Source organism: Chaetodon trifascialis, chromosome 15 (assembly GCF_039877785.1).
Source record: "Chaetodon trifascialis isolate fChaTrf1 chromosome 15, fChaTrf1.hap1, whole genome shotgun sequence".
Classification (NCBI taxonomy): domain Eukaryota; kingdom Metazoa; phylum Chordata; class Actinopteri; order Chaetodontiformes; family Chaetodontidae; genus Chaetodon; species Chaetodon trifascialis.
This window is the reverse complement of record NC_092070.1, coordinates 25,008,509-25,145,522: the sequence shown is the minus strand read 5'-3', so window position 1 is coordinate 25,145,522 and position 137,014 is coordinate 25,008,509. Positions and strand designations below refer to the sequence as shown.

At 48.3% G+C, this 137,014-nt stretch overlaps 14 protein-coding genes across 16 annotated transcripts in view; 4 read left to right on the top strand and 10 right to left on the bottom strand.

Annotated features, from left to right (window-relative positions):
• Window positions 1-1,652, bottom strand: part of tlcd3ba (TLC domain containing 3Ba) — a 4,855-nt gene extending 3,203 nt beyond the window's left edge. The window contains exons 1-2 of the mRNA XM_070981477.1: window positions 1,446-1,652; window positions 496-579 (exon numbers count right to left, since the gene is read on the bottom strand). Coding sequence (XP_070837578.1) covers window positions 496-579; window positions 1,446-1,564 — 203 coding nt within the window. The 5' untranslated portion in view covers window positions 1,565-1,652. The remainder of the gene's footprint in view (window positions 1-495; window positions 580-1,445) is intronic.
• A 929-nt stretch (window positions 1,653-2,581) lies between these two features.
• nlk1 (nemo-like kinase, type 1) lies at window positions 2,582-12,418 on the bottom strand. The gene is made up of 12 exons (XM_070981154.1): window positions 11,691-12,418; window positions 11,003-11,423; window positions 10,199-10,328; window positions 10,052-10,107; window positions 9,568-9,674; window positions 8,856-8,941; window positions 8,496-8,705; window positions 8,168-8,269; window positions 7,185-7,271; window positions 6,878-7,076; window positions 6,680-6,773; window positions 2,582-6,065 (listed from the first exon to the last, which is right to left on the bottom strand). Exons 2-12 carry the CDS (start codon window positions 11,308-11,310, stop codon window positions 6,017-6,019), a joined length of 1,428 nt encoding a protein of 475 aa, XP_070837255.1. The 5' UTR covers window positions 11,311-11,423; window positions 11,691-12,418; the 3' UTR covers window positions 2,582-6,016.
• Window positions 12,419-12,550: 132 nt separating this feature from the next.
• Window positions 12,551-20,338, bottom strand: LOC139343476 (myc-associated zinc finger protein). Its single transcript, XM_070981156.1, has 8 exons — window positions 18,575-20,338; window positions 17,489-17,639; window positions 16,698-17,083; window positions 16,201-16,457; window positions 16,009-16,072; window positions 15,428-15,599; window positions 14,118-14,554; window positions 12,551-13,392 (listed from the first exon to the last, which is right to left on the bottom strand). The coding sequence occupies exons 1-7, from the start codon at window positions 18,605-18,607 to the stop codon at window positions 14,229-14,231; spliced, it is 1,389 nt and encodes a 462-aa protein (XP_070837257.1). The 5' UTR covers window positions 18,608-20,338; the 3' UTR covers window positions 12,551-13,392; window positions 14,118-14,228.
• On the bottom strand, window positions 20,302-23,943 carry cdipt (CDP-diacylglycerol--inositol 3-phosphatidyltransferase (phosphatidylinositol synthase)). The gene is made up of 6 exons (XM_070981162.1): window positions 23,741-23,943; window positions 22,955-23,089; window positions 22,549-22,702; window positions 22,279-22,360; window positions 22,110-22,191; window positions 20,302-22,024 (listed from the first exon to the last, which is right to left on the bottom strand). Exons 1-6 carry the CDS (start codon window positions 23,781-23,783, stop codon window positions 21,882-21,884), a joined length of 639 nt encoding a protein of 212 aa, XP_070837263.1. The 5' UTR covers window positions 23,784-23,943; the 3' UTR covers window positions 20,302-21,881.
• A 4,431-nt stretch (window positions 23,944-28,374) lies between these two features.
• On the bottom strand, window positions 28,375-44,003 carry taok2a (TAO kinase 2a). Its single transcript, XM_070981713.1, has 20 exons — window positions 43,486-44,003; window positions 38,763-38,903; window positions 36,211-36,282; window positions 35,969-36,070; window positions 35,388-35,433; window positions 35,205-35,301; window positions 34,556-34,669; window positions 34,298-34,389; window positions 34,074-34,167; window positions 33,574-33,655; window positions 33,310-33,480; window positions 32,722-32,931; window positions 32,349-32,477; window positions 31,727-31,963; window positions 31,513-31,641; window positions 31,089-31,292; window positions 30,738-30,977; window positions 30,378-30,590; window positions 29,854-30,036; window positions 28,375-29,529 (listed from the first exon to the last, which is right to left on the bottom strand). Exons 2-20 carry the CDS (start codon window positions 38,892-38,894, stop codon window positions 28,633-28,635), a joined length of 3,444 nt encoding a protein of 1,147 aa, XP_070837814.1. The 5' UTR covers window positions 38,895-38,903; window positions 43,486-44,003; the 3' UTR covers window positions 28,375-28,632.
• A 1,131-nt stretch (window positions 44,004-45,134) lies between these two features.
• LOC139343968 (heat shock 70 kDa protein 1) lies at window positions 45,135-48,477 on the bottom strand. Its single transcript, XM_070981832.1, has 2 exons — window positions 48,328-48,477; window positions 45,135-47,254 (listed from the first exon to the last, which is right to left on the bottom strand). The coding sequence occupies exon 2, from the start codon at window positions 47,235-47,237 to the stop codon at window positions 45,318-45,320; it is 1,920 nt and encodes a 639-aa protein (XP_070837933.1). The 5' UTR covers window positions 47,238-47,254; window positions 48,328-48,477; the 3' UTR covers window positions 45,135-45,317.
• A 4,477-nt stretch (window positions 48,478-52,954) lies between these two features.
• Window positions 52,955-58,406, top strand: LOC139343478 (trypsin II-P29-like). The gene is made up of 6 exons (XM_070981158.1): window positions 52,955-53,051; window positions 54,763-54,783; window positions 55,854-56,016; window positions 56,191-56,459; window positions 57,697-57,836; window positions 58,077-58,406. Exons 1-6 carry the CDS (start codon window positions 52,997-52,999, stop codon window positions 58,353-58,355), a joined length of 927 nt encoding a protein of 308 aa, XP_070837259.1. The 5' UTR covers window positions 52,955-52,996; the 3' UTR covers window positions 58,356-58,406.
• Window positions 58,407-62,952: 4,546 nt separating this feature from the next.
• LOC139343477 (chymotrypsinogen A-like) lies at window positions 62,953-68,021 on the top strand. Its single transcript, XM_070981157.1, has 6 exons — window positions 62,953-63,049; window positions 64,350-64,370; window positions 65,411-65,573; window positions 65,748-66,016; window positions 67,254-67,393; window positions 67,634-68,021. The coding sequence occupies exons 1-6, from the start codon at window positions 62,995-62,997 to the stop codon at window positions 67,910-67,912; spliced, it is 927 nt and encodes a 308-aa protein (XP_070837258.1). The 5' UTR covers window positions 62,953-62,994; the 3' UTR covers window positions 67,913-68,021.
• A 1,541-nt stretch (window positions 68,022-69,562) lies between these two features.
• On the top strand, window positions 69,563-73,723 carry jmjd8 (jumonji domain containing 8). Its single transcript, XM_070981161.1, has 9 exons — window positions 69,563-69,809; window positions 70,359-70,454; window positions 70,983-71,031; window positions 71,351-71,447; window positions 71,537-71,605; window positions 72,113-72,232; window positions 72,783-72,850; window positions 72,945-73,079; window positions 73,244-73,723. The coding sequence occupies exons 1-9, from the start codon at window positions 69,709-69,711 to the stop codon at window positions 73,322-73,324; spliced, it is 816 nt and encodes a 271-aa protein (XP_070837262.1). The 5' UTR covers window positions 69,563-69,708; the 3' UTR covers window positions 73,325-73,723.
• Window positions 73,724-73,929: 206 nt separating this feature from the next.
• LOC139343479 (E3 ubiquitin-protein ligase CHIP-like) lies at window positions 73,930-78,759 on the bottom strand. Of its 2 annotated transcripts, none has more exons than XM_070981159.1 (8): window positions 78,616-78,759; window positions 77,436-77,644; window positions 77,158-77,356; window positions 76,837-77,002; window positions 76,669-76,756; window positions 76,382-76,438; window positions 76,148-76,264; window positions 73,930-75,779 (listed from the first exon to the last, which is right to left on the bottom strand). In XM_070981159.1, the coding sequence occupies exons 2-8, from the start codon at window positions 77,553-77,555 to the stop codon at window positions 75,654-75,656; spliced, it is 873 nt and encodes a 290-aa protein (XP_070837260.1). In that variant the 5' UTR covers window positions 77,556-77,644; window positions 78,616-78,759; the 3' UTR covers window positions 73,930-75,653. The 2 variants fall into 2 exon arrangements, with proteins under 2 accessions (XP_070837260.1, XP_070837261.1); XM_070981160.1 differs by having other exon boundaries at window positions 78,141-78,749.
• A 156-nt stretch (window positions 78,760-78,915) lies between these two features.
• On the bottom strand, window positions 78,916-90,444 carry LOC139343686 (calpain-15-like). The gene is made up of 13 exons (XM_070981443.1): window positions 90,329-90,444; window positions 88,629-88,813; window positions 84,501-85,584; window positions 83,927-84,135; window positions 83,550-83,733; window positions 82,992-83,215; window positions 82,793-82,918; window positions 82,241-82,393; window positions 81,858-82,019; window positions 81,477-81,704; window positions 81,197-81,335; window positions 80,610-80,788; window positions 78,916-80,527 (listed from the first exon to the last, which is right to left on the bottom strand). The coding sequence occupies exons 2-13, from the start codon at window positions 88,784-88,786 to the stop codon at window positions 80,350-80,352; spliced, it is 3,024 nt and encodes a 1,007-aa protein (XP_070837544.1). The 5' UTR covers window positions 88,787-88,813; window positions 90,329-90,444; the 3' UTR covers window positions 78,916-80,349.
• A 1,988-nt stretch (window positions 90,445-92,432) lies between these two features.
• amdhd2 (amidohydrolase domain containing 2) lies at window positions 92,433-99,075 on the bottom strand. Of its 2 annotated transcripts, XM_070981365.1 has the most exons (13): window positions 98,748-99,075; window positions 98,271-98,305; window positions 97,180-97,302; window positions 96,835-96,971; window positions 96,470-96,609; window positions 96,280-96,334; window positions 95,863-96,075; window positions 95,679-95,767; window positions 95,369-95,513; window positions 93,973-94,080; window positions 93,748-93,816; window positions 93,436-93,537; window positions 92,433-93,275 (listed from the first exon to the last, which is right to left on the bottom strand). In XM_070981365.1, the coding sequence occupies exons 3-13, from the start codon at window positions 97,260-97,262 to the stop codon at window positions 93,196-93,198; spliced, it is 1,221 nt and encodes a 406-aa protein (XP_070837466.1). In that variant the 5' UTR covers window positions 97,263-97,302; window positions 98,271-98,305; window positions 98,748-99,075; the 3' UTR covers window positions 92,433-93,195. The 2 variants fall into 2 exon arrangements, with proteins under 2 accessions (XP_070837466.1, XP_070837467.1); XM_070981366.1 differs by lacking the exon at window positions 98,271-98,305 and having other exon boundaries at window positions 92,435-93,275; window positions 98,748-98,862.
• Window positions 99,076-109,697: 10,622 nt separating this feature from the next.
• foxj1a (forkhead box J1a) lies at window positions 109,698-115,574 on the bottom strand. The gene is made up of 2 exons (XM_070981649.1): window positions 114,959-115,574; window positions 109,698-113,279 (listed from the first exon to the last, which is right to left on the bottom strand). Exons 1-2 carry the CDS (start codon window positions 115,520-115,522, stop codon window positions 112,419-112,421), a joined length of 1,425 nt encoding a protein of 474 aa, XP_070837750.1. The 5' UTR covers window positions 115,523-115,574; the 3' UTR covers window positions 109,698-112,418.
• A 5,626-nt stretch (window positions 115,575-121,200) lies between these two features.
• Window positions 121,201-127,927, top strand: ubald2 (UBA-like domain containing 2). The gene is made up of 3 exons (XM_070980121.1): window positions 121,201-121,466; window positions 125,272-125,328; window positions 127,305-127,927. Exons 1-3 carry the CDS (start codon window positions 121,347-121,349, stop codon window positions 127,656-127,658), a joined length of 531 nt encoding a protein of 176 aa, XP_070836222.1. The 5' UTR covers window positions 121,201-121,346; the 3' UTR covers window positions 127,659-127,927.
• Window positions 127,928-137,014: the final 9,087 nt, after the last annotated feature.

The window sequence follows — 137,014 nt, the reverse complement described above, 5'->3', positions numbered from 1 at the left end:
TGGTGGCGCTAGACGAGAAGAAAGAGGATCAAAGTTATTAGGGTTCATCCTGAGGGGAGCATGAGCGTCTGAGCCGCGCCTCGTCCTCTGCGCCGCTCTGACTTTTACAGAGTGAAGGTGACAAAACACGTAGAAAATATCCAAAAGGTTAAATATGAGTTTAAGTTTCGATGTTCAGACGATGAGTTAAAGGCTCCAGATTTAACGAAGGTATTTAAAATGTGGATCTGAAACACAAAGTCTGTTTCTTTAAAGTTTTCGAGTTTCTGTTGAAGTAAAAACGTGTCGTTCTGTGAATCTTTAAAGATAAAGTTTCATGTTTCAAAGCCTCAGACAGCAGCTCGCTGTGCGTCTGAAACAGAGCGTCTGCTGGACTACTTTCAGCGGCGGATGAAACCACGTTTGCTGCTGTGGTGAGTGTGTGTGTGTGTGTGTGTGCGTTTGTGGTGATGAAGCTCACTGATGAGTTTGAGAAAGTCGGAGCAGAGTCCTCACCTGTCCTCCATGACGTCCCTGCAGGACGAGGCGATGATGCATCCGGCTGATGAGGCCATGACGGCTTGGACGGACGACACCAGACTGAGACGAGAGACAATCAGAGTCGGCTTTAATCAAATTTCCCAGACGCAGACTGACCTGGTCCAGATCTGAGACCAGGACAACCTGTCCACAAGGCACAAAGTCCCACAGATCTACCTGTACGGTGGCCCTGAGGGTCAACATACTGCAGCTCAGAGAACACGTTGGCTAGAGATGAAAAGATAAAACGCAAACAAAAACAAATAGAAACAAACAAACGCAGTAAACAAACAAACTGTCTCAGGGACACTGAGACACGGTGGACACACAGACGTCAATGATCTTTTCTCTGACACACTTTCAGATATTTGATGCTAATTAGCATTAGCATTCTGCTGATCAGAAAGTTGAAATCAGTGCAGTTTATTCTAGTGAATTGTGCTTCCTGTCCTGTTCTGAGCGACCTGCAGCGTCTCTGCACTCGCTTGTGTTTTGTCTCATTGTATGGCATTCTAACTGCAGCGCCATGAACCCTCCAGGCCACCGTACCTTTCAGTTCCCAGCATGTCTGTGGCTCCGCTGCTTATTTTGCAGCAGAGGTGCAAACAAAAACCAGGACAGTGAAACTAACAGAAATGTCCAAACAGACGAGATGTTTGCGTCTCTGGAGACAATCGTGACCTGATCACAAACTCCAAGAGACAGAGACCAGGACCAGGACTCTGATCAGTCCTGTTCAGGACCAGGACTCTGATGTGTCCTGTTCAGGACCAGGATCAGTCCTGTTTGAGACAGGCACCACCTCACTCAACGTGTGGCATCTTGTAAAATGTACATGGAGGCTGAACACACAAGGACAAAAAGGAGGCTGTGTGTGTGTGTGTGTGTGTGTGTGTGTGAGTGTGTATGAGTGTGTGTGTGCTTACCGTGTGGACACGATGACAGCGTCCCCCTCGCTCCATCCCATCAGGTGCTTCAGAGTCTGTTTGGACAACACGAAGAGTCCGGGAAAGAAGACGGAGCCGGCGGTCATGAGGGCCAACATGGCTCCTGGTCTCACTTGTGTGTGTGCGCGCGTCTGCGTGTGTGTGCGCGTGTGTGTGTTTGGTTTGCTCTCACACACACTCTCTGGATGTGCTGCGAGTGTTAAATGAGGACAGGTTTCTGAGAGCTCAGAGAGGAGGATCAGGAGGGAGGAGCTCCTGCTGCCACCTGTCAGAGGAGGTACTGCAGGGGAGAGTACTTCAAGTATCCAAGTACAAGTACTGCAGCAAAGAGTACTTCAAGTATCCAAGTACAAGTAATGCAGCAAAGAGTACTTCAAGTATCCAAGTACAAGTACTGCAGGGGAGAGTACTTCAAGTATCAAAGTAAAAGTACTGCAGCGAAGAGTACTTCAAGTATCCAAATAAAAGTACTGTAGCGAAGAGTACTTCAAGTATTAAAGTAAAAGTACTGCAGTGAGGAGTACTTCAAGTAACGAAGTAGAAGTAAAGTACTGCAGTGAAGAGTACTTCAAGTATCAAAGTAAAAGTACTGAGTGCAGTAAAGTGTTCTCTGTCTGTTGTCCTCTTGTCTCTTTAGATCATTGTGTCTCCTGTGTCTGTCGTCCTCTTGTCTCTGGTCTCTTCAGATTACGGAGTCTCTCACTTTAACTGAAACTAATGATTCTTTTCATTCTGGATCAATCAGCTGATCATTTCCTCCATCCATCCATCCATCGACCGATTGATCGTCCAAAGCTCCACACGATTACAAACACATTGAGATCATCGACCATTGAGAGGAAAAGCAGCCAATCAGACATGAGAGAAGATCAAACATCAGTCAGTGGACGTGACTCTGCAGACGAGGACACGGAGACGAAGCTCTGGACGGACTTTCTGTCCACATTAGGACATTTTGTCTTTCATTAATTATGAAGGTAACGTCTTTCCAGGAAACTGAAAAAAAAAAAAAAACTGGATTTATTTTTATTTATGAATATTTAGTTCAGCTCATTTTAAGATGCCTGACACTGAAGCTTCCAGAGAAAAGAAGAGAGCCCTGAACGCAGCACAGGTTTATGATCCAGTGTCCATTTATTTATTTATTTATTCATCATTCACTACTTTAACTCTAAACATTTTTTTAAGAAATTCAAGTATTTGTTGGGAACACAAGTCAAAAAACAAACAAAACTTTTGCTAAAACGAAGACAAAACATCTGTTTAAAACATCGGTTTCATATTTAGAATAATAAAAACATCAAGTTTCTTTTCATAGAAGAAAAACGAGTCTAATGTCTAAAGATGAGCAGCTGTCCATCCGTCCAGCCGTCCGTCCCTCCGTCCGTCCCGCTCTGCTTTACGTCTGTCGGCCCGAAAGCGGACAGACTGGAAAAACACTCGTCAGCTGATCTGAGAACAGTGTCAGGAGGGACATCTAGTTTCAAACTGTCCTCAGCTGAAGGATCTCTACCAACAACAGAAAAGCAAAGAAAAAGAAGCCGAGAGGAGAAAGTTTGGATTCATCGTTCCCCGACGTCCAAATCTGAGCTTCAAGTCAGCAAACGTTCCCGAAAACGAGTCAATTCTGCACCGAAACCAAGAAAAAGCTTCAGTTCAACAACTGACACGAAATCCATTTTAAACGTGTTTTCAGTGAACTGAATCGTTGAGTTTTGGACCGTCTGTGATCAAAGACCGTCAGCTGCTCAGAGCGCTTTGGTTCACCTCTGGGAAAGATGGCCGCCATCACTGAACACCAAAGAGCGGCGATGTGCAGTTTGACCACGACTCACCGACACGTGAAGATCAGCTGACGGTCGGATTTCAGATTTTACGTCACTGAATTCACCATGACGGAAACGACAAACGGTGCGTTCAGGGACCAAAAATAAACAGAGAGGTGGTGTTAAATGAAGGAATCCTTAAACGTTTCACACTGAGGTTTCTACTCTGGAGGAATGGTGAATAAACGGAAAACAAAGGCTTCGGTGCTTCGTCTGTTTTCAGGGAACAATCATCAAAACGTTCTCCGACTGTCGGCTCGTAAAGTCTAATCAGATCACAACAAACAGAACAAAATCACTTCCTAAGATGAATTAAATAAAAATTACCACAAAGAGCACGTTTTCGTCATCGTGGACAAACTCAACCATTGCACAGCATTCAAACCCAAAAGCTCTCCGCCGGATAATAAATATACACATGCAGATATACAAGTCAGGTGGTCGGCGGCCTCGGCGACGGACGCTCACGGAGACTCGCTGGCTTCCTGTAGAAGAGGGGCTGAGGTTTCTGGGCTTCAAAACCAGGAAACTGAGGGACCAACGGGGGCGCCGAGGGGCCCGGCGGCTCAGGGGCCCCGCCTGCGGGAGGTCCTCCACCTTTCAAACACGCGATGGAGGAAGCGACGAGCCACAGGAACTGAACCAGGAGCTAAAGGTTCATCCAGCGGACAGCCTGGTTCACACGGCGTCTGAACGCTGAGGCGGCCGGCCGGCGCGCGCTGACCCTCGTCCGTAAAGTTCCTGAGATCCTAAAAGAGGTTCCTGGAAGAGTTCCTGCAGTCGAAAAGGGGCCGAACGCGTCGGAGCCGGCAGGAGAGGACGACCGTGCTGATGGTTTTCACGTTTGGCTGCTTGGCTACAGACTGGAGATGTCACCGTGAGCGCGCTGCATCAGGAGAGCCACTTCCTTCCTGTCAGTTCAGCAGACTGAAAACGTTCAGACATCTTCAGCGAAGTCACAGGAAGGAAACTGCCCGCAGCGTCGGCGCGTCAGTGTTCACACATTTTTGATCAAGTTCAGGTTTTAAGACTAAATGTGAATTGAGAATGGAGACAAATGCAGTTTGAAGGAGTCGGAGCGTCTTTGAATGCACCACGGTGGCGACCTTCCTGCTCGAGCAGACGATGGATGGATCGACTGGCGGACACAAAATTCCAGTTCCTCTGATGTGAACCTGAACTCATCACTTTGGTTTTAGAGCAAACTATTGATGAAGCTGTGATCGATTATTGATCTGCAAACAGCTGAGCGTCAAACGTCGGCATGGTTCAAAGAGTGGGTCAAAGGGTTAAACATGTAAAACCAGCAGTACGGTCAGCTTCACCATGTGGCTCCATCACGCCGCCAGAGTCCAAACGTCTTACTCTTCACTGCGTTCAGGCCCGATCGGCCAATCAGGATCAATACTGGTGCGTCCTTACTTTGTACAATTCATAGTCTGAAACGGGACACCTGAGCCTTAAACTAAAACATTAACCGAAGAGAAGACACAAAAACAGCAGCATTTCACCGACAACATCCTTCCCTCAGACCTCCCGGATTCTGAGCGGCGGCGAGAGGCGAGGAGCGAGCACGAGGTAAGAGGAGGAGTCACTGAATCCGGAGGAATGACGTTACAGCTGCGACGAGGGTTTCACTTCACAGACTCACACGTTATCACTTCTTTTTTTTGTCTTTCCGGGTTTGAGGTAACCGAGACGGCCGCAGTCCTGCAGAGGAGTCGCTTCAGACCAAGAGGAGGAGACACACTCGTCAACAGACACTCAATAAGTTAAGAAATAAAAAACATCAGCGCCGGCGTCACTTCCTCTTCCTGTCTGGAGGCAGAGGAGGCCGGCAGGAAAAGGAAAAGTCCACACGGTGTTAAGAGAATACACGATGACGTTAGAAGAAGAAGAAGCCACTGAGCGTTTTCAGAGGAGCTTCCTGTCGTGACTGTCAAAATAAAAGCTTGCGATCACACAGTGGGCGACATCAGACTTGAACGACGCGGGGAATGAATTTCAGCTTCGTGTCCTCGTTAAACTGCTGAGTGTGAAGGAGGTGGAACGACGCTGATCCAGGACCAGGCAGCTCGACGGCGGAGCGAACTGACGAGGAGGAACGGCGGTCACACCTGCTACATCTGGCAAATTGCATCGTTATCGCCGAGCGACGGAAACACAGTGAGCGATGTGTTCAAATGCAGTCCAAAAAAAGGAAGGCCGGAGGCGTTTGCCGGCTAACGTTTGGCGGGTTAGGGCGTGTGTGGGGGCTCGTGGTGGCGTGGCGTGGCGTGTTCAGTCCCCGTGTTTGTGGCGTGTTTGAATGAAACCGTATTGCACAGAACTGGAATGACTTCAATCAACTAAGCAACGACCAAACAAATAAAACCTGTCTGTCTCTACGCACGGCGAGTTCTCGTCTTCCTCCTCCTCGAGCACTTCAGCAGCATTTTTTAATTCAGCACCAAAAACGCGTCGAGTGTCAGCCGTCGGGGTCGAGGGAGTCAAGCGGTCGTCTTGGTGTTCTGGGAGCATCGTGGGGGAAACGGGAGGAGCTCGGCCGGCGAGGGGGAGGAGCTCCCCTCCGGCGGCGGGAGGAGTCGTGTGACCTCGGCGGCGCCGGGCGAACAGAAAAAGAAAAGAGCCAAACTCTTCGGTGTCTTCGGATGCTGCGGCCGATGGAATCTCTTATGACTGCTGTCGCTCCTCCAGAGGAAGAGGGAGGAAGAGGAGGCGCGCTCATCTCTCCTCCTTCCTGGACACCTTAGAGGAGTGCCACGCAGTGGACCTGAGGACACAAAGGACACCAGACGTCCATCTGTTAGAGACAAGTGTGTCTTTGACATTCAGCCATGGATGTAACTGAGTACATTTACTTCACTACTGTACACAATCAGGGTACTTATACTTCATTGTTTATACAACTTTATACTTCTACTGCACACCTCAGAGGTAAACATGGTACTTTTACTGCATTACATTACTCTTCAGACTCCTTCCTGTCCAGTGAAAAGCTCGTATCTCCAGCTGTGCTGATGCTGAGTGTTTGAGCTGAACTGAAGGATGAAGAGTTCCTTCATGTCTTCTTCAGCTCAGTAAACTCTTTAAAAGCTTCTTGGATCAGCTGAAAAAGCTTCGTCACAAAGCTGAAGACAGCCTGTTTTTCTGGAGATATGAGGTTCTCACAGGACGCCGCACTGCAAACACGTGATGACCTCATAGAATCTGATGCGTTGATGAAGATTAAAGCAGCAACAGGATATGAAGGAGTTCACTTCCTGTCCCGCAGGCCTGCTCAGTCATCGTCAGTGTTTGCTTTACGGCTTTGAGCTGTTTGTGCTGCAGTGAGCTCCTGCTCCTGCTCCTCCTCCTCCTCCTCCTCCTCCTCCTCCTCCTCCTCACCTGATGAAGGTCTTGAAGGCAGCACTCTGAGGGTTGATGCACAGCGGCACTCGTTTTCCCTGCTGGTGCTCCGTGATGAAGCGATGGATTAACTCTGAGGGGACAGAGAGCAGATCGCCGTCAGGGTCGAACACACACGAACGTACGGGACGGCGGCTGAAGGCCGGCCGTGGAGGAAGCGACTGCGCGCCGCCGTACCTTTGCCCTGCCACACGGACAGCAGGCTGTTCTCGTAGCTGTGGCTGAACGGCCGCTCGGCGACCGGCTCGAAGTCTCGCGTGTAAACTCGCCCGCTGGGGACAGAATAGCAGCACTGACACATGCAGGTGTGGTAACGCAGCCGGCCTTCGTCCAGGTACGGGTGGGACAGGGCGTCGCTGCCGGAGATCCGCTTAGCCTGAAGACAACGAGGACAGAGGATATGGGACGAGTGAAAAACTGAGAATTTACTCATCCGGCCGCAAGTTTCACGCCATCAAAGGTCAACAGAAGCGTCAAAGCTCACCGGATCAAAGACCAGCATCCGGCAGAGCAGGTGCACCGCCTCGTGTGTGGCGCCGTCAGACAGCATGTAGAGCACCGACAGCGACGGCTGGAAGACAAACGGGCTGTTTCATCACTTCCTGTCGGACGCGTCCAATCAGACGCTGCTCGGCAGACACCCTGATGGAGTCACTGCAGAAAACTGACTCGCTTTGTTCACAAAGGTTCAATTTAAAATGTGAAATTAATCAAATTTAATCCCGTTTTTAAAGACGAACTGAGGGACAGCAGGGACAGACACTTCGTCTCACCAGCTTCGCCCTTTACAGTCCACGTTCTACTTCTACTCTTTAGTTTTCTCTGCCTCTGCTGGTTATTTTCTACTTTTGTTTGTTTCTGTCTGAATCTCCTCTCTGCAGATCTGCTGAGCTTCTCGTGGTTGATGTGGAGATAAAGCGACTGGACGTGGATCTGATGCTTCACTGCCCTCTGCTGGCCAAACACACCAGTAAGACGGCTTTAACTTAGTTTCAGTCAGTTCTTCTCTGTGTCTCCTCTCCTGCCCCCGCCCATCAAAGAAAACCCCCCAAAATTCAGCTCGGATACCAAAGACACCTTCTAAGAGCACTGATGTCACACTCTCCTGGTTTTCGCTGCTTGTGTGTATCGGTCACCTGCACACCCAAAATATCAGACACGATGCCGAGACAGCAAACCTCAAACCTTCAGTCATTTTTCAGCTTTCAGACTCATCTCTTCATGTGGAGCAACAAGAAGGAGAAAACTAAGGTGGAGACGCTGAGCTGGATATCTGCAGCTCAGCATTAATTAAACTGACAGCCAAAATCAATCAGCTAGAAGTTTAATTACAGATGCTGAACCTGAACCTGATCTGGACTCAGACCAGGTTCAGGTTCAGCTTTGATGGAGCTCAAACTGAGCGCCTGAACGCCAGTGTGGAGTGTGTGTTGGTGGATTGAGCCAGCAGACCACGCAGTCACGTACCGGTTTGTGCGGCCCCCTCAGGATGTGGGCTCTGGCTCCTTCGCAGGCTGACGCCAGGGCCGACAGAGGAGGCGTCCCCAGCAGATCTGTGATCAGATCCAGCTGCAACACACCGAGCACATCAAAGAGAGCAACTCAGTGACAGCACAGACGTCCTTTCACTGAGAGATCAGCGCTTCTGCTTCAGACAGAGCTGCAACATTTTAGGTTTCATCTGCTGCTTGAAGACATTTTACAGAATAATCAATCAAAAGAGGAACAAGAGATTATCAACACACGCTGACTCAGCAGTCACACTGGTGATGGTGACCAGGTGAAGGGGTCTCACCTGCTGGATGGGGCTCTGGGCCTGGAAGAGGATGCGTCGTCCCAGCAGCTCTGCGAAGATGCAGCCCACTGACCAGACGTCGATGGCCGAGCCGTAGTGTCGGCAGCCCATCAGCACCTCCGGCGCCCTGTAGTACTGCGTCACCACCTCCTGGGTCATGTGACGCGACGGGTCGGGCTCCTCCACCCGCGCCAGGCCGAAATCACAGATCTAGGTGGAGACGGAGTTCTGATGAGGCCTTCAAAGACGCTGCTGGTTTACCGACACGACATCAACGAGCCTTTTCCTGCAGGTCTGACCCTGAATGCCCACTGTTAGCTAACCCCCCCCCCCCCCCCCACAGGTGCATTCTGGGTTTACCTTCAGCAGGCAGTTGCTGTTGACCAGCAGGTTTCCGGGTTTGATGTCCCTGTGCAGGATCCCAGCAGAGTGCAGGTACTTCAAACCTGAAACGACATCACATTTTTCTCCTTCAGCGTTGAGTCACAAACTGCTTTAACCTCTGATTCATGTCTCACTTCTTCTGTGAGACATTTTAACTACAGACGTCCTGTCTTCAACCGTCACATTAAACTCTTGACAGAACGGAGTCAGACACGCTGGAGTCGCCGTGCTGTGATTGGTCAGAAAGCTGCCGGTCGACTGTTTCTATTGATCAGTCGTGCAGTTTGATGCAGCTTTGGAAATGTCAGATGGAAAAAAGATGAATGTCTCTGCTCTGAAGTCGAGCTAGAAAATCAGGATTATTCCAAAATAAAAGTCTGGAGGGAAAAAAATCCAAATGCAGGAAATCAAAACTTATTGGTTGAATTTAACACTAAACAAAGAGCTCGAACGGCCTCGTGGGCCTGATCTGGATCCAGCTGAAGTGAGAGACATCATTAAAAATCCTCCTAAAAGCTCTTTCCTACACATTTCACATATTTTCTCGACTAACAGCTTTAAATATTATTAATCTGGGACATAAACTACTGATGCACTGATGCCTCGTCTTGTCCCTCAGGCTGCAAACGGCCATGAACACCACCTTCACCAACACCACACCCCCGCCGCACCGACTCCGGCCACTCACCTCGCAGGATCTGATAGAGGAAGACCTTGATGTGGTCGGTGGTGAGAGGCTGAGGAGACACGATCACTTTGTGGAGGTCGCTCTGCATCAGCTCTGTGATCACGTAGCTGCGGGGGGGTTGGCTGTCAAGGAAAAAAAAGCGCTGCACACGGACTGACCTCCGCCCACACCGACACGCTGCATCTGAGCACGAGTCTCATTTCAGGCGGCTGAACAATGTCAATGAAGCAGAAAGAGGATCAGGCGGCGAAATGTTCACATCTGCAGCGACGAGCTGGATTTCGACCTGAGACCAGCAGCTAAATTAAGTGAATGAAAGGAGGACGAGACAGACAATTAAAAGAAGAGAAAGTGGGACAGAGGGTGAGGAAGCGAACGCATGCGGTGACGCAGACGAACGCTGTCCACACCATGAGCTCGTGACCCAAACGAAGGCCTGACTGACTGCTGATCAGCTGCTCGCTCACACATAAAGGCAGGATACATTTCCTCAAAGCAGTCAATCTGCGGAGGCTGCAGGATGTCCAGCGCCGACAACACCTGCACGAGACACACAAACAAGAAGGTGTTAGTGTGTGTGTCCCCATCAGAGAGCGTCCCCGGCCTCACGTCCCCTTCGTCCGCTCATTACATTGTCATGTTTGAAGAAGCACAGCATCCTCAGCTCTCTGAAGACCCTCTTACAGGAGACCAGGTTCTGGAAGACGTTCGGCATCTTCTTCAGAGCCACCTTGCGGCCGTCGCGTGGATCCGTAACGGACCTGAGAGGAAATGGGAGTCACAGGTTTTATTCACGCTTGGGCCTCTTTTTAGCACATCGAGACGTTTACTCATGAAAATAAACGAGAAGCTCAGCAGAGAATTCATCTGCAGCTGATTTCAATAAATCACCTGAGGCGTCTTCAGTGAACAAACATGAAACACTTCCTGCGTCCGGATTAACTCATTTTGAGGTTTTGCTGCATTTCTTTGCTTTAAGCGACAGTAAACTCAACACATTCAGGTTTTGGCCTGCTGGTCAGACGAAATAAGCCTGAAGTAAATAAGTCTTCCTAACTGTTTCTGTAAGGTTTAAGGCAGTTACGACAAACGACACTTTTCTCTGAGTGTTTGAGTGCTGGGACGTTTCCTCTGGTTTCATTTCACTCGGTGTGATTTCTGAGCTCGCGCTCACTGTGCTGCTGGCCCTGTTTTAAGGGTACAGCTGCAGACTGGTTTGAGAGGAAAATGTGAGCAGACATGAGGTTCACGGTGGTGGATGAAACTGGTTTCATGTCTCTGCAGACAGTGAAAGGGAATCAATGGCTGCCTGAACAACAACACTCAACACACACTCAGAGAGCTCCAGGCTCATGGCCAGCAGGCACGCAGGGTGTGTATTCAAACGGCCAAAACATGCAAAAGCCCGGGATGGTCCTTAAAGACGTGTGTTTACCAGACTACACCAAATGCGCCATAGCCGATGGGGCGGTCCGGCTCCATCTCTGCAGGGCTGGGCACCTCGCTGGCCGGGTTGCTGTAGGGCTGAGGCACCGCCGCTCCGCCGCCGGTGCTCCCTCCGAGAGCGGTTGGGTGACGAGGGGTTCCAGCCGGGGCAGTGGGTCCAGCCAGGCACGGTGTGGCGCTGAGGCCCGTGGAGGGGGCTCCGCAGGAGGAGTTGACACAGAAATACTTGTGGCCCAGCTCAGAGCCCGGAAACAAGTCTCCACAGACGGTCTGCCGGCCTGCGCCGTGAAATGCCATCCTCCCCTCCCCAGACCCCAAAACAGTCCACTTTATCGGCACCAAGCTGCTGCTGCTGCCCGGCTAGGCGCGGAGGACACACGGCTCCTCACCCAGCATGACCCGTTAGATTCCTGAGAGGGAAGCAAAGAAGACTGAGATCTGAAGCTGATGTAAACAAGCGAGCTCGATGCCAAAATGAAGAAATGAGCCGTATTACCGCCGCAGACAGACGCGGCTCGTTTATTTAGCGAGGATGAACAAACAGATTAAAAGTCTGCAGCCCGTCGGTTAAACGGCTAAATCCACCAAACACGGTGCTGGATGTGGCGGACAGCTAACGAACAAACCACTGATTCATGCACTTTAATCGGCCAGCTGAGTTACCTTTGTGTGCTTACCTGGTTAGTGAAGCTGCTCGGTTAACTCAGCTAACTGTGTCCAGCTAGCTAACGACGGTCATCGACGACTCCAAAATGAGATAAAATGACATGAGCCCGCCGATGCTAACCTCAGCCACGCACGCTGCAGAGCCGTCCTCAACGACACAAACATGGACATGAACGTTTTTGTCTTTCTGTTCCAAATGACTGATAAAAAAAATCTGCCGTCGGGAAACCAGCTAGCTACTTGCTAACCAGCTGTTCCAGCTAATGCGTTAACCCGCTGATGCCTCTGACCCACATAACTATCGCTGGCTGGGTACACTGAACTAGCTACATATTTCACACAGAAAGCTTCCCAGTAGTAACTTAATTTGACCAACGTACAAATCGAGCTCGGTTAGTGCCGGTGTGGCATGAAAACAAGCACCAAAAAAGGCGAAAAATCCGAGTTTGGTGCTCGTCGGCGGAGCTCCTGCTCCGGCTCTACGGCTAGCCGGATTGTTAGCTAGATCTGTGGTGTAGCCGACCAGCTAGCTGCAGCTAGCTCTGGACTGCTCGCTAGCTGGCCGTCGCATCGCGATATCCCTTGAACAAGCGGTCCATAAGGGCAGTTTCTTGTGTTTTCTGGATGATGTGTCTCATCCAGCAGCCTCTCGGTTTATCTGAAACCAGCTGGATTTCTGGTCGCTTTTACAGCGACAGCTACTGCTAGCTGGCTAGCTTGTTAAGTAGGAGGAGCTGGTAAAGCCGGGTGGGGGAGGGTTGATGCTTTGCACCCTGCTGTAAACAATGCTAACGTTAACTTAGCTTCAGAGAACCAGCTGAGAAAATCTGAATGAAGACCACAATCACACAGACTCTCGTGAAGATCATTTCAACTTGAATCCACACATGCATTTTACTGCCTTTTAATACAGTAGTAACGAGGCGCTATGCACTATGCATCAAGTACAATCAATATGCACAGCCACAGAAATGTGTCACCAAGCTACAAATTACATGGCAATTTACCTTTTTCAAGAATTACAAATCAGCATCCGTAAGAGCAAAGATCATATGAAGCAGAGAAGTTATGCACATTCAATGTTCATGGGGATACACAAACAACTATTAGTTTGCCTTTATCAGCTATAGAAAAGTGTATTTACACGATGGCCCGTCTGAAACACTCGTTCCCACGTCCTGCTCGGTTTCCCTGCTCTGAGGAGTCTGACAAAGGCAAACTGGAGACTGTTTAGTCATAAATTAGGGGAGAAAATGAAAAAAGTCATATTTTTGTATGCTGAGGTCTTCAGGTCAGTTTCCTCGCTCTAAACAAACACTGATATCGTGGAATAAAAATGATCTAAAAACAGCGACAGCTTTACAAAATCATGACAGGCTGTGCACGTCAGGTCCAAACCAAAACGATGACATGATGGCAAATACAAACAGCTAATCGCAAAGCCATAGGAATAAAAATACACATTGATTTTCCTTGTTGAGGATGAGCAGAGGTTTCCTTTTGGTCGTACCCACAGTCTCTTCCCTGACGTCTGGTCTTACACCATCGTACAGTCTGGAACAGGTATGGCGAGGCGTGTGTTCGTGGCAGGTGAGCTGTTTGACACGGCCGATGGAGCTGAAACAAAGGCCTGACGGGACGCTGAGGAGGAAAGACGGCGTCCGTCCACGGCAGCCCATCCCGGTCTGCGTCCTCTTTTGGCAGTCTGAAAATCTGCAAAGCGAAAACAAAGTTAATGCAAGATGATCAGATGAGCTTCAGCTGTTTTTCTCTACACACGATGAACCATCAGTGCTTCAGGACGTTCACAGCTCTAAAAGGTCACCGCGCGAGCCACGTGTCAGCGTTCAGGGGTGAAAATACATTTGTGATCAGCTGATGCTGCAGGAAACCCTCAGTAGCTCTTCAGCGTCTCCGTCTGTGCTGTTATGAGTGCTGTCATGGAGCACAGGAACAGAGCGACAGATGTGGAAACATCTGTCGTGTCTGTGGACGGCAGCTCGATCCACTCAGCCTCACTGTGGTTGGAGCGCTCTGACTGCTGCGAACTGAACCTCCAGACACTGAAGCTGTGCCATCAGCATCTTCTTCGTAATGATTCCACGCTGACCAATCACAGGTCTGGAGCTGAACACATGGGTGTGACTGAAGCTCACTGATTGGTCATTTCACTCCAGAACGTCAATGAATTCACAATGGACACTTACAGCTAAAAACGTCTAAATCGATGCAGCAGAATCACAGATATACACACCTGGTGCCTACATTACCCACAATGCAACTGACAGCAGACAGTTCAGTCACATCCAGTCTCTTTCGTAAACGCTATTTGATGGAAAACGTCATGAGGTCGAGCAGCTTAAGCTACGTCATCGTGTGATGGTGGATGTTGCTGATGTGCGAATGAAGAACGAGCGAAGAAGAACGTGTTCACACACCTGGACTGGACACGTCTTTCCATCCTCTCCTCAACGAGTCCTCGTCTGCCTTTGCCTCCATTTCGCCAACTCCCCCACCTCCATCCCCCCCCCCCCCCCCCCGCTAGCGTGCTAGCTGTGGGGCTGGGGGGCGATGCTGGAGCAGTCAGTTACTAGCAGTCCCACAGTGCTAGCACTGGACACAGTGACGGCCACGCTGGTGGTGCCCACGGGGCCGGCGCTCGTCCCGTCGGGGTTGGGGTCCACCTGGTTGGCGTGGGTGCCCATGTGACCCTGGAGCTGCGTGGCCGTCTTGCACTGCACCCCGCACAGCTGGCAGAGCAGCACCCCGCCGGCCCCCGTGCCCCCAAAGCCCCCCCGGGCCCCGCCACTCTCCTTCCACTCCTGGCCGTGGTGCTTCTGAGCGTGGACACGCAGGTAGGTGAGCGTGGTGAAGCCTGCAAACAGAGACGACACTTCCTGTTTGTTTCACCTCGTTATCACAGGAACACTGTTACTATACGTCTCTCATGGACGTGGGAGGAACAAGAAAAGACGGAAAACGATGAAAGAGTGCGATGAAGACTCACAGCAGAGAGAGAGAGAGACAGATAGAGACACATAGACAGAGAGAGACAGGCAGACAGAGACAGACAGACAGAGAGAGAGAGAGAGAGAGAACAGAGACACATAGACAGACAGACAGACAGACAGAGAGAGACACAGAGACAGACACAGAGACAGACACAGAGTGTGGACGTGGGATCAGAGTTTGATCCTGACTCCTCTGCAGTTCTGCCTTCATCACTAAAGTTTCTGGAGTCTCTGTTAAAGAGACAAACACACGTTGATCCACGTTGACGCTTCGCTCGTCTGGATCATCGCTGAGCTGCAGGGTCACATGATCTCCAGCCCACGTCACCTCTCCGCATCACTTCCTGTCGTTAGCTGCTGTCTGTCTGCTGGACTGTGAGACCTTCTCTGTTGTTGATAACTATTAGACAGAAATCATCTGTCCTCTGTCTGCCATGCAGAAACAGGCAGCATTGATGAAGCTCTCTGCACTAACCACAGCGCCCACCTGACAGCTACTTCACAATAAAAGCCTCATGTTGAATATACTTTGAATATAAAGCAGCTGATGCAGCCGGAAGCGACCAATAAACAGTCAAAACAGGCTGATCTCTGACAGGATGAACAGGAAGCAGGAAGTGAAACTAAACTCCAGACCACAGAGGTTCAGTCGGAGGCTGAAAAGCTTCCTGTCAGACACACCTGGGCTGAGCTTCGGGTTAAAGCCGGTGTGAGTTAACGAAGGCGTGCTGACTCACTGCGGTTGCACAGGTGACAGGCGTGGTGCTGCGACTGGTTGTGGACCCTCATGTGGTCGGTGATGTAGGCGGCGGACAACAGCTTCCCGCAGATGTGACACGGCACCTTCTCCTCGTGGCGGATCAGGTGGGCGCGGAGACGATCACGAGTGGCGAACGCTGATGTGCACGTCTGCGGAAAACAGGAAGACGAGCGAGGAAGCATGTAAAGGTGGAGAGACGCACACAGACGGACAGAGAGGGACAGATTAATGTATTACTGGTATATATTCTTGTGCTGTATTGCTGTACTTAACTTCATCTCCTATTACTACATTTCACCTTAGATGATGAAGTACGACACTGGTCGAGGGTACTGTGTGTACATGTACTGCTTTTTCTAATGGACTCATTTCTGTCTCTGTCTGCTGCCTGAATGTCCTCTCTGGGATCAATAAAGGATATTCTCCTCTTACCTTATCTTATCTTATCTTATACTACAAATTCAAGTGGAATCTGTTCAGTGTCGGACAGCAGAGACATCACGCTGATGTCAAAGCGTCAGTAAACACGTGAGTCCAGCGGACAGAGGAGGACGTTACCGTGCACTTGAAGGGTCTCTCTGTGGAGTGGACCTGGCGGACGTGGCTGTTGAGGTGGTCCGGTCTGAAAACACACACACACATAAACAGTCAAATGAAAGCAGGTGAAACGAGGACGGAGACGCAAAGTCTCGTCTCCGGTTTTAAAGATCTGGTCTCGTCAGCTGCGAGCTCGTGGATCTCGGGCCTCACCGGGAGAAGGCCTTGGCGCAGTGAGGACAGATGTACGGCTTCTCCACGCCGCCCTGGTGCGAGCGCACGTGGTAGCTCATCCGGTCTTTCCTCTTGAAGCGCTGCTGGCAGATGGGACAGGAGTACGGCTTCTCGTCCGAGTGGGACAGACGATGCCGGTTGAGGTGGTAGACGTCTCTGAAGGCCTTTCCACAGGCCTCGCAGGCGTGGTTCTTCCTCACCTGGTTGGTGCTGGGATTGGGATTAGGATTGGGATTCTGTGGAGCAGCAGAGAAGTTATGAGGCTTCGTCCAGTCAGAGAGAAGACAGTCAGAGGACAAGCTGAGGGACAGCAGAGACACTGAACCTCAACAGTACAAATCTGAGTCCAGAACAGCTAGAAGGCTCTCACACACACACACACACACACACACACACACACACACACACACACACACACACACACACACACACACACACACACACACACACACACACACACACACACACACACACACCTGCTCCATGGAGCCCACCACAACAACGGCTGCCTGGATGGGTTGAGGCGGCGCAGCCATGGTTACAGTTGCCGGGGCGATGGACACAGAGACCGGCTGGCCCTCTTGCTCGGCGTGCTGGCCGGGCGGGGGGAGGGTCTCCGGGGCGGCGTTGGGGGGAGGAGGCGGCTGGGCGGGCAGGGTGAGGTGGAGGAGGGAGAGCGGGACCATCTGCTTCTCCGCCCGCGCCGCCTTCCCCGCGTCCTCCTTCTCTCGGGCGGCGCGGTCCTTCATCTTGATGCCTGTGTGCACCGACTGGTGCCGCCGCAGGTTGTAGCTGTTCTTGAACTCCTTGTTGCAGGTGGCACAGATGTGGGCCGGCCGGCTCGGCTTGGGGAGCGGTTTGACTGACAGACAGAAAACCACCTTTAGATTTCACCTCCCAGTTCAACCAGGCTGAACTTAATCAACGCGTCAGACATCAGCTGTCGAATGTTTGGACAGCGTGAAGCTTTAATTCCAGCTCTGCGACTCTGTTTTCACAGTTGGTTACTCAGTGAAACTATGTGATGTGGATCAGGATCAAACGATGCTTTCGGCTAAAGGTTCGACATTTTCAGGCTCATGCTTTTATTTTGGGTGTCTCATCGAAAATGTTTACATGCTTTAATGTTGAAAAACACGTTTCTCTTCCTGTCCACTGCTGCAGCACCTCTGTTCACCCTCTGTCTGAACCATCTGTTTGGTGCCTGTCTCTTTAAGACGCCAAACAAACCAGAATGAAGGTGAGTACTGAGGTACGCCCCCCTCACCGGGCAGCGGCTCCTCGCTCAGGGCGGCGGTGTCGACGGTGGACGGTGGCGTGACGATGTGCTCGGCCGAAGGACTCTGAGCGGCGCCGGTCAGCTCGGGCAGCAGCTCGGACTGAAGAGGCGTCTCCGGCTGACTCTGAGTAGACGGCGTCTATCAGAACAAAACGGGAAGAAGTTTATTCGTCCTGCTGGGCTGCAGGACTCTGGAGGGACCCCCCAGGGTTCTGGTCTGCTAGATCAAAGCGCTGAGATGGCCACCAATGGGAGGGCAGGATGAGGCGTAACTAACAGGTGTTTTTGGGGAAAGGTAAGCAAACATCTGAGAGGGACTTCATCTAAGACGATTAAAACTGTCTTCAGCTTCTCAGGTGAGACAATTTGCTGCTTCTCTCGCTTTTAGAAGTGTGGACTGAATATGTTCAGGCTGTGGACGGTCTGCAGGACAGAACGAGACGTCTGAGGACGTTTTCCTCAACCTGACGTCGAACTGATCGAACAGGGGAAAAGAGAATAATCTGCAGATTAACTCGTAACACTGATGCGCTAATGTCTCCGCAGATAAACCAGGACTCATGGGACCAGGACCAGGACCGGATTACCAGCCCGGCAAAGCGGGCAGATATGCCGGGCCCCCTCAGACATGCAGGGGCCCTGAACATCTCGGGGTCGTGATGAGCCGTCGCAGCACTTTGATCGTCCAGAAACACGTCAGCTTCCGTCTCAGCACCAGAAAACAGATTCAAACCATAACGCAGGGACCATTTTGTGCCCCAGAGACCCTGACATGCGTGGACCCCCCCACCACCGTCACAACACCAGGTTTTGACACGGGCCCCTCGACCCGGCAGAGCCTCAGGGGGGCCGGGCCCCTGAGGGCCCCTTATCAATAAAGATGGGGGGGGGGGGGGGGGGGGGTAACGGGAGAAAGCCCCAAATCACAACAGAGAACACGTGACACAACCTGAGGAAGACCCCCCCCAGGACCCTGACCCCTCAGTGACCTCCTCCATCCTTCACACCCCCACCCCTCCTCTTTAACCCCATGCACAAATGTCAGCCCCCTCCTCCCTCATCAATGAGACTCACCTGAAAGAGGAAATTACTCCAGGAGGTGTCCATGCTGACTGAACGCTAACCGGCCTGGAGCGAAGCGGGGAGGGAGGAGGCAGCGGAGCCCGGGACGAGCGCTCCGACCGCCGCTAGGAAAACAAACGTGAGGCCTGTAGCGCAGCTGCTCTACTGTCCGGCTGAATTCATGGAAATACCCACTGACAGCGGACGAGATCTCCCCTCAGATAACCAGCAGTTATCAGGGTTTACGCTGATCTGAGTTCTGAATTAATGTGGCGGCAAACAGGCGCTGACAAGATGAGTTTGTAAATGCGACAAAATGGTTGGTATCATGCTTTGCTTTAATGGTGCATTTTAATATCATTTGCTTATGTCTACTGGAATAAAATTTGGTGAATTGCATGCAAAATAGAGATTATTTTATACAGCAGATGAGCAGGATGTAGTCGAAACGTGCTAATCATGGTCAGCAGCTGTTCAGGAGTCATTTATTTGCGATAGCTCCGAAAAGGCCGCAGCGGCGGGTCCCAAGCCTCGGCGTTGCGTACAGCTCGTCCCCTAACTACAGCGCTCCTGGTCGGCCGCGGTCCATGGCTCCGCCTCGGTGTTTCAATCGACAGGATGACATCTTTCTCTTTTTTTCAAATTCTCTCCCTCGCTCCCTCTCGCCCTCCCTCCCTCTCCGTCTTTCTTCCTTTTCTTTTTTTATCTCTTCTTCACCCCCTCTGTCCCTCTCTGCTTTAAAGGGAAAGTATTTTGTGTATGCACCCTCCTCGCGGACCCCGTCTCGTCTCGTGCCGTCCCTCTCGCCCCCGCCGCCGCCGCAGCTTCACGGTAGGCCGACAAATAATGAAATCCGACATTTATAGAAGCAGCTCGGCCGTTAAATCCCCCGCTTCGCTTTCCAGAGAAAATCCACCGGCGCTGCCGAAAACACACGCCGGGTTATCCGGATCACGCTCGCCGGACGCGCCAAACTCTTGGCTAAAATGGTGTCGGGTTTAGCTAAATCAAGGCTTTATCCTCGAGCATCTTAAAGGTAACGATGCGCGCAAGTGCAACAGCTGGATCTAACCTCAGTTCACATGACGTCCATTCTCCGGCGGGCCGAGCGGCGCAGCGCGCCAAACTCCATTCAGAAAATCCCAAATTTCAATTATGCTCGCTTTTACACCCACAATGAATAAAACAACGGACTTTTCTTCGTTTAGTAAGAGTTACTCATAACTTCGGCAGACGTATAATACACCAAAAAGTATTCTGTTGAAAAAATGTAAGCTTTCCTCTTTATGTGGGTGATCTGCGAACTGATCAGTTACTGCAACGAAACGGCAGCAGGACTCTGTATTATTTTGAAGGAAAATTAAAGGGAAATTTGTGTTCATCATAGAAAAACAGTAATCTGTGGAAAGCAGTACAGTGAATATTTGTGTGTGTGTGTGTGTACCAGTATGTACAGAATATGTATGCAGATGTCTACATGCTTTGCTCATGAGAAAATGTGCCTGTGTGCATCATGAAACGGGGATTTTTCAGCATATCTCTCAGACCCTGATTCAGTCTCTCTCACCCTCAGCAAAGATCAACCTAAAACAAGCTGATTTGACAGGAAAGTTCTGTCTTCAGCTTCGGTCTGTCTGATGTGCTGCCTTGAATTTAGAGAATCTAATTTCTCCAGGACCTGCAGAAACACATACAGTGAAAAAAACACCTGGAATCTGGTTTTCGGTTTTCTTTATTTTGAAGCTGCTTTTACAGTCAAATCAAACCAGAAACAAAAGAACCATAAATACATTAATCACAACAACGGATGTCTTTTAAATACAATGTCAGACTCTGGCGTCTGGTGATGTACATTTATATTCTGGAATAAAACACTCGAGGAAACGAGTTCCATCAAAAAGGCGTTTCACACGTCGTGCGTCGACGCTTTGAGGCGTCCGTCAGTTTGAAACACGGCACGCAGCCGTCAGCGGTGACGCTCGGCTCTTCACAGGAGGTAAACTTTCTGCTTCTACCAGCGACTAAAACAAAGAGGAAACACGTCAGAAACAAACCCAGAATCAGGAAGTCAGCAAGGCATCAGCTGATCGGCGTCGAATCAGCTTCTCATCGACAGCAGGACAGAAACAGCAGCTCAGACGTCGCAGCAGGAAGCAGATCAGAAACGCTTTGAAATGAGATGAAGTTCTTCTTTAACGAGAACAAAACGACATCGTCTGCATAAAGTGAGACAAACGTCAGCGTTTCGCTCTGATTTCAGGACAAAATTCATCTTTACGGACTAAAAAAATCAACGCTAGAAGAAGAGACGAGGAATTGAGGCTCAAAGATCAAAAAGTCGTTAACGAGGAGCAGCTTCGTTGGTCTGAAGTCTGTCCTCCGTCAATCATTTGGTCCACGAAACGTTCGAAAGCATCAACAACCACGTGTGAGGAGTTTTAGGTGAATTTCAAACGATCGTGTTTCTGACACGAAGCCATGACGGCGTTTAAATGTCGTTTCGTTTGTTGAACACGTTTTCTTCTTCTAATTGCCCGTCAGTCGTGGAACAACGTTCAGTCTGACATTCACCAAAAACCTCCGCCGATGCGTTCCTGTTGCTCTGATTGTGGTTTTCGTGTTGTTCAGCAGGACGTCGAGACCCGCGGCCTTCAGAGATTCATTTCACAGACACACAGACGGTCACGACGTTCTCGACAGAACGAGAAGCTCTCGAGGTTCCTCAGCAGCTCTGAAGGCTCAGGACTGGTCCAAACAAAGATGGCCGCCGGGAGGTTTCCCTCCATGAATCGGTGTTTGTGCGATCGATGGGAACTTTCTGAACATCCTGGGCTTCGTCTCCTCTTTAAACTGCCATCTTACTTCTGGGCGCCTCGGCACTCAGCTCTGATGTAACGATGAGGCGTTTCCTCGCCATCACACAGTCGATACTTTAACTCGTTCTGACGACTCAAACAGAAGAAACTGTGACACAGAGGACAGACGTGGACGTTCGTCCGTCCAGTCGTCCAGCAGCCAGTGATTTTTCACATTAATTTGTCGCGAAGTCGCGAAGTCTAAACACGACTCGAGTCAAACTGCCGCTTGTGTGCCTATGAAGGAGTCAGAAAGCTGTGACGCTCGTGTCGTGTCGTCCAGCGTTCACGCCTGCTGCTCGTCCGCTGTGATGCGGTGACGTGGTCATGTGACTAACTGAAGCGGGTTGTCTGTGTTTCACGTCACCTCAGTCTGAGTGCACGAAGTCGACAGTTTGCTTAAAACAGAGAAGAAAAACAAAAACACACGGTGGGTTTGTAGCTGAAGCTCTCGCTCGCTCGTCTCACTGCGTCTTGGCGCTCTGCTCTCGCTCGGCGGCGTCGAGGGCGGCCATGTTCTGGGAGGCGGTGACGAGGTGCAGGAGGCTGATGGCGGCCTTCAGCAGGCAGATGATCCCGCAGAGTCCCTGCAGCCAGTAGAGCCAAGCTGCAGCGCAGACACACAGCAGGTCAACGAGGGGTCAAAGGTCCCGCAGTGTGGGGACGAGCGCTGAGAGGACACAGCGTCTTACCTGCAGGCTCCTCGATGTGGTGGAGAAGGTAGAGAAGACAGAAGAAGAGCTCGTTCCCGGCACACATCACAAAGAGCACCGGCTGCAGGAGGCCACACACACAGATTACACAGGCTGTGAGTGTGTGTGTGTGTGTGTGTGTGTGTGTGTTTGTGTGTGTGCTCCTCACCTTAGATGTGTAGTACACTCGGAGGACGGGGTTGCCAGACAGGTCGATGGTCTTGTGACTGGCTGATCCTTTTATGGTTGAGCTGGAAAACAGAGATGAAGATGAAGAGGAGGATGAGGATGATGATGATGAAGTCTCTTCATCACAACAAGCACACGTCAGGGACACATGGAGACAGCAAGGACTGCGATTGGTCGGCGTCCACAGACTGTGCATCAGGCTTAATCTGGATTTTTATCATCCAGCATCACCCCTGTGCTGTCAGCTCACCTGTGCAGGTGCAGCCAGTGGCTGGCGATGTCCAGACTCATGCTGAGCTGGAACAGGAAGGTGTAGGACGGGTAGAGCAGCGACAGGTTGACCAGCAGACACATGGTGGCACAGCGGTCTGTCAGCATGTCCATCATGGCTCCAAACTTGGTGGCTGAGAGAAAACAGGAAGTCAGACGAAGGTTACCTGTGAAAACGGCGTCCTCACAAGCATCGTCTGTTTGTTGTCCACCGGAACGTCAAACACGTCGTTCGTCTTCTCGTTTTCCTGTGAACTGATCTGTGACACACTGACAGCTGATTCTGACTCTGGCCTGAGAGACAAAACTGAGGACACAATGTCACAGAGACACGTGGACTCTGATGGCGTCCTCTCTGGCGGCGGTGGCCGGTGGTGCATACGTACCCTGATTGAGCGCCCGGGCGGCGTGGCCGTCGAAGGCATCCAGCAGGGCGCTGAGCAGGTAGCAGAAGACGGCGGGCCAGGGACAGCAGGGCATCAGGTAGAAGGACAGCAGGGCCAAGACGACCCGGGCGTAACCTGCAGGGACACAGGACGGGTTACACCTGCCTGCTTCACCTGTTAGGTGAGGCAGTCTGCTCATTGGTTGAGCCATTCTGTGACATTTGTGCATCAATAACAGAATTAAAATCACTTTGATATGATGGATGTAATCAATAAGTGATCATCAATAATGACGACTGACGCTCAGTTAACAAAAAGACGAGTTTGAACCTGAAAACTACTGGAAACACTCATCACCTGACCTTTCACACCTGAACTCAGGTGAAGTCAGGTACCGGGTGAGGACCTGAGGAACTGGTTCCACCAGTTTCTCCACCTCTTTGATTTGTGACCCCAGAAACGAATCAGAGTCTCATCTGTGGGACATCAGCTGAGACAAAGAGGACTTTTCCTTATGAGATCATTTCATCTGAAGGATTTAGAGGCCGGAAGAGATTCAACATCACATTACACCAAGCTTAAAATGACAGGCAGTCAGTGGGTTAAGAAGCTAAACCAGACCTAGAAACGGATGGACACGTAGGCTTCCGTATGTTTTATTAATTCGTCATATTTGGCACTTTTTCAAACAGACTTTGGTTTGACTTTCTGCTCCGCAGCATCCACTATCGTGCAGGCTAATGCTAAGCTAGCTCCGTGTTGGCAGAGGCGGTAAAAAAAACTCACCGATCAAATTCGGAACGAACAAGAAAATGTTTTCCTGCGCCATCTTTGAGGTTTGGGACGTTTTTGGAGGCGACGCTTCGTCTTTCAGTCTCAGTAAACTGTCAGTGTTGACTCGCGTTTGACTGAAAAACTCACTGCAGAGACGACAGATGGATTTTTCTGAGCGACGACTTCCTCACAGCAGCGTCTGTCAAGCGTCTGCTGTCCGCCTCCAGCAACAAGAGCCCGACTTCCGCCGAGTCCGTTTTCATAATAAAAGTGTCCAACATAATAAAAACATAACATAATAAAAGTCCAACACAAAACAGTTAAATGAGCTCGAGCTCCACCTCAACCAACTCCAACAGGAACATCCTGCTGAGACATGAACGAGGAGACACAATGATCTAGAGAGACCAGAGACAAGAGGACAACAGATACAGGGGACACAATCATCTACAGAGACAAGAGGACAACAGCCACGGGGGACACTTTACTGCACTGCAGTACTTTGACTTTAACTCTTCAAGTACATGTACATACTTTTACCTCAGTAACATTTCCACTGTATGACTTGTACTTGTAACAGAGTATTTTAACAGCGCGGTATCAGTATTAGCATTTTGAAAGAAAATCTGTTTCCGGTCTGTGGTTCCTGTTTTTGTCCAGCTTGAGGACGGCGGTGATCACGTCGTGTGACGCAGCTCACAGCGTGCAGCGCGCGCGCCTCCCCTTTAATACATTTCAGTGAAAGAGATTGAAGTTATTTTTAGGTTTTTCACCTCAGAGGTCACCGGAAGTACATTTCCTCCAGGAGAAGAAAAAACAAAAGTATTTCATGCTAAAAAAATTAAACAAATAGATCAAAATAAATGAAAACACTTGAAATAAATGATGAGATAATAAGAATTTGACCGATCATGAGCATTTTTTTTTAATCATGTGTCACTCATTACACCTGAGCACGTGAACTGCAGGTCATGTGACTATTGAAGTATTAATCAGTGATTGTATTTATTCATTCGTGGATTTATTTTGGTCACAGAAACTTGAAGTAACTCAGATTTAAGGTTTGAGTCACAGATGAAAGAAAAAACAGAGACTGAATATTAAAGCAGGAAACGGATTCATGGTGAGACAGAAAATGATGAACAGACATTTAAAGTTCTTCATTCATTCATTCATTCATTCTGCAGCTCCACGTGTGGCGGCTCATCTGCTCTCACTGTGAAGCTCTGCGGACATTCATCCTGTCACAACGTGTCTGGAAATCAACATTTTGACAATGTGGAAAATAAAATGCAGGAAATCTGTGGGGGAAGTTAAATAAAGTTGTGTGGTTTTGAATCAAACTTTATGAAGCGTCACTTCATGCGTGAACAAAAACTCAAAACAAACTTCTTTTTTTTGTTGTTCATTTATTTCTCCAAAATGATTTTTACGTTTCTGTACAGATCGTCTCTGAACTCCAACATTTTGCATTGAACCTGAACATTTTAACCTAAATCCTCCTCTGAACACATCTTCATCTTCATCCTCATCCTCATCTTCATCCTCATCCTCACAGCTGTTCCTGTCAGTTTCTGAACCCGCTGGCTTCAATCAGCACAGTCGGGATGTGTTTGTGTTTCATTTTTTGGGGGGGGGGGGCGGGGATTGTATGGACAACATGACAGACAGCGAGGACTAACAGAATGGCATTCTGGGAAATTTGCTTGTTTGCCATCGAGTCGTGGACAGACAGGAGAAGAGCTGAGACAAGCAGCTTTTCCATCATCTTCTTCACTGCGTCTGTGAGGACAGCAAACGGCAAAATTTCCCAAAACCTTCCTTTAATTGTGACAACATGAAAGACAGTGATGTCAGTGAACTGCTCACAGTACACTCTGTCTACCTGCTGTTGGACGGACACCTGAGGACGTCCGTCCCACGGCAGAAATCACTGAGGACCGTCACAGAGAAACAAATCGTACAAAAGACGCACTTAAAAAAAGAAACTCAAAGTTGGCAAAATGAAATCTCACTGTCAAACATTCTCTCCAGGTTTTTTGGGGGACGGGGACAAGTTCAGATTCCCAGCAGACATTTTCGTCCACAGAGACCAACGTGTCTCCGTGTGGGATTAAAGTCCAGCATGTCCTGCAGAGACGAGTCCAGAGGGGACACAAAAAAAAACAAACAAAAAAAAACAGCTTCCACTTTGATTGTTGTCACTGAAGAGGACGTGGACGAGGACGTTTCCGTCCCTCCTGTCCTCACTCAGCGTCTCTCATCGACATTTGCACACAGAGAAATGAAACATTTGACAAAGAAATCCTCGTTTCTTTCCACCCAGACATTCTTTCACTATCAGTGCAAATGAGGTAGACATGACAGACAGCATCAGGTCGCACTGAGGACAGCTTCCTGCGGCGGAGACACGTCCGACTGGACGGACTGTCCACCGGCAGGAAGTGACCACATCATTTTTCTACCTATTCGGACTGTGCAAAACGAAATGGACATGAGTGTTAAAGTGGAGCCAGAGAAGAGAAGCTCAGCAGCCGGAGCCTCGAACATCAGACGAACGACTGCAGGGGAGGTGGTCACATGACCAACGTCAGGTCACATGACCAACGTCAGGTCACACGACCAACGTCAGGTCACACGACCAACGTCAGGTCACACGACCAACGTCAGGTCACATGACCAACGTCAGGTTGCACACAGAAACTCAAGAAAAAACCCAGAAAAGATCAAAACTCAACTCATTTTTCTGAAACGTTTTCATTCATTTTCCTTTCACAGCTGTTTCTGTTCACGACGATGAAGATGAAGAGGCGTGAAAGAAAAGAGTCACAGAAAACGAAAGTTCATCTAAAATCCAAAAATCTGATGAAATAAAAACGTCTCCTGATAATGAGCTGAGTTTTCTTTATGACTCAAAGTCTTTTGAAATGACTGAATTTTGGCCTCTTTGGGGCTCCGTATGCTGCAGCTCAGTGTGTCTGTCCTTCACGCAGCGAAGAGAGCGCGAGAGACGTGAAATAAAAGGAGGAGGCGTGACATAAAAGGAGAGAACATGGCACCAAACGTAGTGGAGGAGTGGACGGCGCCGTCGCTCCGCTTTAATACTGGCTCAAAGTAAAACGAGTAAAATGAAAACGCAGCTCAGAACTGAAGACTCCTTCCCTGAGAGCGACAGGAACGCTGGGAAATGGAGTCCTTTTGTCCTCCTTAAAAACACTAATAGTTTTTCTTTTTATAGCTCTATCACAGTAACATTGCGCTTATTCCCCACCTAGTGGTCAAAATTGGCAATTACACGTTAAAAATTAGCATACGACATAAATATTCCAGCTGCAGCAGAGGTAATAATAATGATAGCGTCTATCTGTCTGAATCTAGTACAAATGGTTGAACTCACGTGACAAAATAATCATTATTATTCCTCTAACAGCCTCAGAGTTAGTGCTTTATGTACACTGGTAAGTACAATGCAAGTCAAAGTGTTTGGACAGTGAACAATCTTCAGTTTACCTGCTACATTTCCACAGGTGTCTTACATTTCTATGCACTATAAATAGGTGGTGTGCATGTTGGCTGTCACGGGCTCCATGCACTGAGCGGGACTCTGTATGTCACATGTACATCGTATCTACAGACGCAGAGCAGACTGTGGAGGAACAGGTGGAGGTGTAGGTGTAGGTAAGCTGCACGCACACACACACACACACACACACACTCTGAGCACAGGTTTAGTGCTCGGCTCACTCAAAATCACTCTCTGGCAGGTCCCTTTAAAGGAGCACCGCGACATTTTCTTATTGGCCGTTTGAACTCAGCTCAGGTGAGTCTGAGCGTTCAGAGCAAAAGCTGAAGGCAGAACCTGAACGACACCTGTGTGATTCAGCTGGTTCCCAGTCAGATGACCAGTAAACCAGCAGCTCCCAGCGCTTCGGAAACGCTTCAGACGTTCACGTGTGTGTGATGACGCCGTTCGAGAACGTCTGGAGAGCAGAATCGGTTCAGACATGACGAGCTATTTCTCAGCACGACGCTGGAACGCGGCGCTCCTGAGGCAGCAGCAGATGAATGTGTGAATGAAGCGGCGGCAGGTGAACGTGTGAGTGAAGCAGCTTGAGTTCTGAACGTCTCAGATCAACGAGCTCACCTGTGGAAAGGTCACGCTGCTCCTTTAAGAGGACTTAAAGGGCAGTGGCAGTCGTCTCGGTCGGCCGACAGACAGATGGCAGTGTTTGTTTCATCGTCTCGTCACTACAAATTAAAGAAACGTGTCTTTGAGAACACCCCCACACCCCCCCTTCAACCCCCCCACCCCCGCTGAACATATGACACACTTAGAAATCAAAAAACCGGCTTTACAGCTGACTGTTATTTACATAGTTACAGTGGTTTTGAAAGCACCGCAGGCCAACAGGAAGCTCCACACACCGACTTTAAACCTGAACCCTGAACGTCTCACACCTGAATCTCAACGTGACCGACGGCGACTCGCTGCAGCCGAACCGTCTCGCCGCTGTGCGTCCACTCGTGGACTTTTCGGTTTGTTTAAAAAAATCTGGTCTCAGTGGGCGGGGCTTGCTCATTTTGTTTTTGTTTCTGTGACGCGTGGAGGCGGCGGGCGGCGTCCTCGGGGTCTTAATACTCGTGTTTCTGCTGCTCGCTGGGCCTCTTCCTCTCTTTCCGTCAGGACACTTTGAGCCCTGAACTCTTCGGGAAAGGAGACATTAAAATTTACACTTTTAAAACCGTTTTTTTTTTCAGCTCCCTGAAGCCTCTGAGAACACGCCGGAAGCGTCTCCGTCTCGGTCTCGTGGGCCCGGTTCTGCTTCTGTTCTGCGTTCTCTGTGGAACCTTCACAGAAGCAGAACGACGCTCACGGCTCGAGCGGCGAGGAGACGCCGGCGCCTTCACGAGTAGGAGAGGTGAGAGCCGTTAGAGATGTGAGAAGTGACCGACGTGCTCCGGCTCAGCCCCCCGTCGCTCCCCCCGCCTCCCGGCCCCCCGGAGGCCGTCCTCCTCAGGGGCTGGGGGCTGTTTCTTAGGGCCATCAGACCAGGGCCCCTGACGCTCAGGCCCCCGCCCCCGTAGCCTCCCTGCGACGATGAAGAAGAAGAGGCGGAGGACGGAGGGGAGGATGACAGGGAGATGGGGGGAGGCGGAGGAGGGGGAGGCAGGAGAGCCAAGGACTGGGAGGAGGCGTGGGAGGAGAGGTGGAGGTGGTGGTGATGGTGGTGGTGGCCCTGGGAGTGATGGGAGTAGTGGCCCCCTCCCCCCCCCCACTCCCTGGCCCGCTCGCGCTCCCTGCTGTCGCGCTCGTGGCTCTCGCGGTACAGCTGCGGCGTGCTCTGGTGGTGTTGGTAGTGCTGAGGGAGGTAGTGCTGCTGGTGATGGTGGGAGGAGGAGGACGAGGAGGCGGAGGAGTGGCCCCTGCTGCTCTTGTGCGGCTCGCCATCCCTGCCGAGGCCGTGGGAGGAGGCGACGGACTCGGCGCGGCCGAAGCCTCCTCCGCCGTGGTTCTGGCTGCGCCAGGACGGGGTGGACACCGAGTTCTGGACGCTGTGGCTCCAGTGGCTGCCGGAGCGAGGGACGGGCCGGGACGGCCAGCCGCCGGAGCCCGAGGAGGGGCTGGGGGTCGGGTAGCCCTGGTTGAAGGCCTCGGCAGGGATGCCGGTCAGTGCCATGTTGCTGAAGCCCAGACGCATGCTCTCCGAGTCGAAGGCCTCGATCTCGTGCGCCTGGCGCTCAAGCAAAGTCCGGATTCGCTCCGAGCGTTCGTTCTGCAGCGAGAGCATCTCCTCCTCGATCTGCCAAAGAGAACCACAGCGTCAGCGCTGACATCACCACGAGACAACAACACGGCGGCAAACACCAGCGAGCGAACGGATCCGTCAAAGCCGAGTCTTTACTCTGAAGGATTCGACGTCTCTGAATCTTACTGCTGAGACACTTTCAACACGTCTTCAGCTGAGACGTAACATGAACAGACAATCAGCAGATTCACCAACAGTGAAAAGAATCGTTCGTCACATCTGACATTTCTTCAAATTAAACTCATGCAGGATTTTGTTTTTTGGATTTTCTCTTCAAACAGTCTCACAGAGGACAGGTGGACAGTTGGTTGTTCGTACCCGTTGCTCCAGCAGCGCCCGGCGGATGGACACCCTCTGCTCCAGGTCCTTCACCTCCCGCTCGTGCTGGGAGTCGGTGTGGATCTTGATCTTGCTCTGGTAGGCGTTCAGCAGCTCCAGCTCCTGCTGCAGCTGCATCCGCAGCACCTGGTACTCGGCCTCCTGCGTCTCGTCGAGCCGCAGCTGTGGATCAAAAGGACGAGCGTCAGGATCGTCAGAGCGCCGTGAGATCACAGACGGTTTATTCATCAATGATGTGCAGCAAGCAAAACTATATCAGTTTAATCTGTTTGGTATCGACTAGAGGTGCAAATAACAGTTAAAAATATCCACGACCACATCTTCACGTCTTTTTTCTACTGTGTTTCTGCTCTGTTGAAAACTAAAGCTGCTCGTGACTGTTTGTACAGAGCTGAGATGTTTGTCCTGAGGAGCACTGAGGTGGTGCAGTGACGGTGCAGTGAAGGTGTAGTGAAGGTGTAGAAGGTGTAGAAGGTGCGCGGGGGTTTCCTTGCCTTACTCACAGCCTGTGTGGACAGCATGTCGTTGATGGAGTGGTCGTACTGCTCGGCCAGGATGGCCAGCTTACGTGTTTGTTCCTCTTTGAGGCGTTTGAGGACGGCCTTGTGGTCGGATTTGGGAGTGCTCTCCAGCAGGTGGTTCCTCAGGGCTTTGTACTGACGGGTCTGGATCTTACAGGTCTCCTGGAACTGACGCTTGATCTGCAGCTCTTTGGACTGAAACGGGTTTTAAAGACGATCAGAATAATGATAATCACGTTTTCCACCAGACGTGAGAAATGATCTCATGATGTCATCATTCTGAGACCTGAAGATAATCCTTAAATCACCCCCCACCCCCGACCCCCCAGGTCTCCCACATACCTTGAGGCTCTTGGGCTGCTGCCGGACCTCCATGGCGTGTTTCTGTCGAAGCTCTTGCTCGCGACGCTTGTTGTACTCCATCTGATTGGTCAGCTCGGTCTGATGCTGCGTTCGGATCAGCTCGGCTCGGGTTCGCTGCACTGAGCCCAGCTGCCTGAACTCCAGCTCCTGGGTGGACTCGTGGTGCCGCAGCAACATGGCGCATTCCAGATCCTTCTGGGTCTGCTTCTTGTTCAGGTCCTGGTGGAGGACGAGACCGCGGTCAGCAGAAATCCAGGAGGAAATTTTAGTGAAACGACAGGCCTGAATTTGAGGATAGGGTTAGGGTTAGGGTACGTGAAGCTGCTGCACCTCTCTCAGCAGGTCCTGCTCCAGGTTGTGACGCGCCAGCAGCATCTTCCTCTTGTACTGGCGACACTGCAGCTCGTAGTACTGCCTCTGCCTCCTCAGCAGGCTCGCCTCCTCCTCCGCCTGCATCTGCTGCAGACACTCCTTCTGACGGATCAACCACTCCTGCTTCTCCCGCTTCGGGGTCAACTGGTTCTCATTCAGCTCCTGTTCAGACAAAGAGAAAAGAAGAAGAAGGTCGATCGAAGCAGTGGAGTGCAGCCGCAGCCAATCATCCGACACCACATCCAAATGAGCTGCAGTGCTGAAGAACCGCATCCAGCGGACACGAGGGGACTGCTAACATGAGCGAGGAGGACGCTCTGGTCCGGGAGGATCCTCCTTTATGAACCCTGGTGCTGAATATGTGAGTCTGAGTTAGCGTTACCTCTTTCAGCTGCTCCTTGCGCTGGCGATACTGGCGTTTCTGTGACTCCAGTAAACCGGTCAGTTCTTTCTTCTGCTGGCCCAGTATGTGCTGCTGGAACTTCTTCTCTTCAGTTAGAGCCGCTTTCGTCTGCAGGAGGACACAAACACATAGCGTTCATGGTGCACAGCGCGCTGTGTGAACACGGCGAGTCCGAACAGCTCGGCAGCCTCACCTCTTTCTCCAGGATGGCCTGATGCTTCTTCACCAGCTTGTCGGCTTCAGTGGAGAAACTGTTCCTCTGGTTTTCCAGCTCTTTGTCCAGCTTCAGTTGGTGCTCATCCATCTCCGCCTTCAGCTTGTTCTCCAGCCCCATCAGCTGCTTCTGGTGCTGCCGCCTCATACGTTTGTAGCCGGACATCTGCTCTCGCAGCGCCGAGCCCTGCTCGTGCTCCTGGATCTGACGGGTTACCTGGAGGACGAACACCGATGTTAAACAGAGACAGAGTCAGCAGACGTGGCGCTGCTGGCACACAGACGACGCTGTCCATGATGTCTTCCTGACATCTGAGGCTGAACCGTCGGGGTCAGGGATCAGGGATCAGGTCACTCGAATCAGACTGAGCTGTCAGAGTTTTACCTGAAAACATCTTCAGACTTCTGCCCCATCAACACAATGACCCGACTGAGACGCTCAGGAACAACGTTTTTTTAACGCTGATAAAACACAAGAATAAAGTCGCAGACTTTGATGTAGAATTACAATCCTGATTGGCTTTGTCTCAGCTCTGAAACGGAGCACTAAACAAACCTTTTGATGAACTAATAAAGCGACAGGCTCTGCAGAGTGAACTCACCAAGGAGGCGGTTCGGATGGTGGCGAAGTGGTCACGGTTGCGATAGTAAGCTCGGCGGCGTCCAGCTGAGGGAGCCTGTGGTTGGTCCATCTCTGGCTGGTAAGGGTCATCGTAGATGTTGTCCTGACCCTGAGGAGGAGGAGGAGGAGACACACAAAACACCTTATGAGTTCAGGTGCCTCTTTTCTCCTTATTTGACTTGACGGTCACAGGCCAACGTGAACTTAATGCTTTCAGATCAACGTCCCACATTTGCTAAAAAGCTTGAATTCCTCATCAAACACACGTCTGTAAACGATGGGGAGCATGAAGCAGAAGGCCTGGAGCTGGACAGCACAGACCCCCCCTTGGGCCGGGCCGCGGGGGTCTTTACCGTGGGCCGGTGGATGATGGAGCTGTTGGAGGTGACGGTGTGCTCGCCCTCCTGCATCATGGCCATCTCGCTGCTGCTGTCGTCGGAGGCGTCGGCCAGACTGTTGACCGAGCTGCTCTGAGAACTGGCTGAGATGGACATACTGGGCACCGACTGGGAGCTCTCCATGCTGTTGACTGTGCCTGTCCGCAGCAGGTACTGCTCCACCTCCTGAAAACACACACGTTTTGGGTCACACACCTTCAAGTTTTCATGTTTTGTCGACGTGCTTCAGGTCTTCTCTTGTGTGGTGTTTTTTCATACACCACAGACGGACAATTAGCATTAGCTTATCGTTTCATGTTCAGGGATAGAAAAACATTGAAAAGCTGCCTTTTCTGCTCCTCCTGCACATCGATAAACACAGGAACTACATGAAGAATACAAAGTCTAAGTTAATACTCTAATTTTAGCATTTTAAGTCAAGCAACTTTCTGAATTTATTAAAAATACATCTTTCATTTTCCTCTTCCTCCTCCCACATTCATTCATTCCCCTTCCTCCCCACTGCTCATTCAGGCTTCATCTTCCCCTCTGCCCGTTCCTGACCTCCTCATCCTCCCCTCCCTCGGACACCGGGCCGTTCTGCTGCGTCTCCTGAAAGAGGATCTTCTTCATCTTACGGTACTGCAGGTTGTCCAGCTCCCGCACTGCATCCTTGGTTCGTGCGATCAGGTCCATGATCACCGTCAGCGGACGCTCGCGGCACACGAAGCGATGCTACAGGACGGAGACGACAGATGAGCACGACGAAGAGCAGGTATACGTGTGTGTGTGTGTGTGTTTTGGTGTCACTGGATGAAGAGTTCTCACATTGAGCTGCACGTCCGAGGTAGGCCGGTCCTGGGGAATCTTCTGGAGGCAAGAGTCAACAAAGTTGCGGAAGGAATCAGACCTGCAGAGAAATAAGGGAATATTTATTATCATTATTACTATTATTTGTGACATTCTTTATTTAGTCGTGACAGATTAAGACAGACAGGAAACAGGGAGAAAGAAAGAGGTGACATGCAGTGAGAACCAGGTAATTTGGCGAATGAGGAGCTCCGGGATGATGTTAACTTATGTGCTGAAAGACACTCACAGAGAAGATATAACAGTCTCTAACAGTCTATTAGCATTATCATAATATTATTTAAAGATTATTCAGGGATATCAGATAGTTTTCTCTCTGTGACAGTTTAAACGCCTCTTTGTCACACTGCTCGTGGAGTCACTCCTCTGAGCCTGCAGGAGTCCCCGAAGACAAACAGAAGACAGACAGAGGTATGAACGAATCAAGCAAAGAGCAGAGGAGACAGAGAGCCTCTCACCAGTGGTTGGACTGAAGGACGGGGCTTTCATTCTGAGCGATGTGATATAAGGCACTCATAGCATTCATGTTGAACAGCGGGGGCTTCCTCTCGGCTGTGGGGAGAGCACAACGTCAAAGACCTTCCTCTCATATAAACTGATGCCTGCCTGCGCACGCACGCACGCACGCACGCACGCACGCACGCACGCACGCACGCACGCACGCACACACACACACACACACCTAGCTCTATGCAGGTGATGCCCAGCGACCAGACGTCCACCTTGCCGTCGTACTGGCCCTCATCCATGGCCAGGATCACCTCTGGGGCCATCCTGATGAGGAAAACACAGCAGACGTCAGCGATGCTCAACATTTAAGACTCTTAGTGCTGGGACACTGTCTCTGCACGTTTATTGATCCAGAAAAACAACACATCGAAACATTTAAGACTAAAAGAAGACGAATAAAAATCGACTTGAGCTCTGCATGAACACGCACCAGTACGGAGTCCCCACGAAGGAGTTGGCCGGAGCCACGATCGAAGCGGAACCAAAGTCCCCCAGTTTGACCTGACCGGGCTCCGTCAGCAGGATGTTTCCCGCCTTCACGTCCCTACAGAAGACAAAGACACGTCGAGCACACACACAGATGCTACACGCAGCATTTTTAAACATCAACACACTGATTAACAGCGAGGCCTTGCAGCACAAACACAAACAAGCGCCCTCTAGAGGCTGCTAATGGTCTCAGCAGCACGTCAACTATTACACATCCAAGTATTACTGCAACACACAGGATGCAAACTGTTAGAGGAACAAGAAGAAGGACAAGAAGCTAAAGAATAAGAAGAAGAAGAAACAGAAGCAGAAGCATAAGAAGCAGCAGAAGAAGAAACAGAAGAAGAAGAAACAGAAGCAGAAGAAGAAGGAGCAGCAGAAGAAGAAACAGAAGCAGAAGAAGAAGAAGCAGAAACAGAAGCAGAAGAAGAAGAAGCAGCAGAAGAAGAAACAGAAGCAGAAGAAGAAGAAGCAGAAACAGAAGCAGAAGAAGAAGAAACAGAAGCAGAAGAAGACGAAGAAGAAGAAGAAGAAGGACCCAGTGTCATTGCCAGAAGGAGTAGAACGTGAGGAGGTGGATAAGACTTTACCTGTGAATCATATTGTGAGAGTGAAGATACGCTAATCCCTGCAGTGCACCATGGGTAATAGCAGCTATTTCTATTTCCTGGAGTGGCTTTTTGTGAACTGTAACATAAAGAGCAGAAGAAGAGTCACAACAGCAGCAGACTGAGAAACAACGAGGTGCGACAGTCTTCAGGCGTCAGACTGACCTTCGAGGAGGTCCGAGGCCGAGCCGAGGCAGTACTCCATCACCAGCTGAGGGGAAAGGTCAGAGCGCCGTCAGCACAACACAGGCTGGCTTTACGTTCACGTGTTACAGCGGTAAACAACAGAGGGGTGGAGGGATCCTCCGTTTACTGCAGTACAAGCAGTAATACCACGGTGGAGAAATATTATATTTCAAGTAGAAGTACAACAGCATTAGCATAAAAATACACTTTAAGTATAAAAACTATTCATTACTCCAAACCCTTCAGAATAATGTTCAACACATCAGAAATTATGTCTGATTCTGTTTTGTTTTACTAACCAGAACTGAAATGCAGTAAAGTAAAAGTACAATACTGCAATATTCTCTGTTTGAATCCCAGTAAACTGAACATATTTGGGTTTTGAGACATTTTTAATTTTTCGGACATTTGTTAAACGCGACTTTGCCTCTAAATCCAGACGGACAGCAAACGTGTGGAAGCATCAGAGCACCCTGAAGCTCATCAGGTCATCACGCTCTCATGTGATGAAGACGCGGATGATGGGATGCGTGTCGTCCCACTGACGCCGTCATACGTACCCATGCCGTGTGCTCCTTCAGGTAACAGCCCCGGTACTCGATGGTGTTCGGGTGGCGAAGCTTCTGCAGGAACTTCACCTCTTTGATGATGTCCTGCCATTTCTGCACACGGACACCAAGCACTCAGTCTGCATCTCGACTCACAGCAGATTTTAGCACTAAATGTCTGAGTTACCAAACCAGCAGCAGGCTTTAAACCAAAGATGAAGCCATTTAAAAGCAGTAGTTTCTTTCTGGTTCACCTCATTTGTCTGCTTGCCGCTGTAGGACATCTTCTTGATGGCCACCACCTCATTGTTGCGCACATCTCGGGCCTGTTGGACGACAAACACAGGTAACACACGTCAGACAGGTGCGGTGAAGAAAGCAGCCTCCTCAGAGGAAACAGGTCACTTTTTAACCTTCATACGTTTCGAATGAGCGCTCAGACAAACAGTCTGACTGATGGATTATTTCACCTCCCAGATTCATCCTGACGGTCTGGGATCGAGGCTGCTTCTCTTTAGGCCACAACGGCCCAACTTCTACCCTCAGTAGTGACCTGGTTACTGTTTATCCACCCTGAGACAAATGGCTGACATCTAGAAGCTGCACTGTGCACGCTCTGGTCCAACTGTGAACGGAGTCACTTTGAATATGAGGCTGCATCTCTGCATGTGAGGACGTCTCAGAGCCACCTGCTCTGCTGTCACAGGGATTTAAAACACAGATTAGAAACGCACACGCTCAAGAAACCAGCCTCATCCTGGAGAAATCACGTTTCTTAGATTCTCGACCCTGATTACAGAAACAAGGCTCACATTATGTTAAAGCTTAATGGAGAAACCAGCTGTAGCCTGTTTTTTTAATGCATGTCAACGACAGAATATGAACAGAGCACCTTCATCTTCAGTCAGTCTTCATCAGTGTTCATCTGTTATGACCTGACCACGGAGAGAAGAGGCTTTTCTTCTTCACATGCTGCTTATTGGCTCGTCTGAAGCCTCATTTAGCAGCTATTTAAAATAGCTTTCATTTGTTCATTTCATGTCATTCCTGCCGTGGATTCATGGCTTTTTATGAAGGCATGAAATATCTGTTTGGGCCACTTGGTGGCGCCAAAAGATCCGTCAAACATTTTCAGTGACACGAGAACAAAAACGTACAGAATGATCCATTTGACAGCCAAACTGCATGATTTGTTTTTTTTGGATAAAATACTGATATATTCTCAAATCTACTGCCAGTGCTTAATCCTCCAAAGGGCTTAATCCTAAATGCCAAGTGAGGATGGACCAGACGAAGGCTGTCGGTCCTACCACAGACTGTAAACAACTAAATGATGCATCACTACTGTTTCTACTGAGAAATGTTCCCAATAAATAAATAAATAAAAGAAAGTAATCAAGTGAAACCAGTCAGAAGAGACGGTTTGAACATTGAATAAGGCTCTTTTAAGCCCTGACTGATGTTTGCAGCGTTCATTTAAGGTCAGTTTGTCCCCTCTGACACACAGAGTGGACACAGTCTGAGCTCTGAGGAAACAGTATAAAGCAGTGGCACTCCTGTTAAATTGATGCAAATTGATGCACATCATCTATTTTTGTAGCACATCTCTGATGGCCTTTTAAGGATCGGCTGAAACTCAGACATTCAGTGTGGCAGTGAGAACACTGTGGAGGTGTTAGTCTACCACACAGCCTGAAGAATGAAGGTAAAATGAGATGCAAAACGTTCCCACTGTTGTCTCAACGCGACAGAGAGATTTCCAGATTCACAGGTACCTGATAATGATAAAGTGCAGATAAGACAGACTTCCTGTCTTCAGACACGGCTCAGGCCTCCTGGGCTCAGGGAGCACGTCTCAGGGAAATTCTTGAAAAATCAGATAAAGATCTAAACAATTAGACTTTCTTTAGCTCCGTATCGGCACAGAGTATCTTGTTGCTTTCTATGTGCAAACAGAACAGGAAGCTATCAACAAACAAGAAGAAGATCATCATCTGCATGTTGGAGCTTCTACCAGCTGAGAACACAGATTTCTCTGAATCCACTTCTGATTTATTCAACTTTGCTGCTCCTCGACAGTTGTTTCCCCCGGCTGGAGGACAGTTGACCAATTAGAGCATGATTAAGAACATCAGCCTGATCTTCTTGCGCAGCTTTCTGGGTGCATTAGTGACAAACAGGGAGAGAAACAAGCGTCTGGCACAGCCGCAGCAGCTCAGGAACAACTCAAACCCTGCAATGTGTTTAACGGTCGAAACGTTCAAATCACTGTCACTGACACCGCGGCTTCCTGTCAGCTGAGGAGGACGTCCGCGGGTCAATAAATCAGTCTGCGTATCAGTCAGGTTACAGCTGTCAGTTCGTTTCATCAGAGCTGCTCATCAGACAGTCGACAGCTCTGGAACACCCCCCCCCCCCAACCTGACATTCACACCCACTTCACATCGTGATTGGCAGCTGTGTGGAGGTGAGAAAGGAAGCAGGGCGCAGAGTACAACGTCTTCCAGGAGACAGTGTCTGAAAATGTGCTGTTACCCACAGGTTTAAATGGTGTCACCCCCCCCCATGACGGCCGGCTTCTCTGCCTTCGAGCGTGGCTGTTCAGAACAGGTATAAACACCTGGTCGGACAGCTCGCTCCTTTCTCTCATCACCTTGACACGAGCACAATGCTGAACGAGTGAAAAAGGCTGTTCGGTCTGATTTTCAGGTCACGTCTCGTTCACTGTCCAGACGTGTTGAGACTGAGCTGGACAAGAAGACAAACATCTGCAGTCAAACCTGGATGGACGTGATGTCCTACTCACAAAGTAAACAGCTCCGAAGCTGCCATGGCCGATCTCACGGAGGTCGGCGAACAGCTTCTCTGGATCGTCTTTGCAGAAGAGATCTGCCACCTCCGGGTCCTTGAGATTGCCCGCCCGTGCACTCGAAGGCATGGCCAGCGCCTGGACGAGCGGGGAGAGGACAGGTTAGCAAAGGAAGACAGCAGCGAGGACAGGACACACTCAGGTTATTCACTGTAAAAGAGTTCATATTATGTAATTCAATCACTAATGCAGCTTCAAATGTCTCCTCTTCACTGGTTCGTCCCAATCTGCAAGAAGAAATATGAGAACGTCCCATCATACCTGAAAATATCACCATGTTTTATTTCTGTTTACAGACACTGCAGATCTAAACAAGTCTCTAAACGCATCAGAAATATCAACCATTTCCTTGTGATGAGCTGAAAAAGATGGCAGTCTCTCCGGGTGTCAGAGCAGGGTCTGAATTTGCTGAAGGAAATACTCTTTGGTTTAAATTTGGATCGTGGACTGTGTGCCCATTTTGTTTTTGAAGGACGTGAAGCGTCTGTTTTCTGCTTCAGTTGGGCAGAAAACCATCTAATTAATGTGTTAAACATGCTGGAAAATGCATTCTTGTACTCTTGTTAAGTGACCCATTTGTCAAATTCCCTCATGTGCACCAAAGTCAGAGACTTCATCAGCTGATGTTCAAAATCAACGGTGCATGTCTCAAATATTCTGCAATAGTTCAGGAATGTCACAACTGGCTGCTTTCGGTCTAAATGTTTGGAGTTATCAAGGGCTCTGCACCTCTGTGCTGTTAGAAAACAGCCTTAATCTCCCACAGTTGATCTATCTGGGACAGTAACCGCCGACAAGTTGTGACACGAAGACATTCAACATTGAAAGGAGAAGCCGGGACGCTGAAACTGTGAAAGCCTGAAAAACTGGAGAGAGTGACTTCCAAACAGAAAGGGGATGTGGACGGCAGAGAGTGAGCGGGGGAGACAAAATGGCAGCTGGTTTCCACAAAGTGCACTTCAACATGAATGGATTTCAATTATTAACTGTTCAGTTTGGGCTGGAACTGGTAACATGGAAAGCATCGAGCCTGCGAGGACGAGGACGAACAGCTTCCAGAGACAGAACACGTCCAGGTCCATGAGCGGTCTGACAGGCGACACTCTTTATGATGCTAAGATGCAAATAATGGGCAATCTGCCAAAAGAGACCTTAAAACATATAAACTTAATGGAGATTTAGATTAAAATAAAAATACAGTTTATTTTACAAAATGCAGCCTCATACAGACTTCATGGTGTTACGATATACGTGTCTTTACTTGTTCTCTGACATCAATTAAAAAAGGAAAACATGAATACCATGCCCAATTTCAGGATTAAAAAAAACAAAAAACAAAACAACAGCTTAAGTGCAACTTGGGCTCCATATTTCTGTCCGAACCGAAGCGGACGCTGGTCACGTCAACTGACCTAAGACACAACCACAGCTTGCCAGGTCAGCCTGACTGCATGAGTCTTAACGACTGTCGCGCGTCCAACAGGCGAGCCCAGCCAACGTGAAGGAACCCCACACAAGCTTCATTTCTACATTTTTGTCTGAACCTGGCCGGAGCCGTCGGCTCAGGTCGGGTCCTCAGAAAACTGAAGCAGAGGCTGCTCGTTTCCATGAAGAACATTTCTACTGTCTCCCCCTTTCAAAGAATCAACCACGAAGGTCACCATGAGACCGTCGACAATATAAAGACTCACTTGTGAGAAAAGGCGCCGCGGCCACAAAAAGACCAACAGAACGAATTCAGAATGTCAGTGTGATGATTTTCACCATTTAAAAGTTAAGGATTCAACTTAAATAAACTGGATTAATTATGCAATAATGTTTGGTTACCATCCAACCAAAAACGATTGCTTTCATTATCATTTAAGCAGACAATTCTTTTCTCGATTAATCAAGTAACTGTGTTGTCTTAAAGGCCAGAAAACAGTGAATAGTTGTGATTCTAATTTCTCAGAGCCCAAAATGATGCCTTCCAATTTCAATATTTGGAATTTTTGTCTGAAAATTACTAAAACAATTCCTGCTGCGGAGGAATCCTCGTCAGATGAAGCAATCAACTGCTTGTTCTAGCTCGAGTAAAGAAAAAGGGACGATGTCCTTTTTAAAATCAATAAGAAAACAAAAGAATAGAAAAATCTGGGAAAAATGATCTTTACATACATTTAAGTACATACTCGACATGTGTGTTGTCTCATGTGTGAGCAGATCAGAGAGCAAGAGGCCTAACTGAGACCTCCAGTCCTTCACCATCCAACTCAAGTCAAAGATCGGTATAAACAGAGTAAATCCATGAAGATGAGCCAAGCTGAGTTTCAAATCAATCCATCTGATTAAATCAGCCCCCTGAATGTGAGCTTGGCTGCATACCGAGCCTAGCTTATTGACAAATGCAACTTCATTTTATAATGAGGTTAATGTAGCTGCTCGTCCTGAGTGTCAGCTGGAGCCCTGAGGAGAGCCGGCGACCTAACCAGGCCTCCGTGATTCAGAGAACGCATGAAAAGACGGCCTCGGGCTTCCTCTTTAATGCAGCACTGCGAGGCTCTTTCTTTTAAAGCACTGCCGTGTAAACGTGCTAGTAAATCTGTGCCAGACAAGGCAACAGATTCCCACCCTCCCACCCCCAACCCAACATTTCTTCAGAAAGCAGTGAACCAATTTCCAATCATGTATTACGTGGCGCTCAGCGGCCTGATGGCGTTCAGTCCAAAGCAAGGAAGCAGCCTGCAGCTATGGTCTACAGTCACGAGAAAACCAACCAATCTGAAACCTGTGAGAGAAAAATGTGTTTGTCCACAAGAAGAACAGCAAGTCTTTCAAATGAGAGGGAGAAATAGGGCATCCTAATTGGTTAAGCCCATATGATGTAACTGGCCCTGGTCTGGTCAGGGATCTTTATTATTCCATTCTTCTCTCACGTTTTCTCACTCGACACCATACATTTTCACAGCACAAGGAATTAACTGTAGCCTTCAAACGGGGTCGTGTTAACTGTAGTACGAGTCCAGATAAATGACCAAACGCTTTGGTATTCATGACTAAGTGGAAATATTCTGAAAACCCAAGTTCACAGACAGAGACATGAACTGGTCTGTCTCTACAGCTGTCCACCATTTTCTGACTCAGCTTCATGTCGAAATGCAAAAACCACCAAATCATTCACCATTTTCGAAATGAGGAGCCATCTTGCATCTATTTTTGTCATTTTCCAAGGAACTGGGCTGTCTCTCAAGTTTAGGCACACAACACTGGGGAAGCAAGTTTCCTCAACTTCCTACGTGGAAAAAACAAAGTCACAAAGTTCAATTCAGTTAAATTTATAGGCAGCATAAGACGCTAAAAACAGAGAAGGAAAAGGGAAACAGGGCCCAAGACAGTTGTTCCGAACATAAAGGAGTGACGTGAAGTTTGGAGCCCAGCGACCACGATCACGTGGCCTGACTGACTCACAAACAGCTTTGCATGACAGAGGCTCCTCGTTGTGAACGTGGGGAACGTTCACAGGAAGTGGCTACACAAACATTTGGAGGTGGCAAAAACAAAAACCCTCCAAAACTCAATTGATGTGATCTCTCGTTCAAAAACAACAAGAGGCTGGATCACAAGCAATGACGTACCAACAATTTTCACAGGGCGTGGTTCAGCCTTCAGAGAAAAGTTAATACAGCCTGAAAAAACCACAAACTGCACCACTAAGGACAATAAACAACCTCCATACTGCAAACTGCAAACTACTCATGGCTATGGAGGCATACTGAGTGGAAACTGAATACTTTTCCATGGTTCAATGCCAAATTTCATGCAGACATCTTCTTAAAATCAAAGTGAACCTCTCTGAAGTTGTTTAGGAGGGATTGTGGAGACGTGTGGCTTTAAAGCTCTGCACCAACCTGTGCCCCAACACGGAAAACTCACATCTATTGCGTTAACTTAGTTTGCTCGTTGCAGCATCTTAAATGCTCTCCAGGACATGCTGATAAACACCTAACCAACAGAAAGGAGTGTGATTCAGCTGGTTAGAAATGCTTCGGTCGCTCTCAGACATCACGTCCGTTAGCAGCTCTGATCAGATCTGAACGAGGCTCAAATTTGGTTTGTTGTGGCAAGAGTGACACAGGAAACTCCCAGATTCAATCCACCTGGATGCAATTTGCTGCATCACATAAAACAATGCCTTGCTTAGTCGTTAATTACTGATTTTATTAACGTGATCACTTTAGCAAATGTCGATATATCTTGAAGAGGAACAGGCTAACTCTTCATGACAGCAGTAGCGTTGGCTAATGTTAACCTCAATGGGTGTTCGCAGAGGTGATCCACAGACCCCCACACATAAATGAACTAAAACTACAGGACACTTTTCGACAATATCTGTCCTAATAGCACTCAGGAAGTCACCCTTTGTTCTCGATTTCTCACTGTATTGTGCCTCTTAATTGGCCATTGGGTTTGCAGAAAAATATCGTTAGTAAGTGAACAAATGCAGATGAAACGAGCCGTTAGAGCGAACTGAGTTAACGGTTAGCTGCAGCAAATGTACACTATTATTCATTTAACTGAAGGCCTCTGAAAACACATCAAAGACCAGTGGGCGTCCCCGGACCCACGTCTGAAAACCACAGGAATAAAGCAGCTAGCTAAACGTAACGGTAGATTTACTTACCGCGGCTTATTCTGGTTCCGCTCTGGAACGAAAAACAACTGTTAGCAGCCAACCTAGCGAGCCTCTATCCTCATAGCCCGGGTCTCCTCTCAGCAGACAATCAGCACGACGTTTGGCCCATTTCCACCGAAGTCCCTCCTGATTTCAGAGCAGCAGTGAAATAAATTAAAAGTTTAAAAATTATACGGCTAGCTTGGCTAGCTCAACCAGAAACTTTAAACTCACTCGTTGTCTATCTAGCGTTACTGGGTTACTAGCCTTAGCTAATTGGCTAGCTTAGCTTTGATAGCTTGAAAGCTAACGTTAACGTTAGCTATTCTACGGGGTGTGGCTGATATTTCTCCACGGTGCCACACTTCCAAGCATATTGTCCCGTCACGCCTCACCTTTTAAAAATATGCTCTTAAAATTCGTCTAAATATCTGCGCCCCATCCTGAGCTTGGACTTGTTTCTTACACCGTTTTTGTTCTTGCTAAATACAAGATGGCACAGACTGGTGGGGCGGGACTCAAGCGTTGACCGGAAAATGATTTGTTCTATTTCCTGTGAGGCTTCCGCTTCACAAATAAAAGGGTATAAATAAATCGACCTAGATAATATTAATAATCTGGTACAAAGGCTCCAAGGCTTGATTCAATGATTATTTTTTCCAAGACTCCGTATATGTTGGCCACATTTTACAGTGATGAGGCACAGCATTTAATTGTCTAAGTACTATGAAAATGTCCACTGTTCAAGGAGGAATAAAAATCCATGGAGGAGAGGACATGGTACAGCGAAAATGTGGTTTCTGTTAGAAAATTAATTCACAGGAAATGATATTGCCGTAAAAGAAAGCAGCTCTACCGGTCGAGACTCTTGATTGCGTTTTCTTTGTTTTCGTATTAAATAGGCCGAAGTTAGGCATTTTATAACAAAATGTTTCAGAACATCTCTGGAACCAAATGTCCACTGAAGTTTGGCAGAGTGACATATTACTGAACACACGTAACCTGGATAATGTCAACCTTAATCCTGAACTTAGATCAGTTTCAGTCTAGTCCACCTCTGTTTAGCCCTGGGCATTTATTCCTGAACATCCGGTAATGGTTATTGTCAGAGTAAACTCAGTAATCCGATTTTAAGGCACAAATGCAGAGGACAAAAATTAAATATTAGTTGGTGACAGCACAGTGTACGTTCTCTCATGAAATAGACAGACTCTTACATCACTGAGGTAAGATGACAAAGTGAGGCAAATTACATCTACACTGACATCTAGTGGCATGTCCACGTACTGCACTGCTTTATTTCTGACGCTCAAACTTTCATTCACATCAAGTCAAGATGTTCATAATTTACCTCTCATGGTCACAATCTACCTCATATTTTATAACGTGGAAAGCAAGAAATGCTTGAATTACATCTGGTCATGTTTAAAAAACACCTCACATGATTTTAGAATATGATGAAGGTTGTAGATGCAGGAGATAACTTTGAAGTACTCGTCTTTCTCCTCATTTTAACGTGCCGTACTGTTTGTTCTATAATCTCTGGCTGAATTTCCTGTTAAATCCTGATGACTTATAATATTTCCAAATGCATTGCCAACTCAACTGAAACTAATGCATGCACATGCAAGATGAAACCAGAAAACACATAAAAACTTCATTTAACAATCGTCTTTATTGCAAGATCCATTACTGCAACAATATAAAACCATATGGACAAACAATTCTCAACATCTCTTCATTGTTGAGTTTACACATTCTAAAAACAAGAAGAAAGACCAACAGAAAGGAGCTATAACATTCCATATTAAACCGTTAGTTAGTCCGTACTGAAGACCACTTCAGTCCACCTCCTCGATGGTGGGCCCCTGGGAGCTGGCTCGTGCCTGCTGCCCACAGCTACCTGCAGGCATTCCTCCCTGGTACAACTTGCTGATGACGGGGTTACACACTTTCTCCAGCTCTTTCTGCTGGTGTTGGTACTCCTCTTTATCAGCCAGCTGGTTGTTCTCCAGCCAGCTGATGGTCTCATCACACTTCTCAATCACCTTCTTCTTGTCCTCCTCACTAATTTTGCCCTTCAGGTTCTCATCCTGCACGCTGCTCTTCACGTTGAAGGCGTAGGACTCCAGCGAGTTCTTGGCGGCGATTTTGTCCCTCTGAAGGTCGTCCTCGGCTTTGTATTTGTCTGCGTCCTGCACCATCCTCTCGATCTCTTCTTTGCTCAGGCGGCCCTTATCGTTGGTGATGGTGATCTTGTTCTCTTTGCCGGTGCTTTTGTCCACCGCGGACACATTCAAAATGCCGTTGGCATCCACGTCGAAGGTGACCTCGATCTGCGGGACCCCTCGTGGAGCAGGTGGGATTCCCGTCAGGTCAAATTTGCCCAGCAGGTTGTTGTCCTTGGTCATGGCTCGCTCCCCTTCGTACACCTGGATGAGGACCCCCGGCTGGTTGTCAGAGTAGGTGCTGAAGGTCTGGGTTTGTTTAGTGGGGATGGTGGTGTTGCGTTTAATCAGGGATGTCATGACTCCGCCGGCTGTCTCAATGCCCAGCGACAGCGGCGCCACGTCCAGCAGCAGCAGATCCTGAACGTTGCCAGAGGTATCGCCTGCCAGAATGGCGGCCTGGACGGCGGCGCCGTAGGCCACCGCCTCATCTGGGTTGATGCTCTTGTTCAGCTCCCTGCCGTTGAAGAAATCCTGAAGGAGTTTCTGGATTTTGGGGATGCGTGTGGAGCCACCCACCAGGACGATGTCGTGGATCTGCGCCTTGTCCATTTTGGCGTCCCTCAGGGCTTTCTCCACAGGCTCCAGCGTTCCCCTGAACAGGTCGGAGCACAGCTCCTCAAAGCGGGCCCTGGTGATGGAGGTGTAGAAGTCGGTGCCCTCAAACAGAGAGTCAATCTCGATGCTGGCCTGGGAGCTGGACGACAGGGTTCTCTTGGCCCTCTCGCAAGCTGTGCGCAGCCTCCTCAAGGCTCTCTTGTTCTGGCTGATGTCCTTCTTGTGTTTCCTCTTGAATTCCTCCACAAAGTGGTTGACCATGCGGTTGTCAAAGTCTTCTCCGCCCAGGTGAGTGTCTCCGGCTGTGGCTTTGACCTCAAAGATACCGTCTTCAATGCTGAGGACCGACACGTCGAAGGTACCTCCGCCCAGGTCGAAGATCAGGACATTGCGTTCTCCCGACTTGCCTTTGTCCAGACCGTACGCGATGGCGGCCGCCGTCGGCTCATTGATGATCCTCATGACGTTCAGTCCTGCGATGACGCCTGCGTCTTTTGTCGCCTGTCGCTGGGAGTCGTTGAAATACGCCGGGACTGTGACGACCGCGTTGGACACCGTCTGGCCCAGGTAGGCCTCAGCGATCTCCTTCATCTTCACCAGGACCATGGAGGAAATCTCCTCGGGGTAGAAGGTCTTGTCCTCCCCTTTGTATTCCACCTGGATTTTGGGCTTCCCTCCATCTCCAACCACCTTGAAGGGCCAGTGCTTCATGTCAGCCTGCACCATTGGATCATCCAACTTTCTTCCAATCAGCCTCTTGGCATCAAACACTGTGTTGCTGGGGTTCAAAGCCACCTGGTTCTTGGCCGCATCCCCAATCAGCCTCTCTGTGTTAGTGAACGCCACGTAGCTGGGGGTTGTCCTGTTGCCCTGGTCGTTGGCGATGATTTCTACTTTTCCGTGCTGGAAAACACCCACACAGGAGTAGGTGGTGCCCAGGTCGATGCCGATCGCTACGCCTTTAGCTGCAGGCATTTTGGTCGTTTTGTGTCCTAAAGATGCAGAAAGTAAAATAGATGAGTAAATACCTCCAGCAACTATTACTGCTTTCACAAGAACAACTGAGTCAGTGTAAGAAAATATCTTCACATTACTTTAATGCATAGATGACATCAATGGCTTCACATTTAAGCAATCACTTTAAAATTCTCCTCTGTGTTTATGAGGCACTGCATGCTTTGGATCCCCACGATATTTCTGCTAAAGCTGCTTTTAGTTACTGTGGACCTGCCCTCTGGAACGCTTTGCATGATGAGCTGCAATCGATAAGAACTGTAACTTCATTTAAAGCTAAAATTTAATTTAATTTAATTTAAAATCTTTGTTCTCAGGCATGTGAATGGAGTGTTTGTTTTATGATCTGGTGTAATCTAAAACTATATTAGCATTGCACGATTAGGCATCAGCTGTGTCTTTTTGTCTCTGTCTCATTGTTCAACATCTGGGACAGCTGAATGCCGAAATTTCAAGAAGATGTTAATGATTCTGCATAATTACTAAAAACTATTTAAAAATACTTTGCCAGGACTGACGAGCACTGCAGCCTAAATTTGACAGTTATTCAGATGGAGTCTGGTGCAGTGTTTTGACGGCATGTTGTCGCTGTAGCTCAGATATCAAAACGTATTTTCACATAATTTGCACATTTAAATGTGACGTAGATTCAAAACAACGGATATTTCATTACAGAGCTGCTTTTTAAAACCAGTATCTTAAATTTAAACTCAAGAAAACTACAGCTCTGTACATTAATATCTACGTCCAACGCAACTAAAATTGATCTGTCACTGTGTAGTACAGTGATCCTCTGAATCCAGTGATCCTCTGAATCCAGTGATCCTCTGAATCCAGTGATCCTCTGAATCCAGTGATCCTCTGATCAGTTTTTCTAAAGGAGTTTGGAGAGACTTTCTTTAATGCCCACAGATATGTCTAATCCAAGGACGGATGTTTCTTTAATTCGCACATAAGTTTAAGGACATGTCAGTTCAGAGCAAAACTCAATGTATCACATAGCCGACGAGTCAAACTAACATCTTAAATTTAACCAAAGAAGCGCACTTACCCTCGTTGAAAGATGAGAGCAGAGAGGAGAAGAAGAAGAAGAAGAAGAAACCTCTGGGCTGTTATGTCGTTCCTCTGTCAGTTGTCTTGTAGTCTCAATAACGCTGACTTTACCCTCCATCATTATTTTATACTTTCTTCGGTCTCCTCTGGTTGTTTCGCGATGTTTCCTGAGTATGTCGTCCAATCACAGAGCTCGGCGCGTGCACTCGGCGTGATGACGTAAACGGAAGCGCGTTCTCAGAAGCTTCTGTAACTTTCTGGTGTGTCTGAGAAGCTGCTCGATGTTTCTGCGCGTTAAGAACAATAAAACACAATGAATTTAAAATCCGAGACCAAATACAGCGAATCTAAGCGAGCAAACAGAGACAGAAAACAACAATATAAATAATCCAGCAACACAATCCAATAAATGAACCCACAATTCAGGAGAAATTAATCACTTGGACACTAATGTTCCAGCTAAATATAAAACCACTCCTTCATTAAGATTACTCCAATGCCGACATTTTGAGAAGACGTTAATAGTTACTTTTAATTCAGAAAATGTGCTTATTAAGACAAGACATTTGTCAAACGACCTAAACAGCCTAAAATTGGGAGTTTTTCTGGGGAGTATTGGTGAAAGGTTGCTTTCTTATGAGAAATCACCCTTTAGCTGCATTTTATTTTATCCCAACGTTTTAATCCACATTAAAACAGTTTCCCTGGTTAAGATCTTCCAGAGTAACAGCAGACAGCAGTTTGCTGCTGTAATATGTTGTGATGCTGACGGCCATGAAGTAGATGAATTATGGTAAACTGAGGAACACTGAATGTCGTAGAGCTGTGTTTGAGATACAGACCATGGTCTATATCTCGATTTGTATATTAATTTTACACATACATATTCTTTGTTTCAGTTTCAAAAGCAACTTAACATGCAATCAATACTTTTTTTAATTTAACGCGTGATGTAAGCATAAAATCTATTTAAATATTCAAAGTATGAAAACAGGGTTCACGGTGTCATTCCTGGTGCTCCCAGCAGATGGCACCAAAGGACGAGATTTTCAAATCCTACAAATTTAAGAAAATCATTTAAAGAAGTGGGCCTGGACCAGAAGACCCACATCAAGAATGCTGTCATCTGACCGTCTGAGCACCGCGGCTGACTCCTCTGAGCCTTCATGAATTCGCCTTCGCACATCTTTCATTGATTTCAGGATGTTTTCCATTCAGATCAAGAGAAAGTTTCGAAAAAGACAGGACGTAACTAGAGGAACCCCGGTCACCTGACAGCCCCTCCCACCTACTCACCTGCTCAACCTTTCCTCATCAACCTCCTGCCTATGTGGTCATGCTAGAATCCAGACCTGGGGTCTCATTTATAAAACTTGCTTACGCACAAAACGGGGCTTGAAAGTTGCGTACGCAACTTCCTACGCAAAGGTTGTGATTTATAAAAATAAACTTAGCGTGAGAATGTGCGCACCGGTGCGCCAACTTTGATGCTTGCGTATGAACATTTTGGGAACTGGCGGTGCAGATGGTGACGTGGTGAATTGAAGCCAGATTGATCTCATACATTTAATGTCATCACATATCAGACTAATAGACCCGCGTAATCATAAACAGCCAAGTCTGCAGTCTTATACATGTGTTCCTTTAGTGAGCCGTTAGGCCTACTACTGTATGCTCAATGTTCATATATCATACTTCCATCTTCAGATGATACAGAGCGGTGGATGGCACTGATGGATTAGTATTAGTTGTGACAAGGTGTGTAACAATCATTCAATTTGCTGAGTAAGCATATAAACAGTGCGGTGACACTCGTGCGTAATGCTGCACAATGGATGCGCTGGTACTGCTGGAAGATCACGCAAATGTTAGGATCAGGATGGAGAGAAGTTTTAGGGACCACGGAGATTTCCTGATCCATGATGATAACTGGCTAATAAGCCGATTTAGATTCCCGAGAGTAGTGCTCTTGGATCTATGTGCTGAACTGGGCCCAGTGTTAGATAGACCCACCCGCCGGAACCGCGCCATCCCGGTGCATATCCAGGTGCTGACCACTCTGGGGTTTCTGGCAACTGGCTCCTTTCAGCGGGAATTAGCCGACAGGTAAGTGTTTGATATGATTAATATTATATAATGTTACGTTGTCTGTCTACAGCCCTTTTTGGGTGTGATATAATTCAGTTAAATTATGTCCTTAGGTCTGGGATATCGCAGCCATCCCTCAGCGCCATAATGCCAGCCGTTTTGGATGGCATTATAAAAATGACCAGTCGATACATCACTGCGGTGACGACGTGCTGCCACTCACTTTTTTTTTTTTTTTTTTTTTTTTTTTTTAATTTTATTTTATTCGTGATGCCACTACTATGACCACCAAACAAAATATCCTTTCTGGCCTCCACCTCACCCACAAGATTTCAGTCTCCGTAAAATTTCTTTTTCTTGTTTCTGCCATGATCGAACATAAATGCCATTGATCAGCAGGCACATTTATATGCAAAGACATTCATGAGGTACTTTGCATTGACCATTCATGGTAAAATGTGGGTGTGTCGGGGGCGGGATGTGAGGTGAATCCACCTGCGCAATCTTCCAGGTGGAATGTGATTTATAAAGGGAAAATTGTGTGCAGGTGTGAGTACGCACGGCTTTATAAATCCGAATATTTTTTGGCGTACGCCATTTTCAGCTTTTGGGCATACGCACACTTTTAGTATGGATTCTACGCAATGTTTTATAAATGAGGCCCCTGGTTCTACCTGCCTGACCTGCCTGTTTGACCTTCTTCCTCATAATCTGGATGCTTTTGGAAAGCACACAATAATCTGTGCTTTATCACTGACTGTTCGAGTACAGTGTAGAGGTTTAAAATGAGCTCCACCTTCACCTGCTGCAACATGAAAGTGATTCTCACACATGAATGCATCACTGACTGTAATGCGGTGATCGGCTTTCATGTACATTTTTAGTACTTCAGGTGTATTTTGATGCTCATACTTTGGCACTGTTAAGTTTTGAATGCAGGGCTCTCACTTTGTGTTTCTACAGTGTTGTGTTATTATTTTTATTTCAAAGATCTGAGTACTTCTTCCAACACTGCTGACTGGTCATGTTCACGTTCACTATGAAAGCATCAGGGTTTTACAGTGCTTAAAATAATGCACATTTATTTATCTTAATACCAGTAAGTACTCAATGCCAGCCACTCCCTGGCTGTGCCGCTGTCCCTCCATGAAGACACAGGTGTGGACGTGTAAGAGCACATTGTTCAACACTAAAAACTGTGCTATAAAAGCTTTTGGTTTTGTTTTATTGCTTTACGACACGACGTTCAGCTTTTCTGAAGGAGCTATCTAGCTATCTCTAGCTAGAGTTATCATGGCACAGGCTCAGCTATTAATCATCTGTCAGCGACGTCAATCTTTGGACCTTGAGATGAACGAAGGAAATGACCAAACCCAAAACATAATACTACCAACAGTGACAATGATGAAAGAACATTAGCTACAACAGACAAATCAAAACTTTGATTTGCAGACGTCCCTCACTGAAGTTATAGTTACAGATGTTAGAAACAGAAAAACCTGATTAAACTGATTCATGTGAGGCTCCATCAGACTGCTGCATTTCCTGCCTTCAGCTTCATTTCAACAGAGTCCTTCCTCATTCACATCTCACCTGATCCTCTGAAACCACAGCTGTGATCTTCCACTGCTGCAGCACAAAACACCACAGGAAATCACTTCAGCAGGTTGTCTCCAGCGTTCAGAGGATCACTGGATTCAGAGGATCACTGGATACAGAGGATCACTGGATTCAGAGGATCACTGGATACAGAGGATCACTGGATTCAGAGGATCACTGGATTCAGAGGATCACTGGATTCAGAGGATCACTGGTTTCAGAGGATCACTGGATTCAGAGGATCACTGGATTCAGAGGATCACTGGATTCAGAGGATCACTGGATTCAGAGGATCACTGTACTACACAGTGACAGATGCTGTAATTCATACCTCAGTGACTTCACCTGATTTATTGTTTCCTTATTTACCGGTTTTACGGTCCCAAAGCTGCAAACCTAATCTTGTTGTGCATTGTCAGTAAAGATGTTCGGTTCTAAGATGCAGACGTGTTAACTGAACGTGAACATCCAGCCTGTTGGACTGAGGAGTCTCTGCTGAGGACGAGCTGCTTCCAGAGCAGGTTTGGCCTTAACGACTAGAGATAAGATTCCTTCAGTCTTTCCGAACCAAACGTGGACGGCAGCACACCTTCAGTCCGGCTTTGTGGCTTCGTCGCCTGTTTGGGCTTGTTGAGATTAAATGAAGCATATTCTGATTTGCCCTGGTAGCAGAGGAATCTGCTCACTGTAAACTGCAGCAAACTGCAAACAGTGACATCACTGCCCAGATTCACAGGTGTCACGTTACGTCCACGCACCTGCTCAGCGACCTCACCTGCACTTCAACCCAACCTCAAAGGGAGGCCGTGGGCCGCAGCCTGCATCTGGAGCTTCCTTTGGCTATTTCTGTGCAGGAGGGCGTGTGCGCTGTGTGACGTGCTGCTTTGACAGGGCAGCACGGCGCACCTGTCAGGAGGGCAGGTTAACGCAGGCTGTCACAGCTGCTCCACTGATTATCGGACAGGTGGAAGAATCACACCATGGAGGTCAAACAGCTCGTTTGTGGCGTCGTGCTCGCGGCCTTGATGGTTACAGGTGAGTGCTGTTAAATACTGTCTGAGTAGAGAACAAATAATCTGCATGTGTTTCTATTTAGAATGAAGACGTCTGAATAGAAATGACCACTGCTTCTATTATTATTATTATGTGTAATCAGCCAATAGAGACACTTCATTTACACTGATTTATGTCCCTGAGTGAGTGTCTTTGTATTTACTGGGTTTACTGACTGTCTACTCAGAAAAGTTTGAATTCTTATGGACCAGAGAAGTCTGTAGAAAAGAATGTGAAACTGACAGCATCACCTTTCATGTGAGGTAAAGAAAGAGAGGAACTGGCAGATACTTCATGAGGTTGAAGTCGGGACATGTCCACAATCAGCAGAGAACACGTTAATGACGAGGGACTTTGTTAGCAGCTGCCAGCTCCAAGCAAAAGTCCTGTATTAAAACCAAACCTCACTGTAAGTACAGTCTCATATCATACTATTACTTTATATTAGTAAGTGTTACCAGTAATCAGCAGTTGAAGTACAGCAGTACAGTCAAATTCATGCAGTAAAAGTACAGCAGTACTATCAGCTTTATGCAGTAAAAGTACAGCAGTACTATCAGCTTTATGCAGTAAAAGTAGAAAAAAAAGAAAAAACAAAGTTCTGCTGCAAAACAGCTTAAATATGAAAAATCTTCATCTGAAAAGTAACTTCTTCTAACTTCTGACATTTTGATAAAATACTGGATAATTTTACCTTTTTGGACTAAAAGATAATAATTTAAATACGTTTAGTGGGGAAATGTCTTTTTAGTGACATCTGAAATGTGACCTTTATTGAGCCCCGACAGGAAAACAAAACACATATTAATACTGAGAATATATACAGAACAAAATATACAACAAAGTATAAAACAAAATATATATACACTGAGAAAAAATATATACAAGAGCTCAAACGGCACACTGATTTCAGGAGGCGTTTCAGAAGCTTTGTGTGTTTCCTAAAGTAAAAAAACAAAAACAAGGTTCAGCTGCAAATAATTACATAGAAATAATCTGAAGTGCTGCTGAATAAATGTGATGTATGTCAGTATGGAGTCACATTAAATGGGCGGACTTCAGAATCTTGACTGGTTGTACTTAGTCGCCAATCAGTCTGCCTCCAAAGTGTCAGAACAATGTGACGCTGAGTAAAGCAGGGACTTAATCTGAATCTCAATTGTCTCTGATTATCTCTTCGTCTTGTCTGTCTTTGTCTCACGGAAACTTCTTGCTTGACATCACGTCATGGGCGCAAAGTCCGCCAAACAGCTTCTGATAAAAACATGAGGAACCATGTTTCTCTTCTGTACGGAAGCCCTAAGCGGACGTGTTATTTTTTTTTTTTACAAGCCGTTTTCTCAATATAACGAGATATTATCTCGTTATCTCGAGAAAACAAAGCTTAAACTCAACAGGATCGACAGAAAAGTTTGTTTTCCCTTGTTTGTTGATAATATCTCAGGAAAACAAACTTTGTTTTCTTGAGATAAAGAGATAATATCTTATTATAACGACATAATATCTCGTTATCTCGAGAAAACGGCCTGTAAAAAAAACAAAAAAAAACACGTCCGCTTAGGGCTTCCGTACTTCTGGAACATTTTCCCAGAAATCTTTTCTGATAATGAAAATGATGGTGATGATTGACAGACGGCTTCCTGTCAGTGACGTTTGTGTCTGTCTTTCTGTCTGTCTGTCTGTCTGTCCACAGGAGGCGACGCACAGTTAGACGGTGAGTTTTGTTCTCATTCTTTTGTTTATTCACTTAATTTTTCCTTTTTCTCTGTTAATGCAAAACGCTGAAAAGCAAAGGTTTCAAACGGGGTCAAACAGACTTTAAACTCAGTCGACATATGAAGCTGCAGGCACCTGTCTGTGTCTGATTAGCGTTAGCTTAGCATTAACTGCTAGCCTAGCTCCTCTCACACACTGTAGCTTGTTTGTTTCATGTGGGCACAAACAGAAATCTAAAAAATCAGTCTGTGGTTTCAGGTGTTCACACTGAAGTACACTCGAGTAAGACAGTCATGTGACTGCATCACATGATCGCCGCTCTGCTCTCTGAGGGTGTGCAGTGCATTCTGGGGCAGATGAGTGTGTCCAGTAAGCTCACACATCTTTCATTTCTCATGTTCACATGCTGTGCAGCTGGAGCCAAACACTCAGTTTGACGTCATAGTTTGAACAGCAGGTCAGCAGGCTGCAGCAGCTCTTTCCCCCGCTTCCAGTCCCAATGCTAAGATAAGTTAAGCTAAGCTAAACTAAGCTAATCGTCCTCTGACTCTGTCTCCTTAGTTAAGGCACAGGCAGATATCCATCTGAACAGCTCCTGAGCAGCAGGAAAGTGAAACACTGCGCTTCACGACAGACGGAGCTGAAAGTGGTCTCGCCTCACACTCATTATTCTGTTTGTCTTTTCAAACCTTCAGGCCAAAATAAGACACATCTGACGGTCTCACGCTGACATCCGTCAAACATTTGACAGAGACGGTGGTGGTCTGTGCCAAATGCTAACGTCAGCATGCTAACATGCTCACAGTGACAGCGCCAGCATGTTGATGTTTGGCAGGTCTAATGGTCACCATGGTCGCCATCTTGGCTTTGTGTTAGCATGCTAATGTTTGCTAATCAGGACAAAACACGACATCCAGCTGAGGCTGACTGTCATCAGCTCTGCAGGTTTAATTCAAAGCGTTGGACACATTAAACCTGATGATCAGGACTCATCGTCAGGGCAACATGTCCGTCCAGGTGACTGAAGAAGTCTGCAGCGCTGACGTGACCTCTGCTGTCTCTCTGCAGTTTGTGGCGTCGCTCCGCTCAACACCAGGATCGTAGGAGGTGTGGACGCTCCGGCAGGGTCGTGGCCCTGGCAGGCCAGTCTGCACAGGAGCGGCAGCCATTTCTGTGGAGGCTCCCTGATCAACAAGCAGTGGGTCCTGAGTGCCGCTCACTGCTTTCCCAGGTGAGCTCTGACCTGTCACATGACCTTCACCTTAGAGTGAGACACAAAACCTCGTCACAACCGCTCATCATATTTGAGAAATCCAAGACAGTCCTTTGGTCTTCATTCAGTCCAGTTCATGCAGACAAACAGCAGCTGGATGTGTCCGTCTCACATATGTCAACATGTCCTCAGCACCAGCACATTCAAACTCATCGTTTACCTCGGACGCGACACCCAACAACTGAGCAACCCCAACGAGGTGTCCCGGACCGTGTCCCGGGTCATCAACCATCCGGATTATAACAGGATCACATTCAACAACGACATGTCCCTGCTGCAGCTGTCCTCGCCCGTCGAATTCACCGACTTCATCAAGCCTGTGTGTCTGGCGGCAGAGGGCAGCGTTTTCGAGGCCGGGACGACCTGCTGGGTCACCGGATGGGGAGACATCCGAACTGATGGTGAGAAGTTATTTCTGCATTTTTAATTGTCTTTATTGTGTTACTGCAGAGGAAATGAGCAACAGGATGAAACCACAAACAGCAAAGCGATGACAGAAGAAACACTCAGAACAGATGCTCGTGGATGTTCTTCTGAGGTGGATGGTTCTGCGTAAAGAGTCCTCTGAGTGTATTTTGATCATACTTTACATGCAATGGAGTATTTTCTGCACTGTGGCATCAACACTTTCACTTATTTAATGGGTCTTAGTGCTCATTCCACCTCTGAATTCAGTGGTTTCCCGTGTATTAAGCCGTTGCCGGCAGTGGTGGGACTCAGATCTTGAAGAGGTAAAACTGAACCAGAAGGCCACATGTTCGATCTACCAGTCGGTCTACATTCCAGCCCTCATCTGTGGTCCTGAGCTTCAGCTTCAGGGAGTGACAAGAACAAAAAAATGAAATGACAGCCTGAGGAGCTGAAGTCTGATCAGGATCCTCCTGGGTGTCTCCCTTTGGAGGTTTTCTGTGGACATCTGACTGGTAGGAGACCCGGGGGCTGCAGATCATCAGGGGGGCGTCACTGCGCTGAGCCTGCTGGATGGACGAGCAGGAGAGCTTCATGTCCGACTGAGGCTCCTCTCACGCCGCCTGTGGTAAAGATGGCAGGACTCTGCAAACACCAGCACTCCCACTGAGGCGCGCTCTGAAGCCACGAGCCCTCCACAGTCCTGCCAGTCTGCTTTTCATCAGATAAGAGCTCAGGGGTTAAAGTCCCCCAGCAGGAAAAACATCACTTCATATTCCTGACTGGGAAATCATCGATTCATTTCAAAGAACCATTAATCAGCCATGAAGGAAGTACTCAGATCTGCTACTGCAGTGAAAGTAGTAATACCACAGTGTACAAATACTCTGTTACAGTAAAAGTCCTGCATTTGAAACTCTCCTGAAGTAAAAGTACACCATGAGAGCTGCTGTGACTTCCTGTCTGCGGCCAAACCCATTGGTTCCCGCTGAAGACATAAAATCTTTAAAAATACCTCACAGGTATTCAGTTTCATGTTTAAAGAGCTTCAGTAGTTTCAGCTGCTCACTGTAGTTTATACCAAACAAACTGTTTGTTGGGGACTATTTTCAGCGGCGGATGAATCCACACAGGAACACGTCAGACAGGCTCAGTGGTGTGTTTTTAATGGAGCTCAGTGATGCTCACACTGCTGACACTGAGACTCATTAACGTCTGTCCCGTGTCCAGTGTCCCTTCCTTTGCCACAGAGGCTGCAGGAGGTGAGCGTCCCCATCGTGTCCAACAGTCAGTGTAACGATGCGTACGGGACGATCACGGACAACATGGTATGTGCCGGACTGGACGAGGGAGGAAGGGACTCCTGCCAGGTGAGCCTGTCTGCAGACACTTCAGTGTTCATTCTGATGACTTTATGTCCTGCTGGGAGCTCACGAGCTTCCCCAGACCTTTACCTTCACTTCACCTTTGATAATTACACACATCATCATTACAATTAACTGATCGTACTCATTTGTAAATAATGTAGAACAGTAAGAAACATGTGATATTTAAAGCGTTACTTTGGACCTCTGTTTGCTGGTGATGTGACGACCTGTTGACCGGTGCAGGGGGACTCGGGCGGCCCGCTGGTCAGTAAAAACGACACGAAGTGGGTCCAGGGCGGAGTGGTGAGTTCCGGGAGAGGCTGCGCACAGGCAAATTTCCCCGGAATCTACGCCCGAGTGTCCGTCTATCAGTCCTGGATCACCGGCCACATCCCCACCGACACGCCGGGCTTCATCTTCTTCCGCGGTTCAGCCCCTGGAAACACTCACCTGTTCTCCCTCTCACTTCCTCTGCTGCTGTCCGTCTTTCGGGTTCTCTTCTCCCTCTTCGCCCTTTCATAGGAGGCTGAGTGACAGTGAGCCACCGTGGAGTCCATTCACCATCTGACGGTGTCATATTTACATTTATTTATGGTAAAAACATGCAGCCGGCTCTGACATGCAGAGAAATATTCCCTCTGTGTCCACTGCAGAAAGAGTACACAAGAGAGAAACTCATATCAAGAAAATTACTGTTTAAATTATTCTCCAAATGTTGTATTGAAAAAGACAGAATAGAGAAACTCTATCCAGTAAAACCTCCTGCTTTAATCAGAATAAACTTTAGCTTCGTAGCGTCTCTTTTCCTTCTTCTGTTATTCTGAGTATTTATGCGCAGTGTCACAGCTTGGCTCAATGGTGTGTGACAAAAGGGAGACCACGCCTACTCTGCAAAGTTTTAACAAAAGTTTAATGAAATAAGTAAATAATTAAATGCCACAAAATTAATAAGCTGTGATTGTCAGTGTGCATGCTGTGTTGGATGTGTCAGTCTGCAAATCAAATGAACGAAGAAACAAACAAAGGTCAGTCACAGTCTGCAGGCCATGGAGAAGAAAAAGAGTGAGATCTGTGAGCAGATCTGCTTCTGCAGCTTCCTGAGCCCAGCCTGCTCAGGTGTGCCAGACTGGTGTCTCATGGCGCATTTCCATTACACAGTTCCAGCTCTACTCAACTCGGTTCTACTCTACTCTACTTGGTTTGGTTGAGTTTCCATTACAATTGAGTACTTCATAGTACCTCCTCAACGTAGGCGGGGTCGTCATACCACGGCTGCGCGAAACTGCCATGACGTCAATTTGTACGCGACGCAAACAGAGCCGACAAACAATGGAGGACGTGTCAAAAATTATGAAGGTGGAGGGTTTGTGATTGATTTTGATATTATGAACGGTGTTTTGAAATTGAAATGGTTGAAATCTTTCCTTACAAATAGAGACTCTTTTTGGTTTACTGTCCCAAATATGATTTTCAAAAAAATGGCTGGAATAGACTTTCTGCGATGTGACTTTGAATGTCGCTCATTACCAGTTAAACTTTCTGCTTTCCATCAGCAAGTCATATGAATGTCATATTCAGACTTAGGCCTTATGGTTTGTGTTGCTCAATCTAAGGCAGAATGAATGTACATTTGTATAACTTTTCTATGCCTTGAATGTTTGTATATATTTTTCATTAAATAAATAAAAATAATAATAATAATTAAAATTAAAAAAAACTTTCTGCTCGATGTTTCTGCGCATTCAAAACAATAAAACACAATGAATTTAAAATCTAAGCGAGCAAACAGACAGACAGAAAAAAACAATATAAATAATCCAGCAACACAATCCAATAAATGAACCCACAATTCAGCCGAAACAATTAATCACTTGGACACTAATGTTCCAGCTAAATATACAATCACTCCTTCATTAAGATTAGAATAAGAGAAGAATTTACTTTTAATTCACAAAATGTGTTTAATAAAACAAGACATTTGTCAAACGACCTAAACAGCCTAAAATTGGGAGTTTTTCTGGGGAGTATTGGTGAAAGGTTGCTTTCTTATGAGAAATCACCCTTTAGCTGCATTTTATTTTATCCCAACGTTTGAATCTTAACCAGTTTCCCTGGTTAAGATCTTCCAGAGTAACAGCAGACAGCAGTTTGCTGCTGTAATATGTTGTGATGCTGACGGCCATGAAGTAGATGAATTATGGTAAACTGAGGAACACTGTATGTCGTAGAGCTGTGTTTGAGATACAGACCATGGTCTATATCTCGATTTGTATATTAATTTTACACATACATATTCTCTGTTTCAGTTTCCAAAACAACTTAACATGCAATCAATACTTTTTTCCTTTAAAGACTTGGCACTAAAAAGGAAATAAGCGGAGGTTAATCAGGGCTGAATAAATCTGCTTATGAGGCAAAAAGGGAGCTCTGGGCCCCTTTTTGGGGCCCCCGTGCTCCCCAGGCTTAGCTTGGCAACAAACTGACTACACAGATTTATTTAACGCGTGATGTAAGCATAAAATCCATTAAAATATTCAAAGTATGAAAGCTGGGTGCACAGTGTCATTCCTGGTGCTCCCAGCAGATGGCACCAAAGGACGAGATTTTCAAATCCTGCAAAATTAAGAAAACCATTTTAAAAAATGGGCGGCACAGTGGAACAGCAGGTAGTGTGTGTGCCTCACAGCAAGAAGGTCGCCAGTTCGATCCCCGGGTCGGGCAGGGCCTTTCTGTGTGAAGTTTGCATGTTCTTCCCGTGCATGCGTGGGTTCTCTCTGGGCGCTCCGGCTTCCTCCCACAGACCAGACAGGTCAGTTGGACAGGTGACTCTAGATTGCCCTTAGGTGTGAGTGTGAGCGTGAATGGTTGTATGTCTGTATATGTTGCCCTGCGATCGACTGGCGACCGGTTCAGGGTGTACCCCGCCTCTCGCCCGTTGATAGCTTGGATAGGCTCCAGCCCCTCCACAACCCTGAAAAGGGATGGTCGGGTATAGACAATGGATGGATGGATTGATTTAAGAAGTGGGCCTGGACCAGAAGACCAGACCCACATCAAGAACGCCGGCTGTCATCTGACCATGTAGCCGGGACTCAGACTCCTCTGAGCCTTCATGAATTCACCTTGGCACATCTTTCATTGATTTCAGGATGTTTTCCATTCAGATAAAGAAAAAGTTTAGAAAAAGACAGGACATAACTAGAGGTTGCCCGGTCACCTGACAGCCCCTCCCACCTACTCACCTGCTCAACCTTTCCTCATCAACCTCCTGCCTATGTGGTCAAGCCAGAACCCAGACCTGGTTCTACCTGCCTGACCTGCCTGTTTGACCTCCTTCCTCATAATCTGGATGCTTTTGGAAAGCACACAATAACCTGTGCTTTATCACTGACTGTCCGAGTACAGTGTAGAGGTTTAAAATGAGCTCCACCTTCACCTGCTGCAACATGAAAGTGATTCTCACACATGAATGCATCACTGACTGTAATGCGGTGATCGGCTTTCATGTACATTTTTAGTACTTCAGGTGTATTTTGATGCTCATACTTTGGCACTGTTAAGTTTTGAATGCAGGGCTCTCACTTTGTGTTTCTACAGTGTTGTGTTATTATTTTTATTTCAAAGATCTGAGTACTTCTTCCAACACTGCTGACTGGTCATGTTCACGTTCACTATGAAAGCATCAGGGTTTTACAGTGCTTAAAATAATGCACATTTATTTATCTTAATACCAGTAAGTACTCAATGCCAGCCACTCCCTGGCTGTGCCGCTGTCCCTCCATGAAGACACAGGTGTGGACGTGTAAGAGCAACACTAAAAACTGTGCCATAAAGAGCTTTTGGTTTTGTTTTACTGATTTGCGACACGACGTCCAGCTTTTCTGAAGGAGCTATCTAGCTATCTCTAGCTAGAGTTATCATGGCACAGGCTCAGCTATTAAGGAAATGACCAAACCCAAAACATAATACTACCAACAGTGACAATGATGAAAGAACATTAGCTACAACAGACAAATCAAAACTTTGATTTGCAGACGTCCCTCACTGAAGTTATAGTTACAGATGTTAGAAACAGAAAAACCTGATTAAACTGATTCATGTGAGGCTCCATCAGACTGCTGCATTTCCTGCCTTCAGCTTCATTTCAACAGAGTCCTTCCTCATTCACATCTCACCTGATCCTCTGAAACCACAGCTGTGATCTTCCACTGCTGCAGCACAAAACACCACAGGAAATCACTTCAGCAGGTTGTCTCCAGCGTTCAGAGGATCACTGGATTCAGAGGATCACTGGATTCAGAGGATCACTGGATTCAGAGGATCACTGGTTTCAGAGGATCACTGGATTCAGAGGATCACTGGATTCAGAGGATCACTGGTTTCAGAGGATCACTGGATTCAGAGGATCACTGGATTCAGAGGATCACTGGATTCAGAGGATCACTGGATTCAGAGGATCACTGGATTCAGAGGATCACTGTACTACACAGTGACAGATGCTGTAATTCATACCTCAGTGACTTCACCTGATTTATTGTTTCCTTATTTACCGGTTTTACGGTCCCAAAGCTGCAAACCTAATCTTGTTGTGCATTGTCAGTAAAGATGTTCGGTTCTAAGATGCAGACGTGTTAACTGAACGTGAACATCCAGCCTGTTGGACTGAGGAGTCTCTGCTGAGGACGAGCTGCTTCCAGAGCAGGTTTGGCCTTAACGACTAGAGATAAGATTCCTTCAGTCTTTCCGAACCAAACGTGGACGGCAGCACACCTTCAGTCCGGCTTTGTGGCTTCGTCGCCTGTTTGGGCTTGTTGAGATTAAATGAAGCATATTCTGATTTGCCCTGGTAGCAGAGGAATCTGCTCACTGTAAACTGCAGCAAACTGCAAACAGTGACATCACTGCCCAGATTCACAGGTGTCACGTTACGCCCACGCACCTGCTCAGCGACCTCACCTGCACTTCAACCCAACCTCAAAGGGAGGCCGTGGGCCGCAGCCTGCATCTGGAGCTTCCTTTGGCTATTTCTGTGCAGGAGGGCGTGTGCGCTGTGTGACGTGCTGCTTTGACAGGGCAGCACGGCACACCTGTCAGGAGGGCAGGTTAACGCAGGCTGTCACAGCTGCTCCACTGATTATCGGACAGGTGGAAGAATCACACCATGGAGGTCAAACTGCTCGTTTGTGGCGTCGTGCTCGCGGCCTTGATGGTTACAGGTGAGTGCTGTTAAATACTGTCTGAGTAGAGAACAAATAATCTGCATGTGTTTCTATTTAGAATGAAGACGTCTGAATAGAAATGACCACTGCTTCTATTATTATTATTATGTGCAATCAGCCAATAGAGACACTTCATTTACACTGATTTATGTCCCTGAGTGAGTGTCTTTGTATTTACTGGGTTTACTGACTGTCTACTCAGAAAAGTTTGAATTCTTATGGACCAGAGAAGTCTGTAGAAAAGAATGTGAAACTGACAGCATCACCTTTCATGTGAGGTAAAGAAAGAGAGGAACTGGCAGATACTTCAGGGTCAGCCATCACACCTCAGAAATATTCCACCTAACATGAAAATCCAGAGCAGCCAGTTTGACTGTGAGCGTATTGACTCAAAGTCAAAGTGACTCAGAGGTGGAAGGTGATGTCAGTCCGTCCTTTCTGTTTGTGAACAACATCTCAGCTGCTTTTCTTCAACAAGGGGTTAAAACAACAGTCAGGACACGTTAATGACGAGGGACTTTGTTAGCCAGCTGCTAGCTCCAAGCAAAAGTCCTGTATTAAAACCAAACTTCACTAAACGTACAGTCTCATATCATACTATTACTTTATATTAGTAAGAGTTATCAGTAATCAGCAGTAAAAGTACAGCAGTACAGTCAAATTCATGCAGTAAAAGTAGAAAAGAGGAAAAAACAAAGTTCAGCTGAAAAACAGCTTAAACATGAAAAGTAGTATACAACAAAGTATAAAACAAAATATATATACTGAGAAAAAATATACACAAGAGGCACAAACTGCACACTGAATTCAGGAGGAAAACGCTCATTTCATGTGTTTCAGAAGCTTTATGTGTTTCTTAAAGTAAAAAACAAAAACAAATTTATGCTGCAAATAATTCCATATAAATAATCTGAACAGCTGCTGAATAAATGAGATAAAGTATGAAGTCACATTAAATGGACGGACTTCAGAGTCTCGAGTGGTTGTACTTAGTTGCTGATCACGTTGAGTAAAGCAGGAATTTAATCTGAATCTGAATCTGAATCTGAATCGTCTCGATCTCTTTGTCTTGTCTGTCTTTGTCTCATGGAAACTTCTTGCTTGACATTGCGTCATGGACGCTAACGTCTGCCAAACAGTTTCTGAAAAAAACACGAGGAACCAGTTGGTTTAGTTTCTCTTCTGGAACATTTTCCTAGAAATCTTTTCTGATAATGAAAATGATGGTGATGATTGACAGACGGCTTCCTGTCAGTGACGTTTGTGTCTGTCTTTCTGTCTGTCTGTCTGTCCACAGGAGGCGACGCACAGTTAGACGGTGAGTTTTGTTCTCGTTCTTTTGTTTATTCACTTAATTTTCCCTTTTTTCTCTGTTAATGCAAAACACTGAAAAGCAAAGGTTTCAAACGGGGTCGAACAGACTTTAAACTCAGTCGACGTATGAAGCTGCAGGCACCTGTCTGTGTCTGATTAGCGTTAGCTTAGCATTAGCTGCTAGCCTAGCTCCTCTGACACGCTGTCGCTTGTTTGTTTCATGTGGGCACAAACAGAAATGTAAAAAATCAGTCTGTGGTTTCAGGTGTTCACACTGAAGTACACTCGAGTAAGACAGTCATGTGACTGCATCACATGATCGCCGCTCTGCTCTCTGAGGGTGTGCAGTGCATTCTGGGGCAGATGAGTGTGTCCAGTAAGCTCACACATCTTTCATTTCTCATGTTCACATGCTGTGCAGCTGGAGCCAAACACTCAGTTTGACGTCATAGTTTGAACAGCAGGTCAGCAGGCTGCCTAATGCTAAGCTAAGCTAAGCTAAACTAAGCTAATCGTCCTCTGACTCTGTCTCCTTAGTTAAGGCACAGGCAGATATCCATCTGAACAGCTCCTGAGCAGCAGGAAAGTGAAACACTGCGCTTCACGACAGACGGAGCTGAAAGTGGTCTCGCCTCACACTCATTATTCTGTTTGTCTTTTCAAACCTTCAGGCCAAAATAAGACACATCTGACGGTCTCACGCTGACATCCGTCAAACATTTGACAGAGACGGTGGTGGTCTGTGCCAAATGCTAACGTCAGCATGCTAACATGCTCACAGTGACAGCGCCAGCATGTTGATGTTTGGGAGGTCTAATGGTCACCATGGTCGCCATCTTGGCTTTGTGTTAGCATGCTAATGTTTGCTAATCAGGACAAAACACGACGTCCAGCTGAGGCTGACTGTCATCAGCTCTGCAGGTTTAATTCAAAGCGTTGGACACATTAAACCTGATGATCAGGACTCATCGTCAGGGCAACATGTCCGTCCAGGTGACTGAAGAAGTCTGCAGCGCTGACGTGACCTCTGCTGTCTCTCTGCAGTTTGTGGCGTCGCTCCGCTCAACACCAGGATCGTAGGAGGTGTGGACGCTCCGGCAGGGTCGTGGCCCTGGCAGGCCAGCCTGCACAGGAGCGGCAGCCATTTCTGTGGAGGCTCCCTGATCAACAAGCAGTGGGTCCTGAGTGCCGCTCACTGCTTTCCCAGGTGAGCTCTGACCTGTCACATGACCTTCACCTTAGAGTGAGACACAAAACCTCGTCACAACCGCTCATCATATTTGAGAAATCCAAGACAGTCCTTTGGTCTTCATTCAGTCCAGTTCATGCAGACAAACAGCAGCTGGATGTGTCCGTCTCACATATGTCAACATGTCCTCAGCACCAGCACCAATGACCTCATTGTTTACCTCGGACGCGACACCCAACAACTGAGCAACCCCAACGAGGTGTCCCGGACCGTGTCCCGGGTCATCAACCATCCGGATTATAACAGCATCACATTCAACAACGACATGTCCCTGCTGCAGCTGTCCTCGCCCGTCGAATTCACCGACTTCATCAAGCCTGTGTGTCTGGCGGCAGAGGGCAGCGTCTTCGGGGCCGGGACGACCTGCTGGGTCACCGGATGGGGAACCATCCGAACTGATGGTGAGAAGTTATTTCTGCATTTTTAATTGTCTTTATTGTGTTACTGCAGAGGAAATGAGCAACAGGATGAAACCATGAACAGCAAAGCGATGACAGAAGAAACACTCAGACCAGATGCTCGTGGATGTTCTTCTGAGGTGGATGGTTCTGCGTAAAGAGTCCTCTGAGTGTATTTTGATCATACTTTACATGCAATGGAGTATTTTCTGCACTGTGGCATCAACACTTTCACTTATTTAATGGGTCTTAGTGCTCATTCCACCTCTGAATTCAGTGGTTTCCCGTGTATTAAGCCGTTGCCGGCAGTGGTGGGACTCAGATCTTGAAGAGGTAAAACTGAACCAGAAGGCCACATGTTCGATCTACCAGTCGGTCTACATTCCAGCCCTCATCTGTGGTCCTGAGCTTCAGCTTCAGGGAGTGACAAGAACAAAAAAATGAAATGACAGCCTGAGGAGCTGAAGTCTGATCAGGATCCTCCTGGGTGTCTCCCTTTGGAGGTTTTCTGTGGACATCTGACTGGTAGGAGACCCGGGGGCTGCAGATCATCAGGGGGGCGTCACTGCGCTGAGCCTGCTGGATGGACGAGCAGGAGAGCTTCATGTCCGACTGAGGCTCCTCTCACGCCGCCTGTGGTAAAGATGGCAGGACTCTGCAAACACCAGCACTCCCACTGAGGCGCGCTCTGAAGCCACGAGCCCTCCACAGTCCTGCCAGTCTGCTTTTCATCAGATAAGAGCTCAGGGGTTAAAGTCCCCCAGCAGGAAAAACATCACTTCATATTCCTGACTGGGAAGTCATCGATTCATTTCAAAGAACCATTAATCAGCCATGAAGGAAGTACTCAGATCTGCTACTGCAGTGAAAGTAGTAATACCACAGTGTACAAATACTCTGTTACAGTAAAAGTCCTGCATTTGAAACTCTCCTGAAGTAAAAGTACACCATGAGAGCTGCTGTGACTTCCTGTCTGCGGCCAAACCCATTGGTTCCCGCTGAAGACATAAAATCTTTAAAAATACCTCACAGGTATTCAGTTTCATGTTTAAAGAGCTTCAGTAGTTTCAGCTGCTCACTGTAGTTTATACCAAACAAACTGTTTGTCGGGGACTATTTTCAGCGGCGGATGAATCCACACAGGAACACGTCAGACAGGCTCAGTGGTGTGTTTTTAATGGAGCTCAGTGATGCTCACACTGCTGACACTGAGACTCATTAACGTCTGTCCCGTGTCCAGTGTCCCTTCCTTTCCCACAGAGGCTGCAGGAGGTGAGCGTCCCCATCGTGTCCAACAGTCAGTGTAACGATGCGTACGGGACGATCACGGACAACATGGTATGTGCTGGACTGGACGAGGGAGGAAGGGACTCCTGCCAGGTGAGCCTGTCTGCAGACACTTCAGTGTTCATTCTGATGACTTTATGTCCTGCTGGGAGCTCACGAGCTTCCCCAGACCTTTACCTTCACTTCACCTTTGATAATTACACACATCATCATTACAATTAACTGATCGTACTCATTTGTAAATAATGTAGAACAGTAAGAAACATGTGATATTTAAAGCGTTACTTTGGACCTCTGTTTGCTGGTGATGTGACGACCTGTTGACCGGTGCAGGGGGACTCGGGCGGCCCGCTGGTCAGTAAAAACGACACGAAGTGGGTCCAGGGCGGAGTGGTGAGTTTCGGGAGAGGCTGCGCACAGGCAAATTTCCCCGGAGTCTACGCCCGAGTGTCCGTCTATCAGTCCTGGATCACCGGCCACATCCCCACCGACACGCCGGGCTTCATCTTCTTCCGCGGTTCAGCCCCTGGAAACACTCACCTGTTCTCCCTCTCACTTCCTCTGCTGCTGTCCGTCTTTCGGGTTCTCTTCTCCCTCTTCGTCCTTTCATAGGAGGCTGAGTGACAGTGAGCCACCGTGGAGTCCATTCACCATCTGACGGTGTCATATTTACATTTATTTATGGTAAAAACATGCAGCCGGCTCTGACATGCAGAGAAATATTCCCTCTGTGTCCACTGCAGAAAGAGTACACAAGAGAGAAACTCATATCAAGAAAATTACTGTTTAAATTATTCTCCAAATGTTGTATTGAAAAAGACAGAATAGAGAAACTCTATCCAGTAAAACCTCCTGCTTTAATCAGAATAAACTTTAGCTTCGTAGCGTCTCTTTTCCTTCTTCTGTTATTCTGAGTATTTATGTTACGCAGCGCAGATTGTGATCAAGTAAAAAGAGGAAATAAAAGCAGATTGAAAATAGTTCATAAATACTGCTAAATAATGCATTTAACTTCTAATTAGATGAAAACGTTAAATATAGTTAAGTAAATAAACAGATTAGTTAACGTAATCACAAAAAGTTCAACTTAAATTGCTGAATTTATTCACTTGGAGTCTTTGTTCAAATCTTCACACTTTCTGCTGTTTTTACCTGAAAGAATCTGCAGACTTTCCTTTTCTTTATTTACAGATATTAAACATTTGCACTGATGGTGAAGCTCATGAGCTTTGAGCTGTGATGGCTGCAGCAGCAGTGGGATCTACTGAGTGTGTTTACATGCATTTAATTAACTCTTCAATCTATTAATCACTGGAACTATGAATGCTGAACGCTGAACTATGGTTTGGCTTTCAAACATAGCACACATGAAGTACAAACTACATTTACAATTCTGAACATTTACACGACTGAAGGAGTCAAATATCAGAAACCTGAAGACCAGCTGAGCGTCTCTGCAGCTGTGCACCCTGAGGTCCTGTTGGACAGATGTTCTGTTTGTGCGGTGTCTCACTGTGAGAAAATCCTTTTTGACACCAACAAATACAGTCTGAATGTTTGGCCTTTTGACTGTGTCATGTTAAATAAATGATTTTTCTTAACATCTGGGGTTATGGTGCATTTTTGATTCATAAAAATACTCGATTACAAGTAAAAGTCCTGCACTGAAAATGTTACTCGAGCAAAAGCATGTAAGAAAAAATGTACTGAAAGTATTTAAAACTACTCAATGCAGGAAGTAAGAACAAAAAAACATCTGAATCATTAGAATTAAATTAAAATGATTCAAAGGAAAAGCAGCAAACCTTCACATCTGAGAAGCTGAAGGAAAAATGACTTCAGCCGTCATCAGAAGAATCGATCGACTGATTGATCGGCCAGCTGTTTCAGCTGTACTTGCATAAACTGTTGTGTAGTTTATTTTAAAAGAAATCCAAGTTTTATGAAACCTTCAGGATTTAAGTGTGAGAATCTTAATTTGTAAAGTTACTAGTAGCTAAAGTAAAATGTAGTCAAAAGTACAAGATTTCCCTCTGAGATGTTGTGCAGTAAAAGTAGAAAGTGGCATGAAAAGAAAAGACTCAAGCATTGTACAAATACATCAAATCCGTCCTTAAGTACAGTACTACAGTAAATGTACTGTGTTACTGTAAATAATATGTGACAGAGTACACTGTACTATGATGCTGCTTTTAGTAATGAAGCTCTTCTAACAGAGGTATACATTAGGTGACTTAAGGTATTCCCATTGTACATGAACGCAGCACACATGTGGTGGTTTCTGATTGGCTGTCTGTCAGGAAGTGAGAAGGCGGCTCACTCTTTGGTGTAACAGCAGACGTTCACCTGAAATGGGCTCTTTTTTCCTCTGAATCTGCTCGTGTTCCGTCGGCCTCACAGACCTTTGAATGGAACATCACACACTTGGACGCGCCGCTTGTTCGCACTTTGTTCTGCTGTTCTTCGTCGTCCTGAAGGCGGAGGAGCTCTCAGATGACGCGGGCGGCTGGTGAGTCTCCACATTGAACTCACCTGTTTCTGAGTTTATCTGAAATATGATGTTTGTGATGCATATTTTAGTCTGAAGTCAAATGTTCCACCTGTAAAATGTTGCCTCGCTTCGCTCCGGTACCTGCTCAGAGGACTGAACTCCACACCAAACTCCATTCAAAATTCTGTCACTTTAACGAGATCACGTGAACGCATCACGGCGGTTAGTGTTAATTCAGTTTAGCACCGAGAAGGAGAAATCACACGAGCTGAAGGAGAAAAATACACGTGAAATGTGAACTAAGTAGAAAATAATGTGGTGAGAGTTAACAGAGGTGTAGGGATATAATCTACATAATCTGAGGTGATGAATGGGAATAAATTAATGTGAATTTGGCCGACATGTTTCAGATGACTGTTGAAGTGATTTGACTAAAGCTTTCAAAAACGTACTAAACTAAACTCCCTTAATTTGACTCTGAAGTAAACTCAAAGAAAAGTCAAGAGGAGTTTTGTACAGAGTTCTTCTTCTCTGCTTTAAACGCTCACGTTCTTCTTCTGCGTTCAGGGCTTTAAACTCAGACTTCAGATTGCAGGATGAAGGTCCCTGTAACATCGACGTGTTGGACGCCTCCTCGCTCTCACATCAACAGTTCATTGAGAGGTAAAGACCACCTGGTATCACCATGACAACCAACCTGAACACACCAACAACCACCACCTCCAAATAGAGCAGAAGCATCTGGAACATCCGGGAAACTGTCATGTTCTTCTCAGTTAATCCTCTGAGTAACTGCTAGACTAAATGTTTGGTCCAGAAATATTGAAAAATGTCCATCACAGTTTCCCAAAAGGCAAATTTTACATATTCAGGTTTCTTGTTCTGTCTGGTCAACTATCCAACATATAACATCCAATAATCCTACGGCCTGAGAGTCCATGAAGGCAACTATCCAGTAATTTCATAATTCAACATCCGACAGTCCAAAGGTGTTTCTGTCGCTGATTAATTCTCCATAAATGGACTAATCGATTCATCGTTTCATTAGATTTTTCACAGAAAGGAAAAATTTAATATTTTAACATTTCACATTTTAATATTCACGCGCTGTAACTGACGTCCATCAGACGAGTGTGTCTTCACTGCACCTGTCCACTGACTCACACCTGCTCTCACCTGTTATTTTCCCAGGTATGCTTACAGCAGACCGGTGATCCTCAGAGGTCTGACCGATAACACGGTACGTTTTTAAGTCCGTTTGATGTCACTGTGTGTCTGAAAAGGCGTGATAACACCTGAGCGCCACCTGCTGGCGGTGCGTTAGAGCTACTGAGAGCAGCGAGCAGAGAAACAGCAAAACACACCAAACATCAGCGTGAATTATCCCACAATTAACGTGTAAAAATCATTTTAGTGACATGTGACGGTGGTGTCCATCAAGGGTCATGTGACACGACTGTTGGGGGGGGGGGCACAGAGGTCAGTGCTGTAAGAAGTTCAGGAGAAGTATGAAGTAGGATCCAGTGAAAGCTCATCAGCTGTAAACTGGTTTGCTGTAGAAGTTCCGGTCGCTGTGCTCCAGGCGGAGCTTGCTGGAGGACTATGGGCGGCGGCGCGTGCGGCTCAGCACGGCGAACACTCACTCTTACAGGAAAGGTATGAGCGTGTAACGCTGCTCTGACAGCCTGCAGAACTCTCCATCCTCCTTTAACACTCGCTGACCTGCTGTGATCACGTCCTTCCAGTGGACGTCCCCTTCCAGGAGTACGTGGACGTCTTCCTGAAGCCTCAGTCTGTGGACACCCTCGGCAGCGGTGAGTGACGGCGGCCTCGTTTACATCCTGGTTCTGCTTCACCTGAACAAGTTACCTGAGGACCGTGAAGTCCTCTGAGGACAGTTTGGTTCTTGTTAAAGTTGACTGGACTTGAAAAGTTACTGATTTTTAAAGGAAGTTTTGAATGTGCAGAACAACAATGAAATTCAATCAATCACAGCGAGGAAGGCAATAATTCTCATGTTCAGACTCAAACCAACAACATGCTGGTCCGCCTCTCAATACTGTCTGACTTCCTGTCTGTGCCTCTATAAGCCCATTGGTTCCCACTGAAGACATAAATCTGTAGACACATCAAATACGTAGTTTCATCTTTAAAGAGCTTCAGCTGTAGTTTTTATCACACCAACAGGAGGAAACAGAACATCTGCTGGGAACTGTTTTCAGCGGCGGATGAATCCACACTTGGTGCTGTTAGTTCATATCTGATCATTTGAGCGATTCTCCATCTTTTCTGAAAACAGTCCACGTCCCTCTCGTCTGCAGACACGCTGTATTTCTTTGGAGACAACAACTTCACAGAGTGGCAGAGTTTGTTCGAGCACTACGCGTCTCCGCCGTACGTCCTGCCTCACACCAGCGGGGCGTACAGCTTCGGGATCGCAGGTCAGTCCTGCAGACCGGAAACCAGACGAGGCTGCAGCTGCGCTAACACCTGTGTGAGGCCCGGAGAGAGGCCGGACACAAAGCCAATCCTCCGGGAGATAGCCTGAGCCGACAGGTAAGAAACCTCTGTGTCTTCTTTAACTTCAAGCTGGTGAAGTTTGAGCCGCGGCTGTGCTTTGAGCTAACTGCTAACATGCTCACAGTGACAGTGCTAACATGCTGATGCTAAGCAGGGGCAGTGTTTACCATGTCCTCCATCTTTGGGGTGTTAGCATGCTAACCTTTGCTGATTAGCACTAAAGCCAAAGCACAGCTGAGGCTGACAGAGGTCAGCAGGTTCATCCTCCAGGAGCCTGAAGTTAAAGACGACACAGAGGTTTCCCTCCGGTCGGCTCAGGGTAATTCCTGGAGAACTGTGTTCTCTCTGAGCCTCAGCACTGAAGTTGTTGCTGTAAAAAGTTTCAAACATCTAAAGAAAAGCGAGTGTCAGCGATAAAGAGTGGAGGAGTGTTGTTTTGTTGGAGAGGCTGAAGCATCTGTTTGTCTGCAGGTCCTGGAACCGGAGTCCCCTTCCACTGGCACGGTCCTGGTTTCTCGGAGGTCATCTATGGCAGGAAGGTGAACGCTGAAGTCACCTTTGCTTTGCTTTGCTTTGCTTTGCTTCCTGTCATGTCGCTTTGTTTCATCCTCAACTCATTGTTTGATCACTCAGCGCTGGTTCCTCTACCCGCCTGACCAGGAGCCTCATTTCCACCCGAACCGCACCACCCTGTCCTGGGTGACAGAAACGTACCCCCACCTGCCCGAAGAGGAGGCCCCGCTGGAGTGCACCATCAGACCTGGAGAGGTAACCGGATGGAGGGGGTTCAGAGACTTTAGACCAGCACGTTTCATCTCTTCTTCTTCTCCTTCGTCACCTCCTTCTTCTTCTTCTGTCTGGTTGAAGTCAACAGGAGAGACTTGATGGAGCGTTTGTGCAGTTTTCTAACAGCCGGGTTGTTTCTCCGTCAGGTGTTGTACTTCCCCGACCGCTGGTGGCACGCCACGCTCAACCTGGACACCAGCGTCTTCATCTCCACCTTCCTCGGCTGAGCTTCTTCTTCTTCTGTTCCTATTTCTGGAGGAATCAGTCGCTTCAGCTTCATCAGGAAAAAACTGAAGGAAGGAGTTTTCTGCGCTCCAGGTGACGAACTGAAGCTGCTGGGATCATATTTCAGAAACATTCCAGGTGAATCTTTTTAAACAAAGACGTCCTGAACTGGAACCAGAATAACAATAATGATGAATAGTTTCATGACCAAAGGAGCTAAAGGAGACGTTGACCTTCACACACAGAGACAAGAAGACATCACATCAGATCTATCAGGACCAACTGTCGACGGACACACGAGAGAATTATTGATCAACGCTATCGTGATCGATTTTATCAGTCAGCCAAAAAAAATAAAAAGAACAAATCTGATCCAGCAGGAATAAAGATTTCTGCACTTCAAATGTTTTCAGGTGATTTCTGTGTGTGTGTGTGTGTGTGTGTGTGTGTGTGTGTGTGTCTGCAGCCATGTTAGCATTTAGCTAAGATGCTGATGTTAAGCAGGTATTTTTCTGTTTAGCATGTTAGCATGCTACCAGTCATGAGGGCGCATGCACGTCTGAACAGCCCGTCACAATCCAGCCGACAGCTGTAAACAATCTGATTCATTACTGAACAAAACATTTTTATTCAATCAGGGACAAGACGAGAAGAAAAAGCTGAAACTCTGATGTAAAAAACGTGGAACATTTATTTTCTTTATCACGTTTGAGCGCCGTCGAACGTTACTGTGCAGCAGACTGATCAAAGTTAAACTGAACACATAAAGTGGATTCTGTGAAGAAGAAGAAGAAATCTGCTCTTCAGTTTGTCGTCAGAGGCTCTGAGAAAAGCAGAAAAGCAGACTTTCACTTGATTGACGGACAGATTGTAACTCACAGACGGAAACACGGGAAACGCTCACAGACTCATCAGGCTTCACTTTGGTCTCAGGTTCCAGGGTGAGAGCGCAGCTGCGGCCTAAAAACCACGTAAAAGTAAAGTATATGTGCAAACCTGGAGTTAATACGCAGCAAGACCAACAATTAAAAAGTCTTCGATCAACGAGGAAACTGTAAAAAACAACCACAAGCACAAACGTGTTCACGGCAAAAAGCTGCACCAGACTCCATTCAAAGAAAGCCGAAAATAAGGTGAAACGATCTTTAGTTAACAGCTCAGTTTACTGATGAAATTTACAACAACAACCTCCTGATGAGTTCGCTTCAACAACCAAAACACTCTGCAGCGCTCCACTTTCCCCTTTTTTAGTCTGCCAGCAAACGCACCACACTTCTACAGGTCTGTCTGAAATGATGAGCATCAAGGCTGGATTACGACCAGTCAGCGATCACAGAGAGCAACGTCAGGCTTTAAAGCGTCAGCTGATCTGAGGTCTGACCTTTAAAACGAGCAGTATTTATTCTGGATTTCTCAGGACGGACGTTTTTGTGTGTGCAGGGGATCTTTGAGTTGTGATTGTCGTGTGTTTCAGTGTTCACAGTACTTTTAATCCAAATGAACGCTGAACCTTTGACCTCTGTGTGTTCTCTGTCAGACTTTAAAACTGCATAAAACTGCAGCGGATGTGTTTTCACTTCACGTCAGAATCAGCTGAGCTTTGTGCTGACGTGGCGTTTTGTTTGATTGACAGGAAGTGTTGTGCTCACACACGGTTTAACACCAGGGTGGAAAGTACTGAAGCATTTTCACTGGATCCTACTTCATACTTCTCCTGAACTACCCTTCAGAGGTATTTTTACTGCATGTGTGTAACAGCTGGAGTTTCATTTTTAACACAAAACTCAGAAAAATGATTTGGTATTTAAAGCGTTCTCCAGCAGCTGTTAAAGCGTCGCTCAGAATAAAGAGTTTAACGGGGCCTTTACGAGTACTTCTACTTTTGAGTACACATTTACCTTTAAGTATCTACTTGTAACAGTACTGTTATACTGCAGTACTGCTGATGGGAGTACGCCTCCAGCTCTGACGCCCTCTGGTGGCGTCTCAGGGAACTGCACGTCTTTGAAAAGCATCTTCAAATCTTTTCGCTGTCTTTGGCTTTTTCTGGATTTTGGGGCTTTAAGAAGATTCATTTCTGCTGCTTTCCTTCATCCTCCGTCTCTTCTTCCTCGCTCTTCATCCTGAAAATCCAGCGTCACGCCTTCAGGCTTCAGAAAGCTTCTCATTGGTTGCAGCTTTGAACTTTTCTTAATCTCTAAATTAAAGCGATGACAGAGCGGCGGCTTCTCTGATTGGCTGAAAGCTACAACTGAAGCACATGTGACTGAACACACTGATCTGTCTCCACCCAGAAACGTCAGCATCACTTCCCTCCCTCCCTCTGATTGGTCAGTAGTCCTCCACCCATCCATTCTCCAAAATAAAAGCATCGATGACCTCCTTCATGGCCAGGTTCGGGATCAGCTGATCTTGGGTCAGAGGAGTACGCGTCACCGGGTCAAAATGGCCGACTCGCTGCAAGAGAACAACGAACACGTCGTGTTTGAACGGGAAAACTTTTACTACCTTTCAGCTCGCCTGCAATATTCACTTCATTCAATCCTAAAAAACCCTTCCTGCATTTTTCTTCTTCTTCTGTCCTTCATGTGTTTATGCTGCCGCTTCTTCTTCTATGGAATCTGTTTTATCATCATATCGTTTATTTACAGTTCAGTGATCTTTTCCTCTCAATGTATTTGTACTAATGTGGAGTGCATTTGAAGTACATGTTCCTCATTATACTTCCATACTTTACTGCAGTACAGGCTCTGAGTACTGGCTGCAGTACCTCCAGGTGTGACTGCACTCCTCAGGCGCTGAGCACACCTGTGGCGAGCTCTTACCTGCAGATGCTCTTCGATGTCCTTCCTGTCGTATGTGACCCCGCTGGGGGTGATGCAGGGCTCCCTCATCAGCTCAAAGCTGATCTTCCCACACAGGAAGTCGGGGATCTCCCGCTTCTGTCAGACACAGCAAACAGCTATGATCACGACGCTCATTCCTTCTTCTGCATTCACCTCAAGTCACGTTTGTCAGCGAGGAAAATCATCATCATCATCATCATCATCATCACTCACCTTCCTCTTCTCGTCCACTTGACAGAACAGCTCCTCCATGTCTGAAAGGTATTTGTCCTGTGGCACGATAAAAAAAGACCTTTTAAATGATCGAACATCAACAGGTTCAGGGTGGACAGAGGGACACGTGATCGCAGAGGACGACGACTGGAGACATGACGCGGACAAAATCTGCATTTACTTCAGTCAGAGGACAAATACACTGTCTCAAACACTGTAAGACTAACTTTAACACCAGTTGTAGTGCCTCAGCAGGGTTTTAAAGGTCAAAGGTCATAGCAGCCTACATGCTTGCTGTGGATCTCGTTGAGCTGCTGTTGGACTCTGCTGTCCTCTGACTTGTCCTCTTCCTTCTGTCTGCAGTCCTCCAGCTCCCTGTAAGTGAAAGCACACACATTTAAAAGCAGCTCGAACATTCGGGGGAAAGAAGAGCGCTCCCGTTCGATTGGTCCTGCCTCTTCTTCTCTGCTTGGATGAGCTTGGTGAGGTAGGCGTGCAGCTCGCTCTCCTGGTTGATCCGCCGCTCCTCCAGGCTGTTCCACCGTTTCTTCTTGGCGATCCGCAGAGCGCTCGGTATGTCGTCACCGAAGTTCAGCCGCTGCTCCTTCGCCAGGTTATACGCTGGAAAGGACGCAGACATGAGGAGTAAGACAACAACCTGTCCGTCTTCACACTTCTGTCAGTGAAGACCATCAACACCAGTACAACACCAGCTGGAGGTGACGCCAAGTCTGCGGCGCGTGGCCTTCAGGCGTCACTCGTTAACATCCTGGTACCTTTCTGCAGGTTGCCGATGGCTTCGTCATAACTCTCCATCTCCAGGTGACACTGGCCCATGAAGAAGTGAGCTTTGACCGACTGGCCGTCCAGCTCCAGAGCGTGTCGGCAGTCGGACAGAGCTTTGTCGTACTGCTGCAGCTTGACGTAGCACAGCGCTCTGTTGGTGTAGTACGCCGGGACGGAGGGACTGTGTGTCTGAAAGAGGACAGACGAAACACTGAGCTCAGAGTCCCTGAAGCAGCAAACAGACGCTGCTCACGTCACTGCTCCTTACTATGGCGCGGCCGTAGCAGGCGGCGGCCTCCAGGTACTTGCGGCTCAGAAAGAGGCGGTTCCCCTGCTCCTTCAGCTCCTGAGCAGACACCGAGGCGCTTTTCTCCGGACTCTCCGACATGTTGTCCACCAGGCTCGCTGCGCCGGCGGCAGCTGCCTCCTCGCTTTGCTTCCCTATCCTGATGCTCGGATGCAGCAGGCGAACAGAAACTGAGACAGAACAACATCAAAGACAGATGAAGCTAAAGTCACTTCAGAGCTCGAGTGTCTGACCTGAGATGAGTCACGTCTCTACACCTGTGACTCGCCTCACTACGTCGCCTCACACCTGGCTTCAGCCCGCCCTCCACCTCCGCCAGGTGTGACTGTGTGCTGCTAGAGACCGCCAGCGCAGTCATGACCGAGAAACACTTCGATTTGACATCACATGTCGACAGATGCGGGACAGTACCTGTTGAAGGTGACACCATGTGAACATCCGAGACATTCCATGGACGAGCACCTCCACCTGTGACTCACATTGATCTGCTATAGCTGACTGGTATTTTATATGTGCAGCAGCTGTGCGGAAATTTCAATTAAAATGTAATAATACCAATTTAACTCTTATGAAATTGGAGAGGCCTGATTGGTTATTTGAAGCTGGATCATTGTAGGGAGCTGCCTGTGAATCACTACAGGTAAGACCTGAGGACTGAGGACCGACCTGAATCCTGCAGGTGAAGCCGGAGTCACACCGCCGCGGCTGCGGGACGCGGACCGGAAGCTCACGCACCTGCTGCCCCACACAGGTCATCCCACTGACAGCCCACTGTGACCACAGTGCGGGTCCCGGATCAGGACGGTCCTCCACCGGGTTCCGGTATTATCACGCAGTTTCTCCCGCTGACGTTAAATCAAACACGGCGACAGGCGGAAACGCTTCCCACGGAACTACGTTTGAGCTGTTTGCTAATGAGAAGCTAACGTTAGCTTCCTCTGACGGTCCCCAGCGTTCACAGTGATTCCTAATTTTGTCCTAAATGTCTCTGCCGTATGTCGCAGCTTTTTTTCCAGTCGACGTGGCTGCCATCATGAAGCTAACAGTCCAGTGCGTAACGTCTTTTCACCGAGCACAGCTAGCTAATATCACACACACACTGCTAAGCTAACTGAAACACGTTATGACGTCACTCACGTACCTGTGGCTGCTGGTTGAGCCCCGTGAATTAACGCTGTGTCCGTGAAGCCTGTGCTAATAAAAAGGGCTATCTCTTCACTTAGCCAGGCGGCTAACTGCCTAGCTACAGGTTGTCTCAGGACGCGCAGCGCAGATGTTTTGGTTTTGATGTGACGTAAAACGCGTCACCCGCAGCCACGCCCAGCGTCAACTGCCACAGTTTGGTTTATGGGAAAAATAAGATCAACAAACACAATAATCACAACAAAATGCACAAGAATTCAGTGTAAATAATAAAGAAATGAAGCAGAGCGTCAGATAAAGAGCTGTACACGTTTTTATTGACGAAGCAGCTTCACCTTCAAACATTTGCATAGTTTATATGTCGTCTATCAATATGAGGGTGGTTTGGATCAATAAACACAAAACATTTTTCTCCTCTGTGCAACTTTAAAACAGCTCCTTTCAAAGGAAAAGACGAGAATCCAGCATAGTTTGAAGTCGATAAAGTGCTAATGCTTTCACACAGACACACAGTGCTCACCTAAAACTAAGACTTCACTCAGACACTGGAGTTTCAGACTGAATAATACTGAGAACAAACAGCACGTCTGCGACGCTCCTGGGAGTACTGTTGGCAGCCAGTTCACACACTACTAAGTTAACTATCACCAGTGCAATTAAGACAGTTTGGACCTGAAGAGCAGCCAGTGGTGTGAAATGTGTCAGATGTGAAGTGCATCACGTGTCCACTCATGAGATCTGCTCTGCGTGTCTGTGGAGGAATGTGTAGCTTCAGTCTGTGGCTGGAGGACGAGCTGCTCTGAAGACACACTGCCAGGCTCAGGACATCACATCTGGTTTCTGTGTCCACACAAACTGGACGTTTGACCACAGGCCGTGAGCGTCAGAGTCCACGTCGGCTGAATCTGTTTCAGGGATTTTCTCTTCGCTCAGCTTTGTTAGATCTGTGCACAACTTCATTTTTTTAATCCAGAGAGTTTTAAATACTGGCCGAGCGAATGAAATCTGAAGTGAGAACCAGGAAGTCATCCAGGCCTGTTATGGAAAATAAAAGCCTGATTTTAGGTGCCTGCAGACGGAGGTGAGAAAAACGACGTGGTTTAATAAAAACAGGGTCAAACGGCTCAATATGTGATAATCTGTGCAGATCAGCTGCTTCAAAACGTTCTACCAAATGTGAGCGAGCTGCCTGAAAGCTGTCCGTCACTTATTCCCTTATAAATTCTGTGAATTAGCAAATAACTGGCGTTAATCTACAGACCTGTTGAGTTCAGTGTGCAGGTGAATCGTCCGTCCTGCGGGGACACACTAAGTCCAGACAATCAACATGTTAACAGTAACACTTACTCAATAAGCTGATGCTTGAATTTCTTCCAACAGTGTCGATGAAGTAAGATGGAAATTTAACTTTTGATAAATAAGAAGCTGTCAGCCACACAAACGCTCCCTCTGCTGTTGACAGATCAGACTGTTACTCGTCTCTGTTGTCCTAGTCCACCGTGTCCGCTGAGGTTAACCTGAAGCAGTGATTTGTGTCTCAGAGGAGCTCTGACTCTTGGAAACAGCACTCACTAAATACCACCATCCGCACAGTACTTTGCACAATAGTCCAGCATTTATGGGAAATATGTCCATTTTCCACCAAAGCAACGGTCGAATGAGAGACAGACAAACACGGCGGCTCCGAAAGTGTTGGACCTCCCAGCCGCTCCGACCCTTCGGCCCCTCCCTGTCAGAGGGGTCGAGGCTGATGCAGACCTGCCGTCTCGGGGCTCAGAGCAGGACTGTGCGTCGCCTTCGAGGGACTCCAGTTTCCCAGAGACGCCTGAACGGCCTTCCGATGAGCCAGCCGGTGTGTGATGGAGAATCCAGCATTTCCCTCCAGCTGAGACAAAACCACAAGCACCTGTCTGAGAGAGAGGAGACGCCTCGTCACGTCCAGCCTGGGTGGATAACAGTATAACAGACATTAGAAGAGGCTCGGCAGGGAACCTGTGCAGAGGAGGGATGCTGTCGATGGCTTTGAGGCTGCTGCGCGTCGACACCACGTTGAAGCTGTCGCTGCAGTCACATGACACGTGGAGGTGATGCCTGGGGTGTCTGTTTTCCACCATGACGATGAGCCCCGCCCAGCCGTGGGTCAGGTAGTAACATGTCATCCCCTCTCGGCCCTGACGCCAGGGTGGAAGGAGTAGTCAGACCCTGTACTGCAGTAAAAGTACTAATACCACACTGTGAAAACACGTTACATCAGTAAAAGATGCGTCATTATCAGCAAAAAGTACTTAAGTTATCAAAAGTAAATTACTACTTCTGCAAACTGCAGTGGAATTTAATGTAACGTATAAATGAATGAATGAATGAAATTGGCAGTAAATTAACTCTTAAATTCTTTTCTCCTGACAAAATCCATCACTTAGAGCGAAGAAGAGACCAACCCGATTCAAAAGGGCTCCTGTGGTGCGTTCAGGAGCTCCTCATCAACACTTCACCAGCAGGATTTTGCCATCAGCCTACAGCTGTAACCTGTGACCTCCTGCTTCTATGAACTGACCTGAGCTGAGTGAACGCAGCTTTACCTCGTGTCTCTCCCCTTTAGTTTCCGTCAGTTGGATGATGGCGTCGGCGATGGTGGTGTTGCAGGCCGTCACCTGCTCCACCATCACCAGTCTGGAGCTGTAGACTGCCAGCACGTAAGCAGGCGCCTCTGATCTGCCGCTCGCTGCAGAGACACAGCAGTGACTTCTCAATAAGATCTGCAAACCGTTTTAGCTCTGAGTGTTTCCTTCAGGTCAGTACTGAATAAGAAATAAACGATTCAAAACAGCGTTAATGTTGACAAGCAGCCTGATGTTGGACTTCTTACGTGTCCCCTCCGTGGCTGCGGTGTGCCAGTGGTTAAAGGCGCAGCACAGCACGGCGTACTCGCCGGGCTCCAGCATGACGTCGCAGCCCACAAACCTCCTCACCGAGCGCCGGCTGTGAGCCAGCAGGCGGCCCAGCGCCAGAGTACCTGAGCTGTCGTAAGAGACCCGAAACACCAACACACACAAATCCAGCAGGTGGCTCTCTGCAGTGTCCCATCGCCTGAGGACACCGGACAAGAGGACACTTTATACACGGACCTGCAATCATCTTCATCGCATGCTTTTATTGCCTGGTGTGTTTGACACACGCTGCTTGCACTGCTCAGCGTTTGTGCAGTAAAGCTTTGTGCTGAACGCTGGGACGGCGTCCTACCTGCTGCCCTGCTGGAATAAAGCCAGCTCCACGGCCGTCCTCTCCAGCACCGTGATGGACACCGCCGTCACTGGGACGTCGGCTCCTCGGGGGAAAACGCCGGCGACTCGAACCTCCTGCCAGTCTGAGTGAATCTTACAGATATCCACTGAGTCAAAGTACCTGCCAGGGTCACACACACACTCACAGACACGTGTGGACGCATAAACACACACACACACACACACACACACACGCACACGTATGCAACATGGGACTTCATGGTTTCCTCTGTTACATCTTATATCTTACAGAGTTTCTTGCGTTTCCTTTTGTCGCTGATGGATGAATAAAGTTGTGTCACACTGAAGCCTCACTCTGTAAAAGCTTAACTCCTGATCTACCTGATGAAATCCCAGAAGTCCATCCAGAACAGGCCGTCCTCGGCTCGCTGGGCGCACAGCTCCCTCTTCAGGTGCGGAGGCCAGTTGGGCCAGTCGTCCGCCCAGGGGCCAGTCCAGGAGAAGCGACCCCACGGGTTCCTCAGCTGCAGTAATCTGAAGCAGGAAGCAGATGTTCAAACTAAACATGACGGTTAAATCTCAACACACAGACTGTGCGAGCCCAAACAGAGTGCAGGTGTGTGATTCCTCCAGTGATCGTTGAGGACTCACAGGGACAGCCTCAGGTCCACTGCCCTCCCAGCCCTGCTGCTGGACTGACAGCTGAGATTAAGTGTAAAGTTTGTGTGTCCTTCACTGATGGAGCGCTGAGGCTGCACTCAGCTTCAGATCTTTCAGGATGGATTCCAACTTTTTACAGCAGAAAAGCTTCAGCTGCTCCTGCAGCATGATCCGCCTGTGGAGCTGATCCATTCGCTCCGTAAAGCCCAAACTGCTTTTGATCTGAAGATTTACGGTGAAGTGACGCTTAATCTGCCCCAACGTTTGACAAACCTGTGACCGGCGACGTCTCTCACATCGAGGACAGAGTATGCGTGTCGTGGACGTAAACCCAGGGACTCGTACTCCGAGTCATCCACCTTCATGTTCCCGCCTCCACAGGATGCCCCCATCAGGAAGCTGCAGCACAAAGAAGAGTTTGGATTCATTTCTGAACAGATTAGGATTAAAAACTGCGTCTCCTGACACTCACCCTGCTTCTTTGGAGCTCAGCATTTTGGCCCAGATGAGGTCTGTGTCGATGGGCTCTTCCTTCGGGTTGGTGGCGCTGACCTGGAGGGCCAGCGACTCGCAGGGGGCCCCTGTCAGCGTGGACAGGCCCTCGATAGCACGACCTGCCTGCAAAGCAAAGTAAGAGCCGTGGAGCTTGGCCAGCGCTTTTTCAATCAGAGCCACCCAGAGCTGCTTCCGCTGGGCCTGGAGAGGGAGACGAGGAAAAAGGGATTAGAAGAGTTTATAGTTAAGTAATTATCTCCTGCAACACAGATTAAAAACCATTCATGGTGACGGGCAGAGGAACGTCAGCGTATTAAGACAGGACGCAGACGAAACACCCAAAGACAGGCGGTCCAGTGTTTTCAGCCTGTGGCATAAAGTCACACTGAGACCTCAAACAGGTTCTCATCTACACAATAATCAGAGCAGCAGCCAGAAGGCAAACATGGTTCAGCGTGGACCCCCCCCCATCAGGCGCCGGCTGGACGCTGTGGACAGACTCACACAGTCGAGCGTTTGGGGCTGAACGTCTCACCTGAGAGAAGAGCAGGTGGCCGTTCTCGTCACACGGCAGCATGTCGTCCACCAGCACGGTGGTCCACGAGCCGTCTTTGCAGAGACGCACCTGATAGGCTCCTTCTGCGCACAGCGAGCGGGTCACCATCACCTTCTCCACCAGCTCAGGACGTTCAGCCAGGACGGCCAGGGCGCTCAGGAACCTGCTCTCCAAAGCATCGAGACGCAGAGTTGAAAGGACAGCGGCTGCAAGCGTTCACGCTGACTGTCGGAGCTGGATGTCTCACGCCTGCACCGCCCTCTGCTCTAAGCACGAGGTCATGCGGGTGGTGCAGTACGCGAGGATGCAGCAGTGACCCTGTGCATTCTGTGCTTTAACGTGTCGAGTCGGCTCACCAGCAGTTACCCAGAAGCCCCTGCAGGATGTCCGATGGGCGGGGCATGCGGAAAACAGACCACTTCACCGCTCGCTCTCTCACGTTGCAGCAGTTGATCTCTTGAGGTCGAAGCCACTTTTTGACCCGATGTTGGACGCTGTCGTCCACCGGGAAGCCGACAGACTTTGGACCAGGAGGGAAGCTGTCGTCCACAAACGTCACCGCGTTCTGGGAAAGAGGGAATCCGATTAAACGTTACTCATGATTTTCAGCTTTGCTCCTCAGTTTATGCTGATTTTGTGTTTTTGTCTCATGATGTTTGTCTGTAACTCATCGTTGCTCCTGACTGGAGCTGCTGAAGAAGAGACTTTTAGTCTCCACAAGGCTTCTGGTCAAATAAAGGTTTAAAAAACAGAGCAGAGCAGGTGTTAAGACTCCAGGTGAGCTCAGAGCAGCTTTGCTCCTTCAGCAGATGAAACTCATCGTTCTGCAGAGTGAAGCTCGAACGTCACAGTGAAGAAACCACAAAGACCAACGTTTGAGTGGACGGGGACGGGGACACCGTGAAGGTGGCACACACCTGGCATACACACCTGTCTGCAGAAGCTGACGATGTTCTCCCACAGCTCTTTGGCCTCTCCCTCGTCAGTCTGTCGCAGCACCTCCACCAGCATGCTCTCCTTCCTCTTTGGGGACAGCGCTGCTTTCAGCTGCTGAGGAGTGTGGCAGGCCAGGCAGTGTTTGGCTGTGACCTTGTTAATGAGCGTGCACGCCGGGCACGTCCACTCCTCTGCCCGGTTAACGGGGACGCCGCCTGCCCGAAACGATGCAGAGGCCTCCGGCGCGGGCGACAGTGGCGACATCTCCTCCTTCAGGGTGCTGAGCCGTCTGCTGGGCAGGAGCTCTGGCTGGGAGGACAGATGAGAAATGGCGAGTGCTGACGGAGACGGACTTAAGTTAAGCGTCTGGCTGAGGCAAACGTCTGGCGGGGGCACCTCTCGGCGACTGCAGGGCACCGGGTTGTTATGGCCTGAAGCTGCTGCGCTGAGCGCTGAGGGGCCTGCGTGCGGGTACGAAGCCTCCACCGGTAAACACTCTCCTCGTGTGGATATGGAGAGGGACAGCGCCCCCGCCGCAGGCTCTGGCTGTCGTGCTCCCGTTTGGTCGCAGACTTCAGGCACCAGCAAGGCGTCGGCAGGGATCTGGGGCAGAGACAGTTTGCGGGGTCCTCCACAGGCGGAGCAGGACATGGAGGTGGGGGTGTTCTGCAGCGTGCACCTCGAACAGTCCCACGTCAGCCGCTCTCTATCTGCATCTTCGGGCTGTTCTTTACTTTGCTGCCTGCACAGCTCGGTCGACGGCGGCCTCAGGGGGCCGGAGCAGCTGCTGGAGCGCTGGGGCCGGGGCTGGTCTTCAGACGACCCCCGGGGAGGGTCTGGCGCTCCGGTGTAGCCGCACAGAGAGCAGGCCGGGCTGTCAGGGGAGTTGGCCAGCGTGCAGCGCGGGCAGGACCAGCGACCGGCCTCCCTGCTGGCCCCGTGCCACATCCAGCGGGGGTCCGGCCTTCGTCGAGGGGCCTCACAGATGGAGCAGCGGGGGGCGCCGGCTGCGTTGAGGAAGGTACAACAGCCACAAGCCCACTGGCTCCTCTGCAGGGGCATCGAACCAGAAGAGAAGCTGGAGAGAAAACAGGACGGTTCAGTCACAGAGAGGCTTTGATTCTCATCACATCGTCCTTATATCACCATATTCTGCCATTTCTGTCACATTTACACTCTAAATCCTGTGGTAGTGTATTATTACTGCATAATGTGTGTAAATTACAAATACTGCACATGTACATAACACTATTGTAATATGTTATTGGGTATATTCCCTCTCTGTATAAAGATTAGATGCAGTGGACACATCATGTCAGACTGACACTGACTTTATTTCTTTATTTTCTTTTATTTATTTCATGCAAGTCATCAGAGTCTGTCTCTGTGCTGGGGGGGCATGGCTTTGGTGTCAATAAGTCTTATGAGTTCCTCTCCTGACTGAAGAACATTGTGTATTTTGTGTGAACTGATTCCAGATGTGAGTGGTAAATAATTCTCTTTCTGACGGTCACTCAGTGAAGTCAGCTTCAGTTTGGGCTGTTTCCTGTCTAACTCACTGGCATAATAACAAACACAGATATCTGCTCAGAGCAAGTTCAGCGTGAAAAACATCAGAAGTGTCTTCAGCTGAACTCCAGTTTTATGTAACTGTAAAATCCCAAAGGGAGCAAAAGCCTGGAAGATGAGGGAAAGTCCAAACAGAAACGGTGCATCAGCAGCTCTCTGCACCCCGCGGTGGCGGGGACGACAACATTAAGATGCATGAATATGGAAATGATACACAAAGCAGCACGACAATAACCACATGAAGTCTTCTCACACACTGACAGATGACACATTACCTGAGTGATTCCAGCTGTTTCAAACAGAGCAGCTTACGGTGAGTTTACCGCCTTCAGGCCTTTGTAATACACTGAATTTAGTTCAAAAACACTGTTATTCATCTAAGATTCATGTTCCTCCTCGTGCTCAGAGGCCTCGACTGTAAAACAGACCCAGATTATCTGTGCTGTTTCCAGGGGGAAATTTAGAGTGAAGGAGCCGGTGGGACATCTGTGTGCAGGCTGGCCCACATTCAGGAGCAGCTTTGGCATCAACCTGGACGGCCTGTGTCTCCACATCCAGAGGACAGAGAACTGTCTGACCGGCCGATTCTAGATAATTAGAGAGTTAATTGTTCTATTCTTGATTCTGTAACCTGCTTTGGAAGGTGTTGAATAGATATTAATTATCATACAGAGTAGAAATCAATGTGCAGCACTGACGACTTTATTCAGAAAGCCGATTTTCTTTGCTTGCTTTTATCTCAGCTGGACCTCGTCCTCCACCTGGACGACGCTGAGACGACGGACATAAATAAATAAATAACAACTTTTTTCTGCAGTGCTGTGAGTTGAGTGTCAGGAAACAGCTGGAAACGCTCTGATAGGACTGCTGCCTGTCAAAACTTCAGCAGCTTCGTTTCTCAGACGTCACTTCTGGTTTGATCTCTGTGCATCGAGCGACATGCGAGCGATCCGCGGACCCGGATTCCCTCCGCAGAGCTCGAATGTGCGTTTCCAGACTGCCGTCTACAGCTCAACCATCAGGGATTTCCCTGGTCGCGTTACATTTCCTGTCAGAGAGTAACTTGACTCCGGCTACGACCAAGTCTGATGGAGGACGGGACAACACGGCAGCAGAAGACAGAATGCAGACAGCGCACGAGAGGAAGGTCCAGTAATTATTAATAAGTGCAGATTAGAATAAAACTGGGGTTTACTTTATATCAACCAGTTCATGAAGTATTCATGAGCACATACTCGAGCTCAGGACGCCCACACAAGCGTAGAATATAAATTAAGACTCCAGACGTCACATTGAAGGTGAAATATGTGACATTACGACGTTAATAAACGATCACAATCACAAATTTCTACACGTAGAATTAACAAAGTGTCTGACAGAAGACTGACTGACTGGATTTGAGAGGATGGAGAATGTGGTTTCCTCAGTTATTTGGATAAATGGATTCTTTATTTGCAGAAGCAAAAGCCAGAAGCTTTGAGTTGTGGATCGCACACAGATCTAAAAACCCATCTGTCACTTGTTTGAGACTTATTTCTCTCCACCGCCTGCCGGTACGATGCGTTCAGGTGTCGTGTAGATAATGCTCAGGGTGATTTCCACGGACGGACTCTCAGCCGAGCAGTGGTCACACGCTTTGGTGGCCTCAGGAATGCATCTCTGCTTCTTCCTGATAATGGAGCTCCGGAGGCTCAAACCGGCTGCGACCTGCAGGGCGTGCGGTGCTGGCTGGCCGAGCGAGCGGCAGGTAGATGAGCGTTTGCACCTTTCAGAAAACCCCAGAAATGGCAGCGAGCGGTGGCTGTGAGCAGGCTGCTGTCCCAGCTGAAGGGACTGAAGTAACGTCTTGTTTTTAGCGGGTGAGATGCCGCGTGAGATAAACAGGCTAATTAAGCGAGTGCTGGCAGTGAAGAGGGAGCTGAGCCTGAAGGCGAAAGCTCTGAATTCACACACAGAGCTGAGCTGAAGAGCAGGAAGCTGTTTCAACTGGTCCCACAGCTTCTGCAGTCTGCTTCAAAACACACAGAAACTGGAGTCTGAGATCACACACACACACACACACACACACACACACACACACACACACACACACACACACACAGGCAGTGCTAACAAGCTAACAGCTAACAGCTGGCAGGTTGGCCGTGTGGTCCGAACGGTCCAGAGGTCAAACGAGGAGTTTTCAGTCTGAACGCACCTTAAGGTGTGAAAGCATTTGATAGAAGGAGCACACCTGAAATAAGCAGCGCCGTCCTGACGTCAGCTTAGGTTTGAGAATCTTGATCAGATGTGAGATTTATTGAGCTTCACACAGCAACGATGACGTGTTTAATGAGAGGTGAGATGGTCGAAACCGTGTGGTACCTGGCCTGAAGATGAGGTGAGGTGAAGCTCTTAATGAGAAGCTGACTGATCTCTTTGCACCCCTGCTAACACATTTCCTCCCTGAAACATCTGATGTCACCCATGTTTTCTCCTTCAGGAGCGTCGTGATTGGCTGAAGGCGTTCTGCTTCCAAGCCGCCGTCTGAGCCAATCACCGCTGGTCTCTCACCTGCGCTCTCTGTGCCTGCCGGGCCTGGGGAGCTGCCGAGGGATGGAGGTGCTTTGGCTGCTCCGCAGACATCCCATGATAGGGGAGGGGGGCAGAGCTGCGCCCCGGGGTGCGTCGCTCTCAGCCTCCTCGACGAGGGAGGAGGTGGAACCTCCCATGATGCAGCTGGCTCAGGTGGAGGGGACCTGAAGGAGGAGGCAGAGGGAGAGTCGGCTCGTCAAACCGTTAAGACGTGTTTCGCCATATTAAACTGAGCATGTTTGGGGTTTAAACTGCTGGTCGAGGGCAAAAGAAGCACTTTATAATACCAAAGTACTACTAAAGTATGCACACTGAGTATTACACAGGGTCAAAACAACATCGGTGTACTAATGTTCCATGAAACATGATGTTTCACGTCACAACATTTTGTCGAGCTGCATTAAAGTTAAAGTTTGGGTCAGACTTTGAGGCCACAGTCTGTACTGTGACAGCATAGTACTGCAGTACTGCAGTACTGTGTAGTTTCACATAACACAATCACGACTATCTTTGCTGTTTCGGTCCACGTCGGCTTAGACACTGAGTGGACAGATAAGCCAACGTGGACAAAAGGTCTCAGAAATGTGAAAAACAAAATAATCTGCTGAGAAACATCGTGAGACTCAAGAGGAAGCTCCAGAACTACAGCGAGCGAACGGACCTGAGGTGAGACAGCGTCCACCTGAGGTGAGACAGCGTCCACCTGAGGTGAGACAGCGTCCACCTGAGGTGAGACAGCCTCCACCTGAGGTGAGACAGCCTCCACCTGAGGTGAGACAGTCTCCACCGTCAGGACGGACCTTTCATCTGAGACCTGCCACAGCCTCCAGTAATGCGTCCATATTCATGTAATCACCAAACTATCAGCGACACTGGAGGAGATGATTTATCATCCATCACAGCAGAATGACATCATATCATTTCATCCTGACATGTGAACCTTCGTCCTGTTCAACCTGTCTTCGTCTTCACTAAAGCGTGGACTCTGCAGACCTCCTGAGGACTCGTTTTCCACTCTTACTTTAAACATGTTTGATATTTACACTTCACCGGTGTCCCCGGGACGGATCAGCGTCAGCGTCCTGCGAACGAACACTATTCAAAGCTCCTTTTGTGCCTCTTCCTCGTCTCTTCCTCGTCTCACGCAGGACACATGGACGCCTGTCATGTCTTGCTTCTGGTGGTATCAGGCTGCTTCAGCTCCCTCCCTGCTCGCTCCACAGTCTTGTCCTTGAACAAGGACTAAAAATCGGTCTGATAAGCTCGGAGCGTCATGTCTTCGTGTGGGATTCAGACACTCACCTGAAGACAAACTACATCTTCTCTACTGAAAATCTACAACGTCTTTAGAGAACAAAATCACATTTCATAGCATTTGCCTCCGTCTGTCTGGTTTGTCAGGGTGTCTTCTATTTGCCTCTGGATGATAAAATGAACATTAAAATTGTAAATTTAAAGAACTAAACCTGAATAAATACTCTCTGTGCAGTTTGCATTAAAGAACGCATGAAAGCACTGAGTTCCTCTGCACCTCCATGCAGATGCAACCCTGCTGATACTGAAGTTCACATAGACTTTTGGTACCTGGTGCACCTGCAGTACAGCTGCTGGCTGACTGAGAGACTGCAGAGCAGCATGAGGACGTGGACAGAAGCAGCGCAGTGGACAGCGGGACTCACCTGCCTGCAGACCGGACACGCTGCGCAAGACGGGGATGAATCTGCCTTCCAGCCGTCCGAGATCTCCATGCATCCTCTTTAATTTGAGCCGAGATGCACAGTCACCACCGCTCTCCCCTCATCATCACCGTCAAGCCACAGGGAATACCTGTAACTTCCTGTCCAAAAATTCAAAATAAAACTCCTGTTGTCCAACACAGTTTGCAACATTTTGAGCAGCTTTCATACATAAAATTAAAAAATATGGAAGTAAAAACAAAAAAATACTGTATTGATTAGAAAGAAAGGCAAATTTAAGTCTAATGAAATGTGTTAAACACAATTATTCATTTTGAACTTCTGATTGTGATCCACTGTAACGAGACTGTACCACACCAAGTTTCTGCCAGAATTAACTGCTGATATGAGGCCAAGCAACATCAGAAGTGAATTCATTTAAATATCAATTTATGGGATTAAATGAATGTTCATTTCAATGATCCTGCTGACGTAATAAAAACTGAGTTCAACTGATAGATGGAGTCTTATTGTTTAGACATGAAAACATACATTTATTATTCACATGAATCATCCTTAACCACCCATCAGTTATTCTTTTATTATCATTATTTGCAGAATTGTTTTTGAGCAGCCTAATCAGTGGATTGCTGAAGCACTAATTATGAAGACCATGAGCAGCCATCAGCAGAAACATCACTCAGGACGTTCAGGAAGGCAGTAATTTGTGCTCACACAGGCCGAACTAATCAATTTAATTCAATTCATCTGATATCAGACCAAACTCACATTGACCACCTTTGCTTTGCTCTGTGAGGACGTTTGATCCTTCTCTGCACAGCCGTCAGCGTGCTTTTATTTTGAAGGTACTCTTCCCTCTCAGGCCTGACTGTGGCTGACTGCGTGTAGCTTGACGCTGGTCTCCTTCAGTGGACGCGGTTTCCTTTTGTCCGGGGACATTTTCAGGACAGGACGCCGGGCAGCAGCCGGGAAGAATCGACCTCTGATCCGGTCAAGATGAGCGTCTTGTCCCCCGTTACGGTTCAGGACGGTGAAGCTGGACACACATTCATGTCAGCTCGGTTCCACTTCCTCCACCAAACCCCAGTGTAAAAGTAGCGACAATGTCGCCTCATAAAACATGAATTTAAGTTTTCTTAACGAACCATTGCTGCTTTAAAACACCAAGCAGCACTTTATTCTAGAACACAGAGCTACATTTCTAGGTTTTACTGCAGTATGTGGTTTTTCAGAGACTCAGCACTTAAAATATCATCTTAGAAATCCCAGAGTTTGTCTGGCTGTTAGCAAAATAATGAACATTTAGCAGTGATCAAGCGTGATCAAGTTTCTTTGGCAATCACTGGATTCGTTGTGTTAATTCGGTAAAAGTGACTCACTACAATATTTTAGCTCATTAATATCTCCAACGTTAGCAAAGCTGTGGGGTTGTTTTTGCAGAGTTGCTCGTTAAAAGCTGTAATTTTGTCCAATTCCCAAATAATCTGAGGTGCTGCTGAATATCCGACTCTAAAACAGTTCATACAGACAGAAATCGCATTTACAGCCTACCTTTATCTGTTCTACAACGACAATAAACGTTATTTTCCTTTCTTTTTGCCGCCATTCGGGAGGTCATGGTAACGGTCGCACGCGCCGCGGTGCGCTCGTGGCCACAGACCCTTTGAGACGGGCACGCGCCCAAGTGAGACAGGTGAGGCAACGAGCCAATCAGGTTTGATTTTCACATCAATTTTGTGACACATTTGAAATCCTGCATTCGAAGTTTTACTGAAATGAAAAAGTATAATTAGAAGTGCTAATTTTCCCATTTTAATAATCTCTGTTAGAGTGATTAATGATGCATTAATGTGCGAATTTAATTATTTCTATATTCATTTATGTATATTGTCATTGCTTGCGAGCGTCCCCCTGAGGGTCAATAAAGTTTTATTGATGTAATAAAGTAATAAGTATTTGTCGGTTATATTTAGTGTTATTAATCTGAATCTAGAGTAACTAGTAATTAGTGACTGAGGCTGAACTCTGGTCTGACACTGAGACAACACACCAAACAACAGAACAACACAAACGTCACAGCAACGTTCACTCAAAGTTGATTTATCTGATTTAATACCAAAACGTTTCCCTTTAAATCACATCTATATTAATGCCATTCAATTAAACTGTAAAGCATCTGGATGCAGGCTAATAAAAACAGGAAGTGCATCATTTTTGATAAGACATGTCGTCATTCACACCCAGAAAACACCTCAAATCTAACAACAGTCAGACTGCTGAAGCTCGATTCAAAGGTCATTCTACTAAAAAAGTACTTATTTCTTAAAGAAAGTCAAAGAACAAACGTGAAGCTCCTGTGAGCTCAGTAAAATCCACAAAGCAGCATTCAGCTCTGCTTTAGATCTGATTTAGATTTGAAATGTTGTCATCTACACGTGAAAGGTTTGTCCTCTGTACGGTGGCCTTTTCAGGACAAATGAAGGCCTGTGGCACCGTCCGTCCTCAGTGCGTCTCATCTGACTGCAGCTGATCACACGAGGACATTTTAATGGCTGATGCACAGAGTTCAGTAAAACTAGACTGATGAAGTGCCGCTGAGGCTGATGGGAAATGTAGTCGCTGACTGTGTTTTCACCTCCACTGTTTGCAGTACAGGTCAGTAGTAATCATCCAGTATTTTTTGGTATTTGTTGTTTTGTGTTTTCTCGTCGGATCGAACATGAAGTTGAACAGAAAGCTAACTGTGCGCTCTGATGAACAGATTATGGTTCTGGGGTAAACAGCGTCCCCTGAAGGCACCGCGGGTCCCAGCTGTGGGGGCACGCTCCCTCTGCGGGCGCCTTCTTCTTCTATGGTCCTCTTCTCCAAACCTCCTCTCCAGAGATGTAAGTGGCTCTGACGTGGAGCTCATCGTCGAGCAAAACGAGGTCTGCAGCGGAGTCAAACACATGCACGTTAAATATGATTAAGACTTCACAGCGATCAGCGTGTGTTCGCTGCAGAGGTGATGATGACGATGATGACGATGATGACGATGATGACGATGATGACGATGATGAGGATGATGAGGATGATGAGGATGACCTGACCTGCGTCTGAGCCGTAGTCCAGGGTTCCCTTCCTGTCGGTGATTCCCAGGAGCTGAGCAGGATGGAGGGAGGCGGCTTCCAGAGCAGCGATTTCACTGCAGTCTGTTAACACACACACACACACACACACACACACACACACACACACACACACACACACACACACACACACACACACACACACACACCAAGTCACATCCTGCAGGAGGACGTCTTCACAGTCCGTCTCTGCTGCGTTCACGTCCCTCTCTGCGGGACAGAGAACAGAGTTCATGTAAAATGTGAGTAATGGAGCGAATGAGACAAACTCACTTGAAGCCTGTCTGAAGTGTCGGACACACATGTCCATCGTGGCGATGCTGCCGCAGAGGGTGTTCGAGCCTGAAGCAAAGAGGGACATGACAGCGGAGTTCATCAGCTGAGCGAAGACAAACTGTCTCGCTCTACAGGCCGAACATAAAAGTCTCACTCAAACACATCCGTCTTCTCTCCATAAATGCTTGTTGGTCTGTTTTGAACGTGGACAGAAGGTCACACCTGTTACGTAAGCGCGGAGACCCTGAATCTCAATGTCCTGCTGACCCAGAGTGTGACGACCCGGAGGAAGACCCATCGCTGGGACGGCGTCCGTCACCAACACCAAGCCTGGAAGACAAACTAAGTATTTAGATCCTGTACTTACTAATACAAGTCAAAGTACTGAGTGCAGTAAAGTGTCCCCTGTGTCTGCTGTCCTCTTGTCTCTGGTCTCTTTAGTTCATTGTGTCCCCTGTGTCTGCTGTCCTCTTGTCTTTGGTCTCTTTAGTTCATTGTGTCCCCTGTGTCTGCTGTCCTCTTGTCTTTGGTCTCTTTAGTTCATTGTGTCTCCTGTGTCCGCTGTCCTCTTGTCTCTGGTCTCTTTAGTTCATTGTGTCCCCTGTGTCTGTTGTCTTCTTGTCTCTGGTCTCTTTAGTTCATTATGTCTCCTGTGTCTGCTGTCCTCTTGTCTCTTTAGATTATTGTGTCCCCTGTGTCTGCTGTCCTCTTGTCTCTGGTCTCTTTAGTTCATTGTGTCTCCTGTGTCTGCTGTCCTCTTGTCTCTTGTCTCTATAGATCATTGTGTCCCCTGTGTCTGCTGTCTTCTTGTCTCTGGTCTCTTCAGTTCATTGTGTCTCCTGTGTCTGCTGTTCTCTTGTCTCTTGTCTCTGTAGATCATTGTGTCCCCTGTGTCTGCTGTCCTCTTGTCTCTGGTCTCTTTAGTTCATTGTGTCTCCTGTGTCTGCTGTCCTCTTGTCTCTTGTCTCTATAGATCATTGTGTCCCCTGTGTCTGCTGTCTTCTTGTCTCTGGTCTCTTTAGTTCATTGTGTCTCCTGTGTCTGCTGTCCTCTTGTCTCTGGTCTCTTCAGTTCATTGTGTCTCCTGTGTCTGCTGTCCTCTTGTCTCTGGTCTCTTCAGTTCATTGTGTCTCCTGTGTCTGCTGTCCTCTTGTCTCTTGTCTCTGTAGATCATTGTGTCCCCTGTGTCTGCTGTCCTCTTGTCTCTGGTCTCTTTAGTTCATTGTGTCTCCTGTGTCTGCTGTCCTCTTGTCTCTGGTCTCTGTAGGGTTGGGGTAGGGCGTCATGAGCAGCACAGCATGCTGCTGACAGACGTCCTCTTCTATTTTTAATGTCTCCCTGAGAAAAACCCAGAAGCCTGAACAAAGACAACAGCAGCTGAAAACGGCTTACTGGGTGTACTGGTCTGTGAAAAGTGCTCGTCTTCAGCTGGAAACACCAACTGTGCTCACAGAAGAGCAAACAAAGCGATCGCTGCAGCGAAAGACGAGTCGAGTTCAACTTCAGCATATTGCTAGAACCACAGTTATGTCGGACAGGAAGTGACATCAGGACTTAAGTGCAGACTTTCCGCCAGCTGACGCCGCCGTGAACTCAAGCCTGCACCGCCGTCACTGACCTGAGGGGTGCGCTCTGTAGGCGAGGCGCAGGGCTGCAGGGTCGGTGTGGATCCCGTCAGCTATCATCCCGTAGTAGACTTTCCTTTTTTCAGGAACCTGGTCGCTGGTCAGCAGACCCACTATGCCAGGGTCCCGATGGTGGAACTGGATCACAAGACAGGAGGGGACAGAAGACAATGTCAGTCATGAAGACGACTGATGGAAGTCAACAGGTGGAGGCTGCTGGGAACGCGTCAGCCATGACGGCCTCATCAGACTCTAACATGAGGCGGCTGCTCTCTCTATAAAGGAGGAGGAGGAGGGACTCACGGTGCCCATGGCGTTGAAGAGGTGAGTGATGAAGGAGGCTCCGTGCTGAACGGCCTCCTCGGCCTGGGACAGGTTGGCGTCAGAGTGACCTGCAGAGGGAGACAGTGAGAAGCAGGAGGACCATCAGCCGTCGACAGACCGCAGAAGAGCACAGCGGTCAGAGCCGGCGAGATCGTGTCCTCACCTAAAGACACCACGACGCCTCTCTGGGACAGCTCCCTCACCACCGATTGGCTACAGGGCAGCTCAGGGGCCAGCGTCACGATGGCCACGTTTTCCAGGCTGCTGTAGACGTCCATCAGGTCCTTGGTGCCTCCAGACGTGAAGGAGCGGAGGAGGTGCTCCGGGTGAGCCCCCTTCTTCTTCACGCTGATGAACGGCCCCTCCAGATGCAAACCTGCACACAGTCACCGAGAGCAGATCCCAGCTTATGGTCACGCTCTCACGCTGGCTGACACACTCCTTCATCAGCTCGCAGCTGAGAGCCACAGACAGGAAGTACTGAGAGACGGACGAGCACACCGCTGCTTCTGAAGCAGCAGCCTGCGACAGCCCTGAGCTGGATTGGACCGGTGGTCTTACGGGTTTTGGTGAGTCTTACCGAGGACTCCAGCTCCGTGAGCGCCGCCGTTGCGAACTTTGACCTGAGGCAGAACCTGAAACACATGTTGTGTTTGTGTTGAGCAGCTTCATCTCACAAATACTAAAAATAGACAAAAGCAAGAAAGTGCGTTTTAAAAAGCTGCAGCGCGCACGGCACAGCCAATCATGACGCGAGGCGTTCACGGTACCTTGTGGTAGACGTCAGGCGGAGAGCTGACCAGCGTGGGACAGAAGGACGTCACGCCATGCTCCAGGATCTTTTTGGCCACTAAAGAGACGCCAGTGTTGACGTCCTCTGAGGCCTGAGAGAAGTCGATGCCGTATCCTCCTGGGGGACGAGGACAGACTGATGAGGACAACTGTCACTGTCCACTGACCAGGAACAGTCATAAACAAGTGACAATCGATTAATTGAGGATTTAACTGATCAAGACTGAAGAAGACTGTGAGCTGCATCAATGATTAAAACAGCAGCTGATTAACTGTGTGTGTGTGTGTGTGTGTGTGTGTGTGTGTGCGTGCGTGTGTGTGTGTGTGTGTGTGTGTGTGGTACCATTGATCTGAACATCTATAAAGCCCGGGGAGACGATGCTGCCTTCACAGTCCACACATGTGTCAGCGTAACCCTGCTCATCGAAGAACAACTTCTCCGGATCTAAAATCGTCCCGTCACGCACCCACAGGTCCTCTCTGCAAACACACACACACACACACACACGCACACACACACACGCACACACGCGTGCACGCATGCACGCACACACACAGTGTTTAAACAGAGCAGCTTGTTACTGTGTGTGCGCGTGTGTGTGCGTGCCTGTGTGTGTGTGCGTGCATGCGTGTGTGTGTGTGTGTGTGTGTGTGTGTGTGTGTGTGTGTGCGTGTGCGTGTGTTGTACCTCTTCCGCTCGTGGTCTCTCAGTATGGTGCAGTTGATGAACTGAGTGATGGGGGCGTCGGACACGGATTTGTTGGTCGGCATGTTTCTCTCTCAGCGGGCGGGTGGAGACTGCTTCAGGGGACTGGGAGACACAGCAGGACAAATCAAACACTCCTGTCTGTTACAGGATTGGCGACGCCACACGTGAGCGTCGGGAGATTTTGGAGAAATAAACTCTTCATCGTCTGTTTTCTGTTAAACTTTCATCACTCGAGAGCGGAAACGATGACATCAGTGACTTTGATGACATCAGTGACTTTGATGACATCACTGAGTGGAAGAAGTCTTCAGATCTTTTACTCAAGCAAAAGTACCAATACAACCCACAGAAGTACTTTTACAGGGGAAGTACTGCATTGAGTTTTTTACTGTTTCACTTTCACTTTGAGTGTCGGTCACGCAGCGCGTCTCCACGTCCTCTTCCTGAAGCTCAGGGATGCCTTCATCAGCTCATCATCACTTTATTGTTGCAGCTGAGTTCATTTTAATGACTTTATGTTGTGCTGGACAGCCTGTGGATTTCCCCTTATCTTATCTGAAGCCAGAATATTACATCTCAGTTTATTTAGTCATCATGTTTACTATGTAAATCTGATGCAAAGTAAATAAACAATAAACACAGACTGCGTTTAAAAAAAAAAGACTTGCTGTATTTTTACTACTTTAACATCTTATTTTTACTAGATGTGTTATGCACCAACTTCACCAAAGCAAACTCCTCATATGTGTAAAACCGTACTCGGCAACAAAGGCTTTTCTGATTCTGATTCTGATGATAAAGCCCAAAGTAAGTACCTCATAAGAGTATTTAAGTACTTGAGTAAAGTTAGAAGATGCAACAAGGAAATGTTCCAGTTTCTCTGAATGAAACTGATTTCTGTGACGACATAATCGCACAGACTGAATCCAGTTATTCAGAAGAAATATCTCTTTGTTTTCACACAGTCGTGCTTTCTGCCACTGATGGACTGGAACTAAGTACATTTACTCAAGTACTGTCCTTAAACACACTTAGTATTTTCACGGTGTGGTGTTAGTACTTTTACTTACGTAAAGGATCTGAGTACTTCTTCCACCGCTGGTTCCTGAGGAAAAGGAAATGTGGAATAAATCAGTTTTTAAGGAAGATGACAGTGAAGGCTGAAGGTTAAACTTTCGTTTTTATTTACTGGAAGCCGTCTGGAAGTTTCCGGCCACTGCTGCTCAAAGCTGTCTGATGTCTTATCACTGCAGCTGCTGCACCCACAGTCACCTCCGAACACCTCCAGCTACACCTTCTCATGTAGGTGCAGCAGCTGACTTTGACCTCTGACCTGCTTTATGCTCTCAGGGCGTTTCCGAATCATGAGCTAAATCGGTGTTAATCAACTTTCTCTTTCATATTCTGCACACATGTAAAACTACTTGACTGTCTCTGGGAAACTTCCCTGTGGCTCTGATCCGTTGTCTGTGTGGACGTCCAATGCCAAACTCCATGAAGGAAAGCGTACATTTAAGACTCCCTTAGCTCAGAGCTGACTTACATACCTTCAGAGAGGAAGAGGCGACGCTTCTGACAATTGACTGATCCAGTTGTCAGCTCGGCACAAACTAAATGCAGAACACAGCCCTTATTCCGGTGACTTTTACACTTGTCACACCGTCATCTCGCGCTCTTCTTCCACAGAAACACATGAGCGGAGCGCAGGAGGCGCGTTCGTCCACCGGCTTTTTAACAGAGTTCGGCCGCGTGCATTCCGCACTTCCCTTCAGCTGTTTGGCTAAAAGCAGGCAATAAACAACCAATCTCGTGTTTTACACTCTTTCTGTAACAGTCTGCTGCTGCTGTGCCAGTTCGGCTGAGTCTGTGGAACATAAATAAAGAAAACGGATGTCATGTGACGAAGAGCAGGTCAGCTGATCAAAAAAAAAAAAAAAAAAAGGCTGTCTCTGCAGTTTCATGACAGCAGCATTTACTGTATGATACAAGTATGCAGGTCCTTTACGTAATGTACAAGTACATTAATGTAAGAAAGCTCCACTTTTGGTAAAAGTACTGCGTTTAAAATGTGGGGGTCGGGCCCCTCCAAAGGTCAGTCTGAGGGGCGTCAGACCATTGAAGGGAAAGGAGAAGGAACGCTCTGATACATGAGGGATTCATTTTCTGTTGGCTGTGAACAATTAGTGAAACTCGTGTGTGTGTGTGTGTGTGTGTGTGTGTGTGTGTGTGTGTGTGTGTGTGTGTGTGTTCTGTAATTAGGGTCTTCGCCAGTAGAGGGAGCTAAAAAGCACAACATGTGATCCTCCTCAGCACACAGAGCCACTGGGCCTCTTCAGATAAGCTGTTTGGAGTTTTGAACCACAGATTTGTTCTTTGTTCTTTCATGGTGAACTTTAGAGCCTGCGTAAGTACACAAAGTCCATTTATCAACGTCGTGAGCGATGTGTAGAAGTACCACGATCATTCACATCATGAACTTCACTTTGCTGTTTCATAATGAGACGTCATCCGGGGGGGGCAGTACTTTACCTTTAATACTTTAATTACATTCAGCTGATAATACTTCTGTACAGTTACTTGAGTGGGGTTTTCAATGCAGGACTTTTGTGTGTTTTATGTACTTTTACTTCAGTAAAGTATCTGGATACAGCTGATACTTCTTCCACCACTCTTGTAGAGGTTTGAGTGCACGGCCATAGTTGGTCTCACCTGACCAATGAGGCGAGCGGGACGATGAGGTAAACACCCCGCTGAGCCAACGTTCACACTACCAGGAAGTGCTGCAGCAAACTCCGTCTCCGACCCCCCCTCTTCAGGCCGAACAGCGACCCCCTCCCCATTCCTGAAAATCAACAATAAACCACGTTTCCAGTAAGCCGGATACCTCCCCAAGTCCTGCTCATCCCCATGGAGACCACTACGAGTCCACAGTCCTGTGTCCTCTGGCCAAAGCAGGCCACCCATGAGGAGAGAGAGCTGATATTTTACCCAATATGGATCAAATGTGGGTCTCCACCGAGACACAGTGCAAACGCTTCTGTCTGTTTTCTCTGTCAGGACACAAAGGAAAGAGCTGGCAGCAGCTCTGGAGTATGTTTGAGAGGAGAAGCGGGACTCAAAGAGAGGGAAAACACAGCGGCGGTGGCGTACGATGTTTTACTGCCTCAGTGTCCCCTCTTTTGTGAGACGTGACGTCAGCGTTCCCTCAGGCCTGCGTGACTGACACAGTAGCTTTGTTTTGGAGTCGCCACATCTCATTCATGGCCGCTTAACTCCTGAGTCCGGGGCTGCGCTGTGGCCTTTCACCGTCCCTGATTCCTTAATCCGCTGCCTTTTAAGACACTGAATAAGCGGCTGTTTGTGTGCTCAGTCCAGGGGTGGCGGGGCGCTTCTGCTTTATGGGAACTGTTGACTTTCAAAAGACGCCCAGAGGACCGCCGAGGGGACGACTGCCAGCAAGGTCACGGTGAAAGGTCACGTGTGGAAGGTGCAGAGAAGACAAGCTCGCCCCGAAATATTTGAACTAGACTCAAGTCAGCTGATTTTTTCATGAAGCCCGATATCACAAACGCTCCTCAAGGTGTTTCAGCATCTGTTCAGCATACGACAACCTCCATCCTGAGGGCCTGAATCCAGATCAGGAGACACTGGAGGAACCCTCAGGAGGAGCAGCCGAGGGGGAACCCTCTTCAGGACGGACAGGAAGTGGAACAGAACCAACGCATAAAAATTACAGTATGGACCATCAGGATGACACAATGACAGACAGAGTGTGAACACCTGGGAGGACACCGAGCAGCTTCAGGTGTCACCAAACACACCTGAGTCACATGACCTCCTCCCCAGCACGGAGAGCAGCACACTCCAGAACATCATCAGTTAATCCATAAAGTAATGTTCAGATTAATCAGTGATGAAAATAACTGTTAGTTAGTTAGGTCTGCATCGTTTGCAAACAGACCTCAAGCGTTAGCGAAAGGCAAACGAAGCCTCCGTGAGAGCAGCGACACCTGAAGGCCTCTCAGCCTTCGCCACCTCTCTGCTGCAGCTTCACACTCGCTGATCTGACAAATCTGCCGTCATCTGTCCTCGCGGACGAAGGCCCTGCCTCCTCTGCAGCCACCTTCATCTTCTCTGGAGTCATCCTCCACCTGTTTACCTGCTGGATGAAGAGGAACGAACAGGAAGCTGCACCCGAACAGAAAAGGAGGCTCATAACGTTGATTTTCCCTTTAAAAAACAACTTTTCAGCAAAAGTCGGATTGAAATGAAAATGTGTCTCATGAAGACGGTCACCACGTCCCTGCATTGTTCTGGAAAACTCCGGAGCAATCTCCGGGGGGGGGCAAGTTTACAAGAAGGAAAGGGAGGGACTTTTTCTCCCTTCCCTTTCTTCCACACATCCTCCCCCACCTCCCACCCTGACCCCTCACCCTCCACCCTGCGCTGTCCTGCGTCTCAGCCTGTTTGCATTCCTCTCAGTTAATAAGTGTTTGTCTGATCCTTGGCGGGGGGTGCAAGGACCCCCCCCCCACACACACACACACGCACACACACAAACACAGCGCCTGCCTCCCCCCCGGCTCACCCAGCTGTGAAGACGACAGGAGTGATGCTGTGGGGAGGAGGAGGAGGAGGAGGTGTCATAGCTATGAACCTTCTGATGGCCAGCAGGTTGAATGGAGCCTGTTGTTGGTCCATAAAGGATAAATGAGGAGCTGAAGTCTGAGTGACAGTTTGAATTTACAGGAGAATCAACAACAATCACGTTTCCTTCTGTGATCAACAGTCTGCTCCTTAAATGTTTGCTCATGGATGAAGATTTTGGAAGCTCAAACCGTCTGCTGGCTGTAGTTTCTCCTGTCAAGTCAATCATTCCCCACTAAAGAGGTTATTAGCTCACATATTAAACCCAAAGCTGGAGCTCCAGCGTTGGTTTTTAGCCTTATTTTGGGAAGATCGAAGGTAAAATGACAGTCTGAAGTCACGCTAGCAGCTCTGAGAGGCTGTGCTTTAAATGCTAACATCAGCTAACACACTCACAATGACTCCATCTAATGATGTTAGCATGCTAACATCGGTAAACACAGAGTCCAGCTGAGGCTGATGGGAGTCATTAGTTTCATTAATCAGCAGATCATCATTTAAAGAGACATCGCTGTGAGTTTGGCCGATTCAGAGGAAAACAACACTGATTTGGATGAAGTGTTAGCTTCTGTGAACGACGACACGGTGGAGGGCGGCTGCCATTATCATTCCACGTGTCATTGTCATATGACAGATGACAGGATGGAGAAAGAGCCTTTGTTCTAGAAGCTGTTACAGGAAAGGAGACACGTTGAATTATTTGCTCAGACTTCCTGGAGACACAGCGTTTAATGAGAAACTCCAGAACTACCGAGCGAGCACTGGACTGGAAGCTTCTGTCATTTCATAAACACGTTCATAGATTCTTCTAAGATTCTCCTTTCACATGCTTCCTATTCCTCCAATCACACACCACACTAATAAACAACATAACATCAGCCCACAACATGCAAAAGAAGACAAACTGAAGGACAAGAACTATTTCAAGTTGGCCACGATGAGACAGACGAGGACCGCCGCTCTGATCCTGAGTCTGGAGATAAAAGGCGTGAAATCACAAATCAGCCGGCTGCCATGCAGAGGTCCGCTGCAGCAGGCTGATAGCACACAGAGAAAGAGCGCGACGTTAACGAGCAGCGCCAGAAACATCCCGACTGAGAGCCGTTTGGGAAACGTCCCGGAGGACCGCTCTGTCCCACGTCCACTCTCATCAAGTCATTCTGTGGATGCAAACACAACAGAGAGGCTGTGCGGCTCTTTGCTGGGGGCTCCAGGCCGCACCAGTGAATGGGCGGCTTCACACTGGTGGAGGGCTGCTGGGAGAAATCCCTGGCTGTGCTGAGCGGCGAGGGGGTCCGAGGCTTGGACCGGGCCCGGCCGGGTGTGTGTGGGGGAGGCCTTTGTCGCCGTCGTCGCCACGGCAGCTCACCTATTGAGGGTAGAGTCTAAGATATGTAAAGCAGCAGCGTTTCAAAGCTTCCCTCCGCTGGGGAACAAACAAAGAAATAAAGAAATCAAATTAAAGTTTGGAAAGGAGTGAGTAAAGAGTGGGAATAAGAGACGGAGACCAGAGAAAGTGTCCTCTGTGGTAAATGCTTATGCTGCCGGCCAAGCCGTGTGTTGGAATCCGACGGGTGTTGAGAAATGGAAAAAGAAAGGAATCATTAAAAAGACGGAGCGAGGTGGAGGGAGAGCACTATGCCCTTGTTTGCCCCGAGTGGTATTTTCTTTTCTCATTGAGCCGGTCCAAGTCCTGCAGGCGGCTTGGTGAGTGTCCCACCCGGCATTGAGAGGCAGGCCTGGGCATGCCCGGCCAAGGTCAAACTGTGGCCGCCAACAACGCGCAGGGCTCAGCCTGCCCCCAGCTGCCGCCGCTCTGTTTATGTTTGTTTTGTCGCTCCGCTCCCTCCCTCGGCCTCCGCAGGGACGCCTCGGCGGCTCGGCCTCTCTGGAGGCTGAGGCATCACACGCAGGTGTCAGGTGACTCTTCCTCCGGCACGATGTGTCCCAGGTGAGCTGCCTCTGCCGCTGCACACCGTCCTTCACTGTCTGTGGCACTGGACTGTGCACGTCTCAGTGCACGTTAGCAGAGCCATGAAGTCACCTGTCCCTGTCAAACACCTTCCTGCAGAAACATGATGGTATTTCACTTTTTGCCACGTCGCTGCATGAAGAGGGAAACAATGAGCATACCTGCTGTGAAATGTCACAGACGGGGCAGTAAGCTGAGAGTATGTTTGGTAACTGACTCTGGTATTTAGAGACCATTGTTGTGTCACTGCGGTGAGTCACTAACCTTTATGTTACCTGGACAGCAAAACACTGCAGAGCCCTCTGCGACAACAAAGAGGAAAACATCTGACTGATGAAGCTGCTTCCTTCACTTCTAGCTGAATGTCAGTTAAAGTGGGGACGAGCTCCCTCCAACGTCTGCACATCACGAAGTCGTCCTCACGGCCAATAAGTGAATTCTAACTGAAGCTTGTGATTGAAGACATACATGTAATGGAGGCCGACTCCACCTCTGAAATAACTCCCACATAAACACACTTTTTGAAGGATTTTTTTTGTGCATTCTGCTCAGTGGTCTGAGCTGCTGCATGTACTGAACTACTGTGTGAAGTTCATGGTTTACTTCATCCTGATACTTTTGCTTTCTGTTGGACTACGTTTCCCAGATAAGTAATGTAGATCAAAGATCAACAGCAGAAAAGCTTTAAAGACAGATACATATTGAGATTAAGCTATCTAGCTGCTCGCTAAAGTCATGTTTCCATCATTAGCAATGGATGGAAACACCCAGAAAGCTCAGAGCGAAGGTTAGGATTAGCTTAGGTTTGGTGCTGTGGCTACCATGACGTTTTGAAAGCTGTCGAAAGTGTCAGCAGAGCAGAGCTGAAGTGAACCTGAGGGCCACTCTGATGTGTTTTATGCTGCCGAGTTTTCATGTTCTGCTGCGACAATAAGATAAGAAATGCTTTCACTTTGGCAGCAGCTCATATAGAAACAGGAAGCTGTCAGCTGTTCTGAGCAGAAGTGTGTTGTATTCTTCATCTTGGAGCTGGTTCACCTCACTGTTCACACCGTTCACTTGACTGGACAATAAACAATAAAACGTTAAAGCTGCGGAGTCCCTCAAGGCTCTGTACTTGGTCCAGTCCTTTTCTTTACTGATGCTCCTGTTGGGTCTAAGGTCAGGGTTGGTCGGTGGTGAGTTTGATCCAGGAAGCACTGGTGCTATCACAGAATGCTATCTTCCTTTTTTACCTGACTGATATCAGGTGAGCTCCAAATATTCCACAGGCTGACATTTGTGCCCCAGTTCAGGACCTGAATCCTCTGAAGGATGCAGGCGATCTGACCAGACCTGGTCCTCCTCCCCTAATGAAACCTGCAATACTCCCAGAAAGCAAACGAATGGTGTGCTGAAGCTTTTCTGTTGAACCTAGAAAATCCAGAGTTTTAACAGCAGAGAGAATGTAAAAAAACAAGTTTCATTATGTCTGAGATTACAGCGTAAACTCATTTCACCACGTTTTAATCTGACAGCAGTCTGATCACACACTGCTCACACATGGATGGAGGCTCAGTGAATTATGCTTCAGCTGTTCTGCTATTAGGTGTCCTTCATCGCCACATGACTCGCCTGCAGCTGCTGTCCTCTGTGACGACCACCTTTCCACAGGAGGTGTTTCACGTGAAAGCAGACAGATTGCAGACGGAGGTGTGGTCCCACAGAACACAGAGTTCTCCGTCCAGCAGTTTCCCAGCTCGCTGTGGAAGTTTACTGGTCACTCCACAGTTGGCTTTGTCATGCTGGTCTTCTGCTGCCTCATTCAGGCCTCCGAAACACCTACAAAAGAGCGTCCCCCGGCCCGGAGCGATGAATAAAGAAGCCCTCCCACTGTTTCCCTGGGTATTGTTTCCTTGTTGTTACACAGAGTGTGTATTGCTCCCTAAGCCTGTGATGGATGTCGGATTACCCCTCCGCCTGTGTCTTCCTGACAAAGAAAGCATCAGCCTTTACTGCTACACACACACACACACACACACACACACACACACACACACACACACACACACACACACACACACACACACACACACCCACAGTCATCTTAAAGATCCTGCATACAATGATCTACAAATCTTTGTCCTGACCCCGACACCCTGAACATATCAGCGCCCACATGCCGCTGACAGAACACTCTCATTGTCAGCAGGCGCGTTTTAGTGCAGTTTGACAGATATTGGTGAAAACGATCTTCCATACACAGAGACACAAACCGCTAAATGTCCTTTTATAGAGTATAAGTAGCGCTGCATTAAAACATCAAGAACAATGAATCCACTGAATGACGAGATCCTTTAAAACCTGCTGACCCATTTTGAAAGTGTCTGCCTGTGTCAGGAGTCACTGCAGAGCAGAGCTGAAGTGAACCTGAGGGCCTCTGCTGTGTTTTCATGTTCTGCTGTGATTAGATAAGATAAGCTTTCACTTTGACAGCAGCTCATATAGAAACAGAAAGCCGTCACTGTCAGCTGTTCTGAACGGAAGTCAGCTCACTGTTCACAACGTTCACAATAAACATTAAAGCCCCTCGTATTTATCCAACAGATCCTTCATCATTTCAGCTGGAAACTCCTCTTCATCCTCAGCCTCCATCTTCTGTGGAGTCCCTCTGGGTTCTGTACTTGATCCAGTCCTTTTCTTTATTGATGCTCTTGTTGGGCCCAAAAACAAAACCTCTCTTTTCACTGGTTTGACTGTTGGACTAAACACACGGTGAAGGTGTCACTTTGGGCTCTGGTTTCCAAACAAACAATCAATCGATCGATCGATCGATGGAGAAAATGAAATGAAATGAAACAACAGACACAGGGGACACAATGATCTAAAGAGACCAGAGACAAGAGGACAGCAGACACAGGGGACACAGTGATCTAAAGAGACCAGAGACAAGAGGACAGCAGACACAGGGGACACTTTACTGCACTCAGTACTTTTACTTTCAATACTTGAAGTACATTTCCTCATTATACTTACACACTTTTACTGAAGTAACATTTTCAATGCAGGACTTTCCCCACTAACAGGGTGTTTACAGTGTGGTGTGAGTACTTTTACTGCAGTAAAGTATACTTCCTCCACCTCCACTGGTGTTTGAATGAAGTGAAGATGTGTTTTTCTGTCAGGGGGCGTCAGCGAGCCTCTTCACTGAAGGTAAGTGAACTTTCACAAAACCAGCGCTGTAATAAATCTGGGGCTCCGTCCTCTTTCTGTCTCATCCCTCCACAGTCCTAATCAACCCCAGAGCCTCGGTAAGACCAGTAAGAGACCCTCACCCGTTCCCGTAACGCCCCCTCCCCGGCCTTACATGACAATGGTACCAGCCGTTACCCCAGAAACAGGCCTTTCATTAGCTGTGTGATAAAAAAGATGTATTCCCTTGTATTCTCCTCTCCGTCCACTTTTTCACATCTTTGTTTTTTGGGGGAACCAGTAGATAAGCTTCGGCTGCTGAGGGCGGCCTCAGCTCACCAACCTGCCCTCATCAGACTTTCTCTGGAGGAATACCGGCGGAGTCGTGGGGCAACGGACAGACGCTTCCTGAGAACTGATATTTTCATCAGTTTTAGGCCTCCCAGAGCTTCTGCCTTTGAATTATCAGTCTGAACTTTAACACAATCTGCTGTTCTCTCTCCTCACTCACATGCCAACGCTGCCTAATTCTTTATTTCCAGAACAGTTGTAAAACTGACACTTTAGCTGAGGAATCGTGCAAATCAGGGTTATACGATTCAGGCTTTTTGTTAAGTATCACAGACCAGACGGTGAGGCGCACAGTGATGCTGAAAACACTTCCACTGCTGCTTGTCGGTGTCCGAGGTCAAGAATGAACTTTCCACCTCCACTTTCAAGGTGACACAGAGCAACTTTTGAAAGAAGAAATGACGCTTTATGTCTTTAATGAATAAAAGTTGGAATAATAAAAAATAAAACACACTCAATTTAACGCATTCGTTTTTTCCTCTTTTTGTGGCCACAGTGGCCAATATGGAAGGAGAAATGGGAATTTAAACATCTAGAATTTTGAGATAACTGGACCAACAAGTGGGTTTTATTTATGACACTAATCACCTCAATGATTTCCTCCATCCTTCAATCTTTGTTTCAAACAAGCGTAAAAATATTACATGTGGGCTCAAAGTTATTGCTGTTGGTATCATCCGTCCAAAGCTCACGTCAGCTGAAAGCCCTGTAAATGGCTGCACCATCGTCCTGGCCACATGGGGTGTTGGCGTTTAGCACTTTCAGTTTGCAGCGTTTCTGGGTTGGAACAAGCAGTAAGGGTTAACGTTTCACCGGAGGCTCCTCTTACCTGCAGCCGTCAGTGGGGCCAGGGAATAATACCTGCATCAGGTTACCACGGCCTCTCATCTAACCAGCCTGCCACATTATAATTATGAGCCCTGCAATCCAGCTGGAGAGCCACGTCCAGCAGGTAATAGCTGTCCAGGGGGGCCTGCAGGGAGCTCGGGCTGGGGGGAAGGGGAAACGTCAGCTCTCCTTTCCAGGAAAAAGCACCCGGGCTGGGCATGAGGCTGCAGGATCCTGGCCTTCCAGCGAAGTGTTGGGTGTCCATCATACAGAGGTGTAGCATTACGGCTGCCTATCTTTGCCCTTCATCTCTCAGCCGTCATTAGCTCATCAGTGAGCACAGACGGACGCGCTCACTGACAGACAGCCGTCTGTTCGCGACCCCGGGGGGTGCGGGCTTCTTCAATTCTACGTATTTGCATTTGATTACTGCGGCTATTCATCTGACTCTCTGAACGCGAGCCACCTTGCTAATCTGCCGCAGGGTCAGAGAGAGACGGTGTGGTCTACAGCGGGGCAGACAGGCGGTGATATATGGGGCCGTGGGACACTTGTCCCTGTTAGACCCCACACCGACCCAATGAAGGACCACAGATCTGAGCACCATGGGGAACAAGAGTCTGACTGAGCACAGACAAAGCCCTGAAAGACAAACCCAGCCACCCCCTGCTACTATTACCCATCCACTGCCTGATCACAGCAAGAGTCCCCAGAGAGACGAGCAGGAAAAGACCAACGTAAATCTCACGTACAGCCACACTAAAGCAAGCGGGTGGAGGGAGAAAGATCCAGAAGAAAACAGGACGAAGGCCACAAGTGGCCGAATACGTTTTTCTGCTCATATGAGACTCAGATCTGAGCTTCATCACAGTGTGAGCAGCACAGGTCTGATCTTTCCAATTCAGATTCGGGCGACTTTCAAATGTGTCCTAAACCAGAAGCTGGTCTGAAGATTACGACCTCAGTCTGAACAGTCATATCTGAATTAATGTGGCTTTTACGTCACTCACTCCCTGAACTGAGTGTTCTGCCCACCTCATGTCCACCAATCAAATAAACCAAAGTCAAAGAGGAAAAAACCAGAGGATCACCAAAGTCATGAGAATTTATCTTCTGGGCACCAACATGAACTGAAACAGGTGTCAAGATATTTCACTCTGAACCACAGAGTCAGCAGGATTTGTCCTCTGGGGACAATGACTGTCTGAACTTCATTCGTCCTCTGGGGACAATGAGTGTCTGAACTTCATTCGTCCTCTGGGGACAATGAGTGTCTGAACTTCATTCGTCCTCTGGGGACAATGACTGTCTGAACTTCATTCGTCCTCCGGGGACAATGACCGTCTGAACTTCATTCGTCCTCTGGGGACAATGACCGTCTGAACTTCATTTCATGGTAATCCATCTGACAGGTGTTGAGATTTCAGCCTGGACCACAGACAGACTGACTGACAGACATTTCCGTCCCTACAGACCTGCCGTTAGCGTGGTTAGAATAAATGAAACGTGTAATTTAGACAAACAAGACGCAGTTAAACTTATTTTTTATTGTCAAAGAAAAGTGGAAAATAAAATAAGACAGCAAAGTAAAAGAATGCATACAGCGTGTCTGACTTCACAGAACCAATCATGAGGTAAGACGCCATTATTCTGCTTTGAGTGTTATTTCATGGAGAAGAGCTACGACACAAACATTTTAACAGGTGCTTTGTTTTTAAAGAGTCCTCCTTCCTGTCTGAGCGCATTCACACCTCATGATGCACAAAGCTGTGAAACGGTCCCTCTAAAGTAAACCACATTCCTACGACTGAATGTAAAACACAACAAGTGTCACTGTTTTCACTGTTGATTGCACTTTCACACATTTTCGAGGGAAACAGGAGCGAGAACTGCATGTTTGAAGTGAAGACTGCTTGTGTTCATGGGATTTGGTTTATCCATCGACACGTCTTTGTCAATGCACCGACATCTCCTCACACACAGCTACAAATAAAAAGACATTTCTTCTTCTTGGTGATCAGAAACAGCCTCGTAACGTCGCCGCCCCGTCGAGTCCCAAGTGTTGTTCTTGGCACATAGAAGGTCGGGTACTCATTTACAAGCCACCGCGGCCTTTCTGAAGTGACCATTTTAAGGTCTTAATGGTTCTCAGTTGGAGAATTTTGCCTCGAGCTGTTTTGTGTCCATTTTAACTTTTAGACCATGAAGCTCTGATGTGTCCTCTACTTTGCACAGAACCAAAGAAAGTGGATACTAAGTACTTCTAAAGGAAAATTTCAGTCCGAGAAGACACAAAACTGACATCTGTTTCCTTTCCTCTTGGAAAGAAAGACAATGTCCTGCATAATTATTATCAACCTAGTTAAACTGCTCCTATTTATTGGTGAAAATGCAAACAGAGAACAGTTAGTACCAAAAACCCCACACAAAAAGATAATACAGTAAATCACTCCTACACCAAACATCATTTGGCAAACGTCATTATTCATCGTCTCAGTGCTGCTGTCACAGTATTTACAGTCACATTCAAACAGTTCTCACAAACAGATGACTTCCTGTCAATCATAGCCTCGGTCTCACGCCTGCGGACCAGTTTATATTCAGGTCATGTGATCATCTTTGTCCCAATGGTTGAGCCTGATGTCTTTACAATAACAACATGAAAACACACCTTTTATGATGTAAACAGAGACATGACGAGTCATCCTGAAGGCCTGTTCACCCACATTTTAAACGGCACAGTTCATTCAAATGATTTAAATAAAGACACGTTTGAAGGTCCAGTGTGGAGGATTTGGAGGGATCTACGAGCAGAAAAGGAAAATGATATTCATAGATATGTTTTCATCAGTGTAGAATCACCTGAATATAAGAATCTCTGTGTCTTCCACAGAGTCCCAGTGTTGCACAGCATGTTTCTACAGGAGCCCAGGAAGGACAAACCAAACACTGATTCTAGAAAGGGACTATCAGGATTTCTCCAACACGCTTTGAGAGTGAGGGTGAAGTGAGGGTATTCAGTTGGTTGTTATCTGCAGCCTCACTACTAGATGCCACTAAACCCTCCACACAGTCGTGTCATTGACCAATAGCAAAGAGCCACCTTTGGGTGGACGGAGAGACGGAGAGTTCAAAATCCAGGAGGCTGTCATGGTTTACGTTTGCATCTTTACAGAAGCTCCTCTGCCAGTTTACAGAGCAGAGACCTGGTTTACATGCAGTTGGGAGACGGGATTTCCCTGTTAGCACAGAGCTAACGAGCTTGCTAATCATGGATGTATGATGAACTGATACCAGAGTCTAACATGGCAGCCAGTTAATGAATGGAAAATGCTTTGGAGTGCACATAAAAAAAGGTTTTCTAACATCCAGGTTGCCTCCATATGTTCCCACTCTGCCCATAGACTTTACATCAGGACATCTTTTCAAGACTCCGGAAGAGTTTTACAAACACGAAACCTTTATGAATTAAAAATCCACTGACAAAAAAGTAACAAAGGACTTTGTTTGCAGTTCAAACTGTTCTGTTAACAGATTTACAGACATCTCTTTCATAAAGGTAGAACAGACCTTTCTGTTGTAGTACTGCAGTTAACCACTGGAACAAGCTGGGAGTGTTATATCCAGCTTTCTTAATTCATCCATGATGCTAACTGACTGTTAGCAAAGCTGTTAGCTCAGAGAGCTTTTTTCCTGTCTTCAATATTTGCAGTCCTGACAACAAAAAGTTAGAGAGGAGTAAATCAGCTGATTACAGGGAAAATCAGAGGCTAAGACAGAAGCTAACGTGCCTGACGAGCGCTGCATGTCCTGGTCTGCTGTCATGTTAGTGGTTATCTGACCTGCTACCTACGTTCATCTACTAGCCCTGCGAGAAGTCACCACGTCAGCGAGCTTCTATTACTGTATTATTTTGTGAAGCCGTGTGGGTTAATGTCATCGTGGCATTTTCTGGGGTGACCAGGCCCTAATTCTGAAAATTTGTCTTTGTTTGTCTCATTTCATGGTTCACCAGAAGGGATTCAACAGTTTTTGGATGGTGTGAACTGCTGCTGTGCGTTGTGGCATCTTTGTTCAGTGGGCATTGGGAACGTACTTCCTGCATGAATCAGGATCTAAATGAAACTAAAAATACTTTCGACATCTTGAAAAGGACAGTAAAGATTGCTTGAGTGTAAAAAAAAAATATTCCCCAGTAACGTAGCCAAGAGTTTTCGGTGTGAAAGAGGACCTGGAAAGCAGCTATTCCTCAAAGGAGGGTGTCAATTCGGGTGCTCGGGTCTCCGCCCAATGAGTCTCCGAGGTCAAACAGCTGGTCCAGGTTGACGGTGGAGCTACAGAGGAAATCATTGCGGCACTGGTCCTCCTCCTCTGGCCAGGGGCTCTCCAGGAAGGCTGTGGCGAGGAAGGTCTCCTCATCAAAGTCCGACACGTCATTATTCCTTTGGGTCTCCACCAGCACCTGGATGTCCGCCGTCCCTGCAGGGGCTTCAACAGGACAGATGTGGGTCCCTCGCACCGTCAGGTCCTCCTCTTTCATAATGGGGCTCAGAGGTTCTCCTCCCTCCAAACTGAGCTCCCCACTGAGGGCCGAGTCCAGCAGGGCATCCCAATCAAAGTCCCCCTTCAGCGGTCCGATCTCCCTCTGTTCATCCACGGACAGCAGCGGGGAGCTAGATCGGCGGGGGGCCTTGGCGGTACCATTTCTGGAGCCCGCCGACTGTTTCCTCTTGTGTCCACTTCTTCCCCTGACCACTGGCCAGGACCCCAGCATGGTCCCTTCACCCAGATGAGGATCCCAATTCTGGTCTGCACCAGTTGCCTCTTCGAACTCCCGAAGGAGCCGCTGGGACTCTGAACTGATGCACAGGCCGCTCTGACCTCCTGCAGGGGGGCCTCTGGACTGGGGCTGGAGGTTGACCCTGAGCCTGTTCTGCAGGGCTGGGTTGATCTGAACCGGTGGCATTCGCCTCTTCTTGTAGGCGCCGCTCAGGAGACGCTCAGCATACTGTGGGTCAATCTTCCAGAAACCCCCCTTCCCCGGCTCGTCCTTCTGCCGCGGCACCTTGATGAAGCACTTGTTGAGCGACAGGTTGTGTCGGATGGAGTTCTGAAAGTAGATCCATATTTTCAAATTAGTCACAAACTGGCTTCTTCAAAAATCTACTTATTTTGGGTGCCACCTTGAAGGATATCATGAAAATGGATATCTGGCTTGGATGAGATTTATTCCACTCTCATGTCTGCATGTGAAATATGAAACTACAGACAGCAGCCACTTAGCTTAGCTTAGCACAATGACTGGAGACAGTGGGAAACAGCTAGCCTGGCTCTGTCCAAGGGTAACAAAGCCACCTGTCGGCACCTCTAAAGCTCACTGATTAACATATATCTCATTTATTGAGGCAGGGTCGTGGAATTACAGGGATGATGAGACGATTTCTTGGCCGGGAGCAGCAACACACGAGCGACGCCACAGGCTGTTTTCTTGCTGCACTGCTAGTTGGGGGCTTATGGAAAAACCTCAGACTCAGGAAACAATAAGCAGAGTAACGAATCACACAGCTCACACCTCCAAACACACACAGACACACACACACACTCTGTGGGTCTTTGTGTTTCTCTTGATGAGGTCATGACACGATGAGAATACCAAAGCAAACCAAACTTCGCTTAAGTAAATTCATCTCGGATGACATGAGCAGCGGGAACTTGTCTGGGTGATTCCAGTATATAGAAGGTTTCTATGGCAATTGGAGGTGCTATTGGACAGGTTGCCAGGCAACCAGCAGATACTCCAGGAAGTCACAGCTCCTGGCAAAGAAAAAGTCCAATAATAGCCCAGTTACTCCCAGTAAAGCCACAACGTGAACAGAAGATGTAATGTGCTAATCAGTGAGCTTCAGAGGTGCTGATTGGTGGATTTGTTACTCGGACAGAGCCAGGCTAGCTGTTTCCCTCCGTCTCCAGTCACTGTGCTAAGCTAAGCTAACCAGCTGTTGCATTTAGTTTTGTCTTTACCGTATAGACATGAGAGAAGCATCTAAGCTAATTAGCATATTTTCCTAAATGTTGAACAACGCCACCTTGAACTAAACAAGTTTAAACAAATTGCACATCAGCCTGATGTGAGGCAGGAAGTACAGATGGCGGAGCACCATGCATCCCATCAATGTACTGTGCACCCTTCATCCAACTGCCCCCCCACACTGAAGTGACCCGGTGACCTTTGTTAAATATTATCTGCCCCATGTACCGCCTTACAATAACAAAATGCTCTGAAATGTCTGAGCCAGGCGCTTAAATGGGGAGCACAGCTAACGGCTTCATCAATCATTTATCCAGCAAAATTAAACTTTTCTTGAAAATTCCTGCCCCCCCCCATCACTTGTTTTTGCTGAAGCAGAACAACCAGTGAGCTGCTTCCAATGGACAAAAGCAAAGAGATAAAAATAAGAAGTGAGTAAAGTGTTGAACTCAGTGAAGGTTTTGTGTGCTGCTGCTGGAGTTATTAATTACCCGCCGCGCTGAGTCACTAATACCTGATCAGAGTGTGGCAGCAGGCCCAGGCTGGCATGGCCTGTCCCTCTACCTTTGATTCTACTGTTCTTTAAATAGAAACAGAGCATGACCCCAGCTGTGATTTGGCCCTGCAGCAGAAAGCAGAAACTCACTTTCAAACAACACAAAGTGTGTGTGTGTGTGTGTGTGTGTGTGTGTGTGTGTGTGTGTTTGTGTGTGTGTGTGTGTGTGTGTGTGTGTGTGTGTGTGTGTGGTCTTTGGGCCTACCTGCCAGGTGGGATCAGCATGTCTGTAGTAGCAGAAGTTGTCAGTGATCCACTTGTAGATGCAGGACAGGGTGATCTTGCTCTTCTTGCTGGCCTGCATCGCCATGCAGATCAGCGTCGCGTACGAGTATGGCGGCTTGATGTGCGCGTTGGTCTTGTAGTCCACCTCATCGGGGCAGTGACCGTGAGCCACGATGCCGGGGAGGGGCTGCATCCTGCTGTAGGCCGCCGCTGTGGGTTTTCCGGGGGTCAGGGGCATGCCGATGGAGGCGGGGTCGCCGGCCAGAGGGGAGGCCGGGGCGTCCGAGCCCAGCGGCTGGTGGCCGAACAGGTGCGGCTGATGTTGGGCCTGCTGCGGCACGTTGGCACCGAGGATGGAGAACTCCTGCAGCCACTGCAGGCTGGTGAGGCTGTCGTCCAGGTTGGTGGAGCTGCAGCAGCTGCTGGTGTGGTTGCTGTTGTTCAGGCCGTCCCGCTCCTCAGCCTGAGCAGCGGCCGTCACCACCTCCTCCTCCAGCCCCACCGAGCCTTCAGGCCAGGGGTCGGCACAGCTCAGAGACAGCATGGCTCTCTCCAGCACCTCTCTGTCACCCAGCTTCGTCTCCTCCTCCCCCTGCCACTGCCTGACAAGACCGAAAATATACACCCAACCTCAACAAAGTGCGAAGGGCAGGACAATGATGGCCCCATTTGAAAACAGAGCCTCTGTTGTGCGTAAAGACTTTCAAATTTGCAGTTCCCATTTAAATTGTGTGGTAAGTCTGTCACCTGGGTGTCTGGGTGATGAGAACATGTGGAAGATAAAACTTAAGGAGACTGAAAATCTAAAGGCTGTGGTCGTGATGAGAAGCAGCCTCCTCTCTGTGCATGTCCTGAAAACTGCTGCGCACTTGACGCGGAGCGAGCGCAGAAAGAGCGCGCGTCATTACTAACGGCACCTGCAGGCTTTTGACCCACAGATGCATTAACTTGTTTAAAAAATTACTTGTAATGACGTTATTAGTATCTAGATGGAATGTGACATCTTGGAGGACATTTAAGACCTTTTACGCGTAAAATCCGCATATTTCATATTTCAGGCATCAATGGCTTAAATCGACTAAAACTGCCAAAGTGCTGATCATTTTCATTATTTGAACTGCATGAAATAAAATAAAATTCCTGTCAGTATATTGCTCACATGTGTCTGTTCAGAGCAGAGTCACAGTGAACTGTGTTTGAAGCTGATTTTCAGGCCTCCTGACGGTGGAAAGCATTCAGAGACTAAATGATTTCATCCTCTTAGAATAAAGTTCAGGACTCACCTTCTGTCTGCTGTTTCCTTCACTGGAGACCTTTAAAATCCCAAACTCACTGCTGCTCAGCCGCAGCCTGATGAGGAGCACCTGTGGTCACTTGGTGTGTGAAGGAGAGAAAAGGAGGAATGGCTGTGGGCTGCGCTCGGCGCGGTGCTGGCCGCCTCTTCTCCCCTCTGGAGGTCTTTGGAACGGGTGTCAGCGGGCAGCAGGATCCGTCGGGGAGGCAGTTTAATACCTGGTGCAGGAGGTTTGTCCAGCAACCATAGAAACGGGACACCCCCTTGTAAACAGCTTCCCGGTCCTCTATTGGCCTGCTGGTTTCTATAGCGCTTCATTTTTAATCACCCTCAAGTCAACTGTGGCCGCTGCCGCGCAGGTTCTCAAACTGAGGCCCGGGGACGCACCAGGGGACCTCCGTGGACGCCTGGAGCAAACGGAGGATTACTCTAATTCTCCACTAATTAAAGTCTAAAAATGCAATTAATTTGTGAACATAAAGGAGTGACTCTGGTTGAGGCCTAAAAATAACTTTTCTCTATACATGCAGTAAAGAGTATAAAAAGTAATCATGTACATTTACTCAAGTTTACTTGAAAATGTCCATTTTGAGCTGCTTTGTCCTTCTGTTCTGTCCACTGCGTTTCAGAGGGATGTGTTGTACTTTTACTTCAGTGCGTCTTTGGACAGCTTTAGTTACTTCTAAACTAAAGTGACATCTTATGAAACACGTTGGGACAGTTAGCAGCAGCAGACCTGCTGTCTCATGTGGAATCAGTGTCGTTGAATCATTTCACCTCCAAACGTCTCACATGGTTTCACTTCAGTAACTGTTCGAATACCAGAATATTTCTCCTGAATTAGATTAGATTAAAAAAATAAGTAATAATGATAGAAGTCCAAAAATTACAGTATTAGTTTGTGTATCAGAACTTTTTCTTCCCTCCTATCAATCATCTGACGACCCCTCGGACTGACCTGCTGACCCTCTGGAGGGGCCCGACCCCGAGGTTAGAAACCAGCTCACAGTACACAAAGTATTTAAAGTACCTCCACCTGCAGCAGCTCCACCTGCAGCAGCTCCACCTGCAGCAGCTCCAACAGTAACACACTGCTCTGACACTGAAGCTTCAGTCTGAACAAAGTGATGAAGACACAGAATCAGAGATCAGACACAGGAGACACTTTACTGCACACACAGTACTTTTACTGCATGAAGCTGACTGTACTGCTGTACTTTTACTGCATGAAGCTGACCGTACTGCTGTACTTTTACTGCATGAGGCTGACCGTACTGCTGTACTTTTACTGCATGAAGCTGACCGTACTGCTGTACATTTACTGCATGAAGCTGACCGTACTGCTGTACATTTACTGCATGAAGCTGACCGTACTGCTGTACTTTTACTGCATGAGGCTGACCGTACTGCTGTACTTTTACTGCATGAAGCTGACCGTACTGCTGTACTTTTACTACATGAAGCTGACCGTACTGCTGTACTTTTACTGCATGAAGCTGACAGTACCGCTGTACTTTTACTGCATGAAGCTGACCGTACTGCTGTACTTTTACTGCATGAAGCTGACCGTACTGCCGTACTTTTGCTTGTATTTAAATACAGGCTGTGGTATCGGTGCTTTTAGTGAAGTATCAGGTCTGAATCTTTTTGCGCCTCTGCTCTGCTCATGTCCTGACAACAGAAGACCAAAACACAGTTCTGGCGGCGTCTCTGAATATATTTAATCAGTAACAACCTGAAAGTTGGACGCGGCGTCTGGGCTTACGGGGGGGCGTGTGTGAAGGAATGTACTTTTGTTCATAAGACAGAAAGAAGGAGAAAGGCGAAACAAAAAGGTTTGGCCCCTCGAACGCTCTATTAGTGTGGCTGAGTGGTTTCCTGAGGCGCCTCACAAAGGCAACTGTAAAGCAATAAAAAGGCTTCCTCATCTCTCGCGTCCTGACGTCTCCTCAAAGCTGGACACGGAGTACTTCTGCTGCTTTTAACGGGTCAAACACTCCTCTTCTCTCACTGCTGCTCATAACCGTCCTGAAAGAGACGAGCAAAGAGCAAAGATGAACCGTCAGAGGGAGCTTCACCGCTGCCACACGAGAGCAGAGGGACGGCTGGACGCAGTGTCCGGCCATACTCAGTGGACTGATGCAAGGGACAGTCATGCTTCACAGTCTGACTGATGTTAAAGCACAAGAAAGATCAAAATATAGTCAAAGAGTTAGAAGTGAAGGAGGTCATCATCATCATCATCATCATCATCGTCATCATCATCATCATCATCATCATCATCATCATCATGCAGAGCTATGGGCTGTAGATCAGGGACGTTCTGTCTGTCCAACAGGGACATGATGCTTCTCTGCTGACAGCTGACTGAGGCATGAGTTCAGCTCCCGTTGAAAAGAAATCCAAAACTCTCGACACAATTATGGATCCTGCTGTTTCAGGTCAAGTTTGAAGTAGATGTTCTTTGTTACTTTTCATCACTAAAACAAGCAAAGTTCAAGATGAGAAGTACTCTGCACCAAGGGGACTGCGTCCAGTCTGTGAGGGCCGACAGGAGACACAACCAAACCAGTAGAACCAGACAGCTGGAGGGACCAGGACCAGGACCAGGACCAGGACCAGGACCAGGACCAGGACCAGGACCAGGACCAGGACCAGGACCAGGACCAGGTCTTTATTCTGCTCCTGACATCCTTCTCTCTCATCATGCTGTAGTCTTCAGACGGCCTTCGCCCGCCTCCACCCCCAGACTCACCACACTACCTCCAGCAGGGGTCAGAGGTCAGAGCGGGAGCAGCCAGCCACAGTAACCTCACAGAGAGGAGCATGGAGGAGGAGGAGGAGGAGGAGGAGGAGGAAGAGGAGGTGGAGGAGCAGAGGGATTATCTGAGTAAATTCAAATTATTCACCTCCATTACTTTAACGCTGTAATACTGATGCTCGGACAGACGAGGGCGCCACATACCATTTAATGACAGAGACACGTTTGAAGCTGTCAGAGACAGAGAAGAATATTCAGTTCATTATTGATCCTCTGTTGTTTTAATGGTTTATTGATCTCTGCTGTGGAATCATGTGATGTTTTATCTTCTCAGATGTCTGATTGGCTGCTTTTCCTCTCAATCATCTCAATGTGTTTGTTGGTTGGACCAAACAAACATGGTGAAGGCGTCGCTTTGGGCTCATCGTGAGCACATTTCTCACTGTTTTCACAAAGTTTCCGAAGCAGCTGTTACTGCAGTAACATTTCCACTGCAGGACTTTCACTGGAGAAGAGTATTTGTACTGTGTGTATAGTACTTTTACTGCAGTAAAGGATCTGAGAACTTCCTTGCTGCTGTGTGTGTGTGTATGTGTGTGTGTGTGTTTGGGGGGGGGGTCCACAGAGGATCCAGTGATGGACGCTGACACGTGGTCTCGTAAACAGAGACAAAGTCCAGCATGTATGTGGACATGGATTCACGTTGATCATTGACAGACCTTCAGCTTTCACTCTGTTCTTCTGTTGGTGCACAAACGTCCTTGCAGTGATTCTTTAACCAATCAGAGAGCTGATTTCTGAAACGTGACCAATCAGAGCAAAGCATCATTTAACAGTCAGTCAGAAGACGAAATGCAACAGAGCAGCTTTTAAAGTTTCAGCCACGAAATGAGCACGAATAACACAGATCATCAGAAGGTGTGTTTGTGTGTGTGTGTGTGTGTGTGTGTGTGTGTGTGTGTGTGTGTGTGGACAGGTGTGGAATAAAGTGACGCAGTGAATCAGCCCGTCTGCAGGACACAGAGGCTTCCTGCGTCACATGCTTTCACCTGCACCACACCTGAATTATTCAGGAAGAGCCGCGCTCACATGATGAGAGGATCAGAGCTGTTCTACCTGGAGAACGGTTCTGCAGCAGCGTGCGTCACACAGCATACACCTGCCTGTTGTTCTTCTTCACATTTTCCTCTGTCCATGACGCTAATTTGTTTCAGAAATATTTGTTTTTTGGTTCATTTGTGTCTTTGTTGACCAACTTTTAAGCCTTTTAATCCATCAGTGGATTCTGTGTTTGAGTTATGATCTCTGTCCAATCTAATCTAAAACTTATGTGATGTCTACCTTTAATTTCACATTTGTTCAGAAACAGGACAAAAATTAATCATCATATATAATTTTTATCGATCTAATACTAAAACTGGATGTGCTCCTATATGTAATAAAGCTGTAGCTGAATGTATGTCAGAGTATCCAAAACATATCAGTCACAAATTTGACTCATACCACAGATATTTTAAAATATACACGTACGATACGTCGAATACATACAGGATGTTTTTACAATTTAAGTTCTGATGAACACACCTGTCATACTGTCATAACACCCTGAAGTACAAACATATTAAAATATGCATCAGCAGGTATCACAAACACACGCATGCTGACATCAAAACATGTTCAGTATAATAACATGTGTAATATGTTGATTTATGGAAGCATTTCCTCTGTCAGATGCATAAAATACAGTCGATTTCTCATAATGTTCCGATCGATATATCAACATAAAGAAATATATGAGACCAATAGATAAAAAGGTCAAATATCAAAATATTTACTGTTTGTGGTATTTATATACCTGCCAAACGAAGCAGCCAATCAGCTGAAAGAACTCAGCCAAATATCCAATCAAAGCATCATGACGTCAGTGTACCGGACATGAAGACAAGCGCGTGTGCAGAGAAGGCGGAGAGGTCAACACTGACTGAGACTGTTCGACTCCGCCCATCCGCAGGGTCTCTGACATATAAAACAAGCGCCCCAGTAAATTTAAACTCGTCCCCGTGACAGCCAATCAGCGCCCCTGCAGCGCCGTCTCGCTCCGTAGCCGTCCAATCAGCGGCGCTCTCCTCTTTGTTGTTGGTGATGACATGAAAATATTGTTGTTGCTGCTGGAGGCTGCGGAGACGGAGCGCTGGGAGCCAGGCAGGGAGGACCGGGTCTGAAGGTTCGGAGGACTCGATCCTGCTCAAGATCTCGCTTCTTTTGTTTTGTTGTCGACTTTTAAGCAGCTGCGTGTCGCGTGTTGCGGCGGCCATGTCGGTGAATATGGACGAACTCAGACATCAAGTCATGATCAACCAGTTTGTTTTGACGGCTGGTTGCGCCGCCGATCAGGCGAAGCAGCTCCTACAAGCGGCCCACTGGCAGTTTGAGGTGAGTGTGAACGATGGGCGGTCTCCGTGCTCTGTGCTCCATGTCCTCCCCCGTGTGACCGCTCGTTTGATGTCCCCGCTGTGTGTGGACTGTGGACAGACTGAAATGAATTCCCGGTGCTGAGTATTTGGAGTATTCCGCGTCCTCTCTGGCCGCCATGCGCTCCTGAAGCTAACAGCAGCTAAGCTAGCAGCGCTGAGGACGTGGTGCTCGGCTCAGTGGCCGTTTGTTTACATTCTCCGCAGGATTCCACTGTGTCATGCTAAGCTAACTGTCGTTAGCCTAGCTGCTAGCAGCAGAGCCTGAACGTTACGGGCTCGATGTGTTCTGGCTGAATGTTTGTGATCGGACACAGAGAGCTTTCTGTGAGCGTGGAGAGCCAAACAACATGTCCTCGTGTCTAACGTGTCCTCGTGTCTAACATGTCCTCATGTACTCAAAACAAAGTCCTCCATGATTACTCTCAGATTAGAAACTAAAGGTTTGTCCTGTTGGTGAAGCTCTCAGGAGGACAAATGAGTCCTTCCTGCTGCACAGGTCCAAAACAAACCGTCATCACGTGACCTGCAGGAAGGCAGGTGAGGACAATCACCTGCTGAATGTAATAATGTGATTTTATTCACCTCCTTGTGTTTGTGGTCATTTAAGAAGAGGAGCTAAAGAGCTCAAATGGGTGGACTTAGAGCTGAGACACTGATCCCAGTCTTGTCCTGGTAAATAAAGACAGACTAAGACGCTTCATCCTCCAGCTGTTCTCCTATAGAAGCGTCTTCGTCCACTGACACCACCATGGACTGCACAGCTTTCAGCTGCTGCTCAAAAACAAGATGTGAACACAGCGTGTGGGACATTTATATGTCCATTAATAATGTCCTCGTCCTAAGAGCTCCACTTATGACGACTGTGGTTCCAAATGGCTTCTGGACGTCTTACAGTCATCAGAGGTGACTCATCAGTGACATCACAGCAGTGTGAGGAGCTCTGTGATGATCAGCTGACTGACACCTGAAGATCTCTGAGCCTCCAGATGGCTCCCCTCAGGCCACGCCTCCGTCTGCTCTAATGACCAATCTGTCAGGGCGGGGGGGCCAGGTGGTTCAACGGGGGGGGGCGGCTCAGCTCCTCTCAGCCGGTTGTTGGCATTGACTCGGTCATCCTGGCTTCAGGAGGTCAGCGGTGGAGCTGCAGGAGTCAGACCTCCTGGGGGGGGGGGGGGGGGGGGGGGGGGGGGGGGGCATTAATCTGCAGCTATTTCAATAACCGATCAATCATTTCTGTCATTTTCAAGCAGAGACGTGAAGCTTCCACCTTCTTCATGCTCATGTTTGTCTGATGTGATGATAAAGAGACAGAGGAGGAAAAGCTGCAGGTCTTCACGTTACTGAATCGATTATTCATGTTCCGTCCGTCTGCCTGTTGCTCAGCTGATCCTGAGTGTGTGAGTCTGGATGTTAACAGCTGTTGTGTTGTTTGGCTGCTCAGCATCAGTAAACAAGCTGCTGTTTGTGTCACTGCGGCGGTGGCGGCCTGTTTTCTCTCAGCTGTGACCCAGAGGCCTCGAGGTCAGCGTGGACGCAGTGTGTCGAGCCTCAGGTTTGACGGCCTTTGATTGGTCCGTCCTCGTCCAGCGTGACATCATCAGGAAACACTGAGCTGTAGATTAATGTGTTCATCTGACGCTGCGGATGTGACTTGAATGCAGCATCGCGACACACTTGACATTTGATTGGCTGTTTTTAAAGTATCTGGAGGAAATCTTTGTAACGTGAGTTTGAGTCACGCCCAGATCAGCTCAGCTGACATGTTAGTCTGAAGAGTTCTTCATCTCTCAAACAAGTGAAACTGTGGTAAACGAGCAGCCTTAGCTAACGCTAACAGCCATGCTAATGGGGGGGGGGGCGTTCTGTCACCTCCGAGCTGAACGAAGCGTCCTCTCAGGCTGAGGAGCGTCACACACACCTGGCGAGCGGCCGCAGGTGAGCTCTCCTCCTCGACGCTCACCAGACGTGCTCCTGAACATGGACGGGGCTTGGGGGGGGGCAAAGAGGAGACCCCCGGCTCTGCGCTCAATAGCAGGGAGCTGTGGCGCTTTGGGATGGCTGTCACGTTGAGCGGCAGACATTCCTGCACCGCCGCTGCTGTTGTCAAACAACCAGGCGGTGGGGGCTGGGCTGGGAGGGGGGGAGGGGCCGCATTCACTGAAGTGTTGGCAAGAAAGAGGCCTCCAGCGAGGGGAAATGGAGGCTCTGCGGAGCAGCGAAAGAGGCCGACACTCCCTGTCTGATCCTCCCTGTCCTGCTCACAAGACGCTCTGTCAGTAGATTCGATTCAGGTCGAACTAAATGCTGTTCAACAACAACAACAACAACAACAACAACAACAACCATTTCTGACTTGTTTCCCCAAGTAGAGTCAGACCAGCTGCTAGCTTGTTTACGGTCGACAGCTCGCTGCAGATCTCGACTGTATGGTCGACCGTCATAACGTTTGCTGCAGATGTTGGCGTCCCCTCAGGATGAGCTCTAATAACTTTATCCATCCTCTGACGTTTCATCTAGCGCCACCATCAGGTCGATGTTTGAATGTGTCAGTACTTTGGTTTAAGAGCAAATACAGACAGAGCTGATGATGGACGCTGTGCTGGACGCTCAGCTGGACGCTCAGCTGGAAGCTCAGCTGGACGCTCAGCTGGACGCTCAGCTGGACGCTGTGCTGGACGCTCAGCTGGACACTCAGCTGGACGCTGTGCTGGACGCTCAGCTGGACACTCAGCTGGACGCTGTGCTGGACGCTCAGCTGGACGCTCAGCTGGAAGCTCAGCTGGACGCTGTGCTGGACGCTCAGCTGGACACTCAGCTGGACGCTGTGCTCACAGGCAGCCTGAGGGACGATCGAGCTGATGCTGGATGAACTCAGGTGGTTTGGTGGGATGAGTCTGTACCTGAAGGTGACGTCAGCCTCAGTCTCTGCCATCACAGGTGAGTCGGCTGCAGAGGAATGTTCCTCCCGGCCGGCGTGTCGAGGCCGGCTCTGCGATCAGCTGTCGTCTCTGAGTGTTTGTGTTCACGCCGCCTCGACTGTGTTCACAACAAAGAGGAACCAAACGAGAAGCCAGCTCGCCTCCCTGTTAGTGCAGCGAGGCGGCCATGAAAGCTGCTGTTTGCATCTGACTGCGCGCTTTCAGCCGCAGAGCTGCTGCCAGACGCTACTTTAGTTCATGATGGATTATTTCTCAGCTATGGACTCGCTGTTGGTGTAAAACATGTTACAGAACGGTGGAAAATCTCAGGTCACGTCTTCAAAGCACCAAAATATTCTCGAGCCAAAGAAAAGCAGAGAAACATGTTGGAAGCAGTGAACCAGCTCTGATTTGTTGAGGGTTTCACTTTTATCTTTGGACCAAAATGAACTTTTGTTGATGCTTTTTCAGACAAACGTTGGTGAACGATGTGCAGACTCAGAGCAGATGATCAGCGGACTGAAAACGAGTCTGCAGCTGTTTTAATAATCGATCGATCGTTTCAGTTTGAGCAGAAAGTCAGCTGACCTCGGTTCACGTTCTCACCTTCAGGCAGTTAGCTTCAGGCTAATCTGGAAAAGCCTCTCTGTGGTCCACAGACCTGTTTTAGATCCCAGTGTGGAGATAAGAGTTTTAACCCTGAGCTCATGTGAGCAGTTAACTGACCTGTGGGCTGATGGGGGGGGGGGGGGGGGTTGTGGTCCAGGACAAATGTTTGACGTCTCAGCTTCTGTCTGCTGTGTGTTCGTAGTCGTAGAATAATCTCTCTGTCTCCTCTCTCTGCAGACGGCCTTGAGCTCCTTCTTCCAGGAGGCCAACATCCCCGGCCACCACCACCAGATGGTGAGTGCGTTTGTTTCGTTTCCCCACAGAAAGAAGCTTCTCTGCCGGCACGTGCGGCTCAGCCGAGGCTGATTCCTTCGTACCAGCCGGTGGGACGGATGCACCCGCTGACCCGCTGCTTTCAGGCTCTCGGCTGGTCTCAGTCAGTCCAGCTCGTCCTCCACGAGGAGCGAGCAGGGATCGGCTGCTTCAGGTTCTCACAACACGTCCAGTTTTTCATGAACCGTAAAGCAGTCGTATGAAGAAGGTTTTTATCGAAGTCTGAACAGCTGAACAGGACATGAAGTCAAACGCTGGGAGCAGTAATCTCCTCAGCTGCTCTAAACACTGTTTTTGTTTAAGGCTCTGGATTCCCAGGCCCCCTGAACTACTCACATTAAAGTATTTAACAGGTGAGGGGCGCTTTGGACGCAGACAGACGTCCACACTGGTGGACAGTCAGACTCCTGACTCCTCGTCTGCCTCTGCTGGAGGACGGTGTGTTCGGTCATAACGGCTGTTTGATCTGTAACACAGTAATGAGCGTCCCGTGAGGAGGACGTCCGTCCCTCCGTCTGTCCCTCCGTCCGTCTGAAGCAGGTGATGCTGCTGTGCAGACGGACAGATGTCTCAGTCTGCTGAAGTCACTTTCTTCACTCTGGCGTCTGGATCTTCTCCCACTAAGTGGCCGTGCTGCTTCCTGGGATTCGTCCAATCCCGATCATCATCATCTGCAGCCTCCTCCTCCTCCTCCTCCTCCTCCTGCTGCTCTGCCGTTGGCGTACGTGCCTCTCCGGCGCTCTGGGAGGAGCGTGTTGTAGCTTGAAGTGTGGGCGGGTTTGTTTTGATTTTGGGCGCAGCGCGGTGACATCATCTCGCCTGAAGCTGTGGTTTGAGGAAGAATACAGGCCTGCTGGGGTGGGGGGAGGGGGGCCGAGGAGACTCGACAGCGAGGGGGGGCGTCAGCTGCAGGACCCCTCAGTCCACCTCCTCCACCTCGTCCCATGCTCAAAGTAGCCCAACATGGCTCCACGGCGGCCTCAAGGGCGAGGAGGAAGAAGCCAGAGCTGCAGAGAAACTGACGGCACAAAGCAAATATTCAGTGAGCTCCACTGATGAAGAGCGCGATGAAGAGCGCAGCAGCCATCAGGCTGATAGAGCCGCTTCTGGTGTGTGTGTGTGTGTGTGTGTGCGCGTGCGCACAGAGATCCAGCCTGATCACCAGCGCTCCCCGAGGAGCCGAGCAGGAACAGTCCACCATGTTTGTTTCCCTTCCATCGTCAGTGAGAGACAGCGACAAAAACTTTATTTATAATCAAATCAGACGGTTCAGATCGTCCAGAATATCAACAGAAGAAAGAACAGTGATGATGATGATGAAGATGATGATGAAGAAGCAGTGTGCTTCATCAGTAACGTTTGCTGTGAAACTCTTTGATGATGATCTGTAAGTTTGGAGGATCACTGACTGAAACAGCTGATCAGCGAGCGTGAAGCACCCTGAACGACAGACAGCAGCTGCGTAAAGTTAGAAAGTCTGCAGGAAAAACACACTTCCTGTTTTTGACTAAACCATGTTTGTGAACTTCCTCTGCTGACGGGGAAAGTTTGTCATGTTAATATTAATTATTGTGAAGATGGAAGTGTTTCTTTTCCTTTGGGTGAACTCGGCAGATAAACTTTATTGATCCCACTGAGCAGAACAGACGGACAGTAAGCACGAAGACAAAATACAAAGCGAAGAGACGCAAAACTGAAATAAGACATGTTTAATCTGAGGTCATGACCGTGTGTGTGTGTGTGTGTGTGTGTGTGTGTGTGTGTGTGTGCGCGTGTGCGTGTGTGTGTGTGTGTGTGAGACGTGTTTTGACCTTTTTCACTGACTGAACGTTTGAATCGCTGAAGTCGAACTTTGTGGGCGTGGTCGAGTCGTCCTGCTGTGAGTCCTTTGAAGGCAGCCTCCATGTTTAACGCTCCTCCTCCTCTTCCTCCCACAGATGTGCACTCCCAGAAACACTCCCGCCACGCCGCCCAACTTCCCGGACGCCATCACCATGTTCTCCAAGCTGCGGGCGTCCGAGTGCGGCTCCGGCTCCGGCTCCGGCCCCTCCCAGGCGTCCATGGCCTGCTCGCCCCCGGCCCCCTCCTCTGCGGCGGGTTTCGGCTCCTTCTGGGCCTCCTCGCCGCCCAGCCACCAGCCGGCCTGGCTGCCCCCGTCATCGCCCACCGGCCACCACGTGCACCACCACTACCACCACCACATGCAACAGACTCCCATGTGGCCCCCCGTCTCTCAGCCCAGCGGCTCCCAGCAGCCCCCCGTCGTATCGGCGCTGCACGGCCAGAGATGAGAGTGGGCGGCGGGCTGCGGGGGCGCGGATTGGGGGGGGTGGCTGCTTCCAGTGTAGCCAAAAGAATCTGTTGTGGGAGCGGGAGGGTGGGGGGTGTGTAGGTGGGAGGGGTTCACGTGTGGAATGAGAGGAAGGGGACAAAGACAAAGACGCTGCTGTTCTCCTCTCTCGCTTTTCTAAACTGAGGACGAGCAGTCGGAGCCGCAGGAGACGCTCTTCCTCTTCGTCTTCGTCACAAGTCGTCCAGCCAAGGAAGAACCTGCAGGCAACAACAGAAAAACACGCTGGGGGGGGGGGGGGGGGGCAGAAACTTGTTTTCATGGTCAGGACAGGTGTCATGTGACCTGCGTCTTTTTCAGGAACTCCTCTTTCAGAAATCACCTGACAGGAAGTCGTCAATAACCAGCAGATAAACACAGGAGCGAGGGTTTACGTGGATGTGGTTTGGACAGTGTGGACAGCGAGGACAGCGTGGACAGCGTGGACAGGATTCTAGATGTGTACTAATGCCGTAGCCATAAAGTGGAGTTTGATTGACAGCCATAAAAACGCCTCTGAGGCTCGTGTGTTAGCGTCATCTCGCACTTCCTGCTGTCCTGAAGGTCCGTCCAGAATCCTCCTCATCGTGTTGAGTTCAGGTGTCTCTCGTGTTTCTCGGTCTCGTGCTGAACTTTATCCAGATGTTTTGAGAGTTTTTGAGGATTCTGGAAAAACCTGCGGAGCGGCAGGAAGTGTTGCCGAGCGACGTGTGGCGCTCTGTGACGTGAATGTTTGGTCTGACGGAGGCGAGTGAAGAGATGAGAGCTGGAAAGATTCAATGGAAAGTTTGCAATAATTTGACTTCTAGGAGATGATTGGATGCCTCGTTTGAAACGTAGTTTTAGTTCAGAGGAGGCGCCGTGGCGTGACGCTGTGTCTGAACGGCGGCGTGGGGACTCAGAAACCTTGGCGAGGCTGGGACACATCACTTCCTGTTGAGGCCGTTTTGTAAATAAAAGCTCAGCCAAAAGCTTTCGGTTCGCCAACTGCGACACACAAGAACTCGCAGAAACGCACATTCGTCTGATTTAAGAACATTTTGGTGCCGATGGGCGGCGAGCGGCCGCTACCTCCACCACGTCTCCGTCCGTCCGTCCGTCCGCCCGCCGTCTGTCTGTCGGGGGGTTAGAGGCCAACTCAGTGATTTTCCACACAACCTTCAGACGCTCAACCACTCCTACCTCTGTCTGTCTGAAGGGGAGGGGCCTCCGAATGTATTCTCTGCTGCAGGCGCCGACGGACCAGACGAGCTCGATGGACGCTGGAGTCCACGCTCAGATCGCAGTCTGAAGGGACGGCTCAGATCCACTAAACCTCCACCAGACTTTGTGTTTGTCAGTGGCCGTCCTCACGCAGGATGGCGCACTCGTCACAGGAAGGTTTTAAGAGTCACCTTCACCTCACGAGAAGAGGATGTCATGGGGACATCAGGGAGGGACGGGACGCAGACAGAAAGAAAAGACACAGACAATCAGCTGTTTGCTCTGTTGGTGTTTGAGTTTCCTGTTTCTTATGTCAGCTGCTCACGCTCAGTGCAGGTTTGACCACTCTGTGTCCTCTCTGTCCTGTCTGTCCTCACTGTCCTCTTTGTCTGTTTCATTGAGTGCAGACTGAAGACAACACGAGACAAAGACAAACAAACTGACACTGTGTTTCCTCTGTGTTCTGTCTGACAGTCAGCAGAGGCGGAGGACATGGTGCGTTCACTTGCCTCGTCTTTAAAGGACCACGTCTGCGTCTCTGCATGCAGGTTTCTGTTTTTAGCAGCTGGTTTTCTTCAGAATCCGCCGTCAGTCGTCAGAACGTCCACCTCATCGTCGTCCACGCAGAGTCTGAATGTTCTTTTCTGTCGTTCACGTCGAGCAAAAGCAACAAATCCTTTCATTTTGAAGCAGGAACATCAAACGTCTCACAGCCGTCGAGTCATTGATGATCGACTCATCTTTGCATCGCACACTAATTACCTCAAGTGATGGAAAGCAGCTCAGTACATTTACTGCAGTACTGTACTTCAGTACAGTTTTTCAGTACTTGTGCTGTAGTATTTTCATTTTAAGCTACTTCACACCTCTACGACATTTCAGGGGGAAATTTTGTACTTTTCATGCAAAAACTATGATCTGTTTCTAAAATATGATCCATTTTAATTGATTCCAGACTCATATACTGATTTCATGTGAACGCATCATCATAAAAACCCAGTGACATCACACATTTATCAGCACTCTGCACAGTTGGAAACTCCTCCCTGTTTGAGTGTAATGTGCGCTCGCTGTGATGGATTACAGTGTCTGCAGGGAGACGGAGGTCAGCGGACAGCAGAAATACTACGAGGACGCGTGAAATGCGGCGGCGTGGTCCTTTAAACGAGGGGGTGGATCTCTGATTTGAATCAGCCTGCAGCGGTTTGAGGCTCATGCTGGTCTGATTGATGAGTGCTTCTTCTTCTGCTGCTGCTGCGTTCAATGGACGAGCGTCCTCCGACCGGATCATTGACTCCCAGCGGCGGAGGCTGATCATGGAGATCTGAGCCCGTCTCCACCCTCCTCAGTTTAGGCGTTTGAAAACAGCTGATGTGTCCCGGCGTCCCTGAAGGTGTCACAGAGCGGCCGATGCTTTCTGTTGGACATTTGTCCTCCCGGTTAACGTGTCTTTTGCTCTTACCGAGTGGACGATGGTGTTTTTTCTCAGACGTTCACTCTGTTCTTATCTTGGCTCTTTTCTAGAGATTTCTCTCAAGTACTTTGTGTTCTTTTCCTCTGTTGAAATTTGTATTTATATGTTTAATAAAACAAGGTCTGATCTGCTTTGAGGGCTGCTCTTTGGCTTGTTTTGGTGTTAGTGGAGGACGGCTGAGACAGCAGAGAGACGTGTGATCCTCGCTCGCCTTCTCTCGTGAACTGACTCCTCTTTGTGTCGGCGAGGCTGCAGTTTGAGGAAGGATGTGGTCGGAGCGGAGCGTCAAACTGAGCGACGTGTGAGTGGCTGAGCGTACTCGAACGCAGCACGGTTGCTGCAAAGAAAAGGCGTGGAGTTACGAGCAACGACGAAGCGATGAGTGAACTAATGAGCTGCTGCTGAAACAGGCCTGAAAGCCATCTGCAGGGTGGAGGAGGCGCAAAGGATCATGGGACTTTAAAGAGCCTAAGACATGACTGAAGACTGTTTTTTGACGCTTCAGCATGAACAAAGTAAACATGTCACACAGAGTCAGATCAGTCACAGGAGAGGCTTTACAGTACTTTTACTGCTGGTACTTGAACTACACAGATGTGCAGTACTTACACTTCATTACAGTCATTTTAACTCAGAGGTCATGAGGTGTAAATATCTGGATCCTCTGGTTTAATCTCAACAAAGTCTTTGAATTTTAAACACTGATTTGCTTTTGTATCAAATCTTCATCTCAAACTAAAGGTGTTGGATAAACGTAGTATAAAGTACTACATCTTCCTCTGAAGAGGAGCAGAAGTATAAAGTAACATAAAAAGGGAGTATTAAGGAAAGTACTTCAAACTACTTAACGCAGCACGTGAGTAAATGTACTTGACACCACTGAGCATGTAATGAAAGACTTCAGAATGAGTCAGTGAGGAGCCGCAGTGTGGCGTTCAGTTCAGAGGAGGTGCAGCTCCTCCTCCTCCTCTTCCTCTGCGTCACCTCCTGCTTTCATCTTTGCACATCAGGGTGTCCTTCCTGCCCTCGGCCATGTTTCTGTGAACAGGATGTGCTTTTCCGTTGGTAGTGCTGTGTCTCCTCCTCATGATGCAACGCTCCTGCTCCTCCTCCTCCTCCTCCTGCTCCTCCTGCTCCTGCTCCTGGCCTCCTCCTCCTCCTCCTGCTCCTCCTCCTGCTCCTCCTGGCCTCTTCCTCCTGCTCCTCCTGCTCCTGACCTCCTCCTCCTCCTCCTCCTCCTGGCTTCCTGCCACACAGCGCTGACAGCTCCACAACACGGAGGAGTCGTGTTACTCTGGAGGCCTAAATATACAACCTCCACACTGAAACAGCTGAGACGCTGCGTGAACCATCAATAAACACACTGATCAGCTGATCTGATCCTCTCTGACACAAACTGACCTGAGAACAGCTCAAAGTCAATATATTTAATGTTTTTCGTTGATTTCTGTAAATATCTGCTGATTGTGAATCGTTTCACAGACTGAAAGATGTGGAACGCTTCAGAAACACCTGTTTGGATCATTCCACAGGTAAACAGGCTGATTGGTGACAGGTGAGAGCATCATGATTGGGTCTGAAAGGCTCAGTTGTTCATAGAGGATGGAGGAAGTTCACTTTGTGAACACATGAAGGATGGAGGAGATGAACACATGAACTCAGTGAACAGCAAAACCCACGAAAAGTCTCAAACCAGCAGTGAATGTCTCAGCCTGATTCTACAGCTCCATCACTCTTCATCACATGAACACACACACACACACACACACACACACACACACACACACACACACACACACACACACCGTCCTGCAGCACATGTGGATTCATCCACAGGTGAAATAATCCCGACACATACCTGTTAGTCTGAGAAAGACTGCACTGAGCAGCTGTTTGAGGAAGTGACTGAAGCGTTTGAGGGGTTTTTAAAGATTTACATCTGCAGGAGGAACCAAAGAGCCACAGACAGGAAGTCAGAGTGCTGAGAGACGGACGGATGTGTTGGTTTGAGTCCCCTCGTGGGATTTGAACAGACACACAGAATGACAGAAAGCCAGACGTCTGAAGCTTAAACTTAGAAACCCTTGGTCAGTATCTGATCCTGGCGCTGAGAGGGTTCATGTTTGCCGTTTGAGTCCCACCAAGAGGAAAAATGCTCTGCAGCAACAGGAAGTGATCAAATTTACACTCAAGTTTATTAATTATTACTGGTAACAACATTTAAAGTGGCTGATGACAGAAACTTCACTCAGACAGGTGGTTTCTGGGACATGTGGTGCGTGAAGTGAAAATAAAAGTGTGGAGCCGGTTACCTCTCTGCAGGAGTTAATTACATACACTAACAGTTTAGTGGCGCCCCCTACAGGCCGGCCGGCTCGTCAGCGTGAGGCCCGGCGCTGCTCTCTGCGCCGGCTGAAGCCTGAGTGACGGAGCTCTGAGACGTGCAGCCCAGAGTGGACACGGGCCAGTCCCGACCCGAGCTGCTGGAGGCTGGACACAGAGGGAGGGGGGTTAGGTGAGACGGGGGGGGGGGGGGGGGGGGGGGGGGGTCACCTGGTGCAGGACAGTCAGTCAGTCCAGACTGAAATATCTCAACCACTGACAGATGGACGGCCATGAACTTTATTCATCGTCCCCTGAGAAACATTTCTGGCTCATCCAGGAGTCTGAGAGACAGTTCAGCTCTCTGACAGCTGAACAGACGCCGAGTTTAGCTGCTCTGAACTGTACAAACTGCTTGTTAGCTCATTGAATGAGCGGTTTTATGTGTCAGCTTTACTTCTAACAGCACCTCCACCTGTGTGAGACTCACCTGAGCGGCTGCTCTTGGCACTGTGATGGTGATGAAGCGGAGCGCCGTGTCCCGTCTCCGGAGACGCGGCGGGCTTGTGAGACGGGGAGCTCCTGGCTTTGTCTTTGGTTTTGCACACACCTGCAGCCATCAGAGACAGGGACAGAGACCGGGGTTAACGAGCCGCCTCAAACCGTCCAATCACACTTGTTGCCATAAATCCCGTCTGACAGCAGACAGCTGTGGATTCGCTTCTTCAGGTTCAAGGCCGACACGGCCTCCAGCACGGGGCCCGAACAGCTGACAGCTACAAGAGTTCCATCCCCGACTCACCTCCCTGATACCCGCAGGACAAGCCTGGTCTGGGGCCCTGGTGGGCACTGGTGTCTGGTCCAGTGTGGCCCAGTGGTGATGTGAGGGGTCCATCCTGCAGCCTGTGATGCAGCTTTATTTTCACATCTTGTGTTTGTTGCTTGTTGGAGGTTAAAGAAACGAGTGTGTGAAGTTTCTCCTGATGTGTGTGTCGACTGAACTTTAACACGTTTCCCTTCACGACGGAGGACGAGGACGTTTAAACTGAAAAAAAAATTACCGTCTTTGGTCGAGATCGTAGGCAGTCTAGTCTCTGTATTTCTCAGAGCAGAGGCGTTCAGGCGACCTTTGTAAATATGCCCGTCCAGTCCAACGATGTCAACCTCCTCTGCCTGCCCAGTCGTCACACACACACACACACACACACACACACACACACACACACACACACACACACACACACACACACACACACACACAGAGGTCTGATTATTACAGTATCTCTCTCTCTCTGGCTGTCGGCCTGAACACTGAGACTTCACATCAGAATAGAAGATGGACAAGTCTTCTCTGTCCTACCTGAATCACAGCGTCCACCTCGGGCTGGGCGTGGAGCTTCACGGGCTGCAGCCCGGAGCGGCGCTGGCTGGAGGAGGTGACCGTGTGACTCCCCCCGCAGCTCCGCGACACGGTCAGGTGGCTGTAGTCCGTCAGCTCAGAGATGCGCTCGCTGCTCGCTCACACAGAAACATTCATTCATTCAGCCAGTTTGCTGTTTTCTTTTATTTGTTCTAATTACTTTCTGTGCTCTCGCTGCTTCCTCCTCCGCAGACAAGTGAACTACTTGAACGTCATCAGGCTCAGAACAGAAAGCTCAGATCACATCAGTCCAGCTGTTAAAGGTGACTCTCCATCCTCCTTCACTGACTGTTACCGTGGAAACTCTCACTTTCTACGTCTTCAGCGTCACACTGAGCTGATGAAACGCTAAACTGACACTGTGAAGTGTTTGTGTGAGTTAAACTACAGGAGGAGCAGCGAGTGCACAGAACCGCCTGCGGCTGGTGCTGCAATCCTCTCTACCTGCACCTGTGTTAGAAACCAGCGAGCAGGCTCTGTTCACGGGCCTCTGTCTGGATTTCTTAAGCTGTGACACTCATGTGCCACCTGCTGGTGAACAGGTGAACAGCAGATGAAGCAACAGCAGGTGAAGTGCAGGTAACTGTGCTCTCTCACCTCCTGTAGTGCTGTCGAAACTGCTCCAGAGCGTAAACGGTGAACGGCCTGATGGACTTGTGTGCAGGGAAACCAGGACTGGAAGGCAGCTTCACCAAATGCCTGTTATTGGCCAGAGAGAAGACAAACATGCAGAGCATAGAGCAGACGAGCTCAGAGAGAAGCTTCGGGATGTTTCAGGGCATAAAGTCATTAGAAAATAAAATAAAATGCCACACAGAGGGGATGGAAACAGCAGTCACCTCTGGATGCAAACAGTGTGTAACTCTGAGGAATAAATCATGATAACGTGTCGACTCACGGTGTGGAGGTGTACTTGACCACAGGACGGTCACAGGACAGGCAGTGAAATCTGTCCACCAGTTGTCTGGAGACAAACACAGAGAGACGTCACAGTTCTTCCTGTTCACTGTCTGTAAAGTTCGAGTCGTGCGTGACGTGCAGACGTACTTCCTTAAAGCAGCGGCGTCCTCGTGCTCTGGAGCGCCCTGCGCCTGCAGCTTCTCGTGGATGTTCTTCCAGCGACCTTCCAGCTGCTTCTTCACAGAGTCCAACTCGATCCTGTTCAGCTGCAGGGAGACCAGAGGTCAAACACCACGTCAAAGACCATCACAGCTGACGGGACGTCGGAGCAGCATGTACCTTACACTCCATCTCGGTGGACAGCCGGTCGATCACCTTGTGCCAGTCCTGCTCCTGGCCGCTCACCTTGTTCAGCAGCTCGTGGAACATGGCACTGAGCTGCTCTGTCACAGAGTCGAACTGCAGACGGCTCACTTTGCTCTCCAGAGCGCATTTATCTGCTTTCTTCAGACGTGGAGAGACAACAAGTTCAGGACCTAAAGACTCGAGCTGGGAGCCAAAAGCTGCTCAGCTGACAAACATCAGCGTTTCACAGCTGACACGTTCTACCTGCTGGGACACGACGGCGCCACACTGTCTCTGAGCAGGTGATATTATGAGACACAGTGAAGCTGCTGTCACTCAGGTAACACATTCAGATACGATCCTAAACACAGTTTGATGAATCTGTCCTTCATGATCAAACGTCACACGCTGCACACGTGCAGGCCAGTGCTTCCTGTCTGACTCTGCTGGTGTTCTTCTGTAAGTTCACATGAACACACTCACGATCTCACTCTCGACCATCTGCTTGTCAGCCTTCTTCTCCTCCAGCTCCTCCGTCGTTTTGTAAAGTTCCTGCAGAAACGAGAGCTCAACAGTAATATAATAATAATAATAAAAAAAAACAGATTTCCGCTGCACAAAGTTTATTTTTCAGATGTTCCTCGAGTCATCGTTTGTGGCTAATTTCACTTTTCAGGACTCAAACATGTGGACACTTGTTCATTTTAACATGACAACAGGTGTAACTGTGTCTGTGCACACGGTCAGTATCACCTTTTCATAGTGATCACAGTGTGTGATGATGGATTATCTTATCAGGTATTATTTCACATCTTGAGAAGGCAGAGACAGGAAAGAAGCAGACAGATCAGAGCAAATGAGAGCAGCTCATCTGTTCACCTCCATGAAGCTCTGCCTCTGTCTGCTGTCCTCCTGCAGGAACCTGGAGGCTTCATGCAGTTTCTCACACTCTGCCTGAAGCTGTGACACGGCCTTCTGCACGACGCCCAGCAGCTCCACGTTCTGAGGTACGCACACACACACACGCATGCACACACACACACACACACACACACACACACACACGCACAGGTGTCTCATCACCTCAGAGGACATTACACAAACCACTGCCTGCCTCACTGTAACCCTGACCCGACCAAAGTCTTCACCCTGAAACTGAGTGAGTCAGCTGATGAGGACTTCATGTCCCCACAGCATGAGGAACACATGTCCACACACACGTACACAGAGTTACACACTGTCGTGTTCAGTCACCACCAGTTTACTGTGAGCTGAAGACGTGTTGATAAAAACATGCCCAAATCTCTGTTCATGACCACCAAAACTTTATCCAAACACACTTAAATTCACACACGACACACACTCGTCTCGAGGTGTGGCTGATGGCAGAGGTTTAACACTGGGACCCTGCTGACGGTGTGTATTAACCCTGTAGTCTAGAAATATCAGAGATCGATTTCCATCCTCCAAACGTCTGTCTGTGTCAGGTCACATCATATTTGACACTGCAGATGGACAGACTGGTGATCTGCTCGGGGCTGATCAGGATCAGCAGGCAGAGATGATGGACAGACAGAGCTGCCAGTGTCTTTGCAAACAGTCCACAGTGTTTCCCTCCAGTCCAGAGCTCATTACAGTGGTTTCATCAGACGTG

Bases quoted from the DNA above. Each gene is read 5' to 3' on its own strand.
- nlk1 (XM_070981154.1), bottom strand. From the start codon at position 11,310: ATGGCATTTCACGGCGCAGGCCGGCAGACCGTCTGTGGAGACTTGTTT. The intron at 10,108-10,198 runs GTAATGAGCGGA...TGTCTCGTGCAG, and splicing joins GCTTCTTCAAACATGACAAT to GTGTTGTCGGCGCTGGACAT. The intron at 8,270-8,495 runs GTGAGACCCCTT...GGTGTGTTGCAG, and splicing joins CCCAGAGCCCCATCCAGCAG to CTGGATCTGATCACAGATCT.
- LOC139343476 (XM_070981156.1), bottom strand. From the start codon at position 18,607: ATGGACACCTCCTGGAGTAATTTCCTCTTTCAG. The intron at 16,458-16,697 runs GTGTGTGTGTGT...GCTGCTCCACAG, and splicing joins TGGTGGGCTCCATGGAGCAG to AATCCCAATCCTAATCCCAA. The intron at 15,600-16,008 runs GTAACGTCCTCC...TGTTTTCCGCAG, and splicing joins AGAGACCCTTCAAGTGCACG to ACGTGCACATCAGCGTTCGC.
- cdipt (XM_070981162.1), bottom strand. From the start codon at position 23,783: ATGGCGCAGGAAAACATTTTCTTGTTCGTTCCGAATTTGATCG. The intron at 22,361-22,548 runs GTGAGCTGACAG...TCTGTTTTCCAG, and splicing joins CACTGGCTGCACCTGCACAG to CTCAACCATAAAAGGATCAG. The intron at 22,025-22,109 runs GTAAGACGCTGT...TCTGCGCTGCAG, and splicing joins CCACATCGAGGAGCCTGCAG to CTTGGCTCTACTGGCTGCAG.
- taok2a (XM_070981713.1), bottom strand. From the start codon at position 38,894: ATGCCTTCGAGTGCACGGGCGGGCAATCTCAAGGACCCGGAGGTGGCA. The intron at 36,283-38,762 runs GTGAGTAGGACA...GTCGTCCAACAG, and splicing joins GCTTCGGAGCTGTTTACTTT to GCCCGAGATGTGCGCAACAA. The intron at 33,481-33,573 runs GTGAGAACTCTT...TCCGTCCTGTAG, and splicing joins CCTCGGACGTGCAGCTCAAT to CATCGCTTCGTGTGCCGCGA.
- LOC139343968 (XM_070981832.1), bottom strand. From the start codon at position 47,237: ATGCCTGCAGCTAAAGGCGTAGCGATCGGCATCGACCTGGGCACCACC.
- LOC139343478 (XM_070981158.1), top strand. From the start codon at position 52,997: ATGGAGGTCAAACAGCTCGTTTGTGGCGTCGTGCTCGCGGCCTTGATG. The intron at 53,052-54,762 runs GTGAGTGCTGTT...GTCTGTCCACAG, and splicing joins CGCGGCCTTGATGGTTACAG to GAGGCGACGCACAGTTAGAC. The intron at 57,837-58,076 runs GTGAGCCTGTCT...TGACCGGTGCAG, and splicing joins GAGGAAGGGACTCCTGCCAG to GGGGACTCGGGCGGCCCGCT.
- LOC139343477 (XM_070981157.1), top strand. From the start codon at position 62,995: ATGGAGGTCAAACTGCTCGTTTGTGGCGTCGTGCTCGCGGCCTTGATG. The intron at 65,574-65,747 runs GTGAGCTCTGAC...ACATGTCCTCAG, and splicing joins GCCGCTCACTGCTTTCCCAG to CACCAGCACCAATGACCTCA. The intron at 66,017-67,253 runs GTGAGAAGTTAT...TCCCGTGTCCAG, and splicing joins GGGAACCATCCGAACTGATG to TGTCCCTTCCTTTCCCACAG.
- jmjd8 (XM_070981161.1), top strand. From the start codon at position 69,709: ATGGAACATCACACACTTGGACGCGCCGCTTGTTCGCACTTTGTTCTG. The intron at 71,032-71,350 runs GTACGTTTTTAA...GGTTTGCTGTAG, and splicing joins GAGGTCTGACCGATAACACG to AAGTTCCGGTCGCTGTGCTC. The intron at 71,606-72,112 runs GTGAGTGACGGC...TCTCGTCTGCAG, and splicing joins TGTGGACACCCTCGGCAGCG to ACACGCTGTATTTCTTTGGA.
- LOC139343479 (XM_070981159.1), bottom strand. From the start codon at position 77,555: ATGTCGGAGAGTCCGGAGAAAAGCGCCTCGGTGTCTGCTCAGGAGCTG. The intron at 77,003-77,157 runs GTACCAGGATGT...CGTCCTTTCCAG, and splicing joins CATCGGCAACCTGCAGAAAG to CGTATAACCTGGCGAAGGAG. The intron at 76,757-76,836 runs GCAGGACCAATC...TTTCACTTACAG, and splicing joins ATCCAAGCAGAGAAGAAGAG to GGAGCTGGAGGACTGCAGAC.
- LOC139343686 (XM_070981443.1), bottom strand. From the start codon at position 88,786: ATGGGAGGTTCCACCTCCTCCCTCGTCGAGGAGGCTGAGAGCGACGCA. The intron at 82,020-82,240 runs GTAGATCAGGAG...TGACCCTGGCAG, and splicing joins GACTTCTGGGATTTCATCAG to GTACTTTGACTCAGTGGATA. The intron at 81,705-81,857 runs GTAGGACGCCGT...CGGTGTCCTCAG, and splicing joins TTATTCCAGCAGGGCAGCAG to GCGATGGGACACTGCAGAGA.
- amdhd2 (XM_070981365.1), bottom strand. From the start codon at position 97,262: ATGCCGACCAACAAATCCGTGTCCGACGCCCCCATCACTCAGTTCATC. The intron at 96,610-96,834 runs GTACCACACACA...CTCGTCCCCCAG, and splicing joins TATAGATGTTCAGATCAATG to GAGGATACGGCATCGACTTC. The intron at 96,335-96,469 runs GTACCGTGAACG...CATGTGTTTCAG, and splicing joins CGCCTGACGTCTACCACAAG to GTTCTGCCTCAGGTCAAAGT.
- foxj1a (XM_070981649.1), bottom strand. From the start codon at position 115,522: ATGCTGTCTCTGAGCTGTGCCGACCCCTGGCCTGAAGGCTCGGTGGGG. The intron at 113,280-114,958 runs GTAGGCCCAAAG...ATCTACTTTCAG, and splicing joins ATGCTGATCCCACCTGGCAG to AACTCCATCCGACACAACCT.
- ubald2 (XM_070980121.1), top strand. From the start codon at position 121,347: ATGTCGGTGAATATGGACGAACTCAGACATCAAGTCATGATCAACCAG. The intron at 121,467-125,271 runs GTGAGTGTGAAC...CTCTCTCTGCAG, and splicing joins CGGCCCACTGGCAGTTTGAG to ACGGCCTTGAGCTCCTTCTT. The intron at 125,329-127,304 runs GTGAGTGCGTTT...TTCCTCCCACAG, and splicing joins CCGGCCACCACCACCAGATG to ATGTGCACTCCCAGAAACAC.